At 36.1% G+C, this 144,179-nt stretch overlaps 6 protein-coding genes, 1 long non-coding RNA gene, 1 other non-coding gene and 1 pseudogene across 11 annotated transcripts; 1 reads left to right on the forward strand and 8 right to left on the reverse strand.

Annotated features, from left to right (window-relative positions):
• Window positions 1–1,322: 1,322 nt before the first annotated feature.
• Window positions 1,323–4,160, reverse strand: LOC133864142 (GDSL esterase/lipase APG-like). The gene is made up of 5 exons (XM_062300379.1): window positions 3,780–4,160; window positions 3,154–3,284; window positions 2,801–3,034; window positions 1,853–2,108; window positions 1,323–1,742 (listed from the first exon to the last, which is right to left on the reverse strand). Exons 1-5 carry the CDS (start codon window positions 4,027–4,029, stop codon window positions 1,546–1,548), a joined length of 1,068 nt encoding a protein of 355 aa, XP_062156363.1. The 5' UTR covers window positions 4,030–4,160; the 3' UTR covers window positions 1,323–1,545.
• A 6,481-nt stretch (window positions 4,161–10,641) lies between these two features.
• On the reverse strand, window positions 10,642–23,224 carry LOC133864704 (senescence-induced receptor-like serine/threonine-protein kinase). 2 transcript variants are annotated; one of them, XM_062301111.1, is made up of 8 exons: window positions 22,963–23,218; window positions 18,225–19,244; window positions 17,998–18,130; window positions 17,640–17,711; window positions 17,050–17,121; window positions 16,882–16,962; window positions 16,530–16,687; window positions 10,642–10,987 (listed from the first exon to the last, which is right to left on the reverse strand). In XM_062301111.1, exons 1-8 carry the CDS (start codon window positions 23,117–23,119, stop codon window positions 10,977–10,979), a joined length of 1,704 nt encoding a protein of 567 aa, XP_062157095.1. In that variant the 5' UTR covers window positions 23,120–23,218; the 3' UTR covers window positions 10,642–10,976. The 2 variants fall into 2 exon arrangements, with proteins under 2 accessions (XP_062157095.1, XP_062157096.1); XM_062301112.1 differs by lacking the exon at window positions 10,642–10,987 and having other exon boundaries at window positions 16,684–16,749; window positions 22,963–23,224.
• Window positions 23,225–40,943: 17,719 nt separating this feature from the next.
• Window positions 40,944–41,049, reverse strand: LOC133865081 (small nucleolar RNA R71). Its single transcript, XR_009899614.1, has one exon. It is a non-coding gene; the product is annotated as a small nucleolar RNA R71 (small nucleolar RNA).
• An 11,448-nt stretch (window positions 41,050–52,497) lies between these two features.
• LOC133864592 (uncharacterized) lies at window positions 52,498–54,046 on the reverse strand. The gene is made up of 2 exons (XR_009899527.1): window positions 52,923–54,046; window positions 52,498–52,818 (listed from the first exon to the last, which is right to left on the reverse strand). It is a non-coding gene; the product is annotated as an uncharacterized LOC133864592 (long non-coding RNA).
• A 33-nt stretch (window positions 54,047–54,079) lies between these two features.
• On the reverse strand, window positions 54,080–57,585 carry LOC133863763 (inositol oxygenase 1-like). Of its 2 annotated transcripts, none has more exons than XM_062299845.1 (11): window positions 57,363–57,585; window positions 56,942–57,047; window positions 56,284–56,365; window positions 55,953–56,157; window positions 55,177–55,236; window positions 55,039–55,091; window positions 54,829–54,951; window positions 54,693–54,729; window positions 54,479–54,557; window positions 54,310–54,391; window positions 54,080–54,213 (listed from the first exon to the last, which is right to left on the reverse strand). In XM_062299845.1, the coding sequence occupies exons 1-11, from the start codon at window positions 57,391–57,393 to the stop codon at window positions 54,187–54,189; spliced, it is 885 nt and encodes a 294-aa protein (XP_062155829.1). In that variant the 5' UTR covers window positions 57,394–57,585; the 3' UTR covers window positions 54,080–54,186. The 2 variants fall into 2 exon arrangements, with proteins under 2 accessions (XP_062155829.1, XP_062155828.1); XM_062299844.1 differs by having other exon boundaries at window positions 54,660–54,729; window positions 57,363–57,582.
• A 12,591-nt stretch (window positions 57,586–70,176) lies between these two features.
• On the reverse strand, window positions 70,177–80,181 carry LOC133864496 (mediator of RNA polymerase II transcription subunit 6-like). The gene is made up of 5 exons (XM_062300848.1): window positions 79,842–80,181; window positions 78,678–78,852; window positions 78,184–78,253; window positions 71,289–71,398; window positions 70,177–70,738 (listed from the first exon to the last, which is right to left on the reverse strand). The coding sequence occupies exons 1-5, from the start codon at window positions 80,084–80,086 to the stop codon at window positions 70,574–70,576; spliced, it is 765 nt and encodes a 254-aa protein (XP_062156832.1). The 5' UTR covers window positions 80,087–80,181; the 3' UTR covers window positions 70,177–70,573.
• Window positions 80,182–84,099: 3,918 nt separating this feature from the next.
• On the reverse strand, window positions 84,100–120,986 carry LOC133863154 (OVARIAN TUMOR DOMAIN-containing deubiquitinating enzyme 9-like). The gene is made up of 9 exons (XM_062299137.1): window positions 120,666–120,986; window positions 100,102–100,175; window positions 99,711–99,765; window positions 99,090–99,164; window positions 98,870–98,943; window positions 98,720–98,768; window positions 94,073–94,157; window positions 84,649–84,705; window positions 84,100–84,149 (listed from the first exon to the last, which is right to left on the reverse strand). The coding sequence occupies exons 1-9, from the start codon at window positions 120,984–120,986 to the stop codon at window positions 84,100–84,102; spliced, it is 840 nt and encodes a 279-aa protein (XP_062155121.1).
• An 8,226-nt stretch (window positions 120,987–129,212) lies between these two features.
• LOC133864213 (LRR receptor-like serine/threonine-protein kinase IOS1) lies at window positions 129,213–133,647 on the forward strand. Of its 2 annotated transcripts, none has more exons than XM_062300487.1 (13): window positions 129,213–129,365; window positions 129,475–130,006; window positions 130,098–130,585; window positions 130,694–130,832; window positions 130,929–131,000; window positions 131,122–131,193; window positions 131,283–131,363; window positions 131,587–131,744; window positions 131,867–132,090; window positions 132,235–132,361; window positions 132,571–132,633; window positions 132,720–132,909; window positions 133,076–133,647. In XM_062300487.1, the coding sequence occupies exons 1-13, from the start codon at window positions 129,281–129,283 to the stop codon at window positions 133,479–133,481; spliced, it is 2,637 nt and encodes an 878-aa protein (XP_062156471.1). In that variant the 5' UTR covers window positions 129,213–129,280; the 3' UTR covers window positions 133,482–133,647. The 2 variants fall into 2 exon arrangements, with proteins under 2 accessions (XP_062156471.1, XP_062156473.1); XM_062300489.1 differs by having other exon boundaries at window positions 130,107–130,585.
• A 6,737-nt stretch (window positions 133,648–140,384) lies between these two features.
• Window positions 140,385–144,179, reverse strand: part of LOC133862643 (mediator of RNA polymerase II transcription subunit 6-like) — a 6,035-nt pseudogene continuing 2,240 nt past the window's right edge.

The following is a 144,179-nucleotide window of genomic DNA, read 5'->3' on the forward strand; positions in this document are numbered from 1 at the left end:
CTGACCTTGGGATAAAGTCCCTATTTTTTAGAGTATGGACTCAAACATTGAGACTCCCTTAATGCTTTCTTCTTGTTGTAGCTTTGTTAGTTCCCTGAAGGGATCGTAGAATTGATTGGGCCCGAAGCGGTTGAATAATCCTTCAGTGAGTTCTTCCCATCCTATTTCTCGTGTTTCGCCTACCAAGATTTGGAACTTACAATTGGGTTTCTCCTTCTGGGCGGAAAGAAGCCAAGGCTGTCTTTCTTCTTCAGAAGTTCCCTGAAATCTGAAAAATTGTTCCGCTCGGCAGACCCAACTAGTTGGATTTGGATCTTCTTGCCCGTTGAACCTTGAAAAATCCAGCTTGACATATCTGTTCGTAAAGGGTGGATGGCATCCTCCTGTGTGTGAATTGTCTCCTTCAGCTCCATGGCTTGAGGTCTCCCCTTCTTCCCGTCGTGACTTATCATAGATCGATAAGAGATCAAAAATTTCTATCATGCGGGCCTTGAGTTCCTCTCCTGCTGCCCATAATATATGGACTTCACTGACCGTTTCAGATTGCTCATCTTGTCTTCCATCGTGTTGTTCTGCTTTGCTTGAGTAACAGAATGTGTCACTCGCCGAGATTCTAGATAGAAATCTTGATAGGCTGTGCTCTTCCCTTTGATCGGCCTATGTTGAAACCCACAACTGCAAGAGCCAAAGCTCCTAGTTCAATGCCCACTAAGAGAGAAAAATTTAGGAGATGCATGTGGATGGTTTCGTTAAAGGGAAACAGACCTTTACCCTTGCTCTGATACAATTTGTTATGAAACTAGTATTAGGCAGAAAACAAGGTAGACTGTATACTTAGAATTAATATCAAAACATATCCTTCTTCATTGATGGTTCTCCCTTTTTATAGAAGAACATACGGATTGGATAGAGAGAATCAGGAATACAAACCCAACAGACTTCTACTTAATTGTCCCCTAATTAATACTAACGTTCCCAAGGGCTGATTCTACTAATACCTAGACCACTTCAATTGAATTACTCATTACTAATACCAATATCTGATGTTACCAATACCCAAGAAAGACTTACGGAGAACACGTCAAAATAGAACATTCATATGCTCATGTTTTCCTTTGTCAAAACTCTTTCGCTTTGTTAGATAGACATCAAGAGTAACAGAAATCGAAAAGTACAGACTCATAAGTCAAATATCTTTAACCATTTGGAAAATGAGATAAATATAACTTTCCACGTTCTTTTTCCTTTTTTTAGGTGATATCTCATTTTTGGCAATTCTTTTCCCTGATCAATTGAGAAAATGTTAGCGTGAAGTGTCTCTCTTTTGATGAGAACAAGCTCAAAAATTATTATTCCAAACTATTTGATTTTTAAGGAGTTCTTAAGAGTAAGAGTAGATTACACAAAACAACATCATATCTGAGAATAATTTTCCTCAGTTTTATGATTACTATTACAACTTTTGCATAATTTCCATGGTAATAAACGAGTAATGTAGTTTTAGACATTTTGCAGAGGTAAAAGGAACCCCATAGGCCCATATCTTCATGAAATGAGGGCGATGCCTTGGAGAATCAATGCATCAGCAAGAACTTGATTAGCAGCCTCAGATGGGTGGACGCTATCCCAAAACACATACTGAGTTGCATTAGGACAAGTTCCTGGTGACTTCGGATTGCACAATAATGATGTTGTCTCTACTGTTCCAGTGCCACAACAGCCTCTTCTTGCTTCCACAAAACCTACCAAAAGATAACAGCAAAAGATGATTACTGTTCGACGCATGAAATAGTCCAAGTATTTATTCACCATAGGAGGCTTTCGTAATTAGTTGGAAAAACATGTTTCTTACCATATTTTGATGGAGAATGAATAACATCATAGAGAGGCTTGAAAATATCAAAGATAACAATCTTAAGACCAGGAAGTTGCTTTTGGAGATTTGTTGCAGCAGAGTTGATCTTCCTATTAAACCCTTGGGCATCAGTATTGAACCTAGAGACGCACCCATTCTCCTTAAATCCAAATAAGGTGATTGCTAGAGGAAGGCAACCCAATGGAGGGAGTGAAGTCACCCCAAGTTTCCTCGCTCCCAAGCCATACAAGTCCTGTTTTCAATTATAGCAACCAACTCGATCTTTACTCAACTATTAGCTACTAAATATAGCACTTGAAGCACAATTTTGTTGTCGACTTTTTTAAGTGCATTTGGTGCAAAAGTTAAAATTTTGGAGAAAATACACTTTGGCCCCATATATAAAGTGGCAAGTCATTTTTAGATAGGCCACTAAACAACCATTTGTAATACTTAATTTCCTCAAACTATCCGTTTTTTCATAGGTACACTTGCAAAGTTTTTATTTGAAAAGTTAAAAGTACATTTCAACTAAAGATCAAAAGTTGAGAAATGCTATAACTCTTTCTAGTGTCTTTTTGGAGTCTTTTTATGCTGACATGACATCCTGTTTTTAATAAAAAAATTAAAAATTACAGCTTGATTTTTCTCTCCTGTTTTTATTAAAAAATACAAGGTGTTATGTCAGCATAGAAGAACACTAGAATAAACTCTAACATTTTTCTAAAAAGTTTAGTGGGGGCGGGGCGTGGTGTAGTGGATCACCCCCCTAGATTTTTCATCTATTCTAATGTCCAATACTATCAGAGGGGTCAAGTCCAAAAAAATTTTAAGTAGAGGGTATAAAGTAGTACAAATGGTGGTTTGGGGAGAGTATAAATGAGGTGTTACTTGGAGAAAATAAAAGTATTTTTCCCTAAAATTTTAGTAAAAACAAGGATATACCTTCACAAAGCTTGAGAATACGCCAACAAGGTACGAGCCATACTGATCGGGAGTGTAGACCTTGTTGATAAAAGGATTAACATAGTAATTCTGTAGAAAGTCGCTATTACCGGCACTCAAAATATATATGGAATCCTTGATGATGGATGCCGCTTTCTTACTACCAGCCACCTTTGTTAGCTTAGTCTGGTATTCCTTATAGTACTCCAGCTGCTGAGACAATGGAATTGCATGCTGCAGCCACAATATCGAGTTCATTTGTTTCATGAAATCAAACCTTATATATAATAAATAAATCAACGGTTATATATATCTAAATGGAGATTCAAAATGCATGAGACAAAATTCTTTACATTAAGGATTGCCGCTTTCTCATCGTACCCCGATGCAGCAGAAGCAAAGTTGGCTCCAATTAGAAGGTTCTTCCCTGATGCCTGTGGGCTAAGATATGCTGGAGCATATGTCTTGAAACCCAGAGTTTCAGCTGCAAAAAGTAAATTTTGAGTAAGGATTAAGCTTTTATATATATATATATATATATATGAAACAATCATAAACTCTAAGGGGTTGGCTCGAGTGGTTAGTCACTTGATCTTTTTTAAGTGCAAACTATTTTTTGAGGCTACATCCTGTAAGAACTAATAATTATTTAAAGAGAGATAAAAGAAAGAGATGAAATATAGATTTTAGGTGATTTGTCCTATGGCCTACGCTTGTGAGTGAAAGTCCGAACTTTACCCAACATGTGTGGAGGTGCCTCTTTCCATGGTCTCTTGAAGATCTAGTTGGGGCGAAGCCCCAAAAACCCCGGTAATCCAAAAAAAATAAAAATAAAAATAAAAATAAAAATAAAAATAAAGAAAAAAAGCCATCACCTTTATTAATTAGACAATCCGAGCTACTTAATTATCGGATGTACTAAGTAATAATCCCTGTGCAGGCATCCTAGTATTGATGCATTCCTAGCTTGTTTACTCACCAGTTATATCGGTGGCTAGTTTGCCATTGCAAAACCTCCCAGTGGGTTGATGATTGATAAAGTCCCTCCCATATGGAGGATAGTTAGCCTTGAAAATAGTAGCGAGATAGTCATTGTTCCCCACATCCACTGCAGAGTCACCAAACGTTATGATTCCTGGTACAAGTGCAGTTGAGTCTTGCCCATTTCCAAATCTTAATAAAGCAAATGAAAATATCAAAAGCAGTGCTCTTCTGGAGAAGATATTCATCTTATACAAGACGTTGGCACTTTCAGGGTTTGAGCAGGGAGTTAGATCTTATATGGAAGACTAAAACGACCCAATTCAAGTTGGTCTTGAAGAAAGAAGATGGAAGTTGAGTTGAGTACGGCCATTAAAGAGAGTCCTCTTTAGGTGGTTACATGCATTATGCATTGAAAGCACACGCATATCTATTTTTTTGATAGATCGATGTGACCAGCTTGCGAAATTACGTTTGATATTATTTTGCGTAATTTGCTTGTGATCTTGTGTACGTGTGTGCGTGTGATTTTTCTTCTTGCTGAAAAATTAAAGAGCAAAAATAAGAGTAAATTTAATTATGCACATTATTAATTACTAAGGTAGGGCAAGGTAGTTGGGAGGATAGTCGGTGTTGGCTTAATGAGTTGAGTACACGAGAAAGTTGCACGTGCTTGAGTTATTTCGGTGGTTGCATTCCCAGCTGACCAGTCCCGATCATATGGCATGGATAGCCTGATTATGAGGGTCTGTAAATGACATGAAACTAGGTAATATTGGTAACATGTTGAGTATCAATAACCATTAATTCCAATAACATGTTAGCAAAATTTAACCTCATGATCAGTACTGGAGGAAGATATGTATATACGGGAAATCAAAGAGAATCAATCAGTATCAAGTCTCAAGATCAATGGTCTGGAATTGAAATAGTTGTAGATCAAAACTTGGCCACATTTTCATTCATCAAAAAAAAATAACAGAAAAAAAACTTGGCCACATTGGTAATTAAGTTGCAGAGTTTGAAAGAAGAGTAAAAATCATTTGTGATGTTTTTACAGGTCTACACATCCTACGGCCAAAGGAGTCTTGGAGCTAATAGACATTTACAATGCATATATATATATAGTAAAACTAAAAGATTAACTACAATAAATCGCTTATAATGTTATTTTTAGCTAAGGTTGCCGTTAACGGTTTATATTTCATAAATCATGTTTGGATGGAAGAAATTCCTGCATGTATTTACAAAATTGTTTTGATAGTGCAGAAGTATTTAAAAAAAAAAAAAAATCTTAATTCTAATTCTAATATTTAGGTTATCAATAAAGGTAACTTATTATCTTTAAATTATTACAATCTTAAAGTCTTAATGAAATGCTACTGCAAAACTCCTTTGGCCGTATGATGGAGACTCATAACACAGGTGCAGAGTATTTAAGTTGGATTTTCCAAACCATGGTGGCAGATGGTCTAAATAAGATCAGGATCCTGTCAAATTATTTGTTCGAATTTATTCGGATAGGTGATTGTGAGAGATCGATCACTTATAGAATCAATTTGACTGAATAATTAAGTGGTTAGGTAGCTCAATTTTTATTTGGTCAGGTGAGTTCCATAAATATTCTTTTATATATAATTATCTGTTCAAATTCTTTCAAATTCGAACAAATAGTTTGAGAAGATCGTAATAATCTAAATAATGTAATTTTCAGGTCAGTTCCTGGTTGTTGAAAGAAGTATAAGTGTTGAAAAAAAAGAAAGGAAAAAAAAAAAAGAAAAAAAAGAAAGAAGAGAAATCTTAAATATGACTGGCACAAAACTTCATTCATTTGCCTTTATATTATTCATGCAAACAAAAAGTTAAAGCTAAGGCGGAATGTGTTAGTTGCACAATATTTGTACAACAAAATATATTGGTGAGATTTATGCATGTGGGTCTCACATACATGAATTTCACCAATATGTTTTATTATGTAAATATTGTGCAAAACTCATTTTTCAAGACCTATTCTTATCCTATATATGGTTGGACTCACATGCATGAATTTCACCAAAATATTTTATTTTGCAAATATTGTACACCATTATATATATTGTGCAAAAATCAATTTTCAGCACCTATTCTTATCCGCTGGTTATGGGGTCCAATAACCTAACTTCAAGTCCCAAAACGCTTTAATAAATGAAATTAATTAATGCATGTCGCCACCGCCGCTCATTGGCATGGGCTCACTCTCAATATTATGGTAAACTGATCCAAATTGACATTTTTTTTTTTTTTTTTCTTTTAAAATGAAAGGGACATTTCTATAGTCTGTTTTTACTTTGTTGAATTTAATTGTGTATATTATATTATTATTTTTTGAATAATTTAACAAAATATTTACCACGTGACGTTATATATATACCGTTAAATTTATGAAATAAAATGCAATGAAATAATTTATTTTTATTTCACTTCAAATAAAAAGGATCCTATTCCGCCGCATCTCCTTAAGAGTTTCTTACAATTTTAAATAAATTATTTGTAGATTTTAAAACTATGAAAATTCAGGCCCTTTTTTGCTTCCAACTGCTTGAATAATGCAATTTATTAAAAAAATAGCATACTGATCAATTATTTGTGCGTTTTACCAATTAGGCCCCCAACTCAGAGACTTTTTACACATTCCAGATTCAGATGGGCAGAGACAGGTTAATTAGTGCAGGGTGGTTCTTATAGTAAACAATGGAATGGTTTATAACAACTACACATGCAAAGTAAAATTTATTCAAGTAAATTTGAAGTGTTTTATTATTCCCGAAACAACAGAAATACTTTTATTTTTTATTTTTTATTTTTTTTTAAGGCATACAAACCCATGCATTTCCCATTGAATTTATTTTTCATATTAATTTTAACTGAATATATTGGGAATTTCAACACCAATAACAGCATATATAAATGCATCTGCCTGTGGCTGGCCAGAATCTTACCCTAGCTAGAAAAAAGTTCTAATGCTCCAAAAATTAGATAATTATATTTATCGAATTTGGAGTGTTACTCGCAATGTTATATTATTAGAAATCTTATAGTTGGAAATTAGCTGAATTTATTACGCTATACTAATAATCAGAGTATACTAAAGCGGAATAAATTGATATAAGATTTCTAATAATAAATTTTTAAAACAGAATCAAGTATCATCAATTATAGACCCAGAGCCTCCAAACAGACAATGACTAATCCAACCTACCAAAATAAGTCATTGATCACTTGGCATCTCTATCCTAATGAACTTCTCACTCTACCTTCCGGAGAAATGCTAATTTGCAAAACACCAAGGTGAGTGGAAGAGAAATAATAGTGTAAGTCTACAACTTGATAAACAAATTATTACCAAACCTATTACGCATCGAACCTTAGTTGACAGTACATAACCTTGGAATACGAGACGTGAGTTTTCACAAATACAATGTATATTGTCTCCGTTATTATGCCATTAAAATGAAGTTTATTTTAAAGAAGTGATGAAACTTAATTTTGGTAACAATTACTGATATTTTAATGCAGGAAAATCATGCTATATATTTATATATTCATTTAATCATAGCAATCCTCCATATCGTCTATCCAAGCCCTTAACCCCTTCTTGGTAGGTTTGGCATTGTTCCAAGGGACCTATAGACAACACTGGTCCCTCGGATATTGCCGCATATGGCCGTCATATACTAGCAGCCTGACTAAGCTCAATTTCGGGTGCCCATGTTACTAGTAAAGCCGTAATCGTGACTCTATTCATATGTGGTGCGCCTGTCACAAAACAATCATTGGATCCAAAGCCAAACATTAAAAAAAAAAAAAAAAAACTTTGTGACCATAGGTTCAAGCCAGTATAATAATAAGCTCATGGCCGTAATACCGCATATACCAATGTACCATATCATACGATGCAAATATGATTAATTTACTTTAAGAAAATCATATATACGCATTTATTCATTTGAAACAGTTTAATGTGCGATATGTCAGATAACAAGAGTCCCAACCAATATATGTTGTTAGTTTATTGGCTACATTCTGTTAACAAAATCACTAACATATTAGGATATTACTGAAATAGGAACGCCGTAATTCAGAGAATTTTCCAGAGTTAATTCAGAGTATTTTCTCCAATATGGAAATGGCCTAATTTGACAAGTTCAGTGTCACAAGTATCAAGAAAGGCAATTTCCGGATGTCAAAGAATATTCTGACGTTCTTACAGATCAGTAAGGCAGTTTCCATTGTGATCGTCTAGAAGGCCAGAGGAAGCGTTTGGACGCCTACCAGTGTTCGAAGAAGTGTTCGAACACCTTAGCAGACACCAATCATAAAGAGCACCTGTTCGCACAGATGTCCGGATAGCCCGGCGAACACCTAGACCCAAGAGCTCCTGTTCGATGAGGAGTCCAAATAGCAAACTAAAGGCTACAAACGGTGAAGACAGCATGCAACCGTCCGGACGCTAGGGCTATACCATCCGGACATGCTACTGAAGACTTCTGAAAAAAAGCGTGTTATTTGAAGTCCGTTGCTGCTTGACGTCCAAACGTCCACTTACTCAATTTGGACGCTGCCTGGTGAAATTTGTATCAGTGTTGATTTAGGGTTTCTGAAGTCTATTTAAATGGGCTTTTAGGCTATTGTTTTGTAAGAATTCAGTATTGAATTCTAGTGTGCTAAGAGAAGGTGTTTAGGCAGAGATTGTGATATTTGCTAGCTCTCTTAGAGTTTTTATTTGTGTGATTTGATCAACCATTGACGTCTAGTTTATGGAGGAGCTTTAAGTTAAATGAATTCATTGAAAAACCATTCAGACAAGAGGTCTGGTTGGGAGACGCTCACGTATATGTATGTGTTAGAGTTCAAGGTATAACTACTACATAAGGGGTGTGTGAGTATGACTGCTTTGTAACTAGTTATTTCTTCTGTTAGTGGATTTTCTGGATTTCCTAGATTTGGTTGCCCCGGAGTGATTTTTCTCTTGGATAAGAGTTTCTACTTCGTCGCCAAAATATCTGTCTCATTTACTTTTTCACATTTATATTTTAGTGAATTGTTGATCTCTCACACACACACACACACACACACACTTAAATTAAGAGTCAATTTATATTTTTCATACGTAAAAACCCTAACAACACACTAGGTACTCTAATATATAATTAAAACCATAACTAATCATTTCTGGTCACTATCGAATGTTCGGTATCGAGGTCGAGCGTTCGACCAATAAGGGTCGAACATTCGATAAAATACAATGAACGTTTGATAGGTACCAGAATGCATGAAAATCTCAAAACTCATACTCAGACCACATTCAATGCTAACCAATGCTCATAATAACTATATAAAAACATGTTAAGCAATATCAACGTGAGAGGTCATGAAAAATGAGAGCTAGTTTTTCAACTTTTAGAAAACTATTCCTTTTAAGAGAAATAAATTATTAAATTATCATGGTATGCTTAAGGCTCATAAAAAAATGGTAAATCATATGGAGAGAATACCAAAAACATGAAAAATGAGTTTAAGGTTCAAGGTTTCTTGAGGTTATGCCTTTAGTTGCAATCGTTTGACTAGCTTCTTTCCAGACGTTACTCATGTCTGGCCTTTGGATTGCAACCGGTAGTTTGCATGACATAGCTATCTCCACAGCTTTAGTTTCAAGGCAGAACTGGTGTTGAATTCTCCTTCTAACCTTGGATCAACAATGTTATGAATATCCCCATGCACGTTCAATCAATCAAATATGTGATTGTGTTTCACAGGGCCTCTTATTATTGTAGGTTGGCCAGTGATCAGCTCAAACAAAATTATCCCAAGGCTATAGACAAGGCATTTTTTGGGTGAAGATTCCATATGCTTGAAATTTGTATGTAAAAAGAAAAAAAAAGAAAAAAAAAGTGATTAGATTGATGTATAGATGAAGCCCAAAGGTTGATTTAATGCATATTTATTACTTCCATTATATCCTAGTTGAGCTTAGTGAGATAATGACTAGTTGCTTGAAGCTTAAGTAATAGCTATTGGTATCCTGGTTAGGTGTGTACAAGAGGTGTGATTAAGAGATTATAACCGCAACCGCAACCGCAACCGCAACCGCTTTAAGTGATTATTATTTTTAAGCAACCGCAATCGCAAACCGACAATTATGCAACTATTAAAGGCCAATAAGCAACCGATAACCGCTTGTCGAGTAATAAGCCCTTCGTGCATTTTTTTAGTTTTTTGGGATTTCTTTGGGCATTTTTTAAGGACTTATTTTAGATTGTTTTGGGCATCTTTTAAACTTACTGTAGTTTCTAAAAGACAATAAAGCTTTTTACATAGTAAGCAAAATCTTTAATTTTTTTTTTTTGTTTTTTTTTTTTGTTTTTTTTAAAAAAACCCCTATAGTGACACACTTTCATAAATCATAGATTTCATATGCGGGAAGCTTGGAAGGCCATAGCTCTCGTTAGGGGTGTATATGCGAATGCGTATGCAATTATTTGTAATATCTTCACCGCAAAATGCGGTTATCACTTTTACATATCCGCATCTGTGCCATTTTTTACTATTCGCATTTGCGCGGTTATTGAGGTTATTATCTGCTATCCGCAAATAGTTAATGAACCTATTTTAAACGCTTTTAAAAATTATTTTGATCGATTTTTATTTTTTGGGGCTTGTTTTGAAAATATAATGCCAACACTAAAAATATGTAGAACCGAGAAAGAAACGGGATGGTGGATATGACCTCAAAATATTCATAGTAATCAATGCTCACCAGAAATACCCTTATGTTTTTTTTTTTTTTTTAATTTTTTTTTTTATCCATGATTCAATGAGCATAACAATCAAGCTAGCAAACATAAAAAAACGTAAATTACAAATCTAACATAAAAAATAATAATAATATTACAAATTCGTAACATAAAAAACATAAATTGTCTAAATATAACATATTCATAAGTGGATGTTGATGTCATTATGTTATATTGAATATATCAACTATAATATATAATAAAAATTTGTGTGTGTATATATATAAAGGGTATGTGGATGCAGTTTCCGCATCCGTATACCCTAAAACCGCTACTCACATACAAAATTATATACCATAGGCTTACTATTGCTAGCTCGAGCTCTTGATTTCGTGATCGCTGTCCTGTTGTCCGAGACTACTCTAACTTGTCTCTGCAAATAACATTTACAGGTGGAATGATGAGTCCATGGTTCAGTAAGCAAATAAACTAGTGCTAGTGTTTGATGCCGAACATTTCATCATGCAGATAAAAGTATCACTGATGTAATTTTTTTTTTTTTAAAAAAAAAAAATTTACTTTTAGAAATCTTTTTTTAGAACATTTTACTGAAGGCATATCTTTAATAAACACTATCTCTTTATGTAAGACATCTTATGCATCTATGAATCTATATATAACTTTTATCATTAATACACATTAACTTTGTATAAAGTATATACATCCAAACATCACTAGTTCTATATAACTCTAGAGTAAGGCTATGCTTATCTTGCAAATCCCCTTTTGGCAAGGATTGGCCCATACATTCCATCTCTTCGGAACCCTATAGGCATTCATAAAAATACTAGTATAAGGATAGCTTCCTTACCTCGATCGCTTAAACTCCATTTTTGTTCTCACTGTTGCGTTTCATCCTATTGTTGTGATCGATCCTGTGAATATCCTCTCGAATTCTTTACACAATACCTACAATTGTCACATAATTTTCTTAATTAAAAGGGTCCCATCTGAAAACCCTAGCTTCATGCCTAAACCCCAAAAATTTGCACTCTACCCTAGAATTGTTCAAACATTGTTCGAACGGGAAACACACTTAGAACAATCATTGACCCTGTTTGGACGATACCTTTCGAACCATTGGAACCCACCGTTTGAACGAAAATGTCACAAATTTTCTTCTCCAAAATCTTCCTCTAATTAACCAAGCTCCCATTTTTCACCTTCTCCACCTTATAGAATACCACGTCTACACCATAACGTCCTCCTATCACCATTTCCAACTCTAAAACCATACTTCGAAGGAGTCGTAACCTGTAAGACACAAAAAGATGTTCTAGATTTTAATAATACTCAAACATGATATTTTATTCATTAGGATTATGCTTAAATAGGAGACAACTAGGTCATAAGACATAACCATTAGGTCTAGCCGTCATTTACATCATGCAGGAACTCTAGCTGCCGTTTACATCATGCAGGAACCCTAGAGTAATAACAGCTACATGTTACAAGGCTAGGTTTAGCCGTCATTGACTTAGACCCTACTGAGAAAGAATACTCACGAATAGCCTAGGGTTGGCAATTCGGGTCGGCGGGTCGGGTTCGTGTCGACCCGACTGACCCGATTACATAATCGGGTTCAACACGAACCCGACCCGATTATTAATCGGGTTGGATTATGGAACCCGAACACGACCCACTTCCAAATCGTGTTACCCGTACACGACCCGGTAAACACGAACAACCCAAAATTTTCCACAATCTCTGCAAGAAGGCACCGAAACCAGAAGAGAAGCAACGATCGGTAGCTCAACCGAAAAACAAGAGAACTGAAAGAAAAAAAAAAAAATTCACATTCGGCCATTATGGGTAAGACTGTAAGAGGAACAACCCAAAGAAATTTCTAAGCAAAACAGGAAAAAACCCCTTCAAGGCTTCAACCCATTCGGTTCCCCAACTGAAAACAAGAAAAAACCCCAAAAATTTCTCCACCCATTCAGCCATTCTCAACCCACAACAAAGGACCAACCATGAACCACCTTAAATAGTTAAATCATAGTTACAACTCACAACAATTTGAACCCAAAATCAACAACTCCAAAGAACTAGAAACCGAAAATCACAAAGAACCCACAGCAATTTGAACCCAAAATCAACAAACTGTGAACTGAATTACCGAAGTCACCGAACTGTGAGTCTGAAGGGCCTGAAAGGCTGACCGGCTGAAGCACAAACCGTGACTGTGAGGCGCCGTGGCTGTGTGTGACTCTGGGAGGCGTCGTCACCGTCATGGGCTCGTGGACGTGGTTGCGTGAACGGCGGGTGACCGACTGATTCGGAGTCTCGGAGAGTCGAACTGAACGAACGAAGGAAAGTGAAAAATGAAAGTGTGCGGCGCTACTGAGTACTCTAGGTTTCATCTTTCATATTTTTTTTTTTTTTTTTTTTTTAGCCGGGTTATAATCGTGTTGGCGGGTCAACCCGCGGGTTGACCTGCCAACACGATTATAATCGGGTCGTAATCGGGTCGACCCGATTACGACCCGAACCCGATTATAATATACCCAAACCCGGTTTTTTCGTGTCGTGTTCGTGCCGGGTTCGCGGGTCGTGTCAAAAATTGCCAACCCTAGAATAGCCTATAACCTTATTTGGAATATATTTTCCTTATTAGACTAGGAAATAAATAGAGATTTAATCCTTATTAGTTTTTACTTGATCCCCAAGGAACGAATGCATCATCCCCCTCCCGTAACAACGCCATTGTCCTCAAGGCGGAAAATGTTGCAGGATGTATTCTTTGTCATCGTCATCTCCCATGACCACACCTCCATTATCATCTTCTCCCATCAATATATTTTTTCCTGAACAAAAGCCAAACAAAAGCTCTATTCTTTATCTCTCTTGCACCACAATGAACACAAGTGACTCCCATAGGCGTGGAGGTGCGACGTGAGTTGATGACGGCGCATTTGGAAGAATGGGTCTGGTGCTTTCTAAATTTGCAGCTGAGGTGGGCTAATCTGCGGTCGGTCGACGGTGGTTTGGTGGGACGCCGATGTGGATAGATTTTTGTTGCTTCAACAGCTCTTTTCTTCCTCTTTTTCTTTTTTGTGACGGTTGCAACCGGTGGGGTAAGTGTTATGGGCAAGGACTGGCTTGCTGGAGAGGGGCGTGGTGGAGACAAACTTTAAATTTTTCTCATATGCTCCTCCATCTTTTTGGTGAATTTTTTATTCCACCCGCGAGGAATTTTGACTGCATCTTTTCTAGCCTTCCTTGTTGCTCTGCACTTAAGAAAATTTGGAAAGACATGGTGATGGGCATAGATCGGTAATTGTTGTAGAAAACAATCAACCTTGATCTGATACCACTTGATGTGAACCAAATAGCACAAGAACTAAGGGAAAAGGATATGGGCTACTTCGAGTGAGCTGTGACCTCCAAGACACCAAAAGATGTTATAGGTTTTGATAATACTCAAGCATGATATTTTGTTCATTAGGATTATGCTTAAACAGGATATGGCTAGGTCATAAGAAATAACCATTAGGTCTAGCCGTCATTTACATCATACAGGAACCTAGTCGCTGGTTACATCATGCAAGAACCCTATAGGAATAATAGCTACATGTTACAAGACTAGGTTTAGCCATCATTGACTTAGACCCTAATGAGAAAGAATACTCACGAATAGCCTATAACCTTATTTTGAATATATTTTCCTTATTAGACTAAGAAATAAAGGCTGTAAATAAATGGAGATTTACTCCTTATTAGTTTCTACTTGATCCCCAAGTAACGAATGCATCACATAAATCTTGAAATAGTATATCCATGTACCATAAATCATTTGAAACTTTAAGAACTAAAGAGAATAGTATTATGATCTTACCCATGAAGCTTGCTCTATGCCTTTTTGCTTCAAGCATAGTCCCTTCTCTTCTTCACCTCTCAAATTTCTCAAATTTCCTTTCCTGTCTCTCTTTCTTTCTCTCTAGTTGGTGGCTAATCTGTGGGTTTGAAGTTTAGGGTGCAGAAATGGAACCCTAACCTCCAACATCCCCCCCCCCCCCCCCCCCCCAAAAAAAAAAAAAAAAAAAAAAAATTATAGCTCAAAACGTGGCCTTTTTCACGTTCCAAATTGCAAAAACTGTCCTACGATTTTTCAAACCATCCTAATGGTTTTCGAATTGTCCTAGCAATTTTTAAAATCTTCCTAACGGTAACTGCAGACAGCATTGCGAAGTGCCTGGTAAAACAGGTATAACTTTTGCTACAAGTCTCAAAATCGTGCGTGTGATCCCAATCTGAAACATTATTTTTGAAATTCACGTCGTGGTCACTATTTCAAGCTTGGTGAGTGTCGTTTTAAGGCTCAAAATTCATTTTCTTCTTCTTTTAAGACAGTGCTTCCAGTGTTTTCATGCCCTTTAGGAAACTACCTTAACTTTTGCACCTTAATTGCTCTAATAATCATTTTCCTAATGACCATTTATTTCCACCGAATTTATCATCATTACACCAAGTTTAAAGTTTTTAGTTTATGATTTTGAAGCGGGGTATTACAACATTAGACATAAAAACCTAATTATGACAAACCATATTATACACTTAACCATAATTATTACATTTTGCCCTAAAACCATTTAAACCATTTGAAAACTATTAGGATGGTTTCGACATAGAAAGCATGTTTGATTTTTTTTTTTTCCCCACAAGTTCCCATTTTTTCACTCTCACTCGGCCCTTGGGTGGTCTAAAGTCCCAAAGGTACCATCTCTACTCAGCCTAACACTATTTAGGCCTCAAAGATCACAACTTTATCACTAAGACTTAAAGATTCTAGCTTTCCCCTTCCTTTCACATTTTCCCATTTAATAAATGACCTTAAGGTGTCCTGAAAGCCAAATCTTGTATATTTGTGCATTGATCTAGGTCTAAGATGAATGCTAACTTCCATAGTCTCAAACTTTAATTCGAAGAGCCTGGGTTTTTATTTAAAGAACCTAACTTTAACTTCTTCCCTTGTGATTTACGGCCAACACACACAAAAACACAAAATAACACTCTAATATAAAAACAAATCACAAGGGTTAGCTTGAATTCTCTTATCCCAAAGCTTAAAGCTTTATGTTCTTTAGTCCCCAAATCCAAGCAAAACTTCTCCTCTCTCTCTAGGGCTGCTGGGTGGCGAGCTAGGGTGCTATGCTAGGGTTCCTAGCTTTTAAATAGCACTTCCCCCATACGCATCTAAGCTTTTGGACGTATTACTGTCGCGTGCAAAGCTATGACCATACGTGCAGATGGTCTCCTTCAACCGTTGGGGCGATGTTCCAAAAATTCAGCTACCTCCTTCGCAGCATCGTCCAAGCGTTCTTTTGATTGTCCTCTTGTGCTAACGTGGCATTGCTAGACGTTATGCCGATAGTTTCGACCATTTTTCCTCATTCCAAAACTTCTAAGTGTTTCTAAAGCTAAGTCTCTAATTAGTCCCTAATTTTTGGTGTTCTCTTCTAATTTTTTTTTTTTTTGGAGCAACAATAGGAGAAAGGGGCCGGAGAAAGGTGTTCTCTTGTAAATTATTAATTCCTTTTTGGTGTTTTAGGCCATCATACGAATACTAAATCTTTTCCTTTGGTTATTGTTTTGGTTTTTAATAAATTATTCCCCAAAACTTGGGTTTTCCACGTGTTTTGGTGGGGTATTACAGCGGAGGTGCATTGACGTAATTCAATTTTCGACCAGTTGGCAGTTGCATAGTTTTGCTTTACTATCCAAGTGGCCTCTGGTGAGAAACTAATTAGTGTTCTCTTTCTTTCACCCTCAATCTCCACATATAAAAAAAATTCATAACCTTCTTAAAGGCTTTGTGTATCACAAGAAAAATAAGACCAGTTATGATTGGGTGCCATATCTCTTGTATGAATTGTAATGAGAATTAGTGAAGCAGAAGATAAAGAAAGAACTACCTCTTCGTCTTTTCCTTCTATATATAGCCAGAGTACCAGCCAGAGTACTAAAGATGAACAGAAGGATCAGGACTGCTATAGACGATGCAACAACAATCTCATTTTTCTTCTTTCTCTTGGTTGGAGCTGATTGATAAAGATCTGGATTGTCGCCGACTCTTGCATAATGTGCATCAAGGTAAGATGTCATAGTAAGTAAGTTATTAAAAGATAGATGATGCTGTCATCATGCAATCAGAATTACTATTGGAAATAAAGAGGAAATTTACACCACATAGAACAGATGAGTTGAAACTAGCTTTATTAAACAACTGGAGAAAATGAAACATTGGAAGTAGGAAGATAAGCTAACCTCAGGACAAATTTTCCATCCTTAGACTTTTGCACAAGAGCCTCAGGAACTGAACCCGTGATTTTGTTACCACTTAAATCACTGCAGAAATAGTGTTAAGCACATCACCTCAATTTCCTTCCCTAAAGGTCAAGTTCACAATACCTCCATCAAAACTCAAAAACTTACAGGGTGTTCAAATACGGCAGTTGTGTTAAAACTTCTGGAAATGGCCCAGTTAAGTCATTATATGACAAATCCCTGAAACAGAAAGAGTCGGCAAGCTTTTGGCTAAAGACATTTGTAGATGTTAAGCTAAAAAAATGTTTTCAGTTCTTTACAGCGTGATATTCCATTAGAAGAGTTGCATATAAATGTTACACTTTCTAAGTAAAAATTTCCTGATATCAAATCCCACATATACACTCTTCAAGCATTAAAACCTTCAGCAGTCTAAGATATCCCATCTGCCATGTTGAAGCATAAGATAAACCAGAAGCTAAGCCGAACACTCCAGCTCAGAGTGATCCTAATCTCCAGAGAATAGATAGAATAGATAAGGATAGAAGATAAACTATGATCATAGTTTATCAAGACGGTAATCATTATCTTAGGAAGTGTTTATCGATTGTAACTCTGTAACAAACACTACTGTAATTTAGTATAAATATTAATACAAACCAGTGAAACCACAAAATGTGGAAGTGAGAGGAATCAATTTACACTGCAATTGAGTGTTCTTATATGCCAAATATCAATCATAACAAATTAAGACTCACAAAGATTGCAGTGCTTTGAGATTGGAGAATGAAGTTGCAATCTCCCCTGCCAGTTTGCTTGAGCTCAAGTTTCTGCTTATAATTGTGAAAGAAGGAAAAGTTATTGCCACTGTTCCAAAGATAAGTTGCAATAAAAACAAGATCATTCTCATGCAATTCTTTTGCTTTCATTGCATATATATGAAAGGAGTCTCTTCCGTTGTGCCATTGTCAAGAATTATGCAACATATTTTCATATCAGTTAATATGAAGGTCCACTCAATAATGGGATCTCTCAGTGAAGGAAGATTTTCTTTTTCATTGAGTGAAATTTCACAGATGTGTGTAACAAGTTTTGATGTTTTGAAAGCATACTCACAATGAGATGATCCTCGGATGATTGTCGTTACTGCAGTTCAAACCCTCCCATGAGTAATCACTTGGGGCACATGGATCGCCTTGCCAGTTTCGAATCACGTTGTACAGTTCCTTGATTTCCATGATAGCTTCAACTGATAGAATTCGAAATACAAAATCATATGAAAAGTGACAAACTGACCATAATTCTTACAAGGAAAATAGAAAAGAGAAGAAAAGAAAGCGTACCATCAGCTATGGCCGTTGGCTTATTTGGGAGCTCTTGCAACTCAAAAATCTCAACGGCGTTTAGGATCGGAGGAAACTTAGTCATCCCAGCTGCATTGATTGAAAAATTAAGCCGGCTTCCACTAACTGGCGGATCATCCTGGACCACGGTGAGTGGGTTTAGATAATCAAGCTTAACAGATTCTCTCAGGTTGCGCTCGCCGTTCAAATTGATCGTGAATTCCCTCTGCTGACCGGCTCCGAGCTTCTCAATCTCAGCAAAGTGAAAGTAAAAATAACATTTAGAAAGAGAGTTTGGAGGAGACCAGACTAAGGCCAAGGGAATGCTACCGTTCGGCGTTCCGGCGGCAGTCCTCAACACCTCGGCCGGTAATTTATATGCGTTATCATTGCCTTGGGTGCTGAAAACGGTCGAATTGGTGGCGATTGGAATGCATCCTTCAATTAGCAAAGGCTCCCAGTAGCGATCATAGACGTCGCCTGGATACCTGCGAGATCCACTTCTAATGTCTTTGCCGACGTCGTATCGGCTAATGATTGCGAGTGCGCCGTCCTCCGTCCGATAAATGGAATTGTCCAAACGTCGTAGTTCCAGCGTTGAAATGAAGGGTATCCCATTGTTAGTGTTCACAAGGCACACATCTATGTAATCCGTCAAGGGAGTATAAATAATCTCGTAATAAACCGGATCAGATGAACTCACTGTTGCCCACCAATTAGGGCCAAGATGCAGGTCAAATTTTGGGGTCTGGTTTTTGCCATCGTAATTTCCGTACAGGAATTGAGCTCTGATCATATAATTATTGTATTTGACTTGCTCCGGTTTTAGGGCGTAACAATTCCTTGTTCCTTGCGGAAAACTTCTCAGGTTCTTGAACTGCTCTGTAATGTAGCCGGACCAATCAGGGGATACCGTCGCAACTATTCCAGTATTTACAAGCTCCTTGTCAGATTTGTAAGGAATGCCGGTTTCCTTGTCAATCGAGTCTTCATCGCTGCCACAGTCGATGCTCATGAAACCTTGAATTTTTCACAAACAAGGAAATCGAGAATTAATATGATCTCCTCATCGAAAATGATAAAAATTACATTTTTATTTTACTATTATCTTATAATATTAATTTAAGGAAAAATTGCACCGTTGGTCCATGTGGTATGCCATAATTATTTTTTACTCTCTATGGTTTAAAAAATTACTGGGAGGTTCTCGTGGTATACAATAATTACAAATCGATCCCTGACGTCAAATTCTGTTAAATTTTTTAACAGATTCCGTCAAATGCCACGTCAGCGATACGTGTCACCATCTTATGGCGACACGTGTCCATCTTAATAAAAAAATATAAATTTATTAAAAAATAAATAAAAATACTTTATTTTATTTAAAAAAAAAAATCAAAAAAAAATAAAAATGAACGGGTGGCCAAGCCACCCATTTGGGGGTGGCCTGGCTGCCCCCAGCCATTGGGGGTGGCCGCGCGCCACCCCCAGAGGCCGCAGGGGGTGGCGCGCGGCCACCCCCAGCCCCAGGGGGTGGCCTTCGGGCCACCCCTGGAAGATCTGGGGGTGGCGCGCAGCCACCCCAATGGCCTGGGGGTGGCCGCGCGGCCACCCCCAGTGGCTGGGGGCGGCCAGGCCACCCCCAAATGGGTGGCTTGGCCACCCGTTCATTTTTTTTTTTTTGATTTTTTTTTTTTTTAAAAAAAAGTATTTTTATTTATTTTTTAATAAATTTATATTTTTTTATTAAGATGGACACGTGTCGCCATAAGATGGTGACACGTGTCGCTGACGTGGCATTTGACGGAATCTGTTAAAAAATTTAACAGAATTTGAAGCCAGGGATCGATTTGTAATTATTGCATACCATAAGGATCTCCCAGTAATTTTTTAAACCACAGGGAGTAAAAAATAATTATGGAATACCACAGGGACCAACGGTGTAATTTTCCCTTAATTTAATAATCCTAGTAAAAAATACTATTTATAACATATTTTTATTCTACAACTAGTTTACTATGCTGTATGCCGAATCCTTAATTTATTTTTATTTTTATTTTTAAACAAAGAAAGATCCTTATCACATCAGTGTTTTTCCATTACTGAATTAAAAAAAAAAAAAGTATTGTTGCATTACTCTAAAATAATTATAATAATAATAATTCTAAAAATCAATTAAAACTGTCATTATTGGAGAATTATTATTATTATTATTATTTTGTCCAATGTTATTTGATGGCTGCTTGCTTAGCTTGTCTCTTCTTCATTTTTTTTTTTTTTTTAGAAATTTGCTGAGCCCAAAATATATATAACCAATTATGTCTCTTGATTGATCTACTGCACCTTTTTCTTCATATTTAGGAAAAACTATACTTTATCTTCTTCAAATTAGGGGTGAAAATGCGTGAGAATTATAATAGTATGTATATGCTATTTGCATTTAACTGCTATTCGTATATGTGGATATAAAAACCATTATCCGTATATGCGGATAACTGTTTTAAGATATACGGATGCGATTAATAACTGCATTCGTGTTCCCTTTATATATAATTTATATATTATATATATTTAATTAAATTAACTAAAATGACGTCGTTTTAGATATGATAAGTTTACCTTTAGGTTATGTTAGGTTTTTCTTACCATCATCTCAAAGTCATATCACTACATTTACTTTTTTTGGTAATCCAAATTTTGATTACTCTACAAGACAATGATCTTTAATGGTTAATAATCATGAATTATGTCACAAGTGAAATCCTAATTTATTTAAGCTTCTATATAGTAATAACCGCATTATTTAATCTTATATATAAATTTAGATAGTAATCCAAAACGCTCATTACCTTATATGCGGATAGCGGATAATAACCGCAATAAACGCACGAACGCAAATAAAAAATCACATAATGTGGATGCAAATACCTAAAAGTGATAACCACGAAAGGTTCATGTTTACCAGATTCCGGCGCTGGCGACCGTTGCCGGAGTCTGGCGGGTACAGGAATTTGGCGACGCTCGGATACCGTTGCCGGATTCCGGCCAAAACTATTGGCCGAATTTCGACAAATAGCCAAACTCCGGCCACATTTGCCGAAATCCGACCAATTCTGATTCTAGCAAATTTGGGAAGTACAACCAGATTCGCCGGAATCTGGCCAACCCAAATTCTGACCAAACAGGCCGGAATCCTACATAAATGGTTGCTGGTGATTTTTTGCTGTTGTGTTTTTTTCGTACGAGCCAAACGCCGGAAAATATTTTCAAGAGAATCATTTTTTCAGAAAAATGATTTTGTCGAAAATATTTTATGACGGAAAACATTTTACGTCGAAACAAACGGAGCATTTATACTTTGTGAGATGAATAACAACATGGGACTGAACAAGAATTCTAGAGTGAAAGTATAAATGAGAAATATATTAAGAGAGGGAGAATACATAATAGATAAGAAATATATTAAGATCGAAAATTAAGTCAATATATAAAATTTAGTTCATTCAATGTTAAGCAAATATAAGCAAAAGTAAAGACACAAAATAATTGTTTGTTAATATATTTTAATTTTCAATTTAATCACCTCTCAAAATGGAACCCAATGTTCTTTTACACTCCGAAAATTATTTATGACTGAATCTGTACTAAATTTCTGAGCTATTTCTCTTTTGATGTACAATATCAAAGAATCATTTAGAAACTTATTTTCAATTTTGTTGCGAAACCTAGTTTTAACAATATTCATGGCTGAAAATGCTCGTTAACTTATTATGTCTTGTTGCAGTAGAAATTGAAAGAGTAAGTACAAGTACAACAACTCAATAAATAAGTTGGTAGATAATTGATCTTAGAAAAAATTACATTTAAGCCCCTTAAACTACTAGCTGTTTTGGAAGTAGCCGCTCAAACTACCAACCCTTGGACTCTAGCCCCCAAACTACCAAAAAGTGTCAAAAAAAATTCATTTGTCGAAATATTCTTATAGTACCCTTGTCACGTGTTATTTTTTCAATTAAAAAATAATAAATTTTTGTAAAAAAATAAAAAATCAAAGAAAAAAAAAATATGGGTGTGGCCGGCCACCCCTATGGCCCTTGGGGGTGGTTCGACCACCCCAACGAAGCAAAATGAGGGTGGCTGAAACCACCCTCAAGAGCCTTGGGAGTGGGTTTGGCCACCCAAGACTGGTCTGTCTTGGGGTGGCCAAACCACCCCCAAGGGCCAAACCCTAACCTTTTTTTTTTTTTTTTTTTTTCTTTTTCTTTTTCTTCGGGTTGGCCGAACTACTCCCAAGGGCCATAGGGGTGGGTTCGGCCAGCTGGTCTGGGGGTGGCCTAAAAGAACCCCCTTCCCTCGCCGGAGACGAATATGTATATAAGTTTGTCTAAGAAGTGTAGCAATTTTTATCAAAGTAATTTAAAGCTACTAAGAAGAACAAAGGTGGGGAAAAAATAGAAAAAGAAGAAAGAAGAAGAAAAGCTGCAAGAAGCAATGCCGATGCGTTGCTGAAGAACTTCTTCACGTTGTTAAACGTTTTCCCCCGGCCCTCACATTTCTAATGAACTGCGAATCATATATACATATTATTGTGATTTTTCTAGATTACTGCAAACTTTTCTGAAAACAATGGTCTCCATGAATTAATACCCCAGGCAAGCATATATGCATGCATGTGATCGATAATAAGTACTTGACATGCACCAAAGAAAGATTGCAAAGAAAATATGTACGTTTTTACCTGGAATGTCAGCAGCAAGTTTTCTTCCAGCATGCTGATTTTTTCCTGCAGCTAGTTTTGAGTTGCCAAGAATATTAGCAATGGCAAAAGCAAAGAAGAGCCACGCTTTCCAGACCAAAACCAGTTCTGGTGCACCATCCTGCATGTTGGTTTTCATTCCTTATCAAATTTAATTAGTTCAGCTAGCTAGCTACTAATTAATTCTAAGGAGGATAATCAGTGGAACGTCAATGCAAGGAAGTGATCATCAGTGCTTAGCAACAATATTTATAGTATTAGGAGTACCCAAAAATACGTTTTTGCCACTAGCCAACCACTTCTACTACCTCAAATTGACTTAGAAGAGCAAAAAGGGACCTTATAGCTCTCTCTAAGGATAAACCAAACCTTAATTTTAGGGGAATTAATTATTATACTTCACTTTTTTTAAAAAATTTTATTACCTCCATTGTAATGTTTCCTTAAACTAAAAAAGAAAAAGAAAAAATTATAATTGACCCAGACTATTTGGGCCATTTCACTTAACCTTTCCATTAAATTTTTTCTTAAATTGACTGTACGAGATCCAAAATGACAATCATACTCTTGTATTATATTTAAAAAACTTCAAAATAAAATAAAAAAAATAAAATAAAAAAAAAAAAAAAAAAAACTAAAAATTCCTTCAAGGCAGGGAGGAGGAGACACAGGTGTGGGTCTTCATGGGAGCAGGCCTCGAGACAATTTGTTATTTTTTTTCTTTAACTTCAGGGCATTAATTTTGATATGGGCTAAAGTTTGTAATTAAGGTCAATCGCAACTTCTTCTTCCTTTATAGGGACATTACAATCGATGTGAAAGTTCAAGGATGTTAAGTCTAGTTTTCTCGATCTTAATTATATATAATATGTCGGTATGTTTTAATATTAAATGAATAAAGAAATGAAGTACTCATCATCACGATGGTAATTTGGTTATTCATTTTTTTTTAAAAAAAGGAATTTTATGGGTTAATGAGGAGGTGTAAAATGGGAACTAAAGTTCCGATTTTTATTTATTTTTCAAAAAAAAAAACTGTGAATTGATAAACATTGAGTTTATATTGATTTAAAATATTACTTGCTCCGTTTATTAATGTTTTTTTATTTTTTATTTTTTTTCTTAAAAAACTAATGTGAACGATAGGGCAAACGCATGACGTGAAAGGGTCAAAATACGAGAATTCGACGTGGCTTAATTTACATACGCTGAGATCCTACTACGAAACAAAATTGAATTGAGAAGATTTATAAGAATACTTGGGATTAAAGATACCTTTTAGCGATTGAAAAACCTAAAAAAAAATAAAAATAAAAAAAAATAAAAAATAAAAAAAATAAAAAAAATTAAAGTTTGGCAAACACCCTCGATGATCCGCCCTTTCATCGGCAGCTTGAGATACCGACACCTCCGACATTCCTTGAGGTGCAAACTTTCTGTTTATACCGAAGGCCAGGTGTAGCTAATTATGGTATTTAATTACGTATTAAATGGTATAATTAAGCATAATAATTGGTGGACAGTATGTATGAACTATGAAGGCACGGCATGCTGTAACTCTCACGAACCTTTGAATGAGATTTACGCAATCATTTTATTCACCTTCAAGTTGTTACCAATAAATAAATAATTTTTTTTTTTTTAAAAAAAAACCAGGCATAAAGGGTTCTTACCAAAAAGAATCTGGATATCACATATATATACACACACACGTAGTAAAGCACCCGCCACAAATAAAGTGGCCGCTAATAATTGATTATTAGCGGCCAAAAAAGCGGCCGCTAATAGTTGATTATTAGCGGCCACTTATGTGGCCGCTAATAATATTTAGCCTTTTTTTATGTTTTCAAAATAATATGTGCTAACTTTTTTCGTTTTTTTATTTTTTTAATGTTTTCAAAATTTTCATTTTTTTTGTTTGTTTTTATTTTAAATATATATTTTTCATTCTTAATTTTTTTTTCTTTAATTTTTTTAAAATAATAAAAAGTAAAGTTAATTTTTGGTTTTTCTATCAACAAAAAAAAAAATCGTTCTTTTTCCTTTTTTTTTTTCTTAGAAAAAAAAAAGATTAATAGAAAGCAAGTTTTTCTTTTTATTTTTTCGTTTGTTTTTTTTTAAAAAAAAAAAAATTTGTTTTCCAAAACTATTAGCGGCCGCTTTTTTGGCCGCTAATAATCAATTATTAGCGGCCACTTTATTTGTGGCCGCTAATAATATTTAGCCTTTTTTTATGTTTTCAAAATAATATGTGCTAACTTTTTTCGTTTTTTTTTTTTTTTAATGTTTTCAAAATTTTCATTTTTTTTGTTTGTTTTTATTTTAAATATATCTTTTTCATTCTTAATTTTTTTTTCTTTAATTTTTTTAAAATAATAAAAAGTAAAGTTAATTTTTGGTTTTTCTATCAACAAAAAAAAAAAAATCGTTCTTTTTCCTTTTTTTTTCTTAGAAAAAAAAAAGATTAATAGAAAGCAAGTTTTTCTTTTTATTTTTTCGTTTGTTTTTTTTTTTTAAAAAAAAATTGTTTTCCAAAACTATTAGCGGCCGCTCTTTTGGCCGCTAATAATCAATTATTAGCGGCCACTTTATTTGTGGCCGCTAATAGTTGATTATTAGCGGCCACTTATGTGGCCGCTAATAATATTTACCATTTTTGTTATGTTTTCAAAATAATATGTGCTAACTTTTTTCCTTTTATTTTTTTTTTATTTTTTTTAATGTTTTCAAATTTTCATTTTTTTTGTTTGTTTTTATTTTAAATATATATTTTTCATTCTTAATTTTTTTTTTCTTTAATTTTTTAAAAATAATAAAAAGTAAAGTTAATTTTTGGTTTTTCTATCAACAAAAAAAAAAAATCGTTCTTTTTCCTTTTAAAAAAAAAAAGAGATTAATAGAAAGCTAGTTTTTCTTTTTATTTTTTCGTTTCTTTTTTTTTTTTTTTTTTTTTTTTTTAATTGTTTTCTAGAACTATTAATCGATCAAACCTTCATTGTGTGAAGTCTGATCAGTCGACCTCTATCACGATCGATCAAATGATCTATCGATCCTATTGGTCTATCAAGATCGATCGAATAATCTATCGATCATATTAATCGATCACGATCGATCGGATGATTTATTGGTCATATTTATTGATCAGGATCGATCGGATGATCTATCGGTCCTATCGATAAATCACGATCGATTGGATGATCTATCATAATCGATCGGATGATCTATCGATCTTATGGATCTATCAAGATCAAGCGGATGATTTACCATGATTGATCGGATGATCTATCGATCTTATGGATCTATCAAGATCAAGCGGATGATTTACCATGATTGATCGGATGATCTATTGATCTTATTGATCTATCATGATCGATCGGATGATCTACCATGATTGATCGGATAATCTATCGATCCTATTAATCGATCGGATGATCAATCAATCCTATGGATCTATCATGATCGATTGGATGATCTATCGATCCTATGGATCTATCATGATCGATTGGATGATCTATCGATCCTATGGATCGATCACGATCGATGGGATCGATCCTATTGATCGATCACGATCGATCAGATAGGATCAATACTATAACGATCGATCGGATGATCTAACGATCATATTGATCGATTACGATCGATCGGATATGATCGATACTATAACGATTGATCGAATGGTCTAACAATCCTATCGATCGATCAGATTATCTATCGATCCTATTGATCTATCACGATCGATCGGATATGATCGATACTATCACGATGGATCGAATGATCTATCAATCATATTGTTCGATCACGATCGATCGGATGATCTATCGATCCTATGGATCGATCACAATCAATCGGATGATTTATCGATCCTATGGATCGATCACGATCGATCGGAAAATCTATCGATCCTATTGATCTATCATGATCGATCGGATATGATCAATACTATCACGATGGATCGAATGATCTATCAATCATATTGTTCGATCACGATCGATCGGATGATCTATCGATCCTATGGATCGATCACAATCAATCGGATGATTTATCGATCCTATGGATCGATCACGATCGATCGGATAATCTATCGATCCTATTGATTTATCACGATCGATCGGATATGATCGATACTATCACGATGGATCGAATGATCTATCAATCATATTGTTCGATCACGATCGATCGGATGATCTATCGATCCTATGGATCGATCACAATCAATCGGATGATTTATCGATCCTATGGATCGATCACGATCGATCGGATAATCTATCGATCCTATTGATCTATCACTTTCGATGGGATGATCTATCGATACTATTGATCGATACAATCACGATTGATCGAATGATCTATTAATCCTAATGATCGATCACGATCGATCGGATGATTTATCCATCCTATCGATCGATCTATCATCCGACCGATCATGATAGATCAATAAGATCAATAGATCATCCGATCGATCGTGTAGATCAATAGGATCGATAGATCATCCGATCAATCATGGTAGATCATCCGATCGATCATGATAGATCAATAAGATCAATAGATCATCCGATCAATCATGGTAGATTATCCAATTGATTATAATATATCAATAGGATCGATAGATTATCTTATGGATCATGGTAGATCATCCAATCGATCATGATAGATCAATATGATCGATAGATCATCCGATCGATCATGATAGATCAATTGGATCGATAGATCATCCAATCAATCATGGTAGATCATCAAATCGATCATGATAGATCAATAGGATCGATAGATCATCCGATCAATCATGGTTCATCTGATTGATCCTATTGAAGTATTATGATCGATTGGATGATCTACTATGATTGATCGGATGATCTATCGATCCTATTGATTTATCATGATCGATGGGATGATCTACCATGATTGATCGGATGATCTATCATGATCGATCGGATGATCTATCATGATCGATCGAATGATTTATCGATCCTATTGATCTATCATGATCGATTGGATGATCTACCATGATCGATCGGATGATCTATCGATCCTATTGATCTATCATGATCGATTGGATGATCTACCATGATCGATCGGATGATCTATCGATCCTATTGATCTATCATGATTGATTAGATGATCTACCATGATCTATCGAATGATCTATCGATCCTATTGATCTATCTTGATCGGATGATCTACCATCATTGATCGGATGATCTAATATGTTAGTTTAACATACTATATAAGGCAAAAATGGATTTTTTTTTTAATAAGACAAAAATGTCTATAAATTTGAATAAAAATAAAAATAAAAATAACTTTTTTAAAAACAAATTAACAAAATTAAAATTAAAAAAAAAAAAGAAGAAGAAAAAGAACGATTTTTTTTAAACTCAAAATTTACTTAAAATTAAAAATAAAAAACCAAATTTTCAAAAAAAAAAGTTATTTAAAAAAAAAAGGAATTAAAAAAATTAAAGAAAAATGAAAAAAAAAATAGAAAACAAAAAATAATTTATTTTAAAAAAAAACCTAAAAAATACATTATAATTATGAACACAATTTTTTTTAGAAAAAAGAAAACAAACGAAAAATAAAAAAGAAAAACCTGTTTTTTATTAAATTAAAAAAACGAAAAATAATTTTTCTTTAAAAAAATTATGAGGTGTTGATTTCAAAAAAAAAAAAAAAAGAATTAAAAAATCAAAAAGCTCATGATTGAGCCTTTTGGGTGAAGGGGGGGAGGGGGTGCACCGTGCAGGGGTGCACGCGGGACACGAAAATTTTCGTGTCCCGCGCGCGCCTCACCCCCAAAAGTTAAATTTTTTATTTTTTCAATGTTTTTTTTGTTTCTTTCTAAATAGCCTGTACTCTCTTTACTCTCTCTCTCTCAACTTCATTTGATTCATTTCTCATTTCTCAGAACTCTCGTCTCTCCTCTCTCTCTCTCTCTGGTCTTTGTTTCAGATATTTGATTTATTAAAATCTGCTACAATTTTAAAGAGAAATAAGAAGAAAAAGGTACCTTACTCTTCTCCATTTTCTTCTTCTTCGTCTTTGTGGTTTCTATTTCTTTTCTTTTCTGTTTTTGTTTTTTTTTGCAAATTTTGTGACATATCTCAGCTCTGTCTCTCTTGTCTTTGTTTCAGATTTTGGTTTATTTATTGCAATTATTGAAATCTACTTCAATTTTAAAGAGAAACAAGAAGGAAAAGGTACCTTACTCTTCTCCCCTTTCTTCTTCTTTGTCTTTCTGGGTTTCCATTTCTTTTATGTTCTTTTTATTTTTTTGCAAATTTTGTTAATTCATATCTTTGGGGTTGAATTTGCAAATGTCCAGGAGTTTTATCAGTTGTGAGATCCCGATGGGTCATTTTTAATTTCTTATACTTCATCTCCTCCGTTTTTTTTTTTTTGAAATATATTTTGCTTGGTGAGGGGCACTGAAAAAATGGCCGGATCTGAAAAAATTGTCGGATTTGAGCTAGTAGGAGAGATGAGGAGAGGGGGTGCGTTGGGGGTTAAACATTTTTTTTTTTTTTTTTTTTAATGATGTATTTGTATTTAGTTTTATTTGTATTTATATATATATATATATATATATATATATATATATATATATTTATCATTTTTAGTAGTATTAATTGTATATAGAGATTTAATTAATGCAGTGAAGTTAAATGGATCTATTTTTTTTTTTGTATATATATATTTATTTTTTTTTTCAATTTTTTAATAGTATTAGCGGCCACATTTGTGGCCGCTAATAGTTAAATCAGTCGGGTATTATTAGCGGCCACATGTGTGGCCGCTAATACTAGACTATTAGCGGCCACTCATGTGGCCGCTAATAATACCCGACTATTTTAACTATTAGCGGCCACATACGTGTCGCCGCTAATAGTCTAGTATTAGCGGCGATTTTAGACTCAGTTAACAATTATTAGCGGCGGATAAAATTACTTTTAGCGGCGAACTTGGTGGCCGCTATAAAACAATTATTAGCGGCGACAAAAAAAAGTGGCCGCTAATAGTCTTTTGCGTCGGACTATTAGCGGCCAAAATAACATCATTAGCGGCCAAATTTGTTGGCCGCTAATGATCAAATTTTTTGTAGTGAAAGGTTGATTTCGTGCCCCCGAAGTATTCAACTCGGAACTATTGGGTCTCTTGAAATGCAACGTTCTAGGACTAATTAAATTATAGTATCTACCTTCGTTAAGACCGCATTTCCAAATACGAATTAGGTCAAATGAACAACTCTTTAATTGAAAAATTAAGCACCAAGAAGATGAAAAATGGAGCACCAAAAGGGTTAAGATGAATGCTACACATCATCCCCTTGTCTTCCTTTTGTCCCCTCAAAATTGATGTGGCTCTTAAAATTATCATTTGATCAAAATCCAATAGTCATATATCAAAAATTCAATGGTGATTTTAAGAGCTACATCAATTTTGGGGGACAAAAGGAGGACAAAGGGGTGATGTGTAGCATTCCTCAAGGGTTAAATACCTTACACACCTCTGTGGTTTAAAAATTTTATTTTTTGGCCCATCAATTTTCATTTTTATCATAGGAGGTACCTGTGCTATGGAAAAAAAGGAAATGGTACCTCCATTCATTTTTCCGTCCTAAACTAACGTCCCGCCATGTTATCCTACACGTGTCGGCGTACCTATGTGACATATGTCCCCAAAGCCATGTCAGCGCTGACATGGCTACTATATATATTATTTTTATTTTAAGGACTTAAAAAAAAAAATAAAAAATAAAAAATTTAGGGTTGGCTCAGTCACCCCCATTTTGGCTTAGCGGGTAGTTGAGCCAACCCCAAGGCCAGTTTTGGGGGTGGCCGAAACCACCTCCATTTGAGCCACCCCTAAAGGCCAAAACCTATTTTCTTTTGCTTTTTTTATTTATTTATTTTTTTCCCACTTTTGCCACTAGGGGTGGCTCGGCCACCGCCGTGGCTCATGGGGGTGGTTTGGCCAAGCCACCCCCATGGGCCAAAGTGACAAAAAAAAGGTTTTGGCCCATGAGGGTGGCCGAACCACCCCTAGGCCAAATGTGGGTGGTTTCGGCCACCCCCATTTTGGCCCTTGGGAGTGGTTCGGCCACCCCCAAAACTGGCCTTGAGGCCAGCCACCCCTAATTTTTTTTTTTTTTTTTTTAAGTCATTAAAATAAAAATAAAAAAATAAAAAATATATATATAGTAGCCACGTCAATGATGACATGGATATGGAGACATGTATCGTACAGGTACGCCGATACGTGTAGGATGACACGGCGGGACGTTAGTTTAGGATAGAAAAATGAACGGAGGTATCGTTTCCATCTTTTCCCATAGCACAGATACCTCCTATGATAAAAATAAAAACTGAGAGAGCAAAAAATAAAGTTTTTAAACCACATGAGACAATTAGGTATTAACCCGTACCAAAATAAAACCACTTCTCTGTTTAGTAGTGCAGAGCAATTCTAAAGCAAGGTGAAAAACTCACTTAAAAGGTATCAAGCTTTAGCAAAATGGAAAGCTCACTAAAACTATACGAGAAGTACTCTTTTTTGGTTGACTTCTTTTTTCAAAAGCTGAATTTTTTTATAGGGATAATTGTACCACTGGTCCTTGGAGTATGCCATAATTGCAAATCACTCCCTATGGTTTAAAAAGTTTATGGGAGGTCATTGTGATAAACTATAATTACAAATTGATCCCTGGAGTCAAATTTCGTTAAATTTTTTAACAGATTCTGTTAAATTCCACGTCAGCGCCACGTCAAACCAATAAGATGACGACACGTGTCCATCTTAATAAAAAAAAAAAATTTATTAAAAAAAAAAACTTATTTTTTTTAAAAAGAAAAAAACAAAAAAAGGGAAGGGGTGGCTTGGCCACCCCCAGCCAATGCCACTGGGGTGGCCGCGGCCTCCCCAGAGGCTGGGGGTGGCCATCGAGCCACCCTTAGAAGGTCCAGGGGTGGCCTTCAGGCCAACCCTAGGCCATTGGGGGTTGTTGTGCGCCACCCCTGGCCAGCCAGCCATCCCTTTGTCCTTACCATTTTTCTTTTTTCTTATTCTTTTATTTTTTTTATTTTTTATTTTTTTAAAATAAGTATATTTATTTTTTATTGAGATGTACACGTGTCGCCATTTTATTGGTTTGATGTGGCGCTGACGTGGCATTTAACAGAATTTGTCAAAAATTTTAACGGAATTTGACTCCAAGGATCGATTTATAATTATAATTTACTACAAGGAACTCTCATGAATTTTTTAAACCATACGGAGTAATTTGTAATTATGACATACCACAGGGACCAGTGGTGCAATTATCCATTTCTTATATAGAAGTGGTAGGCTATCTTTTCTTTTAAAGCTCATTAATTACCATGTAATCCATGTATTAATTAAAGACAAATGGTTAGCACATGGCCATGCGTTGAAGACAAATGGTTTTTGATAGTATGTAATCAAATAACCAACGGTAAAAACTAAAAAGGAATCAATGGCTTATGAAAGAATCAACGGTAAAAGGAATCAATACCTTATGAAAGTTTTAAAGGTTAAATACAAAAAAACTCCCTAAAGTACCACTCATTCTTCGGATGGCCCTTCGAACTACCCGTACTTGCAGTCCGGCCCCCCAAACTACCAATTGCTTGTTTTTTGGCCCCCTTCGTCAGTTTGTACCGTCTAAGTTGATGGAAACTAAGTCACGTGCACGGCATGTGACTCTTTTAGCCCAAAAGCCTGAAAATACCCACCTCCTTACACTTTGAAATTCCAAAACTGTCCTTGGAAACAATAACTGAGAAAAACGGAATAACTAAGACAAAAAAATGGACATAAATTACAATTATGCCATTCGATAAAAATTATGGAGAGGCAGACGAGGGCCATCACCACCAACATCTTCCACGGCCTCAGAAAGCATGGTGGCTACCTCCTCTCTCCTTGCGCAGACATCAATGAGGTCCTCCGCGAGCTCGCTACGGAGGCCGGCTGAGTCGTGCTCCCCGACAGCACCACCTACCGCTCCTCCTCACCCCATGTATCTTCGTTTCTTTTCTTTCTTTTTTTCCCTCCCATTTTCTCTCTAACCAAACAGATTTTATGTGTTTTTAGTTTTCATTTTTTGTTTCAAGGGCTGGGGTAATGGTTGTTGTCCAGTTTGTGGGTCGTGGAGAGAGAGCAACACGCCACTGGAATGTGCGGCCAAGGCGGGGCAAGTCCAAGTTACTTTGCTATTGATTGCTCATGGAGCTAAGGCGAATGTGAAGAGCCTCAAAGGTGTGGTTTCTTTGGGTTTGGATCGTTTCAAGAATCACCCTTCTCTTGTTCATCCTCTATGTCATGAGAAAGAACGAGCTTGAATGGAAGACGGGGATCTTCTGTTTTGTTTAACTTTGTTATCCAGTATTCTCCAACGTGTATATGTATGGCTCTGTGATTTCTCTCTATAAAATTTGGACGGTACTGAATGGTTGGGGAGAAAGAGAAGGTGATCCACTACCAACCAGACTTCTCTACTTCCACATTAATATAATTTTTCTTCCACCCATATCTGTAAAACATGAGGTTAATGCATGGCCCTCGTATCTAAGAAAATTTACTATAGCATTAGCAGTTTTTCATGCTTGATGAGGCAAGGTTTTGTAGGTGTTGGTACAGTTCAAAGTTTGAAGAGATCTATGTAAACATACTAAGAACTTGAATCTTATCTAGGATTACTATTGTTTGATTACGATAATTTGTTTGACGATTTATAGCACTACATTTGGAAGCAATTCTAATTTTTAATTTTTGGAAACCAGAACATCCCTGCTGGCCAATTATGACATTGATTCAAGCTATGGAAACGTAAAAGCATCAACTTTGTTTTTAAGGATGATTTGTAAGATAAGTCTTTCCTGACCTTTTTCCTTTCAAACTCTCTGCTTGCTGTAGTATTGTTTCAAAGGCTAGGGTAATGGTTGTTGTCCAGTTGTTGCCCTTCATGAAGTTGCTTCTTTGAGAAGTAGTTGAATAAGAAGGGCTTCTACAAAGACCTGTTGAGTACGTGAAAAGGCTAATGCTACTACTATCATGTCAAAAAGTGGTCGTGCATGCATCGGCAATCCCTTTTGCAGTTTCTGTTAGTGAAGCTCATACTCTTGGACACCTCAGCATTACTGAGACACAAGCCATAACATGAGATAATGCCACAATAGCTCAACGTGTCAGTGGAGTAGAGTCCAAGCCAAGGAAGGGAAGACAGCCACAAAAGTAGCCCAAACGGTGGGAACCACTAGATATGCATTCTGTGTAAAAGTAAAATATGAAAGGAAGAAAAAAACATATAGGATAGAAATAAGAGTTCTTATCCAGAAGAAGAAAACACAGAGCGAGAGAAAGAGATGGCGACCATACCATCATCGTCTCTGCAACTCTCAAGCACTTTCCCACTCGCCTCATCCCCACCTAAGCCCCACACTCCCAAGCATTCACTCTCCTTCACCACCCCAATCACAAATCCATAAACACCGCTATTCGAATCAGAACTGGATCCACTGAGCCTGGGTCCGATTCCAATGCAGACTTCTTCGAGTACCGCCTCACGCAGGTCCGTTTCCGTTATAGGAGCAGGATTGGGAAGAAAGCGGAATTTCAAAGTCTAAGGAGATGGGTATTTTCAAGCTTTTGGGCTAAAAGTGCACGTAACTTAGTTTTCATCCACTTAGACGGCACAAAGTGACAGATGGGGCCAAAAAATAAGCAATTGGTAGTTTGTGGGCCAAACTGCAAACACTGGTAGTTCGGGGGGCCGTCTGGAGAACGGGTAGTAATTTGAAGGGCTTTTTTGTTATTAACCCAAGTTTTAATGACCAATGGGTCATAAACCATATATAAAACTGAAATATATATATATATATATATATATATATATATTAATGTTTGTAACACTACAACATATTTGAGGTGGGGAAAGAATCTACTGTCTTTCCCTGTCTTTCTCTCGTGCATATTGAACGTCGATTTTAGAGACACCCACGTAAGCAAATGCACTAGTTATTCTTGGTTGGATATAAATTTTTGAAAAAAAATTACATTTAAGCCTCTCAAACAAACAGCCATTTTGAAAGTAGTCTCTAAACTATCAAATTTTGGATTCTGACCCCTTAAACTACCAAAAAGTTTAAAAAATAAACATTTTATTGAAATATGCCTATAATACCCTTGCAACATGTCATTTTTCAATTAAAAAAAATTAAATTTAAAAATAATATATATATTAAAAAAAATATGGGGGTGGCCGGCCCCATTTTGGCCAAGGGGGTAGCTAACAAGGCCAGTTTAGGGGTGGCTAGCCATCCCATATTTTTTTAGTTCTTTTGTTTAATATACATATATTTTATTATTTTTTAAATCTAATTTTATTATTCATTTCTTCCCAATATGGGACTAGAGTATTACAAGGTAAGCTTCCAGTTAGATACCTAGGTGTGCCATTAATTTCTTCTAGTCTTTGTGCTATTGACTGTGATGTCTTACTGGAGAAGATTATTTGGAGGATTAACTCTTGGCTTTCTCATTACCTTTCCTTGTTGGGAGGCTGCAACTTGTTTATTATGTTCTCTATAGTGTACAAGTATATCGAGTAGTATTTTCATCTTACCAAAGAAAATTATTAGAGCTATTGAACAAAAATTTAATAGATTTTTTTTGGAATGGTAAAGATGATGGGATAGCTAGAGCCAAGGTTGCGGGGAACATGCTTTGTTTACCTAAAAAAGAACGTGGGTTGGGTATAAAGAAGCTTGAGGAGTGGAATCATGCAGCACTAATATGGCATATTTGGAGTCTTTTTGTTAAAGTTGGATCTCTTTGGGTAGCTTAGGTGGAAGTTATTTTATTGAAGGGTAGAAGCTTTTGGCAGGTGAGCAACCCCAGGTCTGCACATATAGTTGGCATAAAATTTTGAAATTGAGAGATGAAGCTCAGCATTTCATTAAATTCTTTGTTGGAGATGGCTCTAAGATTCACATGTGGTTTGATGATTAGCATTAGAATGGGGCTCTTTATGCTAAGTATGGGTCTCTTGTGACTTATGATGCTCAAAGCAAGCTTGATTTTCGGGTTTCTACGATCATCAAGGATGGGCAAAGGATGTGGAGGCCTGCTAGGTCCAATATTGCTTGTTGAGATTCAAAATAAACTGTGTTTGGTTCCGATTGGTGGTCATGATACTCCTCAATGGGCTGTTTCAAAATCTGGTAAGTTTTCTTACTCGGATACTTGGAATGCAATCCATATTAAACATAACCAAGTGGAGTGGTAGAATTGGTTTTCTCTCTCCATCCCAAAACAAGCCTTTGTGACTTGGTTGGTGATGAGGGATGCTTGGCCCATCGGTAGAAAGCTTTTAAACTAGGTATATAAGGGTGAGGTGAAATGTGTGTTTTGTACTTTGGGATGATATTGTTGATTTGTGAATACAGAGTTGGAATTTTACTAAGTTGAAAGCTTATATTTGCCGGTTGATGTTTGGTTTTGTTGTTTAGAACCTTGGGACAAACCGTAATGCTGTCTGTCATGCTAATCTTCCCAAAACTGAAAAGAAATTGTTCAAACAGATTGTATGAGAGGTTAGAACTAAGATTCTCTCTAAAGGTAAGTTTAAGGCCACTAAAAGAAATGTTATCATTTGTAAGATTTGGAATTTAGAGGGGATCTTAGTTTGATTATGAAGCGTGTTTTTCAATATGTATTCTTCTTGTTGGATTCGTTAGTTGGGTTGTCCTATAGTTGTCTTTTGCTTTAGCTCTGCTATAGTTCCTTTGTAATTAGATAATTTGTTGATAATGAAAAGTTACTCATTTATAAAAAAAAAAAAAAAATCAAAAATATATATATATAGCTACATTCCAATAACTTCAAATATTTCCAATATTGGTTGGTTATGTGTTATGACTAAGGGAATAAGCTCTATGCAATAATAATGTGTTAAAACTATATATGAAAACTAGGATTTGATTAGGATGTCCGTTCGTGATAAATGGTGTTTACTAGGGTTTCTAAAAATATTATGGTTTTTAATGCATAATTAGGGTTTATGTCGCTTAATTAGGGTTCTACGTGTAAAACTAGGATTTCTAGTGTGGTATATGTCTAATATTAGAGTATGATTGCAGTAACGTAAAGATTAAGATGTCTGGGAATGAAGATGAGCATCTAAGGTAAGTAAATGCTTACGGAATGGTTAAACTCTTTTAATATACAAATGTGATATTTTTCTTTTATGAATTATGAGATATTTTATAAATGCTGATTACTTAAAATGAATCATGTTATGAGCCTAAATATTTTAAGCAAACGATTATAATTGCAAATGATGAATGGTTTATAATAATGAACATATAATATAGATCGTCATGTACGGATGGCGGGCACATGTGTATATGGGCTTGACCCTATGGTCCATAGATTTATGTTATGTTTGGCATTGGATCCAATATTTTTATAGATAACCAGTACAACCATGTTTGATTAGTGGTCATTATAGACATTGTTGCTAATAGCATGGGCCACACGAGGTTGAACTCGGTTGAATTATTAGTTAATAACGATATGCGTGCTTCATCGGGACTCCGGTGTTGTATCACAGATCCTTTGGGACAGGGCAAAGAGGTTAAAAACTCGAATAGACCATATGAAAGTAATTTATGACTATGTATATTTACATATAAGGATTTCATTAGCATAATTTATGCATTAAATAACATCTTATTTGTCCTTGGGATTAGGCATACTTCATTTCAAAACAAACTTATTTTCCTTACTGCCTTACTGCCATAATAATGGAGATAACACTTACGCATTTTGTAAAACCCATAACATTCTTAATTACCAAAGTTTAAGGAACACGATTTGTTACTTAAGGCTCGTCGCATAACAAGTTTTGTAATAATTTACTTACTAAGTTGTAGACTAATGCAGTTACTTTTCAACCTATGAAATAATTTGGTGTTTTGCAGATTAATTGGTTTGATAGACTGTGGATTAAGGCATTTTGTTTGGCTAAAGATGCTGAGCAAAGGGCTCATCTAGTCAGGCTTGCTAAGAATACTTAGATAGTGTTAACTATTGTAGTTATATTTCTTTGGGAGCTCTATGTTTATATTTGATGATAGAGCATAAATTTATCGAAACTATTTTAGTTTGACTCATATCATTATTATTCCGCTTTCTGCTATATTTTCCTCTGATAGATAGTATTTAATGTAGTAAACCGATCTGCTTACTGGTTAATTAGTATGAAGATACTACGAGTAGCCATCCGAGTTATTATATTAGTTACAACCTAGTTCACCAGTTGTGAGAAACTCTTGATCGCAAAGCAAGCCATTTGAGTCCAAATAAGAGGATTCAAACCTCTCTCGAATTTCTTTGTGTTCTTCTCCTTATCTATGATGAGGTACATCACAAACCAAACCAATCGGGAGAACTTAGTGACATACTCAACTATAGTCATACCACCTTGGACTAGTTTCATGAATTCACAAGCCTTAGCCTTTTGGATTAGTGATAATCCTTGAATGTTATGCATTCAAGCCCCTTAACTCGTATTTGTTAAACCTTAGTTATTTTGTAATATAATATTTTGTCGTGTTTTTCTGTTTGTTACTATTTTCAGGCCTTATGGTAAATGTGTACTCTACATCATGGATTTCCTCAAAACAAATGCACATTCAACACTTGGCTCGAGCTACTTAATAACTTGGCTCGAGCTAAGTACACCCAATATGGCTCGAGCTACTTCATAACTTGGCTCGAGTTAAGTGTACCAAATATGGCTCGAGCTAAATCCTCACTTGGATCGAGCCAAATTGGTCCAGTCAGAATTTGAAATGCGATCTGCGCCGGATTTGGAGGAAGAGAGATTCTTGGAAGACTTGGTCAGTGCGAGAACAGCTCTGTGATCCCCCAAAAGTAGTGTTGACTCGATTTTACTGAGAATGAGAGATTGGGGGTGAGAGAATCCCTTGAAAAGAGGGATTTTTGAATGAGCTACGGGGTTTTTGAAATAGGAGATGATTTTGTAAAAGGATAAAAGGAGATAGCTCGTGGGCAGAAAGGGAAGGAGTTCTGAGTTCAGAGTGGAACCTGCCCAGAAGCTACAGAACAATCCAGGAGATGTCTTTCGCTAATTCAATAGAGAAATTCAGCTCCTCTATGAGTGGCTAATCTCTTATTCATAGGGAATTGATGAAACCCTCTCCAAATTCTATGATGTAATTTGTATTCATTGCTGGGATTTTCAGAGTATACACGATGATTGTTTAGCTTAGGGAATTGCAAAACTATTTGTAAAGTGTTCTTCAATGAAAATACTCATTCTTGATTACATTACATCTTGTCTATAAGATAGTCTTTTGTCTTGAATGAATTCAACATCTTTATTTTCTGTGATTATGGGGATGATAGCTAGGCAATGGTATTAATTGGCATTCATTCAAGAAGCTTGATAGGTCATACTTAGGATTCATAAATCATGCTACATCTTAGCTTAGCATAATTTGGGTAGATGATTCATGCAACCTAGGATGGGTTATTCTTGATTCTGGGTGATATGTATGCTGTTTAGGGATTGTATTGGCCATGCTAGGGAGTATGGATCGTATCACAAACAGTGTTTAGGTGATTGATCCGTATTAACCTAAGATGATTTATCATTTTCTCCAAAACAAAAGTATTTTCTTGTCGATGTAGTCGTATGATTGACAACCATACGCGCATCATATCGTGTGTATACTGAGAATCCCACATGAGTACGAATAATCATTGGGATGAGGTTTGTGGTGGATTCAACCCCTATGTTTCTTTCCTTGAATTTCATTACTTGTTTATGCTTTAATTTAGTTTCCAAAACAACCAAATATTTTTCTGAGTTAGACTAGAATTAATTTTGAGTATTTGATAAACATCCATCTAATAACAGTCCTTGAGGTTTGATACCCTAAAAAATAGCCCTATCCTATAAAGGATTCATTCTATTGCGAGTGGTCTTTTATAATTGATCCGTAAGATCACATCAATTTTTGGCTTCGTTGGCGGGGACTGTTTAACGGTTGTTTATTAAGTATTTGGGATTGAATCTACTTGAATTCCGTATATATTCTGTTTATAGATCATTTTGTGCATAATCTGACTTTGTGTTTCAGTTCTGTCTGTTTCAGGTTCTGCAAAAGTAGCTCGAGCTAAAAAACAATTTGGCTCGAGCTAATCTGAAGCTTGAGCGAAACATCAATTTGGCTCAAGCTAAGTAGTAAGCTTGAGCGAAAATACAAAGTGGCTCGAGCTACTATACCTCAGACAGGTGCACAGGAGCTACTGCATTGCAGAAATAGTAACTTCTGAATTTTGTTTTTTTTTTTGTTTTTTTGTTTTTTTTCATTTGTATATATCCTCTGTACACATTGTAACTGTTAACTAGTAGTGTATGCATGGTCGTCGGTCTATATCTTTACCATTTTTGAATTGCGACCTAGACTTAGAACGCACTCTTAGACATCGTAGAACCGAAAAGGACTCGAATCTAAGGGAGCAGACTGACCCTATGGCTGAAGAAGTAGCAAGAACCACTCTGTTGAGGGATCATTATGTTCCCTCGACTTACACTTCACCTTCATGCCTTCAGCTGCTGAACGTCACGGCAGCTCACTATGAAATTAAGTCCAGCATTTTTCAAATGCTCCCATCCTTTTACGGACTTAATAACGAGGACCTATATAAGCACCTCGATGAATTTTTGGAAATCTGCACCACCTTTAAGATGCATAATTTTTCCGAGGATGCTTTGAAAATGCGCCTCTTCCCATTCTCCCTCAAGGATAAGGCCAAGTATTGGCTAAATTCCTTGGAACCAAACTCCATTACTTCTTGGGCTCAAATCCAACAAGAGTTCCTTAAGAAGTATTTCCCCATTGGGAAGACCAATCAAATTCGGAAATCCATCACTGGGTTTTCGCAAATTGAGGGAGAGCCTTTCTATGAAACATGGGAAAGTTTGAAGGACCTTTTGTGAAAGTGTCCACACCATGCTGTCCCAAAATGGCAGTTGGTGCAATGCTTCTATGATGGCCTGACTGAGCCACATAGACAAATGGTTGATGCCTCATGTGGAGGTACATTTATGCTGAAAAGTGAAAACGAGGCATGGACCCTCTTTGAGAATTTAGGAGAAAATTCGTTACACCATGCATCGTCTAGTCGTCGAGCACCTGCTCCCCAAACTCGAAGGACCAAAGGTCTTTTTGAAGTGGGCAATCCTTCGGACGTAACCACCAAGGTGGATGCGTTATCAAGAAAATTAGACCAGCTCATGGCAGCTGGCTTTGCTCCGACTATTTCTCAACCACAAGTTCCACATGAGCCATGCTCCTTTTGCTCTAGCCCTTCGCACCATGCGAATGATTGTCCCATCATTGGGAAATTCTCTGAGATGAATAATGAGCAAGTAAATGCAGAATTCTCTAGACCAGGTAATGACCCATATTCAAATTCCTACAACCTTGGTTGGAGAAACCATCCTAATTTCTCATGGCAAGCTCAAGCTCCGGGAAATTCATCACCTCCTCAAGGAATGCCTCCTCATCAGTCTTTTAATCCGGCATCCAACTATCGACCACCCCAACATCAATATCAGCCAGCTCCTCCTCCTCCAAGGAATTCTGCCTTTGAGGATAAGGTGCTGTCTGCTCTGAGCAATCTTAAGGCAAACACTCAGATGCTCAACTCTCATTCGCAATCCATTTCAAAGCTAGAAGCCCAAGTTGGGCAGCTAGCTAATTCGCTCAATAAGAGAGCAGAAGGGAAGCTCCCCAGTCAGCTAGTGGCTAATCCGAATGGACATTATATGGTCGGTGGAAGTTCGTCATGCGACCCCACTCATCAAATCCAAGCCATTACACCGCTAAGGAGCGGGAAAGTGATTGATAATAAGGTGGAGGAGAAGAAGAATGAGCAGAATGGGCCAACAAAGAAGTTAAATATGGCCAAAGATAAAGGAGTAAGCAATGAAACCCCATTTTCAGCTACTCCTACTCCTGAGACAACATATGAGCCTAGAGCCCCATTCCCTGATCGTCTCAAGGAGCCTCCTTGTGCTGGAAAACAAGGAGACAAATTTCAAGAAATGATGGAGGTGTTCAAGCAAGTAAAGATTAATATCCCCATCATTGATGCAATCTAGCAGATACCCCCGTATGCCAAATTTCTGAAGGACCTGTGCACGCAGAAGCGAAGGACAATGAGCCACACTCCCCAGAAAATCCTTCTCACAGAACAGGTGAGCTCCCTAATCCAGCACAACATCCTTCCCAAATTTAAAGACCCTGGTGCTCCGACCATTTCATGCATAATAGGAGACCATGCTGTGGAGAAAACGCTCCTTGATTTAGGAGCTGGTGTGAATTTACTCCCGTACTCGGTGTACGTGCAGTTAGGACTGGGAGAATTGAAGCCCACGATGGTTGTCTTACAGCTTGCTGATCGATCAATTAAGAAACCACGTGGTATTGTTGAGGATGTGATCATAAGGGTGGACAAGTTCTACTTTCCAGTAGATTTTATCGTTCTTGATACAGAACCTGTCCCAAATCCGAATAAGTTGATTCCCATCATCCTGGGACGTCCTTTCTTAGCCATGGCTAATGCGTGCATTAATTGTAGGACCGAAGAGATGGAAATCACGTTTGGCAACATGAAGGTCAAGTTGAACATCTTTAATGCCTTCCAGCACCCGCTAGACATGAGTGAGTGTTTCTTCTTGGACATCATCAAGGAAATTGTGGAAGAGACACTCCCCCATCAGTTAATGAAAGACCCCTTGTAGGCCTGCCTAACTCATTTCGGTAGTGAAGACTTCGACACGGAGCATTATATCAGCGAGTTTAGTTCATTACTAGATACTGCGGCCGCCATAGACTTTCCCCCGTGGAGAACACCCAAGGAGCCTTTACCTATTACTTCAGGCACTCCTCCCATTCCTTCCCTCATTTCCCCACCAAGACTAGAGCTCAAGCCACTCCCTGAAAAACTCAAATATGCGGTTTTAGGTTTGAACGAAACTCTCCCGGTCATCATTGCTTCTGATTTAAGAGAAGACCAAGAGAGCAACTTGATGGAAGTACTCAAGGAGCATAGAGAAGCGATTGGGTGGAGTGTGGCTGATTTAAAGGGGATTAACCCTTCCATCTGTATGCACCACATTCATTTGGAAGACAACACCAAACCTTCTAGAGAGGCGCAACGTCGATTAAACCCTAATATGAAAGAGGTAGTCATGAATGAGGTCGTCAAGTTACTAGATCCAGGTATCATATACCCCATCTCTGACAGCAAGTGGGTCAGTCCCACTCAAGTGGTACCTAAGAAGTCAGGTATCACTGTGGTTGAGAATTCGGCTGGAGATCTAATTCCGCAACGCACGACCACTGGATGGCGTGTGTGCATTGATTACCAGAGACTCAACTCCACCACTAGGAAGGATCATTTCCCACTACCATTCATCAATCAAATCCTAGAACGACTTGCGAGCCAAAGCTATTACTGTTTCCTAGATGGTTATTCTGGGTACAACCAAGTGGCCGTTGATCCCCAGGATCAAGAAAAAACTACTTTCACCTGTCTGTTTGGTACATTTGCCTATAGATGCATGCCCTTTGGGTTATGCAATGCACCTGCGACTTTTCAAAGGTGCATGACGTCTATCTTTTCAGACATGGTGGAAAAGTTTTTGGAGGTGTTCATGGACAATTTCTCTGTCTTTGGACCCTCATTTGATAAATGTCTCCATAACCTTTCACTCGTTCTTCAACGATGTAAGGAGGCTAATCTGATCTTAAGCTGGCAGAAGAGCCATTTTATGGTTCAAGAAGGGATTGTGTTGGGACACATTGTGTCCAAAAGAGGTATTGAGGTTGACAGAGCCAAAGTTGAGCTGATTTCCAAGCTTCCACCACCTACATCAGTGAAGAGAATTCGGTCATTTCTCGGACATGCCGGCTTCTATTGCCGCTTCATCAAGGACTTCAGTAAAAGCTCACGTACCTTGTGCAATCTACTTGCCAAGGAGACGCCTTTCAATTTTGATGAAGCCTGTCTCGAGGCATTCGAGAAACTCCGCGGCCTTTTATCCTCTGCCCCCATAATTAAATCACCAAATTGGTCTCTCCCATTCGAGATCATGTGCGATGCATCTGACTATGCTGTGGGTGCAGTCCTAGGACAGCGTGAAGAGAAGCTCTCTCACGCCATTTATTACGCTAGTAAAACTCTTCTTGATGTTCAAGTGAACTACACCACCACTGAAAAAGAGTTGCTAGCTGTTGTATTTGCCTTGGACAAATTCCACTCCTATCTCTTAGGATCCAAGGTCATTGTTTATTCTGACCATGCCGCTCTACACCACTTGCTGGCCAAGAAGGAAACCAAGCCCCGGTTGATTCGATGGATACTCTTATTACAAGAGTTTGATTTAGAAATCCGGGACAAAAAGGGAACCGACAATGTCGTGGCTGACCACCTCTCACGGATTCTGCTTGAGTCATCCCCCATTCCAGTTCATGATTCCTTCCCGGATGAGCAACTATTTGGAATCACTCAAGGAGAGTCACCTTGGTACGCCGACATCGTAAATTACCTAGCCATAGGTAAGATTCCCTCTGATTGGTCCAGACAACAAAATGAGAAATTCTTCAAGGAAATCCGATCGTACCTTTGGGAGGATCCGGAGCTATTCAAGCACTGTGCTGATCAGATCATCCGCCGTCGCGTTCCCCAGAGCGAATTTCAGAGCATCCTCACCTTTTGCCACACTTTGGCTTGTGGAGGACACTTCAGTGCTAAAAAGACCACGGCGAAGGTCATACAAAGTGGATTCTTCTGGCCATCCTTGTTTAAGGACGCCTATGAGTTTTGTCGGTCGTGTGATAGATGTCAACGCCTTAGAGCAATGTCTAGGAGGGACATGATGCCTCTCAACCCCATTTTGATAGTGGAAATTTTTGATGTCTGGGGTATAGACTTTATGGGACCCTTCCCACCTTCTTTCGGATGTGAGTACATTCTCGTAGCAGTGGATTATGTTTCCAAGTGGATAGAGGCTGTGGCTACCAAAACCAACGATCACAAATTCGTTGTCAAGTTCGTTCAAGCGAACATTTTTAGTCGGTTTGGTACGCCCCGAGTGATCATCAGTGACGGAGGAACGCATTTTTGCAATAGATATCTTCAATCCCTACTCCATAAAACTCTGTCACCCACAAAGTTGACATGCCCTACCATCCTCAGACGAGTGGCCAGGTAGAATTGTCAAACAGGGAGATTAAGCACATCTTGGAAAAGACGGTTAGGCCGGATCGCAAGAATTGGTCCTTGCGACTCAATGATGCATTATGGGCCCACCGTACAACGTTTAAGACGCCAATTGGCATGTCGCCATATCGGCTAGTTTATGGAAAAGCATGTCATCTCCCTGTTGAGTTAGAGCACAAGGCGTGGTGGGCCATAAAAAAGTTTAATGTTGACATGAGATCGGCTGGATCCCACCGGAGATTACAGTTAAATGAGCTTGAGGAACTATGACATGATGCATACGAAAGCTCCCGGATGTATAAGGAAAGACCGAAAGCATTTCATGATCGCCACATCCGGCCCAAGGTTTTCGTCCCGGGGCAGAAAGTATGGCTGTTCAATTCCAAACTCCGCCTTTTTCCCGGAAAACTTTGATCTAGATGGGATGGTCCATTCATAGTCACATCCGTCTTCCCACATGGAGCTATTGAGATTCAAGATCCGAAGAATGGCAGCCTATTCAAGGTAAATGGTCAAAGGTTGAAGCCCTACATTGAGGGCAAGGAGCGTATTGAGGAAGTGGAGTCCGTCAATTTGACTGACCCCACCTATTTTTGAAGAAAGAATTCTACACTGCCTGACATGGCTCGAGCTATTCCATCAGGCAGATCTGGCTGGAGCTATAATCCAATTTAGCTCGAGCCATAATCAGGAGATCTTCGCTCGAGCGAATTAAATATATGGCTCGAGCGAAGTTGGTTCAGTGAGGCACGTGACCTCTTTAAAACTCTCGGGTCCCTCTCATTTCCATCACTTTCACCCGAAGACCTGCAGAGTTCTTCTCTCTCTCTCTTTCTGACCTACCCCGTAATTCTTCTTCCCCATTTACATTTGTTCCATTTCTTTGCACCAACTCACTCATTTCTTCCCCCATTCCCTTTCTTCCTCTTTTTCCAAAGTTTCCACCGAACTCATTGCAGTTTTTACTCATCCCTTTCTCGGTTTCATTTGGCACACTAGGTGTTTGAAAAAAAATCCTCACCCAAATCCAGCCATGCCAAAGAACCGAGCTTCATCTTCTAGCCAACCCAGTGCCCGCAGCAAATACTTCAGCGGCAAGTGGAGGCATCGCGCACTCATTCCGGAGGCCCGCTTCGACATAGTGGGTGCCTTTCGGGAGGATGTTGACGTCAAATCAGCACATAAGCAAATTCGGAGAAGGAGATTGGCACCACTGCTCCATCTAGCACACGACGTCATCTACCCGCGCTACGTCAAGCTTTTCTATAAGAATTTGTCATTCGATAAAGACAAGCCCGAGGTTTTATCTTCTGTCATTGACGGAGTGGAATTTGAGGTTAGCATTGAAGACATAGCTGAGGCTACTGGAATTCCGAACGAGTGTCCAGCCGACTTGGTAGATCGCTCGGGCACTGTCCGTTATGGTGAGTTCCCAGAAAACATTGGTCTTACAGAGATTATTGATGATATGTGCGAAGGCTGATACACCAATGCGGACAAGAACTGCACGAGCAAATCATTGTTGCCCGCATTGGTGTATTGGCCTTCGCACATATCATCAATAATCTTTGTAAGACCAATTTTTTCTGGGAACTCACCATAACGAACAGTGCCCGAGCGATCTACCAAGTCAGTTGGACACTCGTTCAGAATTTCAATAGCCTCAGCTATGTCTTCAATGCTAACCTCAAATTCCACTCCGTCAATCACAGAAGATAAAACCTCGGGCTTGTCTTTATCGAATGACAAATTCTTATAGAAAAGCTTGACGTAGCGCGGGTAGATGACGTCGTGTGCTGGATGGAGCAGTGGTGCCAATCTCCTTCTCCGAATTTGCTTGTGTGCTGATTTGACGTCGACATCCTCCCGAAAGGCACCCACTATGTCGAAGCGGGTCTCCGGAATGAGTGCGCGATGCCTCCACTTGTCGCTGGCGTATTTGCTGCCAGCACTGGGTTGGCTAGAAGATGAAGCTTGGTTCTTTGGCATGGCGGATATGGCAGAGGATGCGGCCTCTTTTGATACAGATGAGCGGGTTATGATGTCTCGCACAGAATTTGATTACCTCTGCGAGCAGCTTGATGATTTGCGATTCGAGGTTAGTGACTACGCCCGAGAGTTCCGAGAGGACAATGCGGAGACTCAGAGATTACTGCGAGACCTTCTTGCACGGCTGCCCGGACCTCCTGCCCCATTATTTTGATGTTGTCTTGTCATTTTATCTTTCGGTTTATGGCTGTATTTTCCCTTTATGACATTGTTGTAGGATTTTGACTGGATGTTTTATTTTAACAACAAATGTTTCCTTTTGCCATATTATCAGTTTGATTCACAGACAGGATTGCTTGTGTTCAGTTTGGAGGAATGCTGTGGCCCTACTACTTCCTTTCTCCCGATTTGGTATTTTTTTCTTTACACATTGGGGACAATGTTTTGTTTAAGTTTGGGGGTGTGGGATTCACATTTTTGTGGGAATATGTGTTGTTTTTCTGTTATGAGTTTTTCATTAAAAAAAAAAAAAAAAAATTCATTATCATGCTATTCTTGAGAATCTTGTTGAACTTTAATGGTGGTTGCATTTCATTGGCGAGTTTAAACTTTTGAACACATGATCATATGGTTAGGAATCTGAGTCTTATTACTTACCTGTGACATATAAGGTGGCACTTGTGTCAATTTGATCTGTCATGAGCACACTAACACTTAGTTTGTGAGGTATGACATGTGAGACCAGTTGTGTGTGTTTTCAATGTTTTGAGAGGAATTGGGTGACGTGTTGGATGGACAACCTTGGCAAGGTATTAAAAAAAATAATAATAATACAAAATATAATTGATGTGGCTAGTTTGGCTTCGTAGCCTTTTTGACTGGAGTTAGTAAACCCTTAGAGATGTTTTACATCTAATGCCCTAAAACCATCTGGTTTGGGAGTCATTGGCCTAACACTCGACACATGGGTCAATTAGGGAGCTTAAGGGAGCTAACATTGCACAGCCTTTTTTTTTTAAAAAAAAAAAGAAAAAAAAAAAAGAAAAGGAAAACTTTTCCTATGCCTTGGTTGTATTATCTGATGAAGATCCTAGTAACTTTTGAGGTATTGAATCATTCACACTGGAGTTTATTGGAAGCCTCATACTCATGTGTTAGTTCACTTCACACGAAGTTGAACTTGTGGTATCTTAGCCGGTCACGTGTAAGTAAGTTGATTTTGGAAATCCTAAGAAATGTGAAGATAATGTTCAGCTTTTTAAACTTGCTCATGAATGATGACCATTATTTGTGTGATACTCCATTCTTTCGGATAACGTGCTTGTGCATAATGTTTGTGGGTAACATTTCTGTTAAACCCTCACGAGACTTCACTCGTCCACTAGGGATGCCTAGGGGTTTAAAAGGCTTGTTGCATGTGCCAAATGCAACCATGTTTCCTACGACAAAGGAGGTAGAATAGTTGTTTTTAATTTTGTTTATTTTATTTTCCGCTTTTGTTTTGCTAAGGGACTAGCAAAATGTAAGTTTGGGGGTGTGATAAGCCTTGAGTGTTATGCATTCAAGCCCTTTAACTCGTATTTGTTAAACCTTAATTATTTTGTAATATAATATTTTGTCGTGTTTTTCTGTTTGTTACTGTTTTCAGGTCTTATGGTAAATGTGTACTCTACATCATGGATTTCCTCAAAACAAATGCACATTCAACACTTGGCTCGAGCGACTTAATAACTTGGCTCGAGCGACTTCATAACTTGGCTCGAGCTAAATCCTCACTTGGATCGAGCCAAATTGGTCCAGTCAGAATCTGAAATGCGATCTGCGCCGGATTTGGAGGAAGAGAGATTCTTGGAAGACTTGGTCAGTGCGTGAACAGCTCTGTGATCCCCCAAAAGTAGTGTTGACTTGATTTTACTGAGAATGAGAGATTGGAGGTGAGAGAATCCCTTGAAAAGAGGGATTTTTGAATGAGCTACGGGGTTTTTGAAATAGGAGATGATTTTGTAAAAGGATAAAAGGAGATAGCTTGTGGGCAGAAAGGGAGGGAGTTCTGAGTTCAGAGTGGAACCTGCCCAGAAGCTACAGAACAATCCAGGAGATGTCTTTCGCTAATTCAATAGAGAAATTCAGCTCCTCTATGAGTGGCTAATCTCTTATTCATAGGGAATTGATGAAACCCTCTCCAAATTCTATGATGTAATTTGTATTCATTGCTGGGATTTTCAGAGTATACACGATGATTGTTTAGCTTAGGGAATTGCAAAACTATTTGTAAAGTGTTCTTCAATGAAAATACTCATTCTTGATTACATTCCATCTTGTCTATAAGATAGTCTTTTGTCTTGAATGAATTCAACATCTTTATTTTTTGTGATTATGGGGATGATAGCTAGGCAATGGTATTAATTGGCATTCATTCAAGAAGCTTGATAGGTCATACTTAGGATTCATAAATCATGCTACATCTTACCTTAGCATAATTTGGGTAGATGATTCATGCAACCTAGGATGGGTTATTCTTGATTCTATGTGATATGTTTGCTGTTTAGGGATTGTATAGGCCATGCTAGGGAGTATGGATTGTATCACAAATAGTGTTTAGGTGATCAATCTGTATTAACCTAAGATGATTTATCATTTTCTCCAAAACAAAAGTATTTTCTTGTCGATGTAGTTGTATGATTGACAACCATACGCGCATCATATCGTGTGTATACTGAGAATCCCACATGAGTACGAATGATCATTGGGATGAGGTTTGTGGTGGATTCAACCCCTATGTTTCTTTCCTTGAATTTCATTACTTGTTTATGCTTTAATTTAGTTTCCAAAACAACCAAATATCTTTCTGAGTTAGATTAGAATTAATTCTGAGTATTTGATAAACATCCATCTAAGAACAGTCCTTGAGGTTCGATACCCTAAAAAATAGCCCTATCCTATAAAGGATTCATCCTATTGCGAGTGGTCTTTTATAATTGATCCGTAAGATCACATCAATTAGCTTATAGAAAAAGTGGTCATTAAACTATTACTTGAACGAGGCCCAAGAAATGGCTTGTCCAATTTCCAACTACATTATGAGCATCACCTTCCTTGCCTACCACAACCTCTTAGCTTTCTTGGACAGTTTATAGGTGGTGTAGGTTACCTTCTGCTCCTCCGTGCAGCTAATAGCTTCCAGAAGTTCTTTAAAATCATTAAGCCAATTCTTCGCACTTAGATATCCTCCAATACCATAAAAAGAAAGGAAGTGATGGTTGCAGAATTCTCAGAACAAATTGGAACTCCATTGTGTCCTAAGAGCACTCAAGGAATGGGAATACTATCTGATCCAGCGAGAGTTTGTCCTATACATGGACCATCAAGGTTTAAAGTTCATCAATAGCCAACGAATCCTCAATCAGATGCATGCTCGATGGATTTCTTATATCCAACGGTTCACGTTTTCCTTAAAACATAAGTTGAGGAAGCTGAATCGAATAGCTAATGCTTTGAGCCGTCAAGCTACATTACTGATCACTATGAAGGTTGAAGTGACGGGATTCGAGTGCCTAAAGGAGTTATAAGAGGCATATGAGGACTTTGGACGAGTCTAGAGATGTTGCAATGTGGGGCAACCGATTCCTGAGATGCATATTTAAGAGGGGTACTAATTTCGAGGGAATCAACTTTGCATCCCAAGGAGTTCCTTACAGGAACAAGTCATTCAGGAGTTACATGGTGGAGGTCTAGGTGGACACCTTGGAAGAGACAATACCATCACTTTGGTAGATGATTGATATTACTGGCCACAGTTGAAGAAAGACGTGGATAATTATTTTTAGGGATGTACAATCTTTCAGGTATCTAAGGGGCAAACCTAAAACACAAGCCTACAAATGCCTTTACCTATACCAGAAGCACCATGGGAAGATCTGTCCATGGATTTCGTATTGGGTCTTTCGAGAACCCAACGAGGAGTAGATTCGATAATGGTAAATGTGGATAAGTTTTCCAAAATGGCTCACTTTGTTGCTTCCAGGAAAACATCAGATGTTGTCCAAGTGGCCAATCTATTCTTTCGAGAGGTAGTTTGATTGCATGGAGTACCAAAGTCTATCACTTTATCAGGATACAAAATTCGTCTCGCACTTCTGGTGAACGTTGTGGAGACGGTTCGATACAGCCTTTAATTTCAGTAGCCTGAGTGATCCTTAGACTGATGGACAAACATAGGTTGTGAATTGGATCCTAGGAAACTTACTTCGGTGTATTGCAGATTTGCAGGCGACAAACCGAAATAGTGGGATCTGGCTCTAACTTTGGCCAACTTCACCTATAAAAACATGGTGAATTGATCCCCTGAGAAATCATCGCTCGAGATAGTTTATGGAAGGACTCCGAAACTTGCAGTTACCTCACAACTCTACCCATGTTACCAAGAGCATCTTGCTAAACAAGTGAAGTCCACCCAAGAGGTCTGTCAGCATCTAGAAGAGTCTTATGCCAAGTATAAGACAGCAATAGACAAGGGTCGGGGATTGACGATTTTTCGAGAGGGAGATCTTGTGATTGTGTATTTACGCAAGAGGCGACTGCCGACAAGAACTTCGAGAAAGGTGAGAAACAAGAAGTATATGGCCCATGCAAAATACTAAGAAGATGAACGACAATGCATATGTCATTGATCTTTTAGAGGACATGTTTATATCCTCAACATTCAATGTTGCGGACCCCTTTGAGTATTTTCCCCCTAGAGGAGTCGGAGATTAACTCGATGATGAGTTTTTTTTTAAGAATGGGAGACTGATGTATGACACTATGATTTATTAGGATTTAATTGTCTCCTTACTAGGATTATGTTTACTTTCACTACTAAAAATAGGTCTACTTTCTCTACTAGTATTTCTCTACTATCTATAGGTGAGTTTGCAATATAATAAACAATCAATTGAATTATTTATCAAAGTAGAGACTTCTCTCAAACACTCTGCGGAGTTAGGGCCGATTTTATCTTTTGATTAGAATATGCAGACGCTTCTAATTGTTGTTATCAAATCTTCCGCTACGTCCTAATAAAGGTAAGTGATGCAGGAATGGTAATTTGGGGAGGAAGTGTCATTTAGTCAAAATTCTCTATGGGAATGAATATAGCTACAAAAAATTGGTACGCTAATATGAATTATAAAGAAATGAATTTAATAATTTAATTAATATTCTAATAATAAGCCATCTTTATTAATATATGTGAAGAAGAAAAATGACGTACAGTAGATATATTATGCATTTGCTTAGAGATAACGTGGATCCAAGATTTGAAGTCCATATTCTAACATACTAAAACAGGTCGATTAGGATGTCTCAATGGAAGTGTGGAGATTCGATCCTTTTATTCATGCAATAAGGCTTACGGAGACCCCTTCTCAGACTAACTTGGAGACCCCGGAGTAGCGCAACACTTGCTGCAACAAGAGCCCGGCGGGGGAGGTGTGCAACACACACAGGCAGGGCAAATGGGTCCTGAAGCTGCACGCAAGACGGTAAGAAAATAAAAATGAAAATCTTGTCATGGTTAATTGCCACCATGCATATAAGCTGGTAAATGGTAATTAATGGGTGTTTTTTTTTACCTCTTTGAGTGAATCGAGCTGCCTCACACGTTGCCATTGGAGATAATATGATTGCAAATATGAAGAGCATCACCAAAGCAGACCTCAAAGAGTTACCAGCAGCAGCCATTGCTTATTAATGTTGTAGATTTGCTGTGTTAACATGGTGATCGAGGTTTAGTTATATAGCTACTCTGTGCCTTGAATCACACGGCACTTGTTTGAATGGGAAGCCTGATTCCTAGTCTTAGGCTGACTTCTGACTTTAATTTACCAATAGCAATTAAAGCTAAGTCAGTCAATGATCTATTGTTATTCAAATCTTTTGATTTTATCGATCCGAGCCTGTAAGCAATTGACCAAATTCAATTCTACAGCTTTACATTATGTATGAGCTATCTAAAATGAGTTACTGTGACTGTAATTGTACTCACTCGATGTACGGCGAAATTTATTAATATTTTCGGTGAAAAAAAGTAAAAAGAAACGTCAAAAATTATATTGAAGCAGCACCATTTGATTAAAAGTTTACATGTTCTCAAATAATGGAAGTACAAAAAAAAAAGACTTGATCGTCAATCCATAATTTTATTTTATTTTATTTTCTTATGTACAATTAAGATTTTATTTCCTTTTACTTACTAGGCTTCAATTTGCTTTATTTTTTTCTTTTCCTTACGAGGATTAGATTCACCATTACTATTAGGACTAAGTTTACTATTGCTACTAGGAATAGGTTTACTATTACTAGTAGGATTAGGTTTACTTTCTCTAAAAGTATTTTTCTTCTATAAATAAGCTAGCTTATAATGTAAAACTCAATCAATTGGATTATTATCATATTAGAGACTTCTTTCTTAAATACTGTACGGAGTTTTATCTTTCTTTTAGCGTGCGGGCTTGTTTTAATCTTTTTTAGTAGAAGACGAAGACGCTTCTCCTTGCAGAATAAAAAACGTTGCTCTTTGATTTAGTCTTCCGCTACGTCATCACTGTTTTAGACGTTCAGAACAATCTACCATATCATAGACATACATTTTTCATATTTGAATGCTCAGAAACGCTTAGTGAAAAGAAGTAGAATTAAAACTGCAAACAAAATACATCTACATCATTATTTAGCATACCCAAAAAAAAAAAAAGAAAAAGAAAAAGAAAAAGAAAAAGAAAAAGAAAGAGAGAGAGAAAAAAAAGAAGATGAAAGATTTACTCTCAACAACTAGCTAGCTATATATATATATAGGTAAGCATATCTTGACTCCTCAAACTTCAAATCCCCTGAGTTTCACCATTTTAGCTTGGCAGGGAAGTACTGCAACAGCACATATGGTTCATGTTAATGCAGGTGATAATTAAAAGGGAAGAATTAATTATTAGGTAGCTTCATCATTCTAACCATGGTGCTCACCTTTTCAATGAGGGAAACATAGTATGGCTTCACCTTTTCAACATCAATTAGAAGTTTGCTCTTGCTGTAAAGGTCATACTTGCTACATATATAATAAATAAATAAATAAAAATTCCAAGTTAAACAATAAATAAATAAATAAATAATCCAATTAAGCATGTTATCTTACTTGAAAATTTCAAGCCATTTCAGATTCTCAACATCCTCCTCATTCATTAACTGCTTATATGCCCCTGCTCTATGTAATGCTGCATTAATACCAATTAATTTAATTAAATCAGAGAATTAACTGATTTAATTTATATCAATTCTATATATATATATATATATATATATATATTTGTATTTACCGTAGAATGAGTGGTATCTGATGATGAAAAGACCTGCTGAAGGTAGAGTGGTTTTATTCTCCTTTGCCACCTGAAAAACATGCAATTAATTAATTCATGTATATATATATATATATAATTATATATTGTGGAATTTAAATTATTTTTGTTTAGGCTTCGAAATATGTACCAAATACATGTAGTCGTCGTGTCCCCAAGACATCATTACATTGTTAAGTCCGCATCCCTCAGAGTAAACTCCATACTTTGTGTTGTAAGCAGGGTTGTTAGAGTCAGCATTTTCCTTGAAATACTGTGGTCAAGAGTTCAATATTAATTAGCCTTCGATTTGATTGGCCAAAATTAATTATTAGATAAAAGTGGAACGAATTGAAATTACCTTGTGATGGACAATTGACTCGTCGAAAGCACACCCAACTGGGTACGTGTCACCTGTTTATGGGTTCATGATTCAATGAATTGAAATTCGGCAAAATTATGTAATATTTAATATACTACAGTGAAACGCAATACTCACCGACAACAGCCCATTGAGGAAGCCCACCGAAGCTAGGAAGAAGAAGCACCTTTCCAAGATCTAAAGCAAATTATCGTCACAAAATTAGCTTAAGAGCTCCTCCAAGAATCGGATCATTTTAAATAATATTGTATTTAGTATCTTACTATATAATTATCATACAACCGAAATAACATAGCAGTAAAAATCAAGCCTTAAATTTTGAAGAAACTTTACTTAATTCTCAGAACTTCTATCTCATTTGGATTTACCTTCTAAACTTAAAAAATTTACAATTTAGTGTATCAATCTTTCAATTTTTTTTTTTTGATTTCACCAATCCATTAAGATTTTTCCAGGGGGTGTCAAAATTTTCAAAACATTCATTATTTTTGTAGGAAAAAAAAAATCAATTGAAATAATTTATGCGTTGGTCAGGTTTTAAAAACTCTAAATTTAGTATATCCATATTTCAATTGTTTTCAATTTCACCCATCCGTTATAATTTTTCGTTAAATCCTAACGGTGGGATGTCAAAATTCTCAAAATAGTCCTCTATTTTTTTAAGAAAAAAACAAATAATTGCAAAGATTTATGAGTGGGTTATTATTTTATCTGAATTTACAAAAATACCCCCACTTAGAATTTTTTTTTTTTTTAAAAAAATTTGACAGAGTTGACATTGATATACAAGTCTTTGTATATAGCATTACTCTAATATAGCATGGATAAAGTTCAAACAAATTACTTAGGAAAAATTTAAAAAAAAAAAAAAAAAAAAAAAAAAAAAAAGGTACCATGGATAAGGCCAGTGAGGTGCAGCCAATCCTCATTAGGGTAGTCCTTTCTAATGGCTTCAGCCGTTTGTAACAAATGCTCGATTTGGGGCTCGTCCAAGTCCGGATCGCTCTCGTCGACAACTTCATTCAGAAGCTCACAACATTCCCATATGCTCATCTCCATCCTATCCAATTTCCCATAATCTTCTCTCATTTTCTTCACCTGCATTTAATTATTAATATAAAATATATGTCGTTACGACTCAAATAAGTAAAATTAATATAGATAAATAATTTTTTTTTTTTTTTTTTTGGGATGAATAGATAAATTATTATTCCATTTGCTTACAAAGCCATAAGTCTGGTTAATGTGATTGATCCGGTAGAAGTTTTCCACGCCTTGCTGTCTCTCACTTTCAGCATCATAAGCCCTGTTTTGCATTTCTAGAGTAAATATTAAAGACTCAATCTCATAAAATAAAAAATAAATAAATATTAAGGAAAATAATAATAAAAAATAAAAAACTTAAATAGGCCTCACTGTAGCCTGTTGGGCCCATTTCTAGGGTAACAATAGCCAAGGGTTGAAAGAGAATCGAACTTTCTTTTCTTTATATTTGATGCCACCCCCACCGCCATCCAATTATTATCCAATTATTATCCAATAATTAGTCGGTGGTATTAGCTGGTCTCTTTGTTGATGAATAATTAAGCTATCATTTGGAGGGTTAATTAAAATTAAATATCCAAGCACTTTTGGGCTTAGCCGAGCAACCAAGGATCGGAGCTCTTGTAGCATGTTTTGCTCATAAACGTGATGTTTGCAGATCAGAGCCTATCCACCGCAGATCTTGATCATATTCAGTGCTTAAATTAGATCTCTTGGCTTATTTTGCTTCAGTTTTATCCAGATAGATCAAGAGGCTCGAATTAATATTGCAATTATTTCATTTTTAAGATTTTGTTGGGTTTTAAACAATTAATAAAATTACGCAAAAGGAGCAGACCTAAAGGTTTGGCCGAATGAGTTGATCTCTGGCACAACAAATCCACCATCCAACACCAATTCTTTCTCATCAACAGGGATCGTCTTTTCCTGATCTGCTTCAACGCCTGTGATTTAACCAAAAATTTCAAGACCGAAAAAGTATGCATATTAAAGGGATATTTTATAATCATCATATTTCCTTTGATTTATAGTACATCAAACTACAAATATTAAAAAATTATCACAAATAAATTATTATTATTTTTTTTAAAAAAAAAATCGTACCATGGTGTGTATCATATCAAAGATTAATGAACAAAAAAAAAATTGAAAATTAAAACTATTAAAAGAAGAAAATTTAGAAAAAAAAAAAAAAAAAATTGGATTACAAACAAAAATTTAGGGAAAATAAAAAAGGGGGGGAGTCGAAAAAAATTTACCAAACTCAGGCTGCTCAATGAGGATAGTCATCCTGATTCAAAACGAAAGCACAGAATCTGAAGAAAACAAGGTAAAAAAGCAGGAAATCTAAGAGATTTGATAAAGAGTTTGGGTTGTGGTGGCATTGTGGGATTGCCAAATGGTTGGTATTTATAATTGGCCGGAGAGTCCTTCCCTGAGAATTTGAATGTCCTGAGTCCTTCACTGAAAATCTGTAAGTTTAATTTCCTTTCTTTTTTATTTTATTGTTCCGCATACATATATATATATATCAGATAATATATGATAAAAATATTATTTTATAACAAAGTAAAAGGAATAGAGAGACAAAGTTGGAAACAGAAGGGACTTCCATGCAAGTTGCCAATGGACAGACAGAGAGAGAGAGTGTGCGTGACTGTGAGAGACACGGAGTTTCCATCTTAGTATGTGATTAGTCGCCTAATCTTTTTGTTTCATTGATAATTATCATTTCCATGGGACCCACACGCCCAATCTCTTCGTCATGAGTGAGTCAGCAAGAGTTGGACGTCACAATCGCATTTGGTTGTGTGGGGTCCACCTGACGTGGCATCTACTCAATTTTGGTACCCTGCGTGTTGTTTTATTAGGTTGTTTTCTAATCGATATTTCCACTGCTCTTTCTAGTACTGCCACGCCATGCTGTCGGTCAAGGACTCTCTGATCTGGCGGTCTGCAATGGCTATGAGCGTGCCACGTTTCTTACTGTGAGCACAGCCACAGCTCATGCACTATAAAAGCGAGACACGTGTGGAAATTTTAACACGTGTTTTAGCAGACCATGAGATCATAAGGTAGGATGAGATCTCGTATTAGCCAGAAAGAGGAGTCGTCCAATGTACTTTCTAGTACGACTGACTTCCAAATTTTTCTGCCAATAGTTTGTGTACACGTCACAACCTAAGCATAGGATCCATCTTATGGGATTCTGTGAGTTTTGATAAAGAGAAATTACACCTATTTTTATATAATCTAAGTTTTAATTTTAATATTAAATTTGTAAGACCCAAATGTAAGTTTATAAATTTAAAGATTGATTTAAAAATGAGATCTTTAAAAGATAATATTATGCGAAATATAAAATAGACACAAAGAATATGTGGTTCAGCCTATAAACCTACAAAATTTTCATTTTAATTTTATTTATTTGGTAATAATTTCATACTATGACTATGTGATAGATTTCAATTGTAGCTATATGTTACAGTCTTCAACTATGAGTGCCACGTGATAGTTTTTAATTGTAGTTAGGTCATAGTCTTTAACTGTGATAGTTTTCAACTGCAACTTAGATTCTTGAACTCTCAATATACTCTAAATATCTAACGCGTAGTAGATATATATATATATATATATATATATATATATATATATATATATATATGAGAAATGATCCCTACACTCATTTCTCACAACAGCCTCACAACAAGTTGAAGTAGCTGGTAATATTTTAATATTTTTTTGATTTGTTTTCTTTTCTTTTCTTTTTGTAAAAAAATAATAAAATATTACCAGCCACATCAGCTTGTTGTGGGGCTGTTGTGAGAAATGAATGTAGGGATCATTTCTATATATATATATATATATATATATATATATATATAATAAAAGGGATTTGATTCATATACAACACCATTACAACAACCACACAACAACCCCTCACATGAGTGTGGGCCCCAGTGTGTGGGGTCTACCCTCATGTGAAGGGTTGTTGTGTTGGTGTTGTAAATTTAACATTTTTCATAATAAAATAGAAGTGAAAATTCAAAACCCAACTTTTTTCTGGATTTCGGGGAGGCCAAGACTGGAGATAAGGATTGACTATGTCATAGGTTTGAGGAAGAAGTGTAATAATATATTAAAAATTGAAAAGTTTCAACAGGAAAATTGGATCCACTAATGGAAACAAGTTTGAAAATCGTACCTTAGGTGATAACTGATAAGATGACTTTTTATCGACTAGTAAAGGTATTCTATCCATTTGACTACATTGTTGTGGCGTATTATCAAGTAATCCATACTTTTTCATGTTCAAGAGGATTGCTATTGTGCTAAGAAACAAAATAAAAAACAAAAAACAAAAAGGAGATGTCTAATTGTTCTTTGTTCGCAAGCCAAATTCTCCCAATGCTATTGATTAAAGAGAAATATTATTTAGAATATTGTTATATGATAATGGATAGAGATATGATACGTTTTTAACTATTATACAACTTATGTACCTGCAACTCTAATAAATTTTTTTATTTTTTTTTTTAAAAATAAAAAAAAAAAATCAACCATTAGATACGTATGACTCACATATAAGAAAAGAGATATAATAATTAGTTTGAAAAAAAAAAATTGTTAAAGTTGTATAGAAATTGTAAACGTATCATATTTCTATATGATAATTATATAATTGAGATGGTATGGCACTAAAAATCAGCTTTGATTTATGTTACATACTCAACTTTCATCTTATTCTCGTTCTATTGGGTTGATATGACAGTGTCCAATAGCCTTTGAATAAGCCTTAATTAAAAAAAAAAAAAAAAAAAAAAAAAAATCAAAGATAGATGCTACATCAATCCAATGGGATGAGCAGGGGTGAAGCCGGCATCTATAACTTGAGGGGTCAAATTGAAAAATAAAATAAAATTGGGAGACAATTTTTTTAAAAAAAAATTAGGGGTACATTTTAAATTTTAATTAGGGGTAAATTTTAAATTTTTTTTAATTTTCTTTTTGGATTTTTTTAGATTTTTTTTGGGAAAGCCTTAGGACTTGGGGGCCAAATTAAAAAAAATAAAAATATTAGGAGAAAATTTTTAATTTTTTTTTTGAGAAAGCCTTGGGGGCCAAGCCCCCCAAGCTCTTGAATGGCTCTCTCCCTTGAGATGAGGATATAATAACGTTCAGTACTTAGAATTACCTATCAGCTTTTAGATTAGACATGACGTGTAAAAAATTGATAATTATTTTTTGACATGTCCACATAAGAGAGGAAGGAAAAATTAGAATTATTGACACCCGCTTCATGAGGCGTGATCTCCAGTCAATTGAGTCATTCCTTGGGAATAAAAAAAAAATAAAAAAATAAAAATGATAATTAGTTAATTTTATCTGTCACATTATCTCAATCATATGATCGTCGTATAATAGTTTACTAAAGAGCATTTTGCTTAATTAAATATCATAATTCCTCTAATTACTAGTGGCCGGGGCCTTAATTAATTTGCCTTTCTATGAAGTTGATGGAACCAACTTTCGACGTTTTGAATGGCTCTTGCGCTTTGACGTCCTTCTATACGTCCCATAGGAATCATTTTGTTTATGGGGTTGTCCATATTACAGCAAAGCTGATTTAGACAAAATAGGAAATAGAAATAGAAATTTATCCTCTCATTGATAAAGCGAAGCCTGGGAAGTACATGGTCCTAGCTTGTGTGTTTCTGTCTGAGCTAGAGATGGCAAGAACCGACTTCAAAAAAATAGAAATGATTGTCGTTCAACTATAAATACAACTTTCGTTCAATTTTTTATTTACGCCGTAGTTTATTTTTCAAAAAAAAAAAAAATACAAAAATTTGCTTACAATAATTTCATCGTTTATATTTCCTTTAAATTATTACTCAATTATCGATGTCTCTTTTAAATTACTAATTGTGGCAATGTGCTCTCTAAACTACAAAAAGATGTTAATATTCTTCCGAATGACAAAATTATCCTTTATAAAATTATAAAATTTCTTAAAATTATATAAAAACAAAACAAAAAATTATTTTTTTTAAAAAAAATTAAAAATAAAGGAATAAAGAATAAAGAATAAAAAAAATAAAAACCATAGTTTTTCAATTTTTTTTTTTTTATTTAAAGAGAATACGTTTACTCTCCCTAAAAAAGATAGATTCTTTAGCTACATGCAGATGTAGTGTCATTTTCATGTAGGCTGTAAGATTGTCCATTTCTTGTCTCGCAACAAGTCATTGCAGGTTTGCACAGTTTACAAGGACCTATAATAAGTAGTATGCAAATATAATTAAATGACCAAGGCCATGGGTGGATATACCCCATTAGCCCCCCTCCCCCCAAAATATCTTCATCCCTTCACGGCTGGCAATCGGACAACAAAATATATATATATATATATATATATATATATATATAAAATGCGTAAGAAAATGACAACCAACTCATCTCTTTATAAAATACTGTCTTTTCTTAAGTTACTTTGACAAAACTATTATTATAACTATCTATGTCGGTGAGGGGAAGTCACTACCCATAAAAAAGTTAAAAGGCCAAAAAAAAAATATATATATATTTGTACATCTCCCATTCTAGGGTCAAAAATCTCCATGGCCAAAGTCAGGGTGGGAAGACCAATGTCACAAGGGGCACATGTCCCGTTTCTAGATTCATCTACTACAATCGGGCCTAAAAACAAAAATTGTGTACAACTTCACTGGCTTAGTCACTACCAATAAAAAAAAAGTCAAAAGGCCAAAAAAAAAAAAATAAATAAAAAAAATTGTACAACTTCACTAACTAACTAACAAAATAGCTGTAACCTAACCGTCGCTATCTTTAGACTACTCTCTAGAAAAGCTTTTACGCCTTTTTGTGAGGTTTTTCATCCCCTCCGATGGGTGTTTTAGAGGAGGGATTGGAAAACGAGCTTAACATTGAGCTCGTCCACTGCTGACACGTGGAAGGGATATAAGCTACCTGGCAGTTTAATTAAGCTGGACGCGTGTCTAGTTTAGATGGAATAAATGTTACGTTGGGTTGTAACTTGTAAGTAGTTTTAATACGTAGTCGTTTAATTTGAATTTTTGTTAGTGGCTTTCAGTTCTGTTAAGTGGAAACTTGAGAGGAACTTGTATAAAAGGGAAGAAGGACGTGAGAAAGGGTATTCAGTTCGATGTAACAGGATTGAATCTGGAGGAGGTTTTTTATTTTTTATTTTTTTAAGTAAATTATAGAAAGAATGAAAAGAAAAGAAAAGAAAAACTAACTTATGGAACAAAGAATTTGGAAGGGGTGCCTTTTTCAATACATGGAGGAAAATATGTGGATAAAAAGAAAATGATGGGAATGCAGCCAGAATAAATTCTAGTTGCGGTCCAATTAGTGACATGATGGACACATAAATTTGCACTTTGGTTAACATGACTAGCTTTCCAATTAGTTACTGGTGGGAGGATAGAGAAAATATTGGAGATGGTGGAAGCAATTCGCTAATCTGTAGTAGTTGCTGAATGCTGAATCGCCAAAATGACATTGAGAGAATCACTTTCTAAAATAAAAGAAGATAACCCTAACGAAGTTGCCAATGAAGCAGCAATAGCCTCACCATAAAGAGGAGAGCAGGGTGAGCTGATCAGGGAGATACATTTGATTATAGAACCAGATGAGTTTCTACAAATTGCAGCTTGAGCATAAAAAGTGGCTATGATTGCAGTATCATAGTTTATCTTGAAATAAAGAGGAGATAGACTCTTCCAAACTTTAGGAGTTTTATCATATTTGGTTGTCCACGCAAAATAGTGCTCCAGAGAAGTCTTGTTGATTGTAGTTAATATGCTAAGAGCATTCGGGATAGTGCCATCATGATGAGCTTTATTTTTAGTAAACCAGAGGTAGTCACATGCAACAACAGCAAAAATTTGGAACTTATGAGTCTCTGCTGGAGGGACGCCAAGCATATGATGTAAATGGAGAATGATAAGGATCCAATCTGTCATGTTAGTAACATTTAATGCAATAGTATCCAAAGGTTAAAAAGATTGGCACCAAACCACACGTGCAATGGGGCAAGTGAAAAAGAGTTGGGGAAGAGGGTCTGTGGGATAAGAGCAAAGGAAGCAACTGTTGTCTGATAGGGAAGAAGGGATGGATTGAGAAATTTGAAATTTGGTAAGAATAATATTCCATACCATTTTTCAAAGAAAAAGTTTTAAGTGATGGTTCAGCTAGAGCTTCCAAAGTGCTTTCCAACAAGATTTTGAGAGAGGTGAAGGTGTGGAAGGGGAGAATGAGCTAATGAGGTGATGGGCAGATTTGGTGGAGAAAACACCGGTGGTAGAAGGGGTCCAGAGAAGGGAATCAGATAATTTTTAAAATTTCAGAGATGGTGGTGGGATCGAACAAGAAATGCAAGACATTTTGCCTTTAGGACATGGTAGAAGAGTGAATTAGATTAGAAATGGCCAGGGAGTGGTTGGAGGGGATGGAAGGCAATCTAGGTATAGGTGTGAAGGATGAGACAGTAGGAATCCATGGTGAGGACCATATAGGAAGGCTTGAGTTATTATGAGGAATAAAACAAGCTCCAGCAGAGATGATGGGTATTGTTGCCTTGATGCCATTCCAAATCCGAGATCCAGCTCTAAGAGAAGAGGATAAGAGATTACCATACCTGATATACTTTTGCTGGAATAGAGAGACCCATAAGCTGTTTTGATTGGAGAGCAGTTTCCATCCTAGTTTGGACATCAGAGACAAGTTCACATCCTTCATAAGTCTAAAACCAAGACCACCTTGATCTTTTGGCAAACACATGGATTTCCAAGATTTGAGTGATAAGTTGCGGGTTTTGTCCTTTGGGAAACCCCACCAAATTTTTTTAAAAGCCCTGTCTAGCTTTGTATAAAGAGCATCCGGAAACAGAAAAAGAACTCATGGCATAGGATGGTAGAGCAGAGACCACTGATTTAATCAGCGTTGATTTACCTGCCTGAGACAAAGTTTTTGATCTCCAACCTTCAATTTTTCCATTAACCTTGTCTAAGATGTCTGAGAAAGCTATTGTTCTTGATTTGCCATATAGGATATGAAGGTCAAGGTGTTTTGCAGTAGTTGGAGTAAGCTGGAAGGGGAGAAGGTTCCTGATAGCTGAGATGGTGGAAGTAGCTATATTTTTGCTAAATAGAATATTTGATTTGGTAGCATTAACAGTTTGTCCAGACCAAGAGCTATATTTCGAAGACAATCCTTAATAATAATAGCTTCACTAGAGGTTGCAGTAGTGAAAATGACTAGATCATCAGCAAATAAAAGATGGTTTAAGAGAGAACATGATCTGGCGATTTTGAAACCACGAAGGCATTGGTGAAACAGATGGGAGATAACTTCAGTGCAAATAATAAAGAGAAAAGGGGATAGTGGATCACCTTGACGAAGACCCCAAGATTGGGAAAATAACCCGAAAGCGCTGCCATTTAGAAGCACTGAAAATGAGGAGGTGGAAATGCAGAGTCTGATCCAATGGATCCACTTTGGAAGAAAACCAAGTTTTGTAAGAATTTTTAACAGAAATGACCATTCCATTTTGTCAAAAGCTTTCTCTATATCAATGTTAGCAGCAATTAGGCCTCCCCTACCTCGCTTAGATTTAAAAGTGTGGAGCATCTCATGCATGGGCCAATATAGAATTGTCCTGAATATGGCAGTTGGGTATAAAGGCTGTCTGAAATGGAGATATTATATTGTTGAGTAGGGGCTTTAGCCTATTAGCAAGCAGTTTGGAGATGATCTTGTAAATAATATTGCAGAGGTTGATGGGGCAGTAGTGATGCACAGAGGAGACACCCAACTTCTTTGGGATTAGAGCTATGAAAGTGTGGTTTTGTTCCTTGAGCAGGTGGTTATTCCTGAAAAAAATTCCAAATAGCTTGGAGAACAGTCAATTTAATACTATCCCAATATTTCATGTAGAACAGAACTGTAAACTCATCAGGTCCAAGGGCTTTTGAGGCACCTAGGCTGGCTAGTGCTGTATGGATTTCTGCTTCAGTTGTAATAACACATAACATAAGATTGTCTTCGGCAGAGACAGAGCAATGAAAAAGGTCTAATAACTCATTACTAGAGGCAGGATTTGTAAAGGCAAACAAATTCTTGAAATTAGAAATAAAACAGTCACCAATAGATCTCCAATCAGTAATCCATCCACCAGTAGAGGAATTTAGAAGATCAATAGCATTTCTCCTTCACCGAATGAGGGTGCTAGTGTGAAAAAACTTAGTGTTTAGATCCTTACAGGTCAGCCAAAGTTCTCTAGATTTATGCTTCCAGATGGATTCTTCCTGAATCATATATTCATTTAAAAGAGCTTTGAGGTGAAGCTCTAAGGCTAAGTTGGAATTTAGAGTTTATTGGCTCCTTGAATTGCCATTTCTCAGTAAAGCATTGTTCTTCCATTATTTTCTCTCTTTTGATCCTCAATTCTCATTTTCTATTCTCAATTCTCTCCTAGTTTTCAATAACAGATCAACTAGACTGTTACAGATTGATCATTTTCCTGCCTCCTTCCTTCCCCCATTTGTTGTCCTTTCCATGTGCCCCTTTTTGCGTTTGGCGGAGTGGACTGCAAGAGTCTCGGCATCGGCTTGTGGGAGCCACGCTCCGACGAGTGGAAGGCGGAAGAAGACACGGCCGGTGGCGTCAGGGAGCTGGAATGCCAGTGAGTGCGATGGAGAGGCGCATGTGAGACATGGACCATCAAAGGAACGTAGACCTAGTTTTTAAAAAACCAGACTTAAGAACTTGGATAAAACCGACCACCGACGCGGGGGAGAAGACTACCAGCGTGGAGTAGAAAGCCACCGGCTTGGTGAAGAAGCCAAGACACCAAGGTAGCAGTTTCGGTCAGGATAAGTCGCACAGCACGAAATTAAGATAAATCCTCATAATAGGTGAGGAGGGCTAGAGAAACCTCTACCCAAATTGCAACATAAACAAAAATAAAAAATACATGAAGGAAAGAGGAAGAGGAGATGAGGTTCTTCCCTCCTCCTTGAGCCGACTGAAAGAGATGAAGAAAAAAGTTAGTATGAGAGAGAACTGGGTATTTTGTGATATGATGGTTCTTTCTCGATTTCTAGGCTTGTTATCTATGTACTCCTTCATTGCGCCTTTTCTATTTTTTGCCTCCTCTTTCTCAAAAAATAGCAGCATCAGCCACTCCCCCCCCCCCCCCCCCCCCCCCTTTATTATGTCGCACCACCTCCTTCGACCTCTACTCTCAACCTCCGTTGTGCTTCATGGCTCCTTGCGTCTCTCTTGCGCCTCGTCGTGGCCCCCACGTGCTGGAGTGTGGTTCTAATTGTGCCCGTTAGTGTTCTCCAAGCATCATCCCCCCACCACTCCCTCCGCTGATGCTGCTGTTTTTTGAGTTCCTGTTACTATATTTATGTTATGGCAAAAGTACATATACCCATTTAAAACTACCACTTCATTGTCAATGTTTCTCCCCAAACTACTAATTGTGTTAATATCCATCCCCATAAACTATTAAAACAATGTTGATGTCCCCTTCAAGGCCAACAAAAAGACAAAAATGGTTTTAAATTTTTTTCATAAAGACAAAAATACCCTTGTAAATTTGAAAAAAAAAACTAAAAACGTAAAAATTAAACCTTTTTTTTTTTAAAAAAAAAAAATCAATTAAAATATATATATTTTGTTATTTTGTTATTTGTTTTTTTTTTAAATAATATATATATATATATATTTTTTCTTTCAGTTTTTAGAAAAAGAATTAAAAAAAATTTAAAAACAAAAAATAATTGTCTTGGTTTTTTATTTTAATTTTTTTTGTCCTGATGTTGTGCTCACCTTCCTCTAGCAATTGGCCTATCTGCTACGTCAATGCCTCGATCAGTTGCTGAGTGCGGTGCTGGCTTTCTTGTATCTCTGTTGTCTCTTGCTGCTGTTGGTGTTGGATTTCTCGAATTGCAGCTGTCTCTTTCCTGCCACGCCTGATCTGTCTTTCAATCCTGTTGTGTCTCCCTTCAACAATGTTACTTGCTCAGAAAGCTGAGTAAATCTGGTACCTTCCGCCATATTTTAGGAACTTGACTTTGATACCACTTGTTATGAGCTTGGATAATAAGTAGATAATTCTTACTTAAGTTTCTGGAAGTTCAAGGATCCAGGTTCCTCCCATACACTCTCAGTGTTTATCTTATACTGAATTCATAGATAGCCTTTCATTCCAACAACGTAAGACTTAAATACAAGCTAAGTAACTGCAAGTAACTACCACTAAGTCCATCATGGACCACTAAGCTAAGAAATAGGAAATAACATTTACATGATGAAAGCCCATTACATATATGCCCCTGATCCATGATATGCCATGACCCATCATGCCTTCTAGAAAGTAAAAGAAACAGAATACTTAAAAGAAAGTGGAAACATAACGTGGGATAGCTCCACCACTTCATAATTTGCATCTACTTTGAACTGACGCAGGTAAGAGCATTCCTAGTAGTCTCACCAAAATAGTTTTTTAGCTATTTTGGTGAGCCAATTTGATGAAAATCCTGAAAAATCACTCCCAGCAGCATCACCATTTTAACCAAAAAAATTTGATAACTGAAATTACTAACCAAATTAGATGAAGCATTTTCACTCAACAATCCACTCACCAAATTTTGTTTCACCTTTCTCTCTCACATGATTAGCACACTTTTTTCCTTTTTTTTTTTTTTCTCATTTTCTTCTTTCATCTCCCATCTCTCACACGATAATGTCCTTATTTCATGAATATGAATGATTTTTTGTAAAAAGATTATATAGAGAAAAAATAAATAAATATGAAAAAATTATTATTTAAATAGAATAGTGAATATTGACTAGTTAAAATGGTGAGGCTGGGAGAATTTTAATAAAGTGGCTCACCAGAATAGAAAAAAGTGATTTTTAGTTATTTTGGTGAGTAAAATTTGGTGATGCTACTAGGAATGCTCTAATGCTCCTGAACTGACGCCTGAAATGCAAGACTACTGCCAGGTGGTCCTCCTTTGGACAGCTAGAATCTTCTTTGGACAATTGGAGACTTCCACACCTGACAATGAAGCTGCGATGCAGACCTTTGTGAATAGCCAATAAACCTTGCATCAAACGTAAGCCATGGAGAAAACTCTGTTTTTCCGTTGTACCCAATGAAATGCAGCATGTACGGAGACAACCCGTCTCCGGGCATGTCCATCTTGAGAAACAACCCATTGATGATCTTGGCGCCCTTTGCCTCGGCCAGTTGATGCTCGCAGGCCACCCAAAGGGGGAACCCCCATTTCTGGGGGGTGGCCAGCAGTGTGCGTGCCTTATTTTTTAGATTTTTTTTTTAGTTATATTTTTTAATAAAATGAAAAAAAATATATATATATTATTTTAAGGTGATTCGGCAAAAAAGCTTATGTGGTACTAACAGTTTACAGTAAACTTGAAGGAAAACTCACGGAATGACTTATTTCAAATTTGCAAAAAACTCATGTATCAAAAATTGATTTTTAAAAAGTGGAAGAGTGATTTCAAATCGCGTTGACTTAGAGATTTATAATACATTTACCATTATTTTTATCTAAAAAAGAGTATTTTTTATTATTTTTTGTTGCAGAAGGGAACATTAAAGGGAAAATTGAAGGGAACAATGTAAAATTTGAAACATTGGAAGGCAATACAAAAAGAATGGTAAACTAGAACGGGTAATATAGTTAATTAACCCAATATTTTAAGATTAATATATATATATATATATATATATATATATATATATATATATATATATATATATATATATATATAAAAAGGAAGAAAAAGGCCCAATTGAGTCGTGTCCATTGTCCAAGGTAATGAGTTTAGTAAGATAAAACTTTTGTGGTTGAGAATGGACATGCTAAATCAGGTAGGTAATCCTGCTCGAGCGCTGCAAAAATGGTCAGCTACCCACACACAGAGGACCATGCTGAGTCGCACCGAACTAACCGTTCGCATGTTGTCTATGCCGTTGCTTCTAATTCTTTTTTATAGATACATGAATAAAATTATAACAAGAAACAAAATATACAACAAGGGTTGAGCAATTCAAAATTAAAATTAAGAACGAAAGTATGCGGGGCAATGTTTTTCGAGATGCGGGCTCATTACTTTGAGACACGGATGCCACAAAATCGAGATCACCAATGAAGGTGATATGTGATGTAGAGTTCTAAGGACCCAAGTACCAAAACAAGAGAAAACAAAGAGAAGTTGTAACAAAAAAGCCAAAAAATAAACACAAAAATAAAAGACAGAAGCAAAAAATAAACCCAAAATACATCATAGATGGAGGCCAAACTACCGTTGGAGACCAGCAAAAGCGGAGGAGGTCGGTGGAGAGCGGCAAAAGCAGCATCAACGTGACCCAACGTTGGCGCGTGAGGAGCACGCTCCGGCGAAGGAAGGTCCGATGATGAAGCTGCTGCCGGTGGATTGAAGTTGGAGGACCATGGAACCTGATGGAGTGGAGGTTTAGATAGAAAGGCCTCCTGAAGTTAGTAGGTCTGAGTTGGAAAAACTCAAATCTAAAAACTTCAAGATACCGGAAGAGCCATGACTTAAAACGGGAAGAGGAGCGGAAAACCGATCCGACAAGAGAGGAGCCGTCACTGGTGATGTACCTGGTGGATAGAATCTCCGAAGCTAGAGAAACTTCTAGTCAAAGCAGAAAGCTTGCTGGTTGGTTGGTTCGAGAGAAAACTCTCAATGTTTTAGGTTGGTTGGTTGTTTGGACAGAAAGAGGAGAAAGTGGGAGGAAGAGGGGTGTAACAGGGAGGGAGAGAGAGAGAGAAAGAGAGAGAGAGAGAGAGGGGGGAGGGGGGGAGGGGGGGTGAAGCTTTTATGTCGACTTACAGAGAACAAATATCACAGAGAGGAGAGAGAACATAGCTTTTACAAAATTGATTAGCCGTTTTAATGCAGTGCACAAGGTCATCAACCAGAGAAATACCACCACAAGGGAAAAGGAAAATGCGATATATATTTCCAACTACTTGCTCTCAAGTGGAATATCATTGATATTGCTTTGAAAATTACCATAAAATTTTGGACGGGTTATTCTGTATGAATATATCAATACTGTTACATCAGACAGTAAACACTTTAAAGTACATGTAGCATTTCTCAAAGGAAAATTAATATGTTAATTTTGTTCATCTTAGTGCTGTGAAACAAGATACCTGGCTAGAATGATTTACACATTTTACAAAGGACCATGGACTGAGCTTCAAATATTAATTTCTAAGAGACATAGAAACAAACAAAATGTAGTTAGTTTGACATTCAAGTCAGGACTTAGCTGCCCGAAAATTTTGTCTTGTGGGCAGCCTCCACTTCAATATACTATTGGATGCTAATAAATCGGGCAACCAAATGTTCTTCAAACTTTCATTCTTTTAGCCGGACCTTGATCAATAACGGGATCAACTACAGGAGGTTGTGGTTCTCCTCCTGCTTGCTGGCCTTCGGGTCCTTTCTCTGCATCTGCAGTGGGAGGGGGAACATAGCCTTCCGGAAATGGTGGCGGAGGGGGAGCTGGTGGTAACTGCCAAACAGAGAGTAGAAGGAAGAAAAAACTTAGTATTAAGTGTTTGACGAGAATTCAAATTTACAAACTATAAAAAATCTGTGGCCTGCAACCAAACTGAGAACCAACTCAACCAATTATATTGACAGTAAAAACATTTTTCTTTGGCTAGGACAGTAATTCATCTATGCAAGAATAAGAAACTGATAATCATGGTCTTGCATCTACTTTGAGCTTCCATAGACAACAAATTAGCCAGTGTAAAAAACATAAAAAGAACAATGATCTTACCAGAATAAGATATAAGAAATACATAAATGCCTTGAGGGGTTACATTTGCCAGTAACTCAAATTGGAGGAGAAACTAAGGTGTGCATATGAACTAGCATATATACTAATGCAAAGGCTATTCAATTGAATTGAGTTCAAGCATAGATTCAACATATTGCCACAAGTACCCAAGCTATCTAATGAATTCTCTTCTAATGCAATGGCCCATAAAGATGGTAAAAAAAAAAAAAATCTTCAATGGAGTAAGAGAAAATTTCTAGAGATATAGAGAAGTTACCTTGCGTTGCAAGGATGCAAGAATATGATCTACTCGCTTAACTTCCTTGAAATTAATTGTCTCTTTAGTAACCTTTGATTCCGAGGCTGCACTCTCATTTTCAGCATCAGCTGCATCAGAAATGACAACAAAACATATAACACGTTACAATGACATATAAAAAAGGAGAAAAGGTCACAATCAAAATGGCAAATGCATAAATGCTCATATACATGTGTGTGCACCACAGACACACAGATGGTGACAAACTGTCTCAGGTTCAGAATGACCAAGACCTAACTGTTATCATCAATATCATAATACCACCAAGCCAGCCACACATGCTTAAGCAAGATCGCAAAATCTAACCAAAGCTGTTTACTCTCAGAGCAATGTGATAAAAATGAGAACTTTTACGGCATGACTGTGTGATAGATAAGACAATAAAAAGGTCAACAAGAAATGAATCAACAAAATTGTCAGATGTTTGCACCAATTAGGAAAAAGATAAGAGCGTGTTGGACATGTTTTTCATCATGTGCAGTCAAATACCAACAATTACAGTGACAAATATAACAATTAAATGTGTGCCACCACATGGGGGTGAGACCAACCGAGCTATCCCTAAACAACACAATGGCCATAAGTTGTAAGGCCTTGTTGAGTTTCGTTCATTACCATCCATAGAGGAGAACAAAACCAAGATTCTCATGCTCTTTAAAAGAAATCTCAATTACGAATCTTGAAAGGAGGTGCCCTTATTCTTACGGCGGAAGGAGGTGCCATTTGAGATAGAACTTGGTAGCATTCCTTGTTACATAGGTGATAATACACCTAAAACTAATGTAATCCAAACTTATGTGGTGACACACTGACACGCATACAGAAACTAAATTGAGAAAAAAATATGGGCATTAGATCAAGCAACCATGTCTAGCAAACAAAACAAGCAATTTCCACCTAAATTATCACAATAATGAGATTACTCATAGTTTAGATTTAAATTGATCACATCCCAGATGGAATATTCAAAATCACAATTCTAAGAGTTAAAAGCAATTAAATTCAAATAAACCATGCTCTTAATTAATAATATAATAAACCCAAAGGTGTACCGATACACCTATCTACTAAAGCTCTAGAGCTACACCCTTCCATATGGCTAACACAACCATTTTTTTGAATGCTCTTTTTTTTTTTTTTTTAAGTAATCGAGATATCATTAAAAGTATAAGGCGCTCCCACAAAAATTGGAAGTATACAAGAAAAGCACCTAACTAGATAGCAAAAAACGAACAAGAAAATCGCTAAAACTAAGCGACAAAGGGTACACAAAGGCCATCGTCCAAAGATATAAAGTATGAAGAAAAGAAGCTAAAATATCATCCAAAGACCTCTTCAAGTCCTTGAAACACCTATTATTCATTTCCTTTCAAACACATCAAAGAAGACATGTCGGCACCATCTTCCAAATCGCAGCACTCTTCGGCCTCCCAGACGCTTACCAACAAGCAAACAAGTCACTAACTCTCCTAGGTATAACCCAAGACAAACCAAAACGTGTAAAGAGAGCACTCCATAGAGCATAAGCCACATCGCAATGAAGAAGAAGATGATTCACCGATTCTCCATTACGCTTGCACATGCAACATCTATCCACCAAAATAACATGCCTCTTCCTGAGATTATTCATTGTAAGGATCTTACCTAGAGCCGCCAAGCACGCAAAAAAAGCCGTTTGCGTAGGAGCCTGAGTTTGCCACACACTCTTCCAAGGAAAGTGACTCCCCACAGAGCAAGCCAAAGGGCTAAAGAAAGACCCGACCTTGAATAAGTCTTTTTTGGAGGATACCCACCACAGGCTATTTTCACTACCTTTTTTTTTTTTTTTTTTTTTTTTTTGAGAAGTAAATGAAATTTTATAAAAAGCATAAGGCGCCCCTATAAGTACACTAAAAATATACACAAGAAAACGCCTAAGAAGGCATAGAAAAACAAACAAGAAAATTAGAATAACTAATAGACATGGGTGACAAAAAGGCCTTCGTCCAAAGATACAACATATGAAAAAACGTGGCTAAAAATCCTCCATGGAATTCTCTAAGTCTTCGAAACACCTAAGATTTCTCTCCTTCCAAACACACCAAAGAATGCAAATAGGCACCATCTTCCAAACTGTAGCACTCCTTGACCTACTCGCCTTCCGCCAACATGCAAATAAATCGACAACTCTTCTAGGCATAACCCAAGACATACCAAACCGAGAACAGACATGATTCCACAAAGTAGAAGCCACATCACAGTGAAGAAGAAGGTAGTCCATAGATTCCCCGTCTCTTTTACACAAGTAGCATCTATCCACAATGATGATCTTTCGCTTCCTGAGATTATCCATTGTAAGAATCTTCCCTAGGGTTGCCGACCACGCAAAGAAAGTCGCTCTCGAAGGAGCCTGAGTCCGCCACACACTCTTCCAAGGGAAACGACTACCCTCACAGCTAGCCAAAGATCTGAAATATGACTTAACCTTGAACACACATTTCTTGGAAGGGACCCACCAAAGCCTATCTGCACGATCTCCACTCACCATGGCTAAATGTAACACATGAAAGAAGGAGGCAAAGACACCCACTTCCCAATCATGCGCCTCTCTAACAAAGCCCACGTTCTATTGAATAGAGCCGCCCAAAACCTCCATATCATCTGAGATGGAAGCATCCTTCATCTGAGCAATACCAAAAAGAACAGGAAAGGCTTCCTTCAACACCATATCCCCGCATCATAGATCATGCCAAAATTTTGTCCTAACCCCATCCCCCACCTCCAATCTAGAAAAACCAGAGAAAATTCCTCCACCTTTTCCTGATATTCTTCCATAGCCCCACCCCATAGACACCTACAGGCTCGCGGGAGCACTACTCACCCCACAAACTACCATACTTGGAATCCACTGCAACTCTCCACCAAGCTTCTCTCTCTATTCCATACCACCACAACCATTTACCTAACAAAGCATGGTTGAACATCAACAAATTCCGAATACCCAACCCCCCTACTGAAATTGGGGAATAGACCTTTGACCACCTCACCAAATAGGAGGAAGAGACTCCGCAAATTACGCAACTGAGAAGAATGAGCATTACAAAAAATTAGAGTATCATCTGCAAACAGAAGATGCAAAAAATCTGAGTCACCTACTTTAAAACCTTCCAACAAACCCCCACTAACTACAGCTGAGATCATGAGGCTCAAGGCTTCCATCACAAATTCAAACAAAAAGGGTGACAAAGGATCCCCTTGTCTCAGACCTCGGGAGCTACTGAAAAAACCATAAGGGGAGCCATTGATTAACACCGAAAACCGCATAGATGACATACAATGAGCTATCCACGTACACCACTTTTCCCCAAAGCCACACCTCCTCAACATATACAAAAGAAAATCCCAGTTAACATGATCGTATGCTTTCTCCAAGTCCATTTTACAAATGACGCCTGGCACCCCCGATCTAAGCCTGCTATTAATGCATTCATTAGCAATAAGTATCGGATCAAGAATCTGCCTCCCTTTGATGAAGGCGCTCTGAGATTTGGATATGACCTTCTCCAAGACTGACTTCAATTTGTTTGCTAGAACTTTAGCAATAATCTTGTAGATGCCTCCCACTAGACTAATAGGCTGAAAATCTTTGATGGAGTTAGCCCCTAGAACCTTCGGAATAAGAGAAATAAACGAAGCATTCAGGCTCTTCTCAAACAAACCTCTGGAATGAAATTCATAAAAAGCCTTCATAAGGTCCACTCTCACGACATCCCAGCACGCTTGGAAGAAAGCCATAGAAAAGCCATCAGGACCCGATGCCTCATCACCATTCATAGCTGACACTACCTTCTTGACCTCCTCCTCTTCGAACGCTCTCTCCAGGCAGCTAGCATCAGAATCTGAAATAGAATCAAAGGAAATACCATCCACCGTAGGCCTCCACCTACTCGGCTCATGAAGGAGCTTTTGATAGAACTCAACCACGTGTTCGCCAATTTCTATCTTATTAGACGAAAGAGTATCCCCAATCAATAAAGAGTCAATAGAGTTGTACCTTCTGTTTGAATTTGCTATGGAGTGGAAGAATTTAGTACACTTGTCCCCTTCTTTTAACCACAAGACCCTTGATTTTTGCCGCCAACTCACCTCCTTCAAAAGAGAGCACCTCTCTATCTCTCTGACTATCTCTGTTTTCTTCTGAAGCTTCCTCCTCAACTAAAGCCCTACTTCCTTCAATAGAATCAAAAGCCTGAAGTTCTTCAAACAACTTCCTCTTGTTCCTCTCTACCTTACCAAAAACCTCTTCATTCCAAATCTTCAAATCCTTTTTCAGGGCCTTTAGTTTACAAGCTAAGGCAAAACTAGGAGTACCTTGAAACGAGTAAGAATCCCACCATTGTTTCACCTTCCCCACAAAGCCTTCCGCTTTAAGCCACATGTTCTCAAATTTGAAAGGCCTGCTCCCCCTAGAGATGTCACAACAATCAAGAAGAATAAAATGGTCTGAATAAAGATGGTGAAGCCTCTTTTGAGACGACATAGGAAACCGAGCTTCCCAATCTGGGGAGACTAGAAAACGATCAATCCTAGACCAAACAGGGGGATCAAAAGTGCATGACCAGGTAAAAGCACCACCAACGAGAGGAAAGTCCATGAGACCCTGCTCAGAGATAAAATCAAAGAAAACTCTCATAGCAAACCTACAACCCTCACCAGACCTTTCACTAGGGAAACAAGCACATTGAAATCGCCTACTATACACCACGGCAAGCTCCACCAACTAAGGATCCCAGCCAACTCATCCCAGAGCATACTCCTATCAATATCAGAATTCGGACCGTAAACACCTGCAAAAGCCCAGACGAATCGATCCACTACATTCCTAAAGGAAACTGCGAGAGTGAAAACCCCCAAACAAACATTAACTTTCTCCACCACCCTTTTATCCTACATGATCAATATGCCCCCTGAGGCCCCACTGGAGTCTAGCCAGCACCAATACACATGATTGCAGCCCCAAAGATTGCGCACAAAGCTACTCGAAATATCATGAACCTTTGTTTCTTGGAAGCAAATAATATCTGCCTTCCTATCTCTGAGCAAGTTACTAATCCTAAGGCATTTGTTCCTCTTATTCAGCCCCCTCACATTCCAAGACAGAATTCTTGGCTTCATAACACAATTGGATGACCCCTCGTCTTCCTTTTCCCACGGCTTGAGCATGAGCCTCTAGCTTCGTAGTTAATGGAGCACTCCAAATTCTTTACCTCCATTTTTCCCTTCTTACCCCCACATGACAGAGCTCCCTCCTCTTCAATACGACGTTCCTCTTCAATAAAGACAAGAAAGCCAACAATTGTAGCTTATGACCCTCAAACGATATCCCTAAAATGGGATAAATCGCATTCGCACGCTGAATGACCCAATCAGAGTAACCTGAGAGATCCCCCTCTGAATTAGAATAGGTATTAAGAGGAGACACCGTTCCCAACCTAGCTTCTCTTTTCATCACATCCACTTCCCAGAGAACCTTCCCACTTTCTGCCACTGCAATAGTCTGATCACTCTCTTGAAACACAACCAAATCTGAGCACCCAGTTGGCTGGCTGTTGGAGTTCCCCACACCATCCTTTGCCTACAGAAATAGATAATCGTGAAGGGGATTCAACGGCATCCCCCACCCATTCAACCCAGAGACTACTAGCTCCCCTAAAAAGTTCCTTTGCCAAGCAAATGATCCTCCACCGACACTTCCTGAACATGGACCAAAAGGCCTAGACATCCGATCCCTACCTTCAGCCACCGCACGCAGCATTTCTGTCGGCACTTGAAAAAGATCTACAAGACCGTCGACCCTGCTCTTGCTCACCGCCTGGTTCTACACCGGTAGGACCCTCGCCAGCAACATGACTACCATCGACTAGCCGATAGCCACAACAGACATCAAATCCATCAGATCCGAAGAATCCGTAGGACCCACCGATCCACCCACTAAAAGTGAATTACCTGAGAGCAACGACGATCGCAGCACAACCGGAGGAACAACGGAAGACGATGTCGCCTCTAAATCGCTGGACTGACCCACGTCCCTCCTCACCGGCAACCGGTTCGAGCTTGAAGACTAGCCCACGTTCATCCTCAGCCACGGCCGGTCCGAGCTAGAAAGGGCTTGTGAACTAGGCTGGGCTGGTGCTACGCTCTTAGGTTCCACGCCCCTGTCCAACTTTGAACAATGACTAAGTTCAACCTGGAAAAAAGAAGCAAAGACATCTATTTTCCGGTCATGAGCTTCTCTAGAAAAGCTCACGCTCCACTGATTAGAACCACCCAAGAGCTCCAAATTATCCGCAATAGAAGTATCCTTCGCTCGAGCAATTCCAAATAAAACAGGAAAAGCTTCTTTAAGAACTATATACCCATACCACATATCATGTCAAAATTTGGTCCTAGCCCCATCCCCCACCTCAAATCTAAAAAGGCCTATGAAAATCTCCCACCCTTTCCTAATGTTCTTCCACAACCCCACCCCAAAGGCACCTACAGGCTCTAAGGAGCACCATCCTCTCTATAAACTGCCAAACTTGGAATCCACTGCAATTCTCCACCAAGGTTCCCTCTCAATCCCATAACGCTACAACCAATTGCCTAACAGAGCCTGGTTGAACAACACCAAATTTCTAATACCCATCCCGCCTTTTGAAACATGTATAAATATATACATTTACATTTATTTATTTATTTATATTTACATGTATAAATATAGCACGATGAAAATAAATGGAGAATCACTTTGGCACCAATAAAAGAGGAAAGGCACCATTTTGGGGCAAATGGAGCATAATGAAAAGGAGCAAAATCAGAAGCAAGCAAATACCATATCCAATCTTCTCCAGCTTTGAGGCAGCAGTTGTAAAAGCCTTTGATATAAAATAGAGAGCCCGTCCCTGCAACAGAAGTACATAAACAAGATGAACTAAGAGTTGACCCTCCAAAATTCAAATATTAACGATAACAATGAAATATCATTTCAAAGTAGACTTTCTATTTTATAAGTAGAATGTAGACATCTAATTTTGCCATATCACTCTCTGGAATCTGCACTGATATTTACAATGCCAACTTCTACTCTTAAAAGAATAATAGCTAACTACAGCTTCCATATCGCAATAATTTAGCATAAGCATGAATACATTTGGTTTTAGGAAACACAGGTTTCCATGAATACATTTGGCTTTAGGAAAAACAGGTTTTCATGAATACATTAGGCTTTAGTAATGCAAATTTCATTCCATTAAGTGCTGAAATGTTCATATTGTGTGCACTTTTCAAGAATATTATAATGAGGAAAGGGGAAACATAAGAACTTACAATTCGAGCAGCAAAAACATTGCAAAGCTGTGGTGTTTGGTAAATTGAACCATCCAGAATATAATAAGTCAGCATTGGTGTAACTTTCTCAGGACCATCCCTCTTTTGCTTGCGGATAACAAAAAGATGGGGCTCCATAACTTCATGTAGCATGTATTCTGTGCCTGTCATTTTCCTATTCAACAAAAACAAGCACAATCTTTAACAATGGCATAATTTAAACCTCCAGGGTCGGCCACATGAATCACAATCTTTAACAGTGCCTTAAAACTAGGTAACTAGAAGTGAAAATTGCTATCATCTTGCATCCAAAAGTAACTCTGAAACCATAGTTATTAAACCTGGACAGGGCTTTGACCTTGTGTAGTTCTTGGGTCACCAGATCACTGATTCAACCAGAGGGTCACAGTTCGAATCCCATTGCCATTTAAAATTTAATTAAAATAATGCTATTTATAAAAATAAGAAAAAATTAATAAAACACAAAACAACTGATGTTTTGATAAGTAAAAAACACCAAAAAAAACAAAAAAAAAACGCGCGCACACACACAAAACAACTTATATCACTTATTTCCAATAAAATCATTTAAATATATAATGACATACTTGACATAATATTTAATTGTTGAGCTCTGTTTATGCATGATATGTTTATTTGGACATTTGACATAACACTGCTTCTATAATGTAACTACAAGATTTGATGATCAAACATTGGGTTTAGCTTCATGAAAAGAAATATCAGGCTCATATCAAGAAACTCAATGCAAATAGCAATAGAGAAAGTTCGTTTAGGGAAGTATATGAAAAACTCATCAGATTTGACCAGTTCATACGCTTAACAGATCTAATTGAAGACCGGGAACAGTGTAGAGGCTAGGTCACTCAGTTCACGGTCTGGCCGCCCAGACCAGTTCAGGTTTAATAACAGTTAAAAGAAACAACCGAAGTTTTGATTACCCGTGTAAAAAAGTAGATTGAGATGGAGCAAAACATTCTTTATTAGATCGAGCTTACTGGCAATTAGCATGTTAACAATCATTTTCAAAGTCCATTACCAAGTTTGGGAAAACCCAACAAAATCATTGTCATCAACAAAACTATAGTTACAGAAGCACAAACCGTAAGAAAAAGAAGAAAAGATTCAACCCGCGGGGCTTACGAGAGGTGGGAGAGATCGAGGGGGTGAATGGAGCGCATGCGAAGCTGCTCGTTGTTGCAGGTCCAGTCGTAGAACGGTGAGAGGGCGAAGTAATCGAAGACGAGGTTGCGGTCAAGAGGGTAGGTGTTGAGCCATAGCTGGTCCCTGAAGCACATCCCCGTCATGTCCGTGCCCGGAGGCGCTGGCGGAGCCACTGGGCCCCCCTCCAACCCTGGCGGCCCAGGCCCCGCCTGTGGCGTCGCCATCTATGTATGCGGCAGTTGTGTGTGTGAGCTTCGAGTGTGATGCGAAGGCTTTTACAAAGCAGCCGTCGTTGTTTGGCTCGATCAACTTTAGCTAACTAATTGCAGCGGCGACATTTAAGGTTGTTAACGTAATAAACTATTTCGTTAGGGAATAGTGTTCTTGCGGCGATTGTTAAAATTGTCCATATAGTTCTCAAAGGATCGTAATTTCGCCGTTAGTTGTTTGTACAAAATTTAGATTTTGTTGGGGGTCCATGTTTAGACTTTTTGAATAGAATAATTATTCTCAGGAATATCTAATTAATTGATTTTTTCATTTTTTAAAATAGATATTCCACAAGAATACATATTCTTCATATTGAGAAATAGCGATTCCTATTATAAACGAGAAGAATAACTATTTGTTTCATTTGGGAATAAAAAAACATTGCATCATTCTTCCAACAAAAACTCCAACGCGCTGACTTATAAACAATTGTAAGTAAAAAATATTTAAATTTTTAGCGTGATACTACTACATATAACAACATCACTCAAAAAAAAAAAAAAACCTTGATTATTGGCAATTTTTTTCTAGATGGTTTTTAAAACCGTCTATAAAAAATAAATTACGACGGTTTGGTCAAGCTGTCTGGAAGTTTACAAATGGTTTCAATGAAACCGTCTAATTTTTTTTTTTATTATTATTATTATTTTTTATGTTTGGACGGTTTTAATCAAACTGTCTGGAAAAAATTTCTAGATCTGGCCACAAATTGCTATCCATGTCACTCTCCTCAAAACAATCCTAGACATAGATAACATCGCCCAGAAGTCAACGGTGGAAAGGCTTCTTCTTCATCGGCTTCGTCGTCGTGGGCTCCCTTCGCGCCGATGATCGGGTCGAAGCCTCTGACTCGATTGCTCTTTGTATGTGATTCCCCACGACTCCAAAGGCATCAAAAGAAAATTAAAAAACAAGGGCAAGAAAGTGACGACATGAAACACTGGTAAGAAAGATCTCAAATTTCTTTTTGTTGTGTTCAACTTGTTGGTTGCGAGCTGCTTCGTACGTGTTGGAGATGCAAGTAGCCATGTTTGGTAGCGAGGATTGAGAAAAACTAGAGCTTTTGGGAAAATCTGCTGCCTTTGGAGTCGTGGGTTTGTGGGTGGTGGGTCTCGGTTTCCGGTTTGGGTGGGGCAAGGAGAGGGGCAGCGGGATTGCCGTGGGTGGGCCCGGTGTGGCTGTGATGGGGCTGGGTGGCCTGTTGATGGTTGGCAATGGTGTCTATTGGCGGTGTCAAGGATGAGGAAGTGCGATCTCGTGGACCTTCGGGACGAAAATTCCCGTATCATTTTATAATTAATGATATATATATACACGTATAATTTTATAATTAATGATATATATATACATATATATATATATAAAAGAAAAGGAAAAGAAAAAAATTGTGACAGAAATTGCATGGATAAAAAAAAAAAGTTATTAATTTTGGACGGTCCAGGCCAAATCGTCTAGCTGGTTTGGCCCAAACCGTCCATAACCCGAATTCCCGACCCATATTTTTGGACGGTTTTAAATCGTCCAGAATAAGCCGTCTGGACTTTGTTCTAGATGGTTTTTTGTCATTTTTGAATGGTTTGAAGAAATCTTGATTTTTTTGTAGTGTCAGAACTCTCGCAGCGAAAATATTATCCTTTTTACATTTCAAACTCATCTGAAATGCAATATACCATAATTTCTAAATAAACTTCAACTTATATAAATATTAAAATTGTTATTAAATAATTAATATTCATATCTAAATATGGTTCTCAAAAGGTGCACAAGCGGCGCATCAAATTTTCTATAAAATTGACTATTATAAGTCGGCCCTTTTCAAAAGACTATGGTTTCCTTCAGCCTCAAGCACAAAATTAGAACACGCGTACGGGTTTTCATCATTTTCCTCTTCAGCAATATTTTTAAAATTATCATAATTTTACAGATATATGTGTGAGTCTACTGATTATCAGGTTTAAGTATATTGCTCATTTAATAATATGAGCCCCTTTTGAAAAATACATCTAATCAAGTTTATGAATACAACTACCAGTACACCGAGTTTTCAAAATAGAGTTTGCCAACAAAATGTCATACCTATTAAAATGACCACTTGAATAGAGAGATTCGTATATATATAAAACCTCATATTTTCACTTCCACTTGACCAATGAAGTTTGCTAAGTATATTTCCCTATCTAACCACTAGGTTGGTACAATTTATCTCACTTATAGCTTTGAGATACTAAGTGTATAACCTCACTTAATTGTTGGGTTGTTTGGTAACTTTCTTTCCTTGTTCGTAACATGTGTAACATCAGGGTGTTAGGCTTATACTTCCCCTCGTAACCATTGGGCTTTCACATGCATTATTTACACATAAATTATCATTCATTTCGCATGCAATATCACAACTTTAATTTTGGCAAAACTTATTTTCCTTCCAAAATTCAACCTATTTTTTAGATGAAACATTTTCTACGAAAACCACATTTTCCTTTAAAACACATGTAAAACATGTCAAAATATATTCATATTCATTATAAAATTACAAGGTTCAATAAAATCATATATATTGTGCTTTTGTAAAATAATGCAGGGTGAGTAATTTTATACTTATAACTTATATATGCTTAAACTCTCAAACTGAATCCTTAATCCATACTTTCTCCGTATTTATTCCACATCTAACTGTTAGACTCAAATATCTATTTCGAAACCCTACGCCTTATTCAAATCCTAGGGTCCTCAAATACCTCAAGAAACATTATTTCAATTTGTTCTGATTGATCTCTTTCAGTCGGGGATCAATTGAGAATCTACCGAAGGTCATTGAAACCCTATAAAACTTTCTGCTAGAGCTCGGTCGACCAAGACATCTACTGAGAAACCCTAAATTTTATGTGACTAGCTCGGTCGGCCATGGTACCTAAGATAGTAGCAATAATCTTGCAAATTAACTGTCTCGAAACCTCGATCTTCGGCCACTTTCCACGTTAACGGGTCATTAGTCATGGTATAATAATATATATACAACAAAACGTACCGATTAAAATCATAAAAAGTGTTTAACTTTTAAATCTAAGACCAAAACTAAGATATTCTAAAAATACTATTTTTATGCTTTGTTTTCATCTTAAAATATTTTGGCAACATAAAGACGTGTTTACGTGCGTAAACGAATCGCATGTAGAACCATTTTTACTGGAACAAACTTTAAAAACTTCTTTTAATAAACCTACCCAATAATACATAACAACTTACATAGTTATAATAATTTGGGCAGCATCTTTACGGTATAAACATACTTACGTACGTACTCTACAATCCTATACTAGCATCTGAACAACATTATAGCAATTGTAGAGTAGCCACATATAAATTTATATGGGCATTATAGTAATATCTAATTGTAGCTCATATTACCATCTAGGCATTACAACTACACTATAAACATACTGTATAATAAAGTATAATCTATTTGGTCATTATAATATCGTATTTAAAACTCTAACTAGCTTAATAAATAGAGGCTAGAGTTTTAGAAATGATACCTGAAAATTCCGCTTTGATAATGTAACGCCTCTAAAATTAATTAACTATAATAATTAACTTGGAGTGTTACTCGTAGTGCTCACAATATAACTAACTATATATGGTATGAAAGAGTTGAGGAAAAAAATTGTTACTATCACAGATTATTTTTCGAATGATGTCTCACACACTTGTACATGGTTTGAGACTTAATTTATTTGTATTATGTACTCTTTAAACTTTACAGATTACATGATTGAGTTAAACTAGGTTTAAGATTACAATAGATTATTGGATTAGAAAGATGATTATTTGATGTTTGATGTTGAGTCTGACTCTCATCACTTTGTTGTTTGTCTTCAGCGTGTTTGGATTGAATGGAAGTCGAGCTTGATATGGTTGGTTTTGATAATGTTCTTATAGTTATGACTATAATTATTATATACTTCTAGCTTCATTTAGTCCCACCTTTCTTGTCTTTCCCTTTTTCGGATACAGTCAAATCTACATGTGAAACAACATTAGAAAGAAGAAAAAAAATATTATTATTGCAATTTAACAAAGGTAATTCTAATTGCAATATCCAACTAATATAAAGATATAATAATCAAGAGACAAAAGTTCAGTATATGATTAAATTTAGAGTTTGTTTGGGATTGTACGTTTGGAAATAGAGATTGTCTATTGAAAAAGCAAAAAAAAAAAAAAAAAAAAAAACCTCATTTTTAAACTTTTCCCAAAAGTGTGTTTTGACATTTTTTAGAACAAAAAAGTCAAAGAAGTATTTTTTTTTTTTTTTAAAGAAACAATCTTTTAGTTTGGCATAACTTTTTATATACTAAAAACACTTTTTCAACTTCTTAACGCAATATCAAACAGGCTTTTAGTATTTGGCTTATGTGCTGTAAGTAATTTAAGTGTAGCAAGATAATGGATCCTAGGCTGGGTAATGGCTCCCAGGGCAACATCCTGTGATGTAACTTACAAATATACAGACGTTTACCTGATTTTGGATAAATTGGATTGTAATGGATGTCTGCCCAAAAGTTCAATAAAAGAACTGCAAAATCCACAATTCATTAGTTATATGTATATATATTACCAAAGACATAAATTTAAGCCAGGCAAAGAAAGAAAGGGTATAAAAAATAATCGATTTTTCTTTTATTACATCTCTAGGCCAAGTCATACTTCAATTTCTTGAAAATATTACGTTCTTTAACATTGCATTGGAAAAAAATAATTGATGAGAATATAAGAAGTGGATATTGTGATACCATAAATATTATATTGGATCTCTTTGAACAAAAGTAGGCACGTACGTGTATCTTAGATTATCTTTAATTTCATTGCTGATAATATATTATTATTAGCCACGAAACCAGTTTGTTCTTGACAATATATTATGAGCCACTAATATAATTCATGTCCAAAATTATTCTTTTAGAAAAATTTCCAATATATTAATATTTTGTTTTTTTATATTTAATAACTTGGTATATTATCGTTTGTGGCTGAAAGTATTCTTCTTTGCAATACATTATTAATATTTTTTTTATTCTATATATATATATACACACACACGTAACATGAAATATTAAATCCAACGCATCATCATAAATAAATAAAACAAATTCATATGAAATCAAATAATTATGTTCTAAATTTGGTATACCAATTAAATACAAATATTCTTTATAACATATTCTCAACGACACCTCCAAACAAAAAATTGGTTTCTAACTGATATGTACTACTTTAATTCAGAAATGCCAAACTGTCGATATAGGTTGTTCTTAGAATGCCATGGATGTTGTATCAAGTATGCAATTGCTTCCAAAATGAAATCAATTTTAGTGCTTATACTAAACTATTTTAATGTTACATCAATTCTTTTAAAATTTCATAACACATTTTTTAGATTGAGAATTGAATAAATTAATTAAAACCTCATTGAAATACAAAAACTCTAGGACATACCTCAGGCAAGAACAAACTATTCAAGGAGGACCCTACCCACTACAAGCAAGAAAAAAAAATAATAATAAAAAAACATTAGGACAAAGACCACATGATTGATAAAGCTAACTGTTATCTTGAGTAATGGGCCGTCCATGCAAAGGAACAATACTAGTTTTTTTTTTTTTTTGATGAATGAGTTCTTTCATTGATCACAACAAAGAATACATACACACTCTAGCAATACAGCTAGAAACCCAGCAACTAACAAACACCAAAGCACTTACAAACCAAATCTGGAACCATCCAATAACAGCAGACTAAACCAAAATCTATCAATAGACACTATAATAGACAAAAAAAACTGAGTGTGCTATTAATGCAGAATATCAAACCCAATCCTCCAGTTTTCACAAAGAGAAAAATTAGAATCAAACTTATTGAACCTCCCTCTCAAACTGATTCTACTCTTAAGATCATTTCCAGCAAAAGGAGTCAAAATAGCTACTAAAAAATTACAAATTTTTATTTTAGCTACTCATTTTGCTATACACGCTCCAACAGTTTCTTTTCTTCTATCTTCTATTTTTTTCAAATATTATTTTTTAATCTTTTTATTATTATTTTATTTTCTTTCTCTCTCTTCGATATCTCTCTTTCTTCTTCTTTTTCTTCTCTCTCTCTCTCTCTCTCTCTCTCTCACCAACTTGGATAGATCGCATATGGTCAGTTGTGAGATGGGCGGGGGGAAGGAGGGAAGGAGAGAGAGAGAAAAGCAAGAGAGAGAGAGAGAGAGAGAGAGAGAGAGAGAGAGAGAGAGAGAGAAACAAGATGAGGGAAAATTCATATTTGAAAGTTTACTATAGCAAATTGGATAATAACCCTTTATTTTAAAAGGTCTGCTCGAGAGGTAAAAGGCTTATAATAGTCAAATATAGCTATTATGAGTTATATAAAAGCTTTGCTGGAGATGCTCTAAGATCCCAAATCACAACATGCATGATATGTTCTTCAATTCTAAGAGCCTTGCCACGTCTTATCGCATTCCTCAGCAACCAAAGGTGATATACAACTGCACTCAAGCTCAACTTGCAAAGATTAAGCCTTAAGCTGTTACTCCTCCAATTTCTAAGACCAAAGGTCATAATATTAGCACAATCAACAGAAGGATCAAGAATAAGAGCTTTCCTCATAAGAGCCTTCCACAGTCGAGTACTAAAGCCATAGCCAAAGAAAAAAACAATTTCATTCAAGTTAAAAGGCTTTTACGAAAAACAAGCCAAATAATGAAAGCTTGTTTTAGGAATAGCTAAGCAATACCATACCAATCTCCACCACTCAACTTTAAATTTCCTGTTCTTAATGTCTTCCCAAGCAGTAATGCTACTATACCTCAAATTTTTTGAAGTTACCCAAATGGCTTTATCTACATCTCAAAATTTTGACACTCGGCAACTGACTTTGAATTTAAATAAGGTCCTTTGACCTAGCAGGACTCTAATTCCACCTTCTAACCTGCATAAATGAAGTTAGATTTGCTTCAAGAAAGGTGTTAGAATCATAGAGAACACGGTAACCATAATTTTCTACCAAAATCCCATTCGGATGCAACTAGTCTAAACTAGGTTCTATGCTTAACTGTAAGAAATGCTTGAGCTTAAGTGGTACTTGTGAATTGTGATTGCCCTTATGTGCTTGGTGAAGATATCTTGTTGAGATTCGTATTGAGCATAGAACCTAGTTTAGATATAACACTGCACTTCTCTACCAGTTTTATTAGCAACAAAAATTTTCTTAGCTGACTCTGTCTTCCTGTAGACCCATTTGCACCCTATAACATTCTTTCCCTTAGAAAATTCTACTAGTTCCCATGTTTTACTTCTCTGTAGTGACTCCACCTCTTTCTGTATACCATTCTGAACAGACAATGGATTTCTACTACTAGTTACTAATGCAAAAGAAACCATATCCACAAATCCATACCTCTTTGGTGCTTTTTGATCGTGTTTTTCTCTACATTTTGCTAAAGAATAAGGCTCTTGTGGGTGTAGTGAGCGTATTGAAAAATGTTCATCATCACATTTATCCATGGCTTAACTTTGATTGTCAAACTCCACCTTTTGGAATTCTTTCCCTTCTTAGCTGTCAATTGATCTTGATCCTCACATTTTCCTAGTATCTAGACCTCATCAAACAACATATATCTGCTAACAATTTTCTTCTTTGAAACTGGATCCATAGCCTATAGCTCTTAACATCAGTTTCTTTTTTGTCTAAACTATTTTGTATAAAAGTGAGATTTGAGTGTATTGGGGCTTTGAGTTCTAAGTGTTTTTCTCTTCACTATTTTGTATTTCATCTTTGATAGTGAATTTATTCGTGCTCGCCTTTTTCTATGGACGTACCTCAGATTGAAGGAACTGCGTAAATTCTTGTGTTCTTGTTTGTGATTGTTTGTCTTCTTTACTGTTAGTTTTGTCTTTTACATAACAATATCCATAACGAGAAAAATACAACATTTTTCCCCCCTTGGTGACTTCAAATCACTTTAAAGAAAAACAATTTGAATTCTGATTTGCTAGGTTAAGCCATTGAACCTTGGATTTTTCTTTAGTAAACTCCCTCAGCCTTATAGAAGTCCCAATATTTTTTAATTGCCAATGCCTCCTCTTGGTAGAGGCGAGGGTCTGATGGATTTTCTTTGATTTTCCTAAGACCCTGTTTAGAATACCCAAGAACTCAGAAAAATCCAATTCTTTTATCTTCCTCTTCAATCTTTTGATCTTGGAGCACAATTGTTACATTGAAGAGTCATGGACATTTTATATCAAAACCTCTTGTATTAAATGAAGTTAAGAGGACTCGCCCAATAATTAAGAATATAACAGGCTTGATAAAAGGAAGCATACCTCTTATTTAATACATCTATTTTTTACTCATTTTATCTGGAGAGGGAGGGGAGATAAGGAGAAAGAAACTCTACTCTTACCTTTATTTAATTTTTTATAACCTTTTTCTTGAGAGAGTCTATAACACACCATTTCAGAGGGTTTTGGTCAAGTGTCACTGTTTGAGTCTCATAACTCTCTGCTTTGGTTATACCAAATGGGGCGGACATAATTGCATCAGAGTGGCCAACAAAGGTTTCTACGAAGTTAGGTAATGATTCTCTAACAGTTTCAAAGGTAAGGATCGAAACCTAATCACCATATTGCATGAAATGCCTTAACAAATAGTATGAGAAATTTCCATAAAAGAAAGTAGTTACAACAAACTGAGGTGTTTCGTGTATATATGTACATATCTAGCACCTATGTACAAAAATGTGCACATTCAATAACAAAACTCATCTTGTATTGAGAATTGTGTGTGTTGTTTGTTTATTGGCTACATTCCGTTGACAAAAATCACTACTATATCAGGGTACTGTTGAAACAGGAATGCCGTAATTCAGAGAATTTTTCAAAGTTAATATAGATATTTTCTCAGAAAAGGAAAGAGCCTAATTTGACAAGTTCTATGTCACAAATCACCAAGAAGGCAATTTCCAGAAGTCAATGAAGATTCTGACGCGCTTACAGGCGGTTCCCATTGAGACCATTCGAATGGCCTAGAGGAAGCGTCCGGACACCCATCAGTGTTCGAAGAAGTGTCCGAACACCTCAGTAGACATCAATCATAGAGAGCACATGTTCGAATGAGTGTCCGGACAGCCCACCGAATAACCCAGCAAACACCTAGACCCGAGAGCTCATGTTTGATGCAGTGTCCGAACAGCAAACTGAAGGCTGCGAACGGTGAAGACAGCATGCAACCGTTCGGACGCTAGGGTGATGCCATCCAGACGTGCTCACTGAAGACTTTTGAAGAAAACGTGTATTTTGAAGTCGGTTGCTGCTTGACATTCAGATGCCCACTGTCCAAGTCCAGAAGCCGCCTAGGAAAATTCGTGTCAATGTCGATTTAGGATTTTAGAAGCCTATATAATAAGACCTCTAGGCAGTGTTTTTGTAAGGAGTATCATATAAACTTCAGTGTGATAAGAGATGGTATTTACGTAGAAATTATTAAATTTACTAGCTCTCTTAGAGTTGTTTCGTGTGTGTGATTTGATCAACTGAAGTCTAGCTTAGGGAGGGGCCCTAAGTTAAATGAGTCCATTGAAGAACCCTTCAGACAAGTGGTTTGGTTGGGAGGCGCTCACGTATAGTTATGTGTTAGAGTTCAAGGTACAACTACTGTATAAGGGATATGTGAGTACGATTGCTTTGTAACTAGCTATTTCTTTTGTTAGTCGATTTCCTAGGTTTGGCTGCCACGGAGTGGTTTTTTTCTTTGTTGCAAAGAGTTTTCACTTTGTCACCAAAATATCTATCTTCTTAACACTTCGCATTTATATTTTGGTGCATTGTTGATCATACACACACACACACACACACACACACACACACACGTAGGAGCCTCTTAAATTTTTTCATGTGTGTGTCTATATATATAATACATATATATCCAATGGCGAAGCCAGAGGGAATTGCCCACCTTAACTCCTAAAAGAACACTAGTCCTTCGTGCCCCATTTTTTTGGTCAAGGCTTTGCTATAACACTTAGGAATTTAAAATGAAAATTTAAACATTAAGAAAATAAATAAATTCCTAAAAGTACATACCAAGGTTATGATAATAGGGAGAACAAAAGGACATTGGAGCGATAGGACAAAATAGAACGAAAAATAGGAGTTGAAAACATGAAATTAGGACTTACTACACAGCTCGATAGGCAGAGTGATCAACTCGATCGACTAAGGAAAAAGACACAGGGTAAACTCATAAAATTTGGAAAGGAAGGTTTCGATTGACTAAGAAGTTGTTGGATCGATCGAGATCTGCCAAAAACGATTGATTTGACCAATCTGACCGCCTAAAACTTAAATTAACTCACATTTAATGAGATTCTTAATGTCTTGATCAACCCAGAAGTAGTCTCGATCGATTGAGCCACGTTTCACTTGACTCATGGCTAAAATAATTGGCTCGATAGACAGAGCCATAAGCTCGGTGGACTGAGCTATAGTGAAATCGACTTTGCAGCCTATTTAAAGGCTCAAAACGTTGAGGAAAGAATTCCATTTGGTTTCTTTATATTTTAAATGTAAGGAAACAATATATAGAAGATTGTGAGGTATCCTAGCTTTGCAATTTGAGTGTGGAAGTGAGGTGCTAATGTGCAGAGGAGGGAAATGCTCGCGGAACGAATCTCTGGATGTATAAAACTCTCGCTCAATCCATAACTAGTAATTTGATTGTCATTGTAATGTCAAATATAGATATATGCATAGTTATACTAAGTAATTCCGACAATATTGTGGAAATAACAACATAAGTGTTTGTTTGATGATATAAGTATTATGGAAGTTTATAAAACGATGATTTTATGTGAGGTTATGATAAAAAGTATAAGCCCGAGTTTGCATGGAAATTTGAAAAGATGTATAAATGTGCCGTTGTGCTACCCAGATTTAGTTAGAATAAAAGATATTGAAAAATAGAGGCTTTTGTAGAAACTAGGGTTTAGTTTAAGATTCAGAAGTTTGGAGTTTGTGATTTTTTTTAATCAGTGGTTTTCATAGGGTATAAATATTATATGATTTTTAAATACTAGTTAGAGTGAAAAATGGGAAAAAGTTTGAGTTTGATAGTGTTTTTGAAATGGAAAAAGCTATTAGAACCCCCTCAGTCGACTGAGTGTTGTGCTCGATCGACCGAGCTCGGGGCAAAAAATTCTATAGAACCTCGATTTATGTTCGATTGACTGAGATGTCAAGTAGAAAATTTTAGTATGACTTGGTCAAAGCTTAATCAATCGAGCTTGGGCAGTCTTTTAAAAATAGGGTTTTTACGGGTAAGATTTGTAGTTTAAAGATTTTTAAGGGTTCAATGAAGATTGTAGGGTTTAACAAAGAGTTAGAATCTAACTAATATGTGAAATGTGTGTGCAGTGAAAAATGGTACGAAACCCAACAATTATAAAGTAGGAGCAAACAAAAGTTGTAAGTACAAATATCTTGACCAATACTCCATTCAAATATTTTACAAAATGATATGCATGCTTTATTCATGACACTAAGCCCTCTGATTTGAACATGTTATTTATGAATTGTATATTATATTGAGCTTTACTCTATTTAAAGAAAGAGAAGTATATGAAAAATAATTTGAAATAACTTGTGTTAATTTAAACTATGGAAAATGTTTACGTATGACCTAGTGCGTGAGCGGGGGTTTAATGCCCGATATATGATCCTATGAGTGGGGATAGAATTACACTATGACCCAGTGTGTTAGTTGGGATTAAACGGTAGACATATGATCTTTTGCAGGTAAAACACTTATATCATGACCTAGTGTTTGAGTGGGAGTTAAAGCTCAACATAAGATTCAGTGAGTTGGGGGTGAAACACTTACACTATGACCTAGACTGTGAGGGGAGGGGGTTTAAACACTCGACATATGATCCTGTGATTGGGGGTTAAACACTTACAACATGACTTAATGTTAACTGGGGAACGCTTACCCATGTTCCTATAATTGGGGTTAAACACTTAAATGTATTTTATGTGTACATGATAGTATTTCTATAATGTATATGTGATTATGCATTTGTTTCATACTCTGGCATGTTTTGATTTAACTACTACTGTATTATGATTTGCTATCAAATATGCTAATCTGAGCTATCGATATACATTGTGATTTTAACTCTCATAATAGATGCATTTGAATTTTGAAAGAAAAGTCTCTCAAAGATTGTTTTAATGGTACAAAATCCGGTTTTAAAAGGAAATAAAAGAGAGAGGTTTTTTTTAATAAAAATGTCCCATGTCACATAGTAATATGGTGGATTATCTTACTTATTGAGCCATTCACTCACCGTTTTCCAACTGTAAAATTATTATTTTATAGATATGGTTGCAACGGAGGAATGTGAGTCTTATCAGCATTTGGACTATTATCCGTAGGAACTTGACGTGGTTAGCTTGGTGAAAGGTTGTTTTGTACTTTTGTGGATATCAACCTCGTTAGTTGTAACATTGCTACATGTTGCATTTTTTTTTTGGATGTACTGAACTATGCTTTTGCAACTCACTTTATGTATATAAATAAAAATGTCTCTTTAGTTAGTGCTTTTCTATAATGTTTGGTTGTAAAAGTGAGTTTGTGGTTTCAAAAAGAAGAAGGGATACATGAATTTCTGATGTGTGCATCAAAGTTGTTGTAGTAGCACAACGTGGAATATGCGAGTATTTCGCGCTTATTAACATATTATTAAAGTCGGGGTGTTACACTTGCCCCTTTAATTCAAAATAATGTCTCTTCCAATTTGATTAATTACTTCTCCTTTATTTAGTTCCCTTATTTCTAAAACACAAACACACACACACACACACACACATATAGTATTTGGGTATATGTTGATAAAGTAAAAAAAAAAAAAAAAAAAATCAAAGTGGTGTAACTTTCTTCTATTTGATTTCTTATTTATATTTTTTTTAAAAAAATTATATCTACAGTACAACAATAGGTTTTGTTAAAAAAAAAAAAAAATTCTCATATTGGGATTTTAGTAATTGGGAATGAAAAATATGATAAAAATAGAAAGACAATATATTGTAATAATTTTTTAATAAAATTAAGGAAAACTTTGAACTTTTTGAAAATTTTCACATATGTTGTTTAACTTTTACATGGATTTATTTTCGGACAGAAATTTCTTGCAAATCGATTTGTAGGAAATTTCATACAACTCATATATAAGATTGACATGTGTCCATTGGCATGTGAAAATCACATGTTATTTAAATAGCATGTGCTTCTTACATGCTTTTTTAATAGCATTAATAAAAAAACATGTGCTTGTCACATGTTTAAAGGACACATGTCATTTTTATATGTGGGTTGTAGGAAATTTTCTACAAATTGGTTTGCAGGAAATTTTTGTACTTTATTTTCTCACTTAACTCATAAGTAATCAAACTATATCTTTCTTAATTTTTATGTTTGGAAATTTATTTAAAGTTCGTGTGTTGATGAATATATATATGTTTCAACATATGAAAAAATGTTAAAGATCCTTAAATCAATTAACATAAATACGAAATTACAAGTTGCATTTATATGTTTTAAATGATAATTAAATAATCTTTACTTTTTCATTTATTTTGTTACTTATATTATTTAATATTTTTGGTAATCAAGTTTATTTCGATCGGCTCTTTCTATTAATGTTATCCCTCCTGATCAAAATCCTAACTATACCATTACATATATTTATATACAGGTTTCTAGGAATTTTTTGTTTTTGCTGTTTCAAATATACATTCAACAACCAAAACTATTATGATCTTGTTATAGATATATTATACCTACACTTCAAGTTTCAAAATTTAAATGAACAATTCTAAAAGATTTACCTTTTTCAGAATTTTGAATGTAGGGGAGAATCTCAATGTAACATGTATCCTTAAACGAAGTTATTAACAATATCTTGCTGCCAAACTACAATCATATGGTGAGCGTGCATCAATTATAAAGTATAAAAACCTTTTACACATGAATTAAAAAAAAGATTAAAATGTCCAACTACAAATCAATTAATTCAAAAAGAAAAAAAAAAAAAAAACACTAAAGAACAGTGTGTAGCATAAGTTGCACGAACTCTTTAAAAAAAAAAAAAGTATAAAATTTCATTGTAAAATTATAAAGAAAAAAAATTTCTATGGAAAATACACTTAAATCTCCTAAAACTACTACCCCTTTGACACTTAGATCAATAAACTTTACAAAATGACACTTAAACCTATACAACTACTACATTGTTACAAGTTACACAGTATTTGCCGTTAAAAAGATGGGAAAATGTCACTTGTGATGCATATATGTTTTTTATTTTTTATTTGAACAACCCAAATTACCTATAAAAATTATTAAAAGATAACAACGACCAAAACAAATTGAGGGGTGGCCGAACTACCCTTGAACCACGAGGTGGTAGTTTACGCACTCCCACAATGGTCAGGGAGTGGTTGAACCATCCCTGAAAATGGTCAAAAGGGTGGCTGAAACTATAATACCCCGTTCTAAACTCAGGTTATAAGACTTAAATGAGGATTTAGAGGATAAATAAAGAACACATAATGATGCGGAAATAAAGAAAAATTGATCTTGAAAAAACTTAAGGAAAATTTCTCGGATTGTTCTATTAGTGAGAGTACAATTTTTTTTTTTGCAAAGAAAAGTAATCAATCCATCGGGAAAAGTAACTTTTAGTGGCAGTCTGCATGCGATTTAGATAAGCCCAAAAATTTGCAGACGTGATTGAGGACCTATTTAAGGCTCATTATGAAGCCCTAATGAGCATTTGGTTAGTTAAAGCTAAGCCTCCATAAACGTGTAGGGGAGAGAGAGAGAGAGAGAGAGAGAGAGAGAAATTGATGGGAGAAGAGAAGAATGAAGAAAAGAGATTTATTTTCTTGGTTTTTTGTTTTTTTGGAATCACAAGGCACAAAGAGGTAATTTCTCAACCTTAACTTATATTTTCATTTCTAAGGCACTGATATTTCCTTGGGTTGACTCATAACATGCTAGTTTGTGTGTGTGTTTGTGTTGAAATGGATATAGAAACGAAAATGTTTAGATATTATTGTTTAAAAACCCTAACTTTATGGTGGGTTATGTTTTAAACGAATTAGGTGAGACTAAAGTCAAGTCTTGGACTCTATGATTTATAAATTTAGATTGTTATTTGTAGATTTTTATTTTTATTTTTGAGAAAGAAATAGTGGAACAATGGAGGGTGATTCTATTTTGAGCTTTTGGTGAAAGAGAAATTATAAAAATGGAAAGTTGAAAACTTCATGCTTAGTTTTTAAAACGGCATTGACTTTAAGCTTAAAATAGTGTTAGAAGTGAAAAAGGATAAGCCTTTTTTGAGTCCTAGTGGCTCGAGAGGAACTCGAAGTGGTAAAAATTTTATTTTTGAAGGTAGGTGACGATGAACGTACAATGAACCGATCTAAGACTATTCAGTATCGGTCGATCTATGGTCGAGCATTGTTCTGATTGTGCTTGCTGATTTGATTGAGTGGTGCTTGAGTATTGACATATCGGCAAACACTGATCAAGTGGCACTCAGGTACCAATCTATTGGTACTGGTCAAAATGCAGATATATGAGAGCTAAGTACTAGGATTAGGGCTATCTCTTAGGTAACTAGAGGAATCAAGGCCTTTGAAGGAGAATTTGTGGAACACTTCTACGAACTAGGTGAATAAATCCTCACATGGACCATTAAATAGAGATTTTCAGGCAAGAAATTGTGCATTTTTATAATGTCGTAAACATTTTTGATGCAATGATATGAGCTCAAATTTTATAATCATGATAATATGGCTTTTGACAAATGAATGACTTTGTGAATGTTACTTCTTTATTACAAGCATGTAATTAATGGTGTGTCATGACCACTATTGAAAATAATTAAGAACTTTTATGAAATGAGCGTGTGGCATGTCATACCAGTTATATACCAGTTATAAACTAGTTATAAACTGAACCTTGTAGCCAAAGTGATATATGTGTGAGTTTCTACCCTAGATCCAAAGGTTATAGTGGCCAGTACAACCATATACGGGTTGAGTCACCCATGCCCAAATCACAAGTTGGGTTGATCACCCTGGGTTGGACCCGGTAGGCAATAAGGGGATGGCTTGCTACATGCAATTTGGGGCACTAGAATTATACATGAGGTCTTAAAGGACATGCAAACCCTACCGTGAAGGGTTAAGGGCATAGATAAGCCATATATGACATAATTATGACTCTTGTTTATATTTACATATGTATAATTATGTAATGCACCGGTATGATTTTCGGCCTTATTTCCAAACTTATGAACTACTTTGTGTGATGTTTTACTTTTGACTTGCGTTAAAGGAGGGTTCATAATATTACCATATTTACTCACTAAGTCGGGAACTTACTATTTTGTGTGTATTTCCAACTATAAAACATTTAAAACATTCTTGTTTCATAGAGGTGCCTAGTTTTGGAGATGGTACAAGGAATCCTGTGCTGGGGCGACTATTGATGATCTAGCTTGTTTCTTGTTTGGTAGCATGGATGGTGCCGCCTATCTGCAAGAGTATCATGAGGAGATTGATAGGCTTTGATTGGTATTTATGCATTTTTGTTTATGTATTGTTGGTTTAGGGTTTTCATCCAGGGCTCTTGAGAATTCATTTGTGTTGCTTCATGGTCTTAGACTATATTTGCATTTTGAAGGACATTTTGGTTATGTTGCTTTGGTTATTGTTACTCATGATTTAGCTTTCATTGTGGTTGTCAAAAAATATAAACCTCTCCGCTTCATAGTTTTCTGTTTATTGAGGAGTTCTGGTAACTCTTCCGAATATTTACCTATTAAATAAATTTGAAAATAACCTTTCAAGTTATCCATTAGTTAAATAATTTGGGAGTGTCACAAAACCACCCCTACAACATTGGGGGGTGGTTCGACGACCCCCAACTAGTCAAGGGGGTGGCCTACAGTCTGCGAGGGGTTTAGCCACCCTTTTATTTATTTATTTTTCATTTAATTTTTTTGGAAAAATTTCACTTAACCCCCCTTAATTTTTATTACTTTAATCTGCAATCTCCCCTCCAAAATTTAAAAACTCTCAATTTAATGTATCCAAATTTTAATTTTTTGAAATCTCACTTAAGATTTTCGGTTAAATTCTAACGATGAGATAAAAATTACCAAAATACCCCTGTATTTTTTTTTTCTCTTTTATAAAAAAAAAAATTAATTAGAATTTAAGGGTAATTTTATAATTTTAAAAAGTTTATAAAGGTATGAAGGTCATTTCACTATTTGACCTTCTAGGGGTGAGATTGTAAAAAATTAAAAGTTGAATACACTAAATAATTGAGAGTCTTTGAACTTTGGAGTGGGGGAAAGGGGGGAGGGGGGGGGGGGGGGGCGGAGAGAGAGAGAGAGAGAGAGAGAGAGAGAGAGAGAGAGAGAGAGAGAGAGAGAGAGAGAGAGAAATTGTAAAAACGATAAAAACTGATCAAGGGGTTTAATTGAAAGTTTTCCTTAAAATTTTAAATTATTTTTAGTGATAATTTGAGTAATTATAGTAAAAGAATTTGTATGTGCATCACCTGTTACATTTTCCATCCCATTTTAATGCCAGATAATAATAGATGGTGTAGCTTATAATGATGTGGAGCTTGTTTGGTAAATCATCCACAAAATTTTCATTTTCATTTTACTTCTCCCAAAAATATCAAATCAAAAATATTCTTACTTTTTTACACTTTTTACATCACATCAATAATTTTTTATTATTATTCAACCAAAAAAACCCACTACAAAACAAAACTTTTTCACTTTTCTATAAAACATTCTCAAATTTTCTATCACATCAATCATTTCTTACTACTATTCAAATAAATATTCCAATTCACAATTACTTACCAAACAAGCCCGTGGTATTTGGATCGGAAGATGTCCACTATCACTGTTTAGAGTTTGGTAGTGTACATGCATGCTAAAGAGGTGATATTTTGAGAGGATTAAGTGTATTTTTGGTAAACATTCCATACGAATCATGTGATAGTGATTGTTTGATTGATGAAGAAAAATATTTAGAGGTCAATAATCAAATAATTGACCCATTTATTTAAAATTAGATAGGTTAATTTTGGTTTCATGGATCAGAAAACAAAAAATTGTTCTTCATAAAATTGTTTCGATTTCATAACTATGTAGCTTTTGCAGTTTTAAATTCCAGATCAAACTCCCATTTTGAAACGTGTTATCAATTGTGTAAATCATATTACGTTTCCTCAAACACTGTTAAAATCGGAAATCAAGAAACTCCTATATACGTTGGAACCTAAACAAAAAAAACTATATATTAAACATCTTTGAGGTTATGAAATAATAGAAGGTTAATGATCACTACTGATCAAAATCGGCATATATAGGTACAAGACAGCAGAAATCAAGAGGAGAAAAAAAAGAAAGGATTGAGAGATCAAGTTCTTCATACCCGATCTGCTGCGGCCTGCAATGTCACGTGATCACCCCATTCTCCAGTGCTATTTTATCCACGTAAAAGAATATAAGCACGAAATATTTCTTAGCAAAGCATTTATTTAGTTAGGAAATAAAAAAACTTGAAAAGAGAGAATATCAATACTTGCTCATTTTCTTCAAATACTCATCATAAGACATAGGAACATAATTCTTGTAAAGTTCTGGTTGAGACTTGAGCTGGTGACAATATCATCACAAAGAAACAAAACAAAAAAGTAAAAAATTAAATGAATCACATGCATGCACTTTGAATGTCGTAAGGAAATGATCAGAAGAACTCAATTGAATTTATGAAACCACTCTTCCTGGGATACCAGCCCAACCTGTTCGACAACCTGTTTTCTTATAAGCTTATGGTGCTTGGGATCCCCATTGAGTTGATCTGATAAAGAACGAAACTGGACAAGTATACAACTGATAAGATATCATTTGAGTCAATCATATTGAGGACCTATTATAACCTACGATTTGTGGCATTCATAGATTGACACAAACATAAGTAAATGCCAGCTGATTAGAAAAGAAAGAAGTAAATGCCTTCATTAATGTCCCGGCTATGTAATTTTAGGAGTTCAATTACCACGTCGATCAGTCCAGTGATATGAGCGTGGAATGGGGCAAACCCTGCTCTTCCTTCTTATTATTGCCAGTGATTTTTGATATCATCAGAGTCTCTATTTCTCTATTCAGAGAAAATGACTCAATTCAAAGGCACAAAACCGGATTTGTTGAAAAAGCATATGCACAAACAATCCGGGGTGGATTTTTCATGAAATTTTCACACCCATAGCCTGTATGGGAATGTTTCGAACTATTTTGACCTTAGCTGAAAAAATGGCGCCGCAATTGCTGTAGTCGGCATTTTTAAATTGACTTATATATATGGAGGAACATGAAGCCTATGGCCCATATATACCCAAGCATTCTTGGAAGTTGATACTTACCTGACAATTGCCATCTCCTTTAACCTTTTTCTCTTCTAGATCATATAATTCCAGTCTGAAAAATACCAAACATGTTTAACATCAGATATACAACATTTCAACCTCATTATACTGACAGGAATTACGTACCCAAGCAGAAATCTATGGGTGTGTTAATTTGCACTCTATTTCCTCTCTCTCTCTCTCTCTCTCTCTATTTTTTTTTTTTAAGTGAAAACATTAATAAACAACTTTTCAATACAAACCACCTAAAAAAAAACATTTTTTACCTTTAGGTCATATCAATTTTTTTTTTTTTTTTTTTTTTTTTTTTTTAAATTACCTCATAAAAAAAAAAGTTATCAGACAATATGAATGTACAGCTGAATAAGGGGGAAAAATAACACAACACCTTTCTAGCAGCCTTTGATAATCGGATATCACTTCCTCAGCTGAGGGTGTTTGTTCATTGGTTTTAGGAACGTGCTGCAAAATGAAAAGGAAAAAGCAAAAAGCGGGGAGAGAGAGATTACAGTGCTGTTTACTCTCATCTTTATTTCACATCATAACGAAAAAGCAAACGAAACCATAAAGAAAAGTATTACAAAACGACCCCTTATTGCCATTATATTGTTCAGAATTACATATAATGAAATTTTCTAGCACCTCTATATATATATTCCACAAGAAATTCAGATAATATAATTAATTTAAAATATATAAATTTTTATCTTATAGCCTGCAATAAAAAAAAAACATGACTTGCAAGAGCTTTACTTACACGAACGGGAACCATATGCTCAGTCATTCCTTTGCTTGAGTCACCTTCCATAGCAGACTCATTTTTTATGTCCATTGACTGTGTACTCTAAAAAGAATTTGACTATTTTCAAAATAAGGTAACAAATTAAAGAATAAGCCTACATGCAAAGAAAAGAAAAAAGAGAAAATACTAACTTCTGCTTTCTTAATTAATAAATTTTTTAAAAGAGAGCAAAGCTAAACCTTGTGAATAAAAGCAGGGGTTTAATCTGTTTGTGAAACATAATGCACGGAAGGATTATAGGAATTGAAGGACTTAGCTGCTCCTTTATATAGTGCTTGTTCTTCATGGATTTTTATTTTTTTTATTTTTTTATTTTTATTTATTTATTTATTATTTTCATTGTTTTTTTTTCTTCCTTTTAATTGGAGAAAGACATCGTCAGTAACTCAAAATGACCACTAATATTGTTCTTTCTGAATGTATTTTGTCCATGAAGAAAACACTTGAACAGAAATTTATTTTCCATAATAATTACACTTAAAGAAAATAATTAAACTCGATATATATGCAATTGATCAGGCACGCACAATCTTCTTCATAAGATTCTCATTAATTGGATACGCTTCCCTCACGCGTGCACAATTAATCTTTGGCTACATAATTCTCATTCAATGGTGATCACATCGTCTTTAAATTGTAATCATTTTCTCAAAAGGAATATATAGTTTCTGTTTTATTGTTAATATTTTTTATTTTGTCACAGGATAGTATTGCGTGCACAATTTACTGCAAGTCTAGAATTCTGAATTTTTTTTAGACAGACCGAAATAGAAGTGAGGAGCTGGCCCTAGAGAGAGAAAAAAAAGAAACTAGCGGCTGGGTGTTCGCGGGGGGTAGGGGGGAGAATGTTTCACACCTCCTTCTCCCGGTAGTGTTTCCCTCCTCGCCCTTTTAGGATAGGGGAGGTTTTTTGTTTCTCCTTGGCTAGATCCAGTGGAAATTTGGTGCCTTCCAGCCTCTAGGGCTGTAGAGTTTTTGTTCTCCCGAGTTAGATCCGGTGGTGGTTGACGTTGCCTGGCGGAAGACTTCACGAGATTTGGGTTGGGGAGCGATGTTTTAGTGTGTCTCCGACAGAGTTTCTGACCTAGTTTTTCTTTGTTTTGGTTTCTTTCTTTGGAGTCAAATCTGCTCACTTCAGCTTGTTTTTCCAAGACACGTACCTCTCCACAAAGGTCGCCGGTTTCTTCCAATCCAACAGCCTCCAACCATGGCCGTGTCGGTTCTTCACGCTTGGCGCGTGGCCAACACGCACCAGGGAGGTCACTCCTGGATCAACACGTGTGGGTCACACTTTGTCTTCCAGGATGCGTCTGGTGGTTCTTCGGTGGTTCCGGGGTCTTCTGGCGGATTTCTTTCTTTGGAGGTCACCTGTGGCGATGCGTGTTCTACACACGCTGATGCCAGAGACGGTGCTTTCTGACGCTGGTCTCGTTTTTGGCTCTTGTTTTGGATTGTTTTTGTTGTTTTTTCTTATTTTTTCACAGTTCGTCTCTGTGATGCTTAAATGTTACTGGACTATTTGTTGGCTTAGGTGCTAGATCTGCTCTCTTTTATTTGTTAATTGTGCTTAAATGTAAGGAGTGGCTCAGTGCTGTTCATGTAATGGTTATATATTGCTTTGGTTGCTGTTCAAGTCAGATTTATCTGGCTTAGGGTGTAAGGGTCTTGTACCTCTTGTTTTTGTCCTTGCCCTGCGGCTTTATTTAGTAATATATGATAGCACATGCTATTTGTTTAAAAGAAAAAAAGAATTTTGATTTTTTTTTTTTTTTTTGGCTATCTAGAATTCTGATTTGGATGCTTGTAGATTTGTAAAAAAAGTTGTAACAAATAAGCACAACATTGAATCTTAATAAGAAATTGATGTGGCCCAACTAACATGTGTATTTGACATTGCGATTTTGTAGAGAAAAAAATGTGATTTTAAACTAAATTCCAGAAGATCACTACAAGTGCTAGGACGGAAACATTCCGGCTGTGTATGCGGGGTGGGGCTAGGGCCGACTCCCGATAAATCCACATCTTATTCCTTCAAACAAGGATCAATATCTAGTGTGCCTACTTTCAGGGAAATAGAGATGGCTGCTGAGATGGAACATTTGAGGAATTTGTGCGAAGAGCAAAACACCAAATATGCAGCGCAACATGAAGAGCTGGCAAGTTTCAAACGTGTGGTAGCCATAATTATAACGGGGAAACAACCATCAATGGAAAACAACCAAGAATGTGATGTCTAGTTGTTGTCCTTGCCAGATTTTAGGTATCAAATTTTTTGGGTTTTAATTATGTATTTGGACTTGAATTCTGTTGTCCTTGTAGTTGAATTTAATTTGTAACATGTAAGCTAGTACGTAGACTGTTGTTGTGAAAATTTGAATTTGGATTTGCACAAATTGTTGTTGGTACCATTTGGATTTGGATTTGGATTTTGGTTTTGGATATTGGATTTGGATTTGTAAATGGATTTGGATATGGATGATGTTGCAGGTTTTGTATTAAGGAATTTTTTATTAATTAAATTTATATTAAAAAAAAAGAAGCATTTTTCTAGACAGTTTGGGCCCAAACCATCCAAAAAATTTTATTTTTTGTCCAAAGTAATTCCAGACGGTTTAGGCCCAAACTGTCTGGAAAATTATGGGCGGTTTGGGCCCAAACTGTCCACAAAAAATTCCTGACGATTTGGGCTCAAACTGTCCATAACTAGTTACGGACTGTTTCAGCCCAAACCGTCTGTAATTTATTACGGACGGTTTTAAAAAAACCGTCCAGAACCCTATTTAGCGACATATTGTCCTGGACGGTTTAAAACCGTCCAGAAAAAATCGTCTGGACTTTTTTCCAAACAGTTTTTTGCAATTTCTGGACGGTTTCAAATTGTCCAGATTTTTTTTTTTTTTTTTTTTTTTTTTTTTTTTTTTTTTGTTTTTTGTAGCGGATGAATCATTTGGGATTGCATTTTAAAAGAATTTAATCGCAGGCAAATATGTTTTTATTTTAATTTTTTTTTTTAAAAAAAAAACACACAATTTTAAAGACTAAACTACGATTTTAAAGGCCAAACTTCGATCTTGCCAAATACTTAATTACGTCTTTAAAAATCACGTTTTCAAATCATACATTTTAAAATTTATATTTTTAAATCGCACTTTTAAAATCACAAACTTAAATGGAGAGTCCAATCAAATCAAACCGAGGACTTGTATTGCTCAAATGAGTTACAAGAGGGCACGTTGCCTATGGAAGTACAGAACAATCCATACTCCATAAATATTATGTATAATACATAATATACGTCAATTTGTACCATGAATTGCACACAAATTTTTTTTTTTTTTTTATTAGTTGTTTAGCCAAATTACAAGCTATTTTATTTTATTTGTCTGCATTAACAAAAACAAATAATTCTATACCTCACCCTCGTATCTCATTTCTTCCAAAGCTTATGTAGCGTAGTCCTCCCAACAAAAAAACTAATTGCCATGCGCTAAATGCTATAGAAACCACGCCACATAAAGTTTAAAGCAGTAATTAAAAAAAAATGATGTGATGTATAACATTATTTAACAAATACATTATATTTAATGCGTGACAATATATTTACCATTAGATTTGAAAATTTTAATCTTAATCATGAAATGCTTATAGGATAAAAAATCCTATTCCAAATTTAGAATGCATGCATTTAGATTTGTCATTAATGCTTACTTGATTTTCTGTGAAGTCTTTTATTACATTTTTCCAACCAAAATTACTTTAGTTGGCAGTAAGAATATGGCAGAAGCTTTCCCTGTAACAAATTATGTTGGATCATGTTAATTAAGTTCAGATGGGCAGGGAATATATTTGTATCATTTCTTAAAAATAGATTTTTTTTTTTTGGATAGAATTAAAAGGAAATTATAATTTATGTTTGAAGTAGAATTTAGCAATTAGGAGCAAGATTAGTTTTAGTTTAAAATTCGGTTTTATCATTAGCTGGGTATTTTTATTTATTTATTTACTTTTTATTGTAAGTATTTTTTTAAAGACACCATAAAGTTCATAAAATCATCAAGGAGTTAAGTTATCAAACGTTTACGGTTAAAGGGTTTCTCAAACTACTCTAAATTAAAGAGGCTTAGAATTCATCGAATTATCTCACTAAAATTCAATTTTATTGTTAATTTTCTATCCTCATGTCACATGCACTACAAGAAATCACGTCAAAATGACGTCATCCCAAGGAAAAAAAGACGGCAAGTTGAAGGCGTCCTTTAGTACACGTCATTTGCTACATATCGTGGCCTTCAATTTGGAAAAAATATCATGTCCGTTTCTCCCTAAACGACTACAACTGTTATCCCAAAAAAAAAAGAAAAAAAAAAAAGAAGACAATTTTCCTAACGTTGTTTGAGAAACGACTAAGCTTATTTTATTTGTGACGTTTAATTATAAGAGATGTTAAACACTACGTCCTTGACATGCAAAAAGAGTTGTACATTGTTTACTGTTTAAACGATGTGGAGTTTACAATTTTTTATTTTATTTTTATAAAATATTGGTTGCTAATATTTTCTCATCAACCAAACAACAAGCAAACCTTCTAATTTTGGAGTTTATAGGGATCTTCGTATTCTTCTTCTTCTTTGATCTACTTCATGAGGTTCAAAGCAAGAAATCAATATATCGGAGCCTCTTTTTGCTTTTCTCGGTGTGGTTTCACTTCCGGAGATTTTCTGCAACATGATTAAAGAAAAAAAAAATTATTACCTTCAATATATGTTTCTGAAAAATCAAAGCAACGTAGAAGAAAAAAACCCAAATACCTAAGAATCACCTGAGAAATCAAACCCATACGGTCTTTCTGACGATGCTCTTGGGAGTCCCCCTTTTCCAACAGCTTCAAGATGTTTATATGAAGATCTTGCTGATGATTTTTATCACGCATCTTGTTAAGATGGTATTTGACGGTAGTTCAAAACTTCACATCGAAGCCTAACTTTTTACACCAAAACACTTGGGTGTTAAAAAGTTTACAACCCTAATATGGTCACTGGTCACCGAAATGAGCTAATGTCTAAAACCTATCATTTTTAACAATAATTATGGCGCTACCAACAACTTCTCACAATGTTTTGTCCACACAATTATATGTTTGAATCTTATTACCAATGCAAATTCAGCTTACTCCATGGGCTAAGTTTCGTTGGTGATTCACTTACTAGTTACTAAGTCCAGAATTTACATGTTTTCCATTATATATAAAAGAAAGTTGTTTTACATATTGGATGGCCATAGTACCGGCCAAGAGAGTGGGTAAAGGTATTCACAAAATTGGGTAAAGCTATTCACGGAATTTCAAGGTCACAGTGCGGGGCCTCGTAGTTGCATATATATGTTTATTAATGTAATTCTTGTAATTTGGATATGAGGGCAAATTACAAAGGATCATGTATTATAGGAGCTGTGGCATTATTAATGAAAGTTGATAATTGAAAAAGGAACAAAAAAAAAAAAAAAAAGAAGAGAAAGGAATATACATACATATATATATATATATATATATATAAAGGACACACTGATAAAATAGAGGTAATTAATTAAGCTCAAATCACTTGTACAATTCTGCCAGATGTATTCTGATAATGTGGTAATAATGGTAGCACCTCCAGTTAATTACAAATTAATTAATTTAAGAGAGTTATAGCCGGTCTCTTCCTCTCACTTTTTGTCATTTTACAAGTTCATTGAATGAATTGCCGGTGTGCGGTCAACTCTATAAACATAGGCCATTAATTTTTCCATTGATGTATTCGTGATCCTTTGTTTCCTTTTTTTTTTTTTAGTCGTTTTCTTTTTCACATGCTTCCATGATGTAAAATCAAAATCATAAAATATATTACATTTAATTATTTCATTATATATATATATAAAATTAAATTTTTGCATGCAATGATCAAAAGGGTAGTGGTAAATAAAAGTAAAAAACGATTTGAAGCAATAGAAAGGGACTTAATTGTCAGGAAATTAGGCGCATAAGCTGGATTTATATGTAGTCAAAGAATCTTTTTTTTTTTTTTTTGGGTTTTTGTTTCCACCTACCATCGGAGACTTAAAAAAGAAAACAAAATGATGCTTGCCAATTGGGCGAAGACTTTTTATTCTAGAAAATTGATGCTTGCAATGGAATTACGAATAACGTTTTTCTGAATATCATTTTCAAAGAACGCGTTGTGTATAACTTGAGGTTGACTTTATCCTGCTTCCCACTGGAATTAAAGTCGCCGTATATTGCCCAAATTTTTGATCGAGCCGGAAGAGGTGCTATTCTTGTGTTACTTTTATAAAGGTTTCTTTTTTTTTTTTCTTTTTTTTCAAGAAGGGACCAATATCATTCTTTAAGTACGTACGTACGGTTTGCCATCGTCAAAGAATGCTAATATCCCATCGTGCAGGTGCAGCACATAATTGTCATCGGACTAATTAATGGGAATGAAGTAATTATTATATTATGGTAGTTGTTTATTAATCTTTTTTTTTTTTTCACTTATCAAAAAAGATTAATTAAATTCAACTTAAGTTGACTCCACCATGCAATTTACAAATTATTATCAACGACTTTCGTTAGGTCTTCTTTTATTTTTTATTTTTATAAGTCAGGTCTTCTTTTATTAGCACAACCACGAAATAGTAATAGGCTAATAGCCTCACAAATCCCATAAGCAATAAGAACTCAAACCCCCATAATTAGCGCGTAGACTGTACGTACGTGTGATTATGATCCCAACCTTTGCATGTTAACCATCAAAAAATTCCAGTACGTCTTATATTCCGACCCATAACAAACTTAAATTGTGAAAGAATATAGAGTAAGAAAAAAAAAAAAAATCAAAGGCCATACAAAAATTTTAGGTTTCGTATGTATAGTGGAATAATCATGATTACATGGGAATAAGAATGAGTACTATAAAAAAAAATACAAGAAGCTAGAATTGAATGATTCATTTCACGTACATAAATGACCAAATTTCTTAACTAGATCGAATTAAATAAGATTTAACCAAATTGCATAAAAAAACCTTTATAAAAGTAACAAAAGAATAGCACCTCCTCACTACTAAAAAAGAGCAAATTGGTATCGTTTTCTCTCTCTCTCTCTCTCTCTCTCTCTCTCTCCTTTTCTTTTTCTTTTTCCTTCATTTTCTTTTATTTTATTTTTTATTTTTTTTTATTTTTCAGGTCCTTCTAGTCAAATGGTGTGATTTAAGTATGGTTACAGCACTCCCAACAAATTAACTATTTGCAACTTTAGACTAAAATAACTAAACAAAAAGTAGATCGATAACGTACACACACTACAAAAAATTTGCACATTAGCGGCTAACTTTTTAACGGCGACACCAAAGCCGCCGCTAAAGACACCTCATTAGCGGCGACATTTAGAGGTCGCCGCTAATGAATGATCTTTAGCGGCGACCTTCCTATCGCCGCTAAAAAGTTGCCGCAAGTATACATTAGATCTTTAGCGGCGACCACTTGTCGCTGCTAATGACCCTACAGGGGAAAAAAAAAATCATATTCATTAGCGGCAACTTCTAAAGTCGCCGCTAATGCTGGATCAATAGCGGCGACCGCTAATGATTGGTCAATAGCCGCGACAATTAGGGTCGCCCGCTATTGATCCTACACAATAAAAAATAGAAAAAAAATAATAAATCATATTCATTAGCGGCAACATTTATATGCCAATAATTTATTAGCATTAGTTTACATATGCCAATAAATGAAAATTCAGTATTGACATTAGAATAAAAAGCCGATAATTATGAAAGGATACGTCGAATAGTTATTGACGTTTTATAATAACCTTAATAATTAGTTCACTTAAATGACAAAATTTTGTTGATGTTTATTTAAAAACGTTGGCATAATTTTCCTACACAACATCGTTTTATCCTTTTGCCCTAATAATCTTGAAGGTTCTCCCTCACTTCTCTCATTTTCAGTCTACCCTAATCGCAGGTCTTCTCTCTTCTCTCATTCAACTTCCTCTCACTCTCACTCTTAAACCTTAATCATCGTGTGTGCACATCTCTCTCTCTCTCTCTCTCTCTCTCTCACTCTCTCTCTCGCGTTGATATTTGGTAAATTCTTTTCTTTTATCTTTATCTCTCTCTTTCTGTGTCTTTGCTGTTGTTGTTGAAATTTCTTGACTTTTGACTCATGATGTTCTAATTTCTTTGCTCAATTGATAGGCTTAACAAAGTACAAAATCATTTCCAGCTAAAAACTTATCAAGAAGTTATAATCTTGTTGGACAAGTACCCCTTAATTTGTAAATTAGGATTTTTTTCAATAAAAAAATAGTTGGATTGAAGGATCCAAACTTTAGGATCTTTTATAATGAAGACTAGTTTGAGAATCACATAGATCTAGTTGAGACTAAAATAAAACAAAATCACTGTATGCTTAGATGAATACTGTAGATTGACTTTATCGTCTTCTATGTTCAAGTTTATTGCTCTTTTTTGAGTTAAGATTACAACCTTTTGTAGGATATTGTGTAAACCCCCTATGTACATTTTCTATTCAACAAAAATTTCTACTTGAAAAAAACAAAAGACAATGTATATGCATGTAGCTAGGTTATAATGTATAAATATGGTATGAATTAGATGTTTTGTCAGTGTATATATCCAAGTGTGAGTTTGCAATGTGCACATATATGCACAGCTAAGATAATATGTTTAAATGTTTTCATATTTATAGTGTTTACCTTATGAGCTACGAGATGTATTTAAAAGTAAGGGTTAAAGACCTTTTAGATACCTGTGATTTGAAAACTTTATTTTTTGGTAGCTCGGTTTTAATTCGCATTGCAGATGGTACCTGAGTTTTGGGAAAATACTGAAATGGTACCCCCGTTAGTTTTTCCGTCTAAAAACTAACGGTTTGGCATGTGTTAACCCCTAAGGGTAGACACATGTCATAATGTAAAAAAAAAAAAAAAAAAAAAAAAAAGACCCTTGGACACCATGGGGGTAGCCGGCCACCCCCATTTTGGCCAAGAGCCACCCCCATGGCCCTTGGGGGTGGCTCAAGGGCCAAATACCAAAAAAAAAAAAAAAAAAAAAAAAAAAAAAAATGGTTTTTGTTCCTTGAGGGTTGCCGAACTACCCCCAAGAGCCACAAGGGTGGTTCGGGCACCCCCAAGGGCCAAAAAGCAAATAAAAAAAATATGTATTAAGGAGTTTTGGCCCTTGGGGGTAGCCGAACCACCCTCATGGCCCAGGGGAGTTATTCGACCACACCCAATGGCCAAAAAGCAAAAAAAGAAAAATATATATTAAGTTTTGGCACTTATCACCTCCAAGGGCCAAAGAGCAAAAAATATAAAAAAAAGAAAAATATATTGAGGGGTTTTGGTCTTTGGGGGTGGCTTCTTCTTCTTTTTTTCTTTTCTTTTTTTTTTTTCTTTTTTTTTTTTTTAAAAAAAAATGTTTTATTATTTCTAATTTTGCAATTTTTTTTTTTTATTAATTTTTCAAGTTTTTATTTTCTGTTTTTATTTTTTTATTTTTTTACATTATGACACGTGTCTACTCTTAGGAGTTGACATGTGGCATACCGTTAGTTTTTGGACGGAAAAATTAACGGAGGTACCAAGTCCATATTTTCCCAATATCCAGATATCATCTGTGATGCGAATTGAAACTGAGATACCAAAAACTAAAGTTTCGAAACTACAAATACCAAAAAGGTGTTTAATCCTAAAAGTAATATTAAACCAGTGGTAGTTGTTATTTTAAATTCATATTGAAAGTGAACAAGTTTGCTCATTGTGAAAAGTCAATGATTTCTATATTTATTAATAAATGTGGACTCATTCATCCGCCTCTATATATATTGTAATCCTTATAATCGCATAGATGATGTTGTTATAGGTGTCGAGGGTGTAGATGAAAATCTGGTAGCCTCATATTTGGGCTACTATGACTAAGGTCATGGGATGCTAAATTTTATTTTTTTTTATTTTTTTTTGAGTCGGACTATTAGTTAATCTATCTTTTGGGGTTTGTACATTATTTTTGTTATGTTTATGCATGCACATTCATGGTGTATATGACATCGGGTCGCTTGTGACACTTTTGTATAGCCATTGGTTTTAGTTATGTAATGATACAATGTAAAAGCGTTAAAAACAGAGACGTTTTATGTCAGCTTTGTGTGTTATGCAATATTATTAGTTTTATGTTTTTGGTTGCGTTTATATGATTTCTAATGTGATGTGCTCATGTTATGAGATGCTAATAGATATGCACAAGTAATTGTGGCAACTTAGCCGTTCATTCTTAAAGAGTGTAGCTCACCGCCTTTACTTAGTGAAAGACAAAAGTGATAATCTCAAATCTCCAATAAGCATTACTATCTCAACCTCAGTATGATCAGAGTTAATATATCTCACAGCGGAATATAATATATATATATATATATATATATATATATATTTAGAAGATAACCCTCATAGAACACACTAGAGCTGAAATTATGACTTCAATATTATACATATTCTTACATTGTACTTTACATGATAAAAAAACACTAGTCAAAAGTGCATACACAACACATAAGTAGCTACACATCAAAAGTATTTAGAACGTGTCTAAATATAGGTACACTCCAAAAGATAGACATTTTCAGGATATTTACAACAAACTAAAGCACAAGACCTTATCCATAATACCCTAGACAATAGACAAGCATATGGATCATCTTCACCCACTTTTATACCCATATCAACATTTATGTAATTGTGTTGTTACCACATTTACGTAGCATAAAAAAACAACCCAAGATTCATTGAGTCTATGGGTTGAATAGGTATTGTGCATGTGAAAAGTAGACCGCAACAAGTGCATGGGAAAGAATGAAAATTTGCACTACAAGATGGAAAGAAATCATCAACCTCAATCCAAAGACAACATGAAGATCCAACCAAGATAGACCAAAACTCAAACCCAATCATGAGGAAAAAGGAAAAATTAAAAATTAAAACAAGTTTTAAGACCAACCTTTCTACCCTGAAAACATGACCATAAAAATGTATGCACATAAGAAAAATGCATCAATAGCTCATGTGTTAGAAAATGAATTTTCAATACAATAAATGCTTAAAGTGTGCAAAATAAACATGAGAATCAAAGGATGAATGAAGAAAATTTCCTTCAACCAAAGCAAAGAGACGTGTACCACTCAACTCATGCTTGTGTCTTGTCTGTGATAACATTTTATCAAGCAAACTTAAGACCTTATTTGTTTAGGAGAAAGGATAGCAAGCAAAAACTTATAAAACATAATGAGAAAGGTTGACATGCGTATCAAGTCAAAAGTTAAACATTATTGTACTAAGACCTAGTCATCCTCATCCTATACACTTTCCCTAAGATTTAGCACAAACTAAAACATTGTGGAAAGATTAATAATTGCATAATTGCACGACTTAGTAAGTAAACATCACATAGTAATAAGCCATGAAATAAGCTCTTATAAAAGATTCAAAATGACATTTCATGATACTATGCCTCTTAGAAGGTTTTCACAAAATGTTTGATTGTGAATGCAAGTGACAATTTTATAAAAGAGGACATGAGTTATGATAATTTCACTTGTAGGTGTAAAAACAGTTAAATATAAATTATAGATTTGTGCCAGTTGCCTTTATACAGAAGTTGATATGGGGCAAGTGTTCGGATCTATTATGACATTGCCACGAGGTGCTCAACAGACACTATTTAATCTTATAAAACATTTTTTAGGTATTTGAATTGACGAAATTTTTTTTTTGGTGCAACTCAATATATTCCTATCTCAATTATAAGTTCCTAAATGGAACTACTTTGTTGGCCAACTTCCAAACCTGATAGATCGTAGAAATTATATTTATATCTCAACCATTACCACATCTCATCACATTATATTTTCATTCTATAACATCATCATACCGATATATTAACCCTCATACGATAGAAGTTGTCTTATCATATCAGAACCCTATTATAGGTTATCCGAAACATGCTGGTACTCAAGGCACCATAACATATCAGCACATGAAGTACCGAACATACCAGCACATGAAGTATTATAACATATCGGCACACGAAATACTATAATATCCATGTACACAATGCAACGTAACATATCTATACACACACATTCGTATAGCGGAGGTTAGCATAACATACCGTATTCGTATATAGGTAATTCGTAACATACTTGTACCCCCGCCATGAGGCATCATAAACATACCGACTATGTCGTTATACCGGCACCCGATTACAAGGTAACTATAGCCCGTATCGAAGACTCATGCTCATCCAGCCATCATAATACATACAAACATCCCATTACAAGGTAGCCATAATCATATTAGAAAACCCGCCAATGAGTAATCCGTAACGCATACCGACTCCCTTAGAGTAATCGTAACTCATATTGGCACCGTGATTGGATAACTGTAAATCTCATACTCATACCGTCACCTTGATTGGGTAACTGTAAATCTCATACTGTACTGACTCTCTAATCAGGGTGGTTGTAAATCTCATTTCCATACCTCTTAAAATTTTGATCATTTCTCATCATTAAAACATGCTTGGTAAATAAAACAACTTTTAGCTTTTGAAACATAAATTATGCAAATGAAATATGATTACGGATCATGTCATGTCAGAAAATCATATGTGAAAATTGAAATTGACTTCTAAAAATAAAGTGTGCACAAGTGTCAACAAAAATTAAACACAGTGGAAAATAAAAGACACACAGATTTTTGTTGACGAAGTGGAAACTCAATCAAGAGAAAAACCACTCCGGGACAACCAAACTCAGGAATTCTACTATTCAGAAAACAAAGCTAGATATAAGATAGTAACACTCACATTAACCCGATGCAGTGGTTGTACCTTGTTCTCTGACGTGTAACCCAACACGAACGCTTCCCAACCAGGTCTCCTACCTGAAGGGGTCTTCAATGAAATCCTTTACCTTAGAGCCAGCCCCTAAGATAGACTTCAGATGTAACACAGCACACTTGTAACGGCTTCAGAGGGATCTTGAACTTCTCTGAGCTCTTGTGGAATTCGAGGTGCAGAATGGGCGACTGCAGTAATATATACGGACGCCATCCGGACGGTGAACCTGGGCCGTCCGGATGGACAACAGTGCAATAGGATTTTCTGAAAATTTCGCTGAAAATCTTTCCTGTTTAAGAGCCGCGTCCGGATGGTGAGACACTGAAGTTTGGACGGTCGCATGTCCGCTGCAAGTAACTTCCATATAAGGCTTTCGCGCGTCCGGACCAAGGGGGATGAACGTCCTGACAGCTGAACTTCAACACGCAATTTCCACATCTGCTACGCGCGCATCCGGACCATGAGAGGCAGACGTCCAGATGGTTGAAGTCGAATCGGCAATTTCCATCTTAGATGCACGCACATCCGGACCAAGGCTGACTGACTTCCGGATGGTGATATTTGAATTGTGATTCTTGCCTTAAGGAGACTCGCGTCCGGACGAGAACCCACATCGTCTGGACGGTGTATCAATCTTCCCTTATTTTGAACTTGGAAAGAATCTGAAGCTGATCGATCACTGATGGACGTCCGGACGGGCTGCTGAGATGTCCGGACGGAGGCAAGCTAGAACAAAAGCTTCTCGATACAGTGTAGGGTCCGGTTGGAAAAAATACGTCATCCAGACAGATGATGCTGGTCTGTCTGGCGTCCGGACGGGATGTCACGTAGTCCGAACGGATTAAGCAGTGGACAGATGGGCGTCCGGACGGGATGACACGTCGTCCGGACGGCTGACAGGGAATCTGAAATCTTCTATCTTCTTCGTAGTCCAGAGTCTTCTGAAAATGCTCTGACAAGTGGAATCTCTGTTTACAGCATCTTTACACATAAGTGATTTTGTCCAAACACAAAATGAGGCCAAAATACTAACAAACTCCCCCTTTGGCCATTCTGGGACAAAAATCACTTGACCGGTTTGGAAATACATTCCCGGTCCAAAAATAAAAATTACTCCCCCTTTTTGTCACAAAGGGACAAAGGGTAAACCAGAGTAATAAAAAGCCAACTGTAATAAAAATTACTCCCCCTAAATGTCTCAGAAGGACAATGGTAATCAGAGTAATAATATCCACAGAAAAAAAACATTCTAAAATCCAAGACAATAGGAAAATAGAGAAAAGTCTGCAAGTGGCTCAAAAGAGAGGAGCGTAAATCCTCCAAGTACCAAATCCTGCTGATCCACTGAAATCAAGTAACGGAGAGAAATCCGTAAAAGCTGGATTTGTACTACTTCGGCTTCTAGCTCAGGAAGCTGGGAACCACGAACTGAAAATCCTTCAATCTCTTGATTTTGCAAAGCCTGAAATTGGTTATCCACAGATTGACATCCTCTAAGCAACTGGTCTGCAAGATAACTGAGGAGAGTCACCACTGAACCTCAAACTGATGCAGATCTAAGGGAATGCTACGGAAGGCTCTACATGAGCTAGGGGGAAAAGCTCATCTTAATCCTGAGACCTTTGGAATTTGAACATCCAACTTCATTAATAGTCAGTTTTCCAAAGGAAAACATTGTGCTGGGAACCGCTGGATGTCATATTCCTGAATCAAAACCAACCAGAAATACTTCCAAAAATACCATTAGATCCTATTAGTTCCAAAAATAATGTGGTATTTAAGACGGCTGTCAAATGGCTGCCAAAGAGAAATATAAGCAATGCAGTTACTCATAAGGCATAAATATATCAAGACCAGCCCAACACACAGACAGAGAAGGATTTTCATGCACACTATCTCAAGGAAATATCCCAACAAATATTCCAATATTCTAAAAGCACAAAGACTTAAAAGAATAACGGAAGACACAATGAAGATCATGGGATGAAAAGAGACGAGCAAAAAATACCAAAATCTCGGGAGAAATCCACGAGAAAAACACACAACATGACATAAAAATGCAAAGATGTGTATATGGCAGAAAAAGGAACGCAAGTCTTAAACTTGTTGAGAACCTGTCCGGACAAGTCACTTAACCATCCGGACGGCTACGGCTAGAACAACGTATGACAAGACTGCGCTCGTCCGGACATAAGAATAGGTTCGTCCGGATGCTTCACACTGAAAAACAGAAGACTGAAGAAAAATTTACAGAATTTTAATTTTTCTCAAGTCAGTTTCAGAACACGTATGTATAATCCACTGATAACACAATCAGAGAGCATCTCAAAACTAAGCAGAAATATAAAAGAGAGTTGAGATTTTAATTAGCAAAAATATTTTCCTGGACATAGAAAATTCAAATAGACAACTCAACTCATGCAATGCGTGTGTGTGTGAAGACTTAACCCACAAGGTATGACTATCACATAAATGACAAAGAGCAACCAGATTTTCTAGACAAGAGAAAATCTGTGACAGATTAGCCAAAAGTCAAACCTTATAACTTACTAGGGCCTAGCCACCCTCATCTGATACACTCCTCCTGAGATGCAGCACCTAATTGTTTTACTTATACCATGAAGGACAAAGTAAATTTTTTACTTGCACGTAGAGGGCAAGGCATATAGCAAATTCAGCACATAAGTAGTGAATAATTAAAGCACAGAATTAATATGATTTATTGCTTGATTCTTATGATGTTGCGATCTAGAGGGAATGCCGGAGTGTTTAGGTTCTAGGTTCAACTAATATGTGATCAATTTGGCCATCTTATCAAAAACCTCTTCTCTTATCCAGAATTTCTAGAAACACAAAGTCAGAGAAGGAAAGATGTACCTTTAGGGGAGTCGTGGATAGTGCACATTTTTCATCGCATGAGAAAAGAAGCTATCCTACTTTTGCATATACAGGAAAACACTTGGCAAATTATAGTCAGAAACTCTCAAATATATCTAAACAAAGTAAATTAATACCCAAAGAATTGAGATATCAGGAGAAAATACATGCAATATCTGATATGCCAAGAGAAAAAAAATATCCTGCAAATTCTCCCCAAATAATTATTTATTAAAAAAAAAATGCAATATGGAAATGACATCATATGCAAGGCAAGATCAAACCTGATGATGCCAATACAGAAAAACAGTCGCTCGACCTGCTTTTTCTGTATTCCCCAACAAGTACCTGCAATGCTCTCTCAAAAGAATAGGGGGCACAACAAACTGGTTCCTAGTTTGCAAAGTAAGCACACGAATATAACAAGTAAAAGTGCAAACAATTAAACCTGATGCCTTAGGATTAGGAACCAAATCCTAGGCATGAACACCTTCTCCTGCTAGGTGCATTCATTCCCCTTCATGGGGTGAATGGTCTCATCCTTCCTGACCCATACCTGCTTGACTCAAGGCGGTGACTTGCAGGTCTTGTCCATGTTGGCCATATTCCCTAGCATACCCTGCATCAAGCTCAGCAACCCTTCATAGCCATGGTTGCTAGTGGCCTTCTTTCTCTTGTAGCGCCTTGATTTTGTTCTTCTTTGATTTACCACTTTGGTTGGCGGGAACAAACTGTTGCTGATGCCGTGGAGCATTGATGTGGTCTTTTGTTTACCAAAATATATCAATAATAAAATTACCACTCGCAATAGTACGAATCCTTATAGGATAGGGCTATGTTGAGGGTGTCGAACTTCAAGGACTGCGTAGGTATTATTATCAAGCTTATCAAGATTAAATATAACTTAATTAAAAAGATGTTTGATTTGGTTTTTGTTTTATAAAAAGAAATATATAAAAGTAAAAGACATAAAAGTAAAGATAGTAGGGATGAGATAAAGAATAGGGGATTGATTTCATAACTCACCGCATAACAATGGTCAATCATAAATTAACAAGGGAAATTCATACTATGCATGATATAGGGCTCGTCTCACTCGAGTAGTCAAGAAATTACCTCTAAAGAATAAGTATAATCCATCTTCGGTTGGCACGGACCGTCCACCTAACCACTAAGATGCGGTACGACCCGTCTTCCCTAGGCATGGACTATCTACGTCTTTAATAGGATATACACACAATCAATGGAATAGTATAACCCATCTTCGGTTGGCACGGACTGTCTACCTAAATTACACTAAACTAGGGTGTAGTACAATCCGTCTTTCCTAGGCATGGACTATCTAATCCTCTTGATCATATATCAATTAAAACCGTTGTATAACAATCATTCACATAATCACAGAAAATATGAAGGATTGAGTTCAATCGATATAAAAGACTTTCTAAGACAAGATAAGAAATTCATAATGATTGAATATAAAATTAAGATCAATTCTCACAGTTATACAACCATCATGCATATAGAAAATCCCAAATTTAAAATACAATTAAACCATCGTTACTTGGAAAGGGCTACATCAACACCCTATTAGGAATTTAACCGCTCATCGTAGTGCTGGGATGGCCTCCTGCCATGTTCTTCTCCTCTTCAACTTGTCAGGCTTCTAAGAAGAATTTTCTGTCTAAATCTAAGCACAAGCCTAAGCACCAAGCACACATTCTCTTGAAGCTTAGGGGTCTATTTATAGGGAGCACACAAGTCCTAGAAGACCTTGGAATTCCAGAAAAATCATCTCTTGAGTCTTCTTGTCCAAGTAGGAGATTGAAACTTTAATCCAAGTAGGAAAAGGATTCCAAATTCGGCTAGATTTGCGGTATTTTATTGCGAGGCAATTTTATAATAGTAAACGTTCGAATTAGAGAAAATCTATTTCTGATATATTTGTTGAATATTTTATTAGCTTTCCAACGCCACCAATCTCATTGAAATCCGATATCTGACGCAAACGTTATGATCCAAATACTGAGACATATGCAGAATCCAAATTTGAATCCAATCCGATTTTGACTCTTAGTAGAGAAATTCCGATTTAATCCTTCACTTGATTTGATTAAACTTAACCACATCATATAAGTATTCTATTATGATTGGTTAAGCTTAAACATATCTTCCAAGTCTTCTCAAAGTGTGCTTTAAACCCAAAATCAATGAAATTAATTGTATCTTTATTTAAAACCTGAAAACAATAAAACAACACAAAATCAAACAAATAACAATGTTAAGGAATTAACATATATAAGTTAAGGGGTGAATGTGTAACATTCAACGCTTATCACACCCCCAAACTTACATATTGCTAGTCCCTTAGCAATACAAAACAAGAAATAAAACTGAAAAACAACAGAATAAATCCTTCTTTCGTGGGATGTACGATTGCATTTAGCGTATGCAACAAGCCTTTTAAACCTCTAGGACTCCCTAGTGGACGAGTGAAGTCTCGTGAGGGTTTGCTAGGAATGATACCCACAAACATTGTTCCTACCATGTTATCCCCAAGAATGCAGCATCATAAAAATAATGGTTCTCATTCATTAGCAAGCTTAACAAAATAAACTCAATCTTCACAATTTCAGGGAATTAAAAATTAAGCTACTAACATGGCATTATGAGATATCACAAGATTCAACTAGTGTAAAGTGAACTTAACACATAGTCATGGGTTTTCAAAAACTAATCTCAATCATGAATGGTTCAATACTCAAAATTCACTGGACTCCCCATTAGATAAAACAACCAAGGCATATATATTTATTATTATTTTTATATATGCAGGCTGTGCAATGCTTAGCTCCCTTAAGCTTTCTAATTGACCCATGTAACAAGTGTTAGGTCAATGACTCCCAAACCAGATAGTTTTAGGGCATTAGGTGTAAAACACCCTAAAGACTTATTAACTCGAGTCGAAAAGGCTACGAAGCTAAACTTAGCCATTTATCAATCAAGGTAAACTTCCACCTTTTGACGCGAATACTCAATGCTTAATGAGGCAAGAGATCCGGTTACTCAGTTAAAAGCTCAAAGTAATCAATATTATTATTCTTTTATTTCTTTATTTCTTTATTTCTTTCTTTCTTTCTTTTTTTTTTATTTATTTAATTTTTTTTTTATGCCAAGGTTATTCCTCCAATAAGTTACCTAGCTGCATCCAAGATATTGATAACAGACATAACTGATTTCAAATTTCATACCCCACAAACTACGTGCTAATGTGCTTGTGAAAATCAAATTGAAACAAGTAATATCTCATGCTGCCAAAGAAAATAACAAAACTTCTTAATTCCTTAGTCAAGTGATCATGTGTTCATCATGTTAAGCTCACCAATGAAATACGAATCAGAATTCAAAATCAACAGCATGCTCAAGAATAACATAGCAAAATATTGGACAGTGTTTCGTTCTTCCATACCCTCAAACTTGAATCACACATTGTCCCCAATGTGTGTATAAAACTAAACATAACAATAAGAGGATAGGAATACCTGAATGAGCAGATGCGGGGCATATCATACCCCCAAACTTGATTATAAAAACACATGTCCTGAAAAAGAGAGTGATACTCCAACCAAATACTAGTGAAGTGCAACACATTATTGTAAAAATATAAACTAAGAATGAAGCAACAATGGAGAAGATAAACCTGGACGGAGATCATGCACCCTGACTTGACAGAGGACTCGAGCGTACAGGGCCTCTGCTCGAACCAATGAAGCTGACTCATTTAGTCAAAATATGTGGTATCCATCAAGCCAACGGAATCCACATCCTTGATGTGCTCAGTGCTCCCTTACCTTTAAGTTTAAATTTGAAGCACCAATCTTTTCTTCTCTTGGACCAGAGAAAATAAATTTTACCTACAGAAAGGTAATTTCGAATGCCCGCATATCGAGGTAGATCCCTCTGAGTATTCTCAAAGAATTTCTCATCCATAAGGGAATCATGAACTGTAATAGAATTAGGAGAATACGCAGGGAAGTTTTCTACCTCGATGGTCTCTTTTTGCTCTTCTAATATCCCTAACAAACTACTCTCTTGACCTCTTGGTACATCACAAGCAATATGGGCTCGGGGTTCATATGGCGTATCGAGAATAAGAATGGATGATATATGAGCCTCAGTGCTCACTTCCTCGCCTTTTGCCCGATGTAGAGCTTGTGGGGCCTCAATTTGCTCCTCCTTCCTCTCTTCCCCGTGAGTGTCGACCACTTCTCCATTATTCATTGTGGTGATGGCTTGCTCATGATAAGTATTCTCATCCACCACGTAGTGCCCATCAAGATTGACCACCGACTGTCTTTGAAGCTCTTTTTCTTCTATTTGCTTTGTCATCTGTTCCCTCTGAGCTTCTAACTTGGCAATGGCTTGACCCTGAGATTTCAAATCCTGATTGATCTCACCCATAAGTTTCAACATCTGAATTTGAAAGTCAGAACCTGACTGAGTAGATGGTGGTTCGACATGGTATTGTTGTTGTGGAGACCAGTCAATGGGAGATGGCTTCTCTTCGTCAGCATCTATCTTAGCAATGGATTCAAAGCGAGAGTTCCATGTCTGACTGACAGAGGTCGCTATATCATTCATAAATTTCAACAGCTGATCTTGCAAATCCGAATTAAACCGAGGCGGTGGTGTGGCCTGAGAAGAAGGTTGCCAGTTATCCTCAAAGTTAGCACAATATGGAGATGATTGCTAATGCTGGTGGGGAGGATGGAAGTTAGATGGTGAATAGGCCGCTTGATCATTGAACTGCAGATATGTCTGATGGTACAGTTCATGAAATTGTGGAGCATAACTTTCAGGAGCTTGAGCTTGCCATGAGATATCAGACTGGTTACTCCATGCCGGGTCATAGGAATCACAGTAAGGCTCATTCCTCGGTCTAGAGAACTGTGTGTTCATATGCTCATAAGAATAGTTAGAAAATTGTCACGCAGTAGGACAATCTTTAACATGATGATAAGGACTATAGCAATATGAACATGGTTCATGGGGTGTTGGAATGCCTCCCCACATGAACTAAATTGAGAAAAAAAAAAAAACAAAATAACAAAAGAAAATAAAAACAAAATTGAAAGCAAAAAAAAAAATTAAAATAATAATAATAATAATAATAAAGAAACCAAAATAAAAATAAAATAAAATAAAAACAAAAAAAGAATCAAGTTAAATTCAATCTTTAAAACATAATAACGCTACCGTTAAGCAGTCCTCGGCAACGGCGCCAAAAATTGATGTGGTCTTTTGTTTACCAAAATATATCAATAATAAAATTACCACTCGCAATAATACGAATCCTTATAGGATAGGGCTATGTTGAGGGTGTCGAACCTCAAGGACTGCGTAGGTATTATTATCAAGCTTATCGAGATTAAATATAACTTAATTAAAAAGATGTTTGATTTGGTTTTTGTTTTATAAAAAGAAATACATAAAAGTAAAAGACATAAAAGTAAAGATAGTAGGGATGATATAAAGAATAGGGGATTGATTTCACAACTCACCGCATAACAATGGTCAATCATAAATTAACAAGGGAAATTCATACTATGCATGATATAGGGCTCGTCTCACTCGAGTAGTCAAGAAATTACCTCTAAAGAATAAGTATAATCCATCTTCGGTTGGCACGGACCGTCCACCTAACCACTAAGATGCGGTACGACCCGTCTTCCCTAGGCATGGACTATCTACGTCTTTAATAGGATATACACACAATCAATGGAATAGTATAACCCATCTTCGGTTGGCACGGACTGTCTACCTAAATTACACTAAACTAGGGTGTAGTACAATCCGTCTTTCCTAGGCATGGACTATCTAATCCTCTTGATCATATATCAATTAAAACCGTTGTATAACAATCATTCACATAATCACAGAAAATATGAAGGATTGAGTTCAATCGATATAAAAGACTTTCTAAGATAAGATAAGAAATTCATAATGATTGAATATAAAATTAAGATTAATTCTCACAGTTATACAACCATCATGCATATAGAAAATCCCAAATTTAAAATACAATTAAACCATCGTTACTTGGAAAGGGCTACATCAACACCCTATTAGGAATTTAACCGCTCATCGTAGTGCTGGAATGGCCTCCTGCCATGTTCTTCTCCTCTTCAACTTGTCAGGCTTCTAAGAAGAATTTTCTGTCTAAATCTAAGCACAAGCCTAAGCACCAAGCACACATTCTCTTGAAGCTTAGGGGTCTATTTATAGGGAGCACACAAGTCCTAGAAGACCTTGGAATTCCAGAAAAATCGTCTCTTGAGTCTTCTTGTCCAAGTAGGAGATTGAAACTTTAATCCAAGTAGGAAAAGGATTCCAAATTCGGCTAGAATTACGGTCTTTTATTGCGAGGCAATTTTAGCATAGTAAACGTTCGAATTACAGAAAAGCTATTTCTGACATATTTGTTGAATATTTTATTAGCTTTCCAACACCACCAATTTCATTGCAATCCGATATCTGACGCAAAAGTTATGATCCAAATACTGAGACATATGCAGAATCCAAATTTGAATCCAATCCGATTTTGACTCTTAGTAGAGAAATTCCGATTTAATCCTTCACTTGATTTGATTAAACTTAACCACATCATATAAGTATTCTATTATGATTGGTTAAGCTTAAACATATCTTCCAAGTCTTCTCAAAGTGTGCTTTAAGCCCAAAATCAATGAAATTAATTGCATCTTTATTTAAAACCTGAAAACAATAAAACAACACAAAATCAAACAAATAACAATGCTAAGGAATTAACATATATAAGTTAAGGGGCTTGAATGTGTAACATTCAACGCTTATCAAGCATGATGTGCTGTCGAAGGTAGAATGCCCGAAGTAGCTCTTGCTGGAAGCTCTCTTTGAACCTTTGACTTCTGAGACTGGAGCTGTGGACATTTGGGTCGGATGTGACTGGTGATGCCGCAGTGATGACAGGTAGGCAAACTTCTTTTGTTTGAATGCTTCTTTGTAGTCTCTGTAAAATTATGATTAGCATTCTTACAAACAACATTTCCTTTGCCTTTTATATGTCTCCCATGAGGATGGACATATTTTGATGAGGAAGAATCATCCACTTCACTTTTCTTCATAGCATCCTGCTTAATCCAAAGCCTGTGGGATTTCAACAAATAAATATTTGGCCTAATATGACCAATTTTCCTACAATTATGACAAGTAGGAACAAACTTACCTTGTGTTCCTGATTCCTTGGGCTTGGGCATCACACAATTATTCAAGCAAGAATTATCCAAACAAGCAGTGTCTACTATCACAGGCTTAATAATAGTGGAATCAAATTCAGAATCAGAAGCATGTGAAGTAGAAGCACTCAAATCATCAACAATTAAACCAGGCTTGTTAGGAATATCTGAATGAATACAAAGCATGCTCTTCAAATTATCACCAGAGAATTTTTTCAAGAGATCTTCATATTCTTTTAATTTATTCTCAAGTTTATCAATAATGTCAAATAGCATAGTATTCTCATATTTCAAAGAGTCAATCAAAGCATGTGATTTAGACAACTGAACAATCAAAGACTCTTTTTCTTGCTTCACCTTTTTGCTTCACCTTTTTGAGCTCTTTTGGAGAAATAAGTTTATCAAATTTTGCAAAAACTTTAGAGAGCTCAATATCATGATTTTCTTCAGATAACTGAGAGAAATCCATGATAAAAGGTGTAATTAAAAAAATAGAAGTCACAAAGAGATGAGGATCACACTCAGGAAATAAATCCTTACAACGGAGTGTGCCTGCTCTGATACCAATTGAAAATTGAAATTGACTTCTAAAAATAAAGTGTGTACACAAGTGTCAACAAAAATTAAGCACATCGAAAAATAAAAGACACAGATTTTTGTTGACGAAGTGGAAACTCAATCAAGAGAAAAACCACTCCAGGGCAGCCAAACCCAGGAATTCCACTATTCAGAAGATAAAGCTATATACAAGATAGCAACACTCACATTAACCCGATGCAGTGGTCGTACCTTGTTCTCTGACGTGTAATCCAACACGAACGCTTCCCAACCAGGTCTCCTACCTGAAGGGGTCTTCAATGGAATCCTTTACCTTAGGGCCAACCCCTAAGATAGACTTCAGATGTAGTGCAGCACACTTGTAACAGCTTCAGAGAGATCTTGAACTTCTCTGAGCTCTTGTGGAATTCAATAGGTTGAGGTGCAGAATGGGCGACTGCAGTAATATGTACGAACGCTGTCCGAACGGTGAACCTGGGCCGTCCGGACAGACAACAGTGCAACAGGATTTTTCGAAAATTTTGCTGAAAATCTTTCCTGTTTAAGAGCCGCGTTTGGACGGTGAGACACTGACGTCTGGACGGTCACATGTCCGCTGCAAGTAACTTCCATCTAAGGCTTTTGCGCGTCCGGACCAAGGGGGATGAACGCCTGGACGGCTGAACTTCAACACGCAATTTCCATATCTGCTATGCGCGTGTCCGGACCATGAGAGGCAGACGTCCGGACAGTTGAAGTCGAATCGGCAATTTTCATCTTAGATGCACGCGCGTCCGGACCAAGGCTGACTGACGTCCTGACGGTGATATTTGAATTGCGATTCTTGCCTCAAGAAGACTCGCGTCCGGACGGGAACCCACATCATCCGGACGGTGTATCAATCTTCCCTTATTCTGAACTTGGAAAGAATCTGAAGCTGATCGATCACTGATGGACATCCGGACGGGCTGCTAAGATGTCTAGACGGAGGCAAGCTGGAGCAGAAGCTTCTCGATACAGTGTAGGGTCCGGTCGGAAAAAATACGTCGTCCGGACAGATGATGTTGGTCTGTGAAGCCAGACGGGATGTCACGTCATCCGGACGGATTAAGCAGTGGACAGATGAGCATCCGGACGGGATGACACGTCGTCTGGACAGCTGACAGGGAATCTGAAATCTTCTATCTTTTTCGCAGTGCAGAGTCTTCTGAAAATGCTCTAACAAGTGGAATCCCTGTTTACAGCATCTTTACACATAAGTGATTTTGTCCAAACACAGAATGAGGCCAAAATACTAACAATATGCTTTAAGAAAAGTCTAGTTTTCATTTACAATCTCATGCAAAAATATTTTCATCTACTTCTATGATCAGTTTACTTATCTCGAATGCTTAGATCCAAACCACGACAAACTGAAAAATCAAACTTCCTATTCCAGAAATTCAAATTCTAATATTTGCCAAACACTAATTATAGACCCTAAAGACACTTAGAAACCTAAAACACACTTCTAAAACCCCAAATTAGGCTTTCGGGGAACTCAGAATCGATCCTAAGGTTTATGAGATCAATCTTGGCTGTCTTAGATTGATCCTGAGGGGCATAGGGATCGATCCTACTACGCTAGGATCGATCCTGCCATAGCAGTCATGATTAATCCAAAGAAAAATGGTTGTGTGACTATGGATCTTCAATCAAAATGGAAAGAGAGTAGAAGAATGAAATTGGAGAGAAGAGGTCAAAATTAGACCTAATTCGTCTTCTTGGTTTTGCCAAAATGGAGAAATCGGAGTCTTCTTCGTTCAAAATCGGAGAGTGTCCAAAAAATGGAGAGTTGTTCATAAGTCATGGGATTCAAAACTTGGTTTCTTTGTTGTCGGGTGTTTGTTTGATCTTTTTACAAGGTGGTTCTGAAATGCATTCAATTTGGTGTCAGGAAAACACGTCTCCAGTCTACAATGCTAGATTTCATGGGATTCAACATATCAATATTTTTTTTTATTGCTTCAGTGATGTGACTTCCTAACATAGCAGTGCCACATCATTGCCTCGCCAGGATTGCATGTAAGCTTTTCTTTTTAAATGTCTTTGTACCCCTAGCAATTTTCTTTGATTTATGAAATGTGACATCCCAAATCGCTTGGGTATGGAAATGAGAATCTGCTTATATGTATATTAATTTACACCATTTTCGAAACAACGCGTTTTCAAGCCATGATGGCCGTGAACCTATCAAAACTCCGTAGTTAAGTATGCTTCTACGAAAATAGTACCGGTAAGGGTGCCTCCTAGGATGTCTAAGAAAGCCATCTTCAATCTGTAAAAGAGTAATCAATTTTATTATTATTATTATTATTGTTGTTATTTTGGTTTTGTAGTTAAAAGACATGGTGTGGTAAACCCTGAAGAACAACGTAATTCAAATAAAATAAAAATTCCCATAAGTACAATTATTGATGCAGAAATGTTCCACTTTGCATTCCCTTTGTTCTAAGCAAATACTTGGATGGAAAAACTTTAATGAAAACTGAAAATAAAAACTAGTCGAGCATCCATTTGGTTTATATCTTGTGCCTGTGGATTTATTTAGATTATGCATATGGACGTTCAGTTTCAAATAAGGCATTTATTATTGAGAAAAGAGTTACAAGAACTCAAAAGACTAGAATTACAAGCACAAATACTGAAACCTTAATTATCTGTTTCTCTTTCTTTGTTTTCATCATTTTCCTAAATTATGTGTTCTAACATGATACATATCAGAGATTTTTTTGGGCTAACGCGAGAATTGATTCCAAATGGTCCTGTGGAATTTTCTATTTCTTCTGCCATCGCAGAAACATAAATTAGTGTTGCATCCCTGCCAATATTGCATTTTTGCAAAACCTCATTATTCTTGAAAACAGAAATGTCCAAAGAGAATTGGCCCAAATCCGGCCATAATAGCTGAGATTGGTCAAAAAAGTAGCCGATGTTCACGTTCTGGCCATAGTAGCCGATACCAGCCAGAGTTGTAGGAGTCTAAATTCCGGTCATAGCAGCCGACGTTGCAATTTAGGTCATAGTAGCCATTTTTATTTTTTTTTTATTTTATTTTCCAATCCTTTGATGTTTAAGATCAAGCCTGAACGTACATGATCTACCGTTAGGTTTGTGGCGGTGTACTGAGACAAGAGTTACAAGAACTTAAGAAACAAAAAGTAGACAAATGCCGAAACCTTTTAATTCTCTGTCTCTTTCTTTGTTCTCAACTCTTTCCTAAAATAATTATATATGTGTTCTTACATTTATTAGAGAGCTTCAATTGTGTCTAATTCATTTGGTGTACCGCATAAATGGAATTATACGATATCTTAAGTCTTCACAAATGGTCTCAAAACCTACAATATTCCTGTGGCTTAGGAACAGCGCTGTAGTGCGCGCATGCAACGCATTTAATTAGGTCGTGAGGGCGTTGGGCAACGCATTGAAGCCCAGATCAAACGGGCTAAGATGTCGTTATTGAGTGATAACAATTAAGTACACTTTCACGCCAGATATATTAATAGTTTAGACTTCTAGTGGCGCATAAATAATGCTTAATTTTGCAAGTCAAATTTACTATCAAATCAATTAACGAAGCCCAACATCTTTTAATAATTAAATTGAACATTATTCCTTTTGCATTGTAAGTGTTTGGTCATTATAAATTGTTAAATCACCTTTGAATGCTCTCTCCCACCTTTATATATATGGATAGGCATTTGATTATGAACTTTAAGTACTATTCGATCGCTATGAAGGAATCAGTAAGCATTTGATATATATAATGTTGTTACTTGTTGGACTTTTTCTTTTTCTTTTTTCTTTATGAGCTTGTTAGACTTTTACTTGTACTTGAGGTTTGCCAGTTCATACGTCTGTTGGATGTCCATGTTTTTTATGCAAGTCAATGGAGGTTGCTATGAGGAGTAAGGTACTTACACCATATACAAAATGAAAAATGTTATAGCTTATTCTAGTGTTATTTTGGGGTTATTCTATGCCAATATGGCACTCTGTTTTTAATAAAAAATATATATATATAAAAAAAAACTATAGCCTGATTTCTCTTTTCTGTTTTTATAGTCATATCAACATAAAAGGATTCCCAGAAAGATACTATAATGAGCTCTAGTATTCTTCTACCAAAAATACACTTTAATCTTTAATTAATTAGTCTTCCAAACTACCGCTACTTTTACACTTAAACTACCCAATTTCAAAAAGTAACACTTGATTGTTTTTCAAACTACTAGTCTCTTACAAAAAAAAGTTGGCTTTATTACCATATGGTGTGAAAATAAATGGAAAACTTGTTAGGTACGTGCGCGTCACCTGACTTATTTTGTGTTTTTTTTTTCTCTAAAATACCCTTAAAATAATAAAAAATTGAATACTAATTTTTAGTTTATGTTTTCCTAAAAAGAATTGTTTTGTCACATCAAAATGTAAAAAGGGACTAGCTAAACCACCTTAGTTCAAACTGTGGTAAATGGTAATGGTGGTTTGGGCACCCTCAAAATGAAAAGTTGGGGTGGCTGAACATACCCTTTGCTCCTGTATATAATAGATAAGAGTGTGACGGAAGCATCCCTCCTCCCATTTTTGTTTCCTAGGGAATTTTAGGAAGGAAAACACTAAATGACTAATTAAGTGTGGCACAAGTGATCAATTTTTTTTTTGGTATATCCACTTTAACTATTTGGGCTAACTAATGGTGTTTTTTTGCTAATAATTAATTGGTAGATGGGAGAGGATGAATGTGACAGTTGATAGTTCAAAGGAAAATGTTTAAAAGAGTGCATGATAGTTACGTTGTGGGGATTAAGTAATTGATCCTAAAGAAAAATAAAAATAAAAGTTTTTGGTACGATCACTACAATTTGATGAGCTGCCAGGTGGCAAGATAAGCCTTCTACTAACGAGGACAATTGACTTGCTCAAGAAAAAAGAAAAAAAATTAATAATATATAATAATATTTTGATTGCGTTGGTAAAATGTTCTGTTTACAAACGGTACTATACTTTTACAGTATAAATTAAAGCATACCATGGCGGAAAACATGTCCGCAACTTTGTTCCAATAGAGAAAAGGAAGCTTAGATGGCGACGGGGTTCAAACATTTCATCTTCGAATTGCTCGCTGGTTTGGCTCTTCTACTGGTGGTTCATGGCCAGGACCAATCAGGTATTATCATCATCTAAATCTTTGAATTTGATTAGTTTGGTTTTGGTTTAGCGAATATATATATAGCTAAGGATTATTCTGTCTTATAATTATCTGGATGTCCCTGCAGGCTTCATTAGCATATCTTGTGGGTTACCAGCGAATTCTAGCTTCACGCAGGTTTTAACAGGCATAATTTACACTTCAGATGCGGTCTTCATAGACACAGGCACAAGTACGAGCATATCACCTGATTTGAAAGCTAGCTTTCAACGATACGTATGGAATCTCCGAAGCTTTCCTCAAGGAAACCGCAACTGTTACAGCATAAACGTCACAAGAGGCACTAAATATTTGATCCGAGCAGAATTCTTGCATGGGAATTATGATGGAAAAGGTAATTTACCAGAATTCGATTTGTATCTTGGACCAAATATCTGGGAGACAGTCAGAGTGGATAATTCATCGATTTCTATCGTCAAGGAGCTCATACATGTCCCGTCTCGAAACTATTTACATCTCTGTCTCGTAAACACGGGCCTTGGGACACCATTTATATCATCAATAGAGTTAAGGCCATTGTTAAATACCACCTATGTCACTGAATCTGGATCATTGGCACTCTTTTGGCGGGTAGATGTTGGTTCAAATGAAGGATACAGGTGAGTCATTTGCATTACTAAAAACAATAAATTATTTTCAGTATTGGTTGTGATGTAAATTATTTTAGTAGATCTCAGCTTAATTATACAGAATATTTAGGTATCCATACGATGTTCATGATCGCTATTGGGCGTCCTATAACTACTTTTTGTGGACAACTTTAAGCACCAATCTTACCGTTTACTCCCAAAGGCACAGTGATTACCAACCACCATCTGTTGTCATGAGTACTGCCGTCACACCTTCAAATGGTAGCGCTCCCTTGGCGTTCTATTGGACCTCAGATGCTGCAACTACCGAATATTATGTCTACCTGCACTTTGCTGAAGTTGTAAAGCTCGAAGCCAACCAGTCCAGATCATTCAACCTTACCCTCAATGGGAAGTACTGGTATGGACCCCTTGTTCCCGATTACTTATCTACAACCACTCTGTATAGCCCATCGGCCATAACTGGATCAAAGAGATATGAATTTTCAATCTTCAAAACTGAAACTTCAACACTTCCACCCCTCATCAATGCGATTGAGATACACTCAGTGAAATATCTCTTGCAATCAGAAACAGACCAAGGAGATGGTACGTTGTTCCACACACACATATATATGCTTAATTTTCACTATATGTCCAAGTTCGCATATATTTGACTGACTGCGATCATTGGGATCGATACTTATGAAATTTTAGTTGATGCCATCGCAAAAATCAAGTCGACGTATGGAATAAAGAGAATTTGGCAAGGAGATCCGTGTGCCCCTGAAGGATACTCGTGGGATGGTCTAAATTGTAGCTTTGATGCTAATACTTCTCCTAGAATCACATCCTTGTAAGTCTATGCCTACGTATAACCTTTATGACTTAATTTCCAACTTATCTTAGCTTGACTCTTAATTTAAGTTATTGTTAAACTTAAATTACTCAGGAACTTGTCCTCCAGTGGACTAATTGGACAGATATCTGCCGGCATATCAAACCTCGTAATGTTGCAATATTTGTAAGTATCCACAATTTACTTGATTATTTAGATCATTTACAAACATGATGATGATTAATTGCCAAAGTACACATTTTCTATCCCCAATTAATATTAAATATAAGTGATTCGCTCATTTCAAGGATCTATCTAACAATAACTTAACTGGATCGGTGCCTGATTTTCTGTCTCAATTACAATACTTGAGGGTTTTGTAAGTTACTTTTTATTTTAAGACTCATACTACAAATGTCATTGTTAAAGAAATGGAAAAAAAAATGTTCATTCTACATTTGCATGCAGAAACTTAGAACGAAACCAGCTGTCTGGTTCAGTTCCAACTCAACTAATTGCAAGATCAAACAATGGTTCGTTATCACTAAGGTATGATTTTTGTCAAAGACCATAAACATGCACCTTACTATTTATCAACTTTCTGCAAAAAATTTCTTAACTCCAAGTTTCATAAAATGAAAAATTTGTCTACTGTCTGCAAAAAAACCTAAAGCATATATGGGTTATAATATCTACTAATGATACAACAAAAAATTATTTTGACTTTCAATTGCATGCCTTTTTTTTATTTTTTTATTTTTATCATCGCTAGTGTGGGTGACAATCCAAATCTATGTGGATCTGGTTCGTGCAAAACGAAGAAGAACAGTACCGTTGTTCCAATAGTTGCATCACTTGGGGGATTGTTGATCCTCTCTATGATTGTTGCTGCTATCTTGTTTGGACTTAAAAGGAGGAGAAAACAACAAGGTAATTAAGACTAAATTAAAGGTGAAAATTTTTAGTATATTCATATTGACATTAATTAACAAAGAAAAAAATCTCCTTAGATATGAGCTTAATTATCACGCTCATGATGATCATCTTTGCAGTTACAATGGTAGAGACTGAATCCAATATTCAAAATCCATCATTGGAATCAATACAACGACAATTTACATATTCTGAACTCCAAAAAATTACAAACAACTTTGAAAGTATTCTAGGTAAGGGTGGATTTGGAAAAGTTTACCGTGGCAATATCGATGGCATTCAGGTAGCAGTAAAGATGCTCTCTCACTCATCAATTCAAGGGTTTCAGCAATTTCAATCAGAGGCACGTAACTGTAACTCATAAAAGCTCATATATATATATATATATATATATATATATATATATATATATATATATATATATATATATATATATATATAAAACACGCGTATTTATTAAAATTAAGGTGATCATTTATAATTGCAGGTTAAACTTCTTATGAGGGTTCATCATAGAAACATAACTACTCTTGTTGGGTATTGCTATGAAGGAACTTACATGGGGCTCATTTATGAGTACATGGCCAATGGAGACTTAGAACAACATCTTTCAGGTTTGGGCGTAATTGAAATATTAAGCAAAAAGTAATTCAGATTTCAATTTATTAGATCTTATCCTTAGCTCCTTAGAGAAGAAATTTTTTATAATTAATTTTAGAATTAGAAAATTTTTCTTACATTGATCAATTCTACATGATCAACATTAATTTAATTTGAATAAAAAAAACAGATCAAGGTTTACGCATTTTATTAACGGATGTAGGTGAGAAGGCAAAAATCTTGAGTTGGGAAGATAGACTCCGAATAGCGACTGATGCAGCACAAGGTTAGCAATGAGTTGATTTGCATGATTACATCATTCTTTTTTTTTTTTTAATCCTTTCTACAAATGATGTGGTTATGAATTTGTAGGATTGGAGTATATGCACCATGGTTGCAAGCCGCCTATAATTCACAGGGATGTGAAGTGCACAAACATCTTGTTAAATGAAAATTTTCATGCCAAACTAGCTGATTTTGGGCTGTCCAAATTTTTCCCCACCGATGGCGGCACTCATGTGTCGACCCGTGTTGCTGGAACCCCTGGGTATCTGGACCCCGAGTGAGCATTTCTATTATTATTTTGCTTGCTTATGATCATTTTCAATATTCATTTTCTTTGCCAATAAAGACGAAATGAACTTGATCTTTGAAATCAATGGAGTAACATACTTCGTCATCAACAACTTTGCCACAAATATGAAAAAATAATATGCTTTGACTTGCAGGTACTACATATCAAATTGGTTAACTGAGAAAAGTGATGTTTATAGCTTTGGAGTTGTTCTTTTAGAGATAATCACAAGTCGACCAGCAATAGAAAAATCCCAAGAAAGGACTCACGTAAGTCAATGGGTGAATTTCTTGCTTGAGAAAGGGGATATAATTAATATTGTTGATCCAAAGTTGCGTGGAAATTTCAACATAAACTCTGCTTGGAAATTTGTTGAATTAGCAATGGCTTGTGTGTCTCCTACTTGTGCTGAAAGGCCAACAATGAGGGAGGTCGTGGCGGAACTAAATGAGTGTTTAGCAACTGAATTAGCTCGCACAAAGAAGGGCCATGAATCACAGGATTCAAATGAGATTATGAACATGAATCTTACTATTCAACTCAGTCCTTTAGCACGTTAAATCGTTGTCTAATTTTGAAATCTGTATTTTGGATCTTGAACATTTTTTTTCTTTGTATATATAACTTTTTGTCAATGCGTATTGTACTTCAATGAATCATCCATGATGGTTCTAATGGACTATTTGTTTGTAATATTTACTAAATTTATAATCATTGTTGATCCAATGATCCGTCTTTTTGAAAAAAATAATAGAAAAGGCAAAGAAAGAAATGATAATTTCACTTTTCTCTCACAAACTACATATTGCATATCCCTCTTAAAATATGTATTATAGTAAGAGGATATGCAATATGTATTATAGTTAAGATTTAAGTAAAACAAGATCATTGTATGCTTAGATGAATACATAATGGTGTGTTTGGCAACCGAGTGGAATAATTATTCCACTCGGGTTTTTTCTAAAACCCGCCCACCCGTCCGAATACCCGAGTTTGACCCGAATTCCATTTGAATTCTAAGCTGACATTTTGAGTAATGGCTGGGACCCACGCGCAGGACAAGCTGTCTCCTAAAAAGCGCGTGGGTCTCACATATAAATAATAAAATAATACAAATTTAAATAAAAAAAAATTTCAAAGAAATTAATTAAAAAAACAAGGGGTGGCCACGCGGCCACCCCCGACCCTTGGGGGTGGCCGCGCGGTCACCCCTGACCCTTGGGGGTGGCCGCGCGGCCTCCCCCGACCACTGGGGGTGGCTGCGCGGCCTCCCCCGGCCACTGGGGGTGGTTGCCAACCGGCAGCCACCCCTGCATCATTTTATTTTATTTTATTTTTATTTTTTTAAAAAAAAAATTATTTATTTATTTTTTAATTAAATAATCAATATATAATAAATTATTATTATTTAAATTATTATTTTACACAACTTTTCAAAATACCAATCATTATACACAACTTTTTAAACTTCCAATCATTTTTACCATTAAAATATAATATTTTTCAATTTCAAAATTCAACATCCAAACACAATTTTTTACTTCGATATTTGTAAATAGAATTAAAATTCAATTCTAATTCTCAAAATTCAATACCCAAACGAACCATTAGAATGACTCTACTGTCTTCCATTTTCAGATTTATTGTTCTTTTTGAGTTACGATTACAATGTTTTTTGAAGGATACTGTGTACACTGTACATTTTCTATTCAACATAATTTCTACATTAAAAAAAAAAGAAAGGAAGAAGAAGAAGAAGAAGAAATTTCTAAAATAGAATAATAACCACAATAATAATGATACCAAAGTTGACACAGTACATATCAAGAACAAAGAAAATAAAGATAAATCTCACACTAATTCAAAGTCACACAAAAATAATGAAGAAAATAGGTTGAACCGGAGTCTCATCACATAAGAGAATATGAGTCACACCTGAAAAGAAAACATGCATATGCTTATTCATCAATCATATTGTCCAACTGTAGCTCGAAAGAACATTTAAATAGACTCACTAATTAACAGAAATCCTCACCCTAATTTGACCGACTTTGGGTTATAGCTTATTATTGGATTACAAAATAACATTAACTCCTAAAATATAAGATTCACTACTAGCAGCTTAATTAACTAATTATTAAAACCTAAATAAATCTAAAGACCTAATATTTTTTTCTCATCCCTCATTAGGAAGTATAAGGAATCAAAAAAGATACATGAAAAAGAAATGGATATAAGATCAGAAAGTCCCACTCCTACAGTTCGAACCAAATGCAAGATGTCCTTTAGAGTGAAGAGGCCACTCAAAGGGGGAAAACAAACTAAGAGGTGCTCACCTCCAACGTTCTGTCTAGTGGTGGTGGTGAGAGCGAATTTTTGAGAGAGAGAGAGGGAGAGAACGAAACTTGAGAAAGAACAGCCAAACCATATCTGATTTTGGAGCTTCAACATTTTGAACAGCAAGGGAAGAAAGTCGTGCATGTCGTATTGTTGCTGCTGGGGTTAGCTCCAAAGAGACAATAATTGTGTGGTTATTAGCCAAAATGGAGAGAGAGTGGGAGAATGAAACTGGGGACCAGAGAAGGCCAAAATCAGACTTGATTCTTCTTCTTGGTTTTGCCAAAATGGAGAAATATAATCAACGTCTTCTTCGTTAGAGAGATGCGAAAAATGGAATTGTTCATAAGTTATGCGATTCAAAATTAATTTCCTTTCTTTGTTCTCGGGCGTTTGTTTCATTTTTCTTTTCAAGATGGTTTAGAAATGCAGTCACTTTGGTGTCAGGCAAACTAGCTAGTATCAAGTCTGCAACACCAGATTTCATGGGACTCAAGTACTGTGTCAACGTATTATTATTTTTTGAGAGCCTCTTCTGTTGGTCACGGCAGAAAATCAGGGTTTTATGCCCGCAATAAAAGATTGACACATCAATTTGGAATAAGAAAAGCAAGTGTCGGCAAAACACTTAATCTAACCCCCTTTTTTCACTATTTTAGTCTTTAAAATAAAATAAAAAAAAACAGGGAAAAAAAAATCCTAGCCACCACCCACCTCAGATGCCGCCACCACCACCGGTTCCGCTGCTTTGCCACTGTTAAGTTCAACTCCTCTCTCTCTCTCTCTCATGGTGTGGGTCTCGATCTCTATGGTTTCAGCCAATTTCTAGATCGACGGCCACCTCTAGATCATCTCTGATTTTTAGATCAACTCTGATTTTTAGATCAACAACCACTTCAATGGTTGCCAGCGACGTCTGGCCATTAAAGGTGGTTTTAGTGGTTGCCGGCAGTTGTTGTGGTGGATTTTGGCGAGTTTTGGCAGATTTGTGGTGTTTAATTTTTTTATTTTATTTATTTATTTATTTATTTATTTATTTTTTGTCCCTGGTGGCATCTATAGTGATTCCCATCATTGTTGCAACCGAAACCAGTGCTCACCAACACTATTTGTGGCATGGGTGCTTTTCGTTTGCCCTTCGTAGGTTGAAGTTGGTGAAGTAGGTGAGTTTTGAGTTCCCACGCGATGACCTTTTTGTGGTGATTGTGGCAACGTTTGCATGTATGCAACGAAATCTGTTTTCTGTGGTTTTAATTGTTTCCGACAGCTGTTGTTGACTTTTCTAGATGGATTCTGAGTTTTGATATTATTTTCCTACAATTTTTTGAGTTACCAAACAGAGAGTAATCAATAAATAAACTTTAGCGACACCTTGCTTGGCAATTTCAACGAAACCAACAGAAAAGAGGGATATATTTCACACAAATTAAAATCAACAGTAAATAAGGAAAATCAATGAACTAGCTTCTTACAATTCCGAATTGAGGTTAATCACTAAAAAGTTTTAAGTTACTAGAAACCTGGAGAGAATATGAGATTTGATATTATCTTACTCTTATTTACCGAGCAACCAAACAAAGAGCGATCAGAAAAAGAGAAAACCTTCCTAGTGCTCCATTGCTGGACGTGGTTTTAAAAAAAAAAAAAAAAAAAAAAAAAAAAAAAAAAAACACTTTAAACTCATATTTCACAGAAACTGAAATGAACAATGAGAGAAAAAGGCAAAAATTGCTTGTGGAAAAACAAACTACTTAAGCTAGAAGATGCTGCCGGAGAGAGAGAGAGAGGTTGAACTTATGAGTGAAGGAGCGATGGAACTGGCAATCCTATCAAGCTTGGGGTAGTGGCGGTAGCGTTTGGGTGGGCGGTGGCAGAGATGGTTTTTTTTTTTCTTCAAAACTATAAGAGTAAAAGAAGGGTTAGATACATTGTTTTGCTAACACTTGCTTTTCTTGTTTAATACTGATGTGTCAACCTCTCATTGGAGGAAAAAAACAAGAGGTTTTTGCCAATACCCAATAAAAGTTATACTCTTATTTATTTATTTATTTTTTTTTATTGTTTTGGTTATGTCACTTCTAGATGTGTATGTAAGCTTTTCTTTGTAAATGTCTTTGTACCCTAGCCTTAAGATTTTTTAATTTGTTTGATTTTGGCCAGCCATCTTCAATATCAGTAAAATAGTGAACAAATGCTTTATTATTTTGGTTTTTTGGTTAAAAGACATGGTGTGATAAACCCTGAGGAACAACGTAATTCAAATATAAAAATTAAAAAAATTAAAAAAATAAAAATAAAAAATTCGCATAAGCAGCATTATGGATGCAGAACTGTTCCTCTTTCCATTCCATATGTTCTAAGCAAATACTAATTAACTGGAAAAACTTTGCTGAATACTGAAATCAAAAGCTAGTCAATTAAGCATCCATTTAATTGGTTGATATCTTTGTGCCTGTCGATTTATTTAGATTGTGCAGATCGATGTACGTACGCTCAGTTTCACATCAGGCATTTATCAGAGATGGAGCTTCAATTGTGTCTAATTCGTTTTGGAGTATCGCATAAATACGATACTATGATATTTTAATTAAGTCTTCACAAATGGTCTCAAAGCCGACAAGCCTATGGCTTAGGAACACGTACAGTGGTGCAACGCAGTGACGCCCAGATCAAACGTGCTAAGATGTTGTTGATCATATCAGTCATAACAATTACACTTTCATGCATTCATGCCTGATTAATATTAATTTGAGTGGAATAAACATAAATAATGCTTACTTTTACAAGTCAAATTTACTATCAAATCAATTAACGAAGTCCAAAATCTTAATTAATAAATTGAACATTAATATTCCTTTTGCACTGTACGTGATCATTTTTCATTACAAATTTTTAAATCACCTTTGAATGCTCTCTCGCACCTATGGAGCGGCATCTGATTATGAACTTTAATTAAGTACTCGCTATAAAAAAATCAGCAAGCAGTATATATATATATTAATTGTTGGACTTTCTATTTTTTTTTTTCCCACTCTTATGAGCATGTTCACTGTTACTTGCTCTTGAGGTTTGCCAGTTCATACTTCTCCTAGTTGTCAACGGAGGCTACTGTGAGGAGGAAGTTGCACCCTACCCCAAAATATATTTTAGTCCTCTAAACTATTACTTTTATACTTAAACTACCAAATTTTAAAAAGTAGCACTTGATTATCTCAAACTACCGGTATCTTACAAAAAAGTCCATCGATGATCTTGGCGTCCCTTGCCTTGGCTAGTTGATTCTCGCAAGCTACCCAAAGTGGGAACCCCCATTGCCGGGGGATGGCTAGCGGTGTGCGTGACTTCTTTTTTATATTTCTTAATAAAATGAAAAAAAAAAAAAAAAAAAAAAAAACTATTATTTTAAAGTGATTTGGCAAAAAAGCTAATTTGACACTAATAATCTATAGTAAATTTGACGGAAATCTCACAGAAAGACTTATTTTGAATTTGCGAAAAATTCATGCATCGAAAATTGATTTTTAAAAAGTGAGAGAGTGGTTTCAAATCTCACAGTTGATTAGAGATTTATAATACATTTACCATTATTTTTATCTAATAAGGAGTATTTTTTTTATTATTTTTTGTTGCAGAAGGGACCTTGTAATCCCAATGATAAATTGAAGGGAAAATTGTAAAATTTGAAACATTGGAAGGCAATACAAAAAGAATGGTAAACTAGTACGGGTAATATAGTTAATTAACCCCCCCCCCAAAAAAAAAAAAAAACAAAAGAAAAAAGAAAAAACCAAACAAACAAACAATAGAAGCCTCAATTGAAACGTGTCCATTGTCTAGGGTAACGAGTTTAATAAGATATAATTTTTGTGGTCGAGAATGGACATGCTAAATCAGGCAGGAAATCCTGCACGAGCTTCTCAGCTGCCCACACACATAGGACCATGCTCAGAGTCGCACCGAACTAACGGTCTGCATGTTGTCTATCCCGTTGCTTTATTTTTTCTTTTTTCTTTTTTTAAATTATTTTTTCTTTTTGTTTATTTTAGATATATGAACAAAATTACAACATGAAATAAAATACACAAGGGTTAGGCAACCCAAAATTAAAAGTAAGAACAAAAATACGCGGGGACAATACTTCTAGAGATGCAAGCTCAATGGTTTGAGGCACAGATGCCACAAAACCGGGATCACCAATGAAAGTGATATGTTGATGTATATTGAGTCCTAAAGATCCAAACATCAAAACAGGAGAAAACAAAAAGAAGTTACAACAGAAAAGCCCATAAACAAACACAAAAATAAAAATCAAAGAAGCCCAAAATACACCATCGATGGCAGCCAAACCACCATCGGAGATCAGCAAAAGCGGAGGAGATTGGTGGAGAGCAGCAAAAGCAGCATCAACGTGACCCATTGTTGGCGCTTGAGGAGCATGCTCCGGCAAAGAAAGGTCCGATGATAAAACCGTTGCCTGTGGATCGAAGCTAGAAGACCATAAAACTTGTTAGAGTTGAGGTTTGGATGGAAAGACTTCCTAGAATTAGTAGATTTGAGTTAGAAAAAATCAGATATAAAAACTTCAAGATACCGGAGGAACTATTGCTTAGAGCGGGAGGAGGGGGAAACCGATCCAACAAGAGAAAAGCTGTCACCGGTGATGTACTTGGTGGATAGATTTTCTGAAGCTAGAGAAACCTCTAGCCGGAGCAGAAAGCTTGTTGATTGGTTGGTTCGAGAGAAAACTCTCTAGGTTTTTGGTTGGTTGGTTGTTTGGACACAAAGAGGAGAAAGTGGGGAGAAGAGGGGTGTTACAGGGAGGGGGGCTTCCCTCCCATGTAGGCTTACAAAGAAAAAATATCACAGATAGGAGAGAGAACAAAGCTTTTACAAAATTGGGTATTCTCCTCTATTCCGTTGCTTCTATTTAATTAGCCGTTTAAATGTATTACACAAGGTCATCAACCGGAGAAATAACACCGTAAGGGAAAAGGGAAATGCTATATATATTTCCAGCTACTTGCTCTCAAGTGGAGTATCATTGATATGGCAGTGAAAATTATAATAAAATTTTAGACAGGTTAATATGTATGAATATATCAATATTGTCACATCAGACAGTAAGCACTATAAATTACATGTAGCATTTCTCAAAGGAAAATTAATATGTTAATTTTGTTCATCTTAGTGCTGTGAAACAAGATACCTGACTAGAATGATTTACACATTTTACAAAGGATCATGGACTGAGCTTCAAATATTAAGGTCTAACAGACATAGAAACAAACAAAATGTAGTTAGTTTGACATTCAAGTCAGGACTTAGCTGCCAGAAAATTTTGTCTTGTGGGCAGCCTTCACTTCAATATACTATTGGAAGCTAATAAATCGGGCAACCAAATGTTCTTCAAACATTCATTCTTTTAGCCGGACCTTGATCAATAACGCGATCAACTACAGGAGGTTGTGGTTCTCCTACTGCTTGCTGGCCTTCGGGTCCTTTCTCTGCATCTGCAGTGGGAGGGGGAACATACCCTTCCGGAAATGGTGGCGGAGGGGGAGCTGGTGGTAACTGCCAAACAGAGAGTCGAAGGAAGAAAAAACTTAGTATTAAGTGTTTGACGAGAATTCAAATTTACAATCCATAAAAAATCTGTGGCCTGCAACCAAACTGAGAACCAACTAAACCAATTATATTGACAGTAAAAACATTTTTCTTTGGCTAAGACAGTAATTCATCTATGCAAGAATAAGAAACTGATAATCATGGTCTTGCATCTACTTTGAGCTTCCATAGACAACAAATTAGCCAATGTTAAAAACATAAAAAGAACAATGATCTTACCAGAATAAGATATAAGAAATACATAAATGCCTTGAGGGGTTACATTTGCCAGTAACTCAAATTGGTGGAAAAACTAAGGTGTGCATATGAACTAGCATATATACTAATGCAAAGGCTATTCAATTGAATTGAGTTCAAGCATAGATTCAACATATTGCCACTAGTACCCAAGCTGTCTAATGAATTATCTTCTAATGCAATGGCCCATAAAGATGGTAAAAAAAAAAAAAAAAATTCTTCAATGGAGTAAGAGAAAATTTCTAGAGATATAGAGAAGTTACCTTGCGTTGCAAGGATGCAAGAATATGATCTACTCGCTTAACTTCCATGAAATTAATTCTCTTTAGTAACCTTTGATTCCGAGGCTGCACTCTCATTTTCAGCATCAGCTGCATCAGAAATGACAACAAAACATATAACAAGTTACAATGACATATAAAAAAGGGGAAAAGGTCACAATCAAAATGGCAAATGCATAAATGCTCATATACATGTGTGTGCACCAGAGACACGGATGGTGACAAACTGTCTTTAGGTTCAGAATGACCAAGACCTACCATCTGTTATCATCAATATCATAATACCACCAAGCCAGCCACACAAGCTTAAGCAAGATCGCAAAATCTAACCAAGGCTGTTTACTCTCAGAGCAATGTGATAAAAATGAGAACTTTAACGGCATGACTGTATGATACATAAGACAAGAACAAGGTCCATAAGAAATGAATCAACAAAGTTGTCAGATGTTTGCACCAATTAGGAAAAAGATAAGAGCGTGTTGGACATGTTTTCATCATGTGCAGTCAAATACCAACAACTACACTGGCAAATATAACAATAAAATGTGTGCCACCACATGGGGGTAAGAGCAACCGAGCTATCCCAAAACAACACAATGGCCATAAGTTGTAAGGCCTTGTTGAGTTTCGTTCATTACCATCTATAGAGGAGAACAAAACCAAGATTCTCATGCTCTTAGAAGAAATCTCAATTATTAAACTTGAAAGGAGGTGCCCTTATTTTTATGGCGGAAGGACGTGCCATTTGAGCTAGAACTTGGTAGCATTCCTTGTTACATAGGTGACAATACACCTAAAATTAATGTAATCCAAACTTATGTGGTGACACACTGACACGCATACAGAAACTAAATTGAGAAAACAATATGGGCATTAGATCAAGTAACCATGTCTAGCAAACAAAACAAGCAATTTTCATCTAAATTATCACAATAATGAGATTACTCATAGTTTAGATTTAAATTGATCACATCCCAGATGGAATATTCGAAATCACTATTCTAAGAGTTAAAAGCAATTAAATTCAAATAAACCATGCTCTTAATTAATAATATAATAAACCCAAAGGCGTACTAATACACCTATCTACTAAAGTTCTAGAGCTACACCCTTCCATATGGCTAACACAACCATTTTGTTGAATGCACTTTCTTTTTTTCTTTTTTTTTTCCCGATAAGTAATCGAGATATCGTTAAAAGCATAAGGTGCCTCCACGAAAATAGAAAGTATAAAAGAGAAGCCACTTAATTAAAAGAGGCAAAAAGAATAAGAAAATCATAATAATCAATCTCCAACGGAGAAACAAAAGCAGTTGTCTAAAAATACAAAGTGTTGAAAAATAAAGACTTAAAATCTCCTTCAAATTCCTCTCACAATCCTCAAAACTACAAAGTGTGGTGTCTTTGGAAGGAAATGAATGAATGCTCTGTTTTCAATTAAATGCTATCACAAGATGAGTTTCTTTTCTGAAGAAGGCACTAAGGATAAATAATAAATGCATTGGCACCTCATACTTTTCATATTGCTTTTCCAATATTGTCCTTCTACTTTATTATTTAAGAAAACACTATAAGAAAGGGGTGGTATCAAAAAGTGCAAAATTCAATTATTGGTCTCTTAAATTTTTTATGTATTTATTACATGTATAAATATTTTTTTTGATAAGTAATAAACTTGTCTTATTAAAAGAATAAGGCGCCCCTAAGTTCACCAAAAGTATACAAGAAAAAGCACCTAACTAGAAAGCGAAAAACGAACAAGAAAATCGATAAAACTAAGCGACAAAGGGTACACAAAGGCCACAGTCCAAAGATACAAAATATGAAAAAAAGAAGCTAAAATATCCTTTAAGGACCTCTCCAAATCCTCGAAACACTTATTATTCATTTCCTTCCAAACACACCAAAGAAGACATGTCGGCACCATCTTCCAAATCGCAGCATTCCTCGTCCTCCCAGACGTCCACCAAGAAGCAAAGAAGTCAATGACTCTCCTAGGCATAACCCAAGACAAACCAAAACGCGTGAAGAGACTCCAAAGAGCATAAGCCACAACGCAATGAAGAAGAAGATGATCCACCGATTCTCTGTTACGTTTGCACATGCAACATCTATCTACCAAAATAACATGCCTCTTCTTGAGATTATCCATTGTAAGGATCTTACCTAGAGCCCCTGACCACGCAAAAAAAGCCGCCAGCGTAGGAGCCTGAGTCTGCCACACACTTTTCCAAGGAAAGTAACTCCCCACAGAGTAAGCCAGAGAGCTAAAGAAAGACTCGACCTTGAACTAGCATTTTTTGGAGTGCAAAACCTGAAAAAAAAAAAAAAAAAAAAAAAAAAAAAAAAAGAGCAAAGACATCCACTTCTCAGTCATGCGCTTCTCTAAAAAAGCTCACGCTTCACTGATTAGAACCACCCAAGAGTTCCAAATTATCCGCAACAAAAGCATCCTTCGCTTGAACAATTCCAAATAAAACAGGAAAAGCTTCTTTATCCCCACACCACATATAATGCCAAAATTTGGTTCTAGCCCCCCATCCCCCACCTCAAATCTAGAAAGGCCTAAAAAAATCTCCCACCATTTCTTGATGTTCTTCCACATCCCCACCCCAAAGGCACCTATAGGCTCTAAGAAGCACCAACCTCTCCATAAACTGCCAAACTTGAAATCCACCGCAATTCTCCACCAAGCTTCCCTCTCAATCCCATATGCCACAACCATTTGCCTAACAGAGCCCGGTTGAACAACACTAAATCTCTAATACCCAGCCCGCC

Source organism: Alnus glutinosa, chromosome 3, assembly GCF_958979055.1.
Source record: "Alnus glutinosa chromosome 3, dhAlnGlut1.1, whole genome shotgun sequence".
Classification (NCBI taxonomy): Eukaryota; Viridiplantae; Streptophyta; class Magnoliopsida; order Fagales; family Betulaceae; genus Alnus; species Alnus glutinosa.

Bases quoted from the DNA above. Each gene is read 5' to 3' on its own strand.
- LOC133864142 (XM_062300379.1), bottom strand. From the start codon at position 4,029: ATGAATATCTTCTCCAGAAGAGCACTGCTTTTGATATTTTCATTTGCT. The intron at 3,035-3,153 runs GTAAAGAATTTT...TTGTGGCTGCAG, and splicing joins AGAAAGCGGCAATCCTTAAT to CATGCAATTCCATTGTCTCA. The intron at 2,109-2,800 runs GTATATCCTTGT...AATTGAAAACAG, and splicing joins TATTCTCAAGCTTTGTGAAG to GACTTGTATGGCTTGGGAGC.
- LOC133864704 (XM_062301111.1), bottom strand. From the start codon at position 23,119: ATGAAAACCAACATGCAGGATGGTGCACCAGAACTGGTTTTGGTCTGG. The intron at 18,131-18,224 runs GTACGCTTTCTT...GAATTCTATCAG, and splicing joins GCCAACGGCCATAGCTGATG to TTGAAGCTATCATGGAAATC. The intron at 16,963-17,049 runs GTAAGTTTTTGA...CTATTTCTGCAG, and splicing joins CTGCCGTATTTGAACACCCT to TGATTTAAGTGGTAACAAAA.
- LOC133863763 (XM_062299844.1), bottom strand. From the start codon at position 57,393: ATGACTATCCTCATTGAGCAGCCTGAGTTTG. The intron at 55,092-55,176 runs GTGAGTATTGCG...ACCCATAAACAG, and splicing joins TCCTCAATGGGCTGTTGTCG to GTGACACGTACCCAGTTGGG. The intron at 54,558-54,659 runs GTAAATACAAAT...GTATTAATGCAG, and splicing joins CAGATACCACTCATTCTACG to CATTACATAGAGCAGGGGCA.
- LOC133864496 (XM_062300848.1), bottom strand. From the start codon at position 80,086: ATGGCGACGCCACAGGCGGGGCCTGGGCCGCCAGGGTTGGAGGGGGGC. The intron at 78,853-79,841 runs GTAAGCCCCGCG...TTTGTTGAATAG, and splicing joins CTCGATCTCTCCCACCTCTC to GAAAATGACAGGCACAGAAT. The intron at 70,739-71,288 runs GTAACTTCTCTA...TCTGTTTGGCAG, and splicing joins TTGCATCCTTGCAACGCAAG to TTACCACCAGCTCCCCCTCC.
- LOC133863154 (XM_062299137.1), bottom strand. From the start codon at position 120,986: ATGAATGATATAGCGACCTCTGTCAGTCAGACATGGAACTCTCGCTTT. The intron at 99,165-99,710 runs GTAAGTATCAAC...ATACTTGTCCAG, and splicing joins AAGGAGATGGCAATTGTCAG to TTTCGTTCTTTATCAGATCA. The intron at 84,150-84,648 runs GTAAACGTCTGT...TTTCACATGTAG, and splicing joins TCCAATTTATCCAAAATCAG to ATTTGACTGTATCCGAAAAA.
- LOC133864213 (XM_062300487.1), top strand. From the start codon at position 129,281: ATGGCGACGGGGTTCAAACATTTCATCTTCGAATTGCTCGCTGGTTTG. The intron at 131,745-131,866 runs GTAATTAAGACT...TCATCTTTGCAG, and splicing joins AAGGAGGAGAAAACAACAAG to TTACAATGGTAGAGACTGAA. The intron at 132,362-132,570 runs GTTTGGGCGTAA...TAACGGATGTAG, and splicing joins CTTAGAACAACATCTTTCAG to GTGAGAAGGCAAAAATCTTG.